The sequence below is a fragment of the Oryza sativa genome, chromosome 7 (assembly GCF_034140825.1).
Source record: "Oryza sativa Japonica Group chromosome 7, ASM3414082v1".
Taxonomy (NCBI): Eukaryota; Viridiplantae; Streptophyta; class Magnoliopsida; order Poales; family Poaceae; genus Oryza; species Oryza sativa.
In genome coordinates, this window is record NC_089041.1 from 12,994,218 (window position 1) to 13,138,396 (window position 144,179).

The following is a 144,179-nucleotide window of genomic DNA, read 5'->3' on the forward strand; positions in this document are numbered from 1 at the left end:
GTCGATTTCTTGCGGGAGGAGTCCGATCTCTTCAATCCAAGGCTATATATAGGACCCCCTAGCCCTCCTCTTTCGTTTGCCCCATCACCCGTCCCCTCCCGTGCCCCGTAGCTCGCCGCCGACGCCGCCTAGCCTCGCCGTCGCCGCCGGCGATCTCCAGCCGCGCCGCCTCCGCCGTCGCCGTCGGTCGTCGCCACCGTCGTGGGCTTCACCACGCCGTAGGGAAGCACGGCCACCCTCTCCTTTCCGCCGCCGGCCGCCGTAGCCCGCTACCACCGCGCAAGCCGAGCCGCCGCCGCCATCCCCTCGTCACCGGCCGTCGTCGTTCGTCGGTAGACGTGTTGGTGAGCACCGTTGCGTTCATCTCGTCGTCCTCCACGTGTTCTTGTCCTCCTAATCCGCAGCCGGCCGCTCTATCTCCGGCGAGGTCGCCATCGTGGTTCGGCCGCCATTGATGAAGTCATCATGTCATCATCGGTTTTTTTCTTTTTCCCGTTTTTCTAATAGATTAAATCTTCGGAAAATCATAACTAAATAACCGTCGATCCGTTTTAGGTGGTTCAAGTTGCTAAATTTTTCTAAAACCGAGATCTACATGTTAAAAATATCCACATGTACTGTTTATGCTTGTTTTTATACTGTTTTGTTGATTTTTGTTTAATTGCTTTAGTTTCCGACGTTCCGGAGGAGAGTGTTTCCGTTGAGGAAGGTTCCGAAGCGTTTGCGGAAGCCCAAGGCAAGTCACACAGATCCCAAACAACCATTTGAGCATGTTGAACCCACTTAAAGCTATTATTTTATTTCAACTATGCATTGTTTTTGAATGTCATCGGGTGGTGAACCTTTTCCAATTAATTAATGGCCGAAGATGATCTTATTTTCCTATGGGTTATAATTTGATTAGCATGAACCTTATATGTTGGATTGGTTCAGCTAAATGCTATATGTAAGTTTGCTTAGCCATGCTTAGAAACATTAGCTAACTAAAGGGATTAATTATAAACTATGTTATATTATTATTAATTATGGTTACATTAAATGGTAGCTCACGATGGTTAATCGTGTGATGTTAATTAATTGATAATTAAAACCTGGTTAAGGTGGGTTGTGAGCATATGGTTTTGATGGTTGTGCTCATGACAATTAAGGACCGGTTCGCGAGCTACTTTTGTGAAACATTTATCGTGCCAACCACAAGCCAGCGTGGGCAACAGCTTTATCTTTTGTATAGCATGATTCATTATAGTGCGCCAGACTGTGAAGCGGCGAGAAGTCCGTGGGGGTCGCTGGGGAGTCCATTGCCTCTGGTTTTGAGGGGGAGATTATGATCCAGGAACGGTGCACTGCGGTGAGTTGTGTTGTGCAAGGGGTATTGTCACAGTTCCTTTCCGAGGTATCGTGGTGGTACTAAGGCGCATGGTAACATGTTGTGGGATTGTGTCTTGTGGGTACAGTGGTACACCTCTGATCAGAGTTTAATCTATTCGAATAGCCGTACCCGCGGTTATGGGTGAGTTGAGCAATGTTTTTCGTGATTAGTCTCACACTACTCATCAATGTTAATAATGTGATAATTAATTTGACTCCTGGTTTGGAATGGATAATTCCTAGTTTGGAGGTTTAATTTGTTCAACTGGGGTTGGTTGTTCAAATGTGGTTGGGCCTATGCAACATGGGTGTGTTGTATGGTGTTTATTTAATATTGATTAATTATACAACTGTTTTACTATTCTCTTAAATATTTGTTAAATGCTGTTATGCAAATGAGCTATATTATGCCATCCTTTGTTATCTTGTGCACTTGCATATTTGCTGTGTGGCTTGTTGAGTATGTTATGCTCATTCTTGCAATATTCAATCATCAGAAGAGGAGTATTTCAGCGAAGGTGATGATCTGAAGGATTGAGCTTGTTCTGGTTAAGATGCCTGTGGAGTGGAGTCGCCATAGCTGTTCCGTAGTTTGTTATAGTTTTATTTTTCCGCTGCGTAGAATGTTATTCTTTGAGAGGAACTATCCACCTCTGTAATAATTTATTATTTGTGAATATTAAATAGTTATTTATTTGTACTCTATTATCAATTTGTTATTGTGTGCCTCGGTTGATTCCTGGACGAGGGTTTAACACACATGTAAGCGTTTGGAATTTTGGATAGAAATTCCGGGCGTGACAACACTGTGGGCATACCGGACAGCATACAAGACACCCATTGGAATGTCGCCATATCAGGTAGTCTATGGGAAGTCATGTTGACTACCTGTAGAACTCGAGCACAGAGCATATTGGGCCATCAGGAACTGGAACATGGACTTTGAGGGAGCAGGAGAATGGAGAAAAATGCAAATTGCTGAACTTGAAGAATGGAGAGAGAAGGCTTACCACAACGTAAGGATATACAAAGAAAGGATGAAGCGCTGGCATGACAAAAGGATAAAGATCAAGAAATTCAAGTCAAGAGACAAAGTACTAATGTTCAACTCCAGGGTTAAGCTTTTTGGCCACTGAAAACTGCGCAGTAAATGGGAAGGACCGTTCGACGTCATCGACACCTCTTCGCACGGGGCAATCACACTCCGCGATGACTCAGGTTTTGAATAACTGTGGGGGAGATATCCCAGCTTCTGACGTGCATATACTCTGAAAATTGTTGAATCTCTGAACACCTAGAAGGAACTGAACTCAGCAGAAAATTGCAGAGGGATTAGGCACCAGAGTGGTTCGGCCGAACCAGTGTTGGCCCTAATTGCCCACAATTTTTACAGGTAAGTAGGTAAGCACGTCTATTATCTGTATATCTCTACCATGGTATAGTACTAGAGGTGAAAATTTAGGAAACACTTGGTTCAAGCATAAGTGAAAGATAAAATTTCCAACTAATGAAATTCTTCATATGATTGATCTTGTATAATCATTATTCTCAGCCGAACTTGTGCTTGTGAACAACCATCCATGTGTAGGGAACCTTATGCATCTAGGTAATTGCTTCATGTGAGATGATTTATGATGAAAGGAATTTTTGCAACTCTTGTTATGACTATTGGGAATTTGTTTTCAAAATAAAATTTGTTTTAAAAGCTCATTCCTCCAATTGACTTCATTTTATACCTACTAAGGCCATATGCAAGTATATCAATGATCAACCTTATTACGCATATTACTGCTTGACATTATATTGAGCTTTGTCAAATTTGTGTGACTCGTGTTAGATATCTTTCATACTCTCATGATCAAGGGGTCAATTTCACTTTCATTTCCACATACATGATAAAAAGCTAAGCTTCTACACTGGAAGTTGGCTTCTCACGAAAAATTCCATTCGAATAAACTCCTACATTAGACTATGCTTTCTTGTCCTAGAAAAGTTTTTGGTAAAAAGAAAATGAGAAAAGCAGGGAAAGGCATGGCTATGAAATAAAAAGAGAAGGAGGAAAAAAAGAGAACAAAACTTGCTCTCGAAACATTGAGCATGATGAGAAGAAAATATAGCCATGCCCCTTCCATAATCATGCCAAAAGAAGGAGAAAGTGTAGGAAAAAGGGAGAATCATTTCTTTATGCCACCATTTCACAAAATATTTTACTTTTCCATTTCTCACCACACATAAAGACCCCTGATCTAGGAGTATGACTGATGATCTTATTAAGTCCGTAATTTTGGCTTTGCAATATATATTTGATGCAGGTATGTCACAATTTGTCCCACCGAGCTCCACGTATCAGCCTTAGAATAGAGGTATATTCTGGCACTCTTTGCCCTGGTAAGGATCAAAAAAGAAAATCCTTGAGAGATAAGAGAGAAAGTCAATATAAGGAAAAGAGCTGGTTTGCGAAAATTCATAAAAATCCCATGAGTCTGACAGAGAAGCAAGAAGGACTGGAATCAGGATCATTCCATCTATCAATTACTCAAGATGGTAAGATAGCCACTGATAAAGTTCACAAGTATAGGTATGGTTATGAATGGTGTATATGCATGATCCAGAGTTGTCGGTAATCTTCTCCAATTTCTTTTATTCTGTTTATTACTCTGAATTCAATATAATATTCTTCCTGAGTAATTTAGATTTATCTTGTGAGAATTATCTCTTGGTTAGTTCCTAAACAACATACGGGATTATTGTTTACTGTAACCAACTAAAATATAGTGATTGCTTTGGTGAGTTTTTTTTTTTGCGGGGAACGGGAGATATATTACTCGGCAACAGCCTCCTTACGAGCCACGTGAGAAATAAAGTTACAAGAGTTATCTGGCCTGAACTTAGTTAAGCTATTACTACGGCCCAAATTGGCCAACAAGTGGCTCAGATGATTTTGATTTCTATGAATCTTGCACAGCTTTACCTCCCTGCTTCCCATCAAGAGGTCACGAACCTCCCTGACTAAGAACACCATGTCTGAACGCACCATTGAATCGGACTGAACAAGTTGCTTCGCCATCAGACTGTCTGTCTCTACGACAATCGGAAGAAGAGTCCATTGTAGCGCCAAGGAAAGCCCATCTCTGCAAGAGAGGAGTTCAGCTTCCAGCGCACTGCCGTAGCGATCCACAAATCCAGACGCTGCAAAAATTACTTCTCCTTCCGCGTTCCGCAGTACTGCACCGATTCCTCCTTGCCCGTCGCTAGCTTGGAAGGACCCATCCACATTCAACTTCATCCAGATGCCTGTGGTATCTGCCATTTTGGGCTCTCGTCACACTGTATCTGAACTGACACACTGGGCTTCGACGCGCGAGCATCCACCACATGTTTGCCCTTAACAAGGTTGGCTCTTGATGTTGCTTGATTTCTGCCAAAGAGTGGATATAGCTTTCAATGAATCTTTTTGATGCTGCAATCCCCGGAACAGGCTTGCCATGGGTAACCTCATTCCGCGCGTGCCAGATACGCCACAGTGTCATCAGAGTAACAGCCCTCTCAGACTCTGCAATCCTTCCTAGGTGATCAAGAATCCCTGGTGTACTCCCCGCGGCAATGCCGGACGGAAGCACCCTACGCAGATCAACCCCCATCGCTTCCCAAAACAGACAAGCGTGTGGGCATCGGTAGAGTGCATGGCCAGTGTCTTCAGTTTCAACACCGCATATGCTGCACACGTTCGACACCTCCAGCTTCCTTTTCTTCTTGTTCTCCAGCGTCGGAAGGCAGTTAGTGACTGCACGCCACACAAAGATTTTAACTTTTTGTGGAACATTGCACTTCCAAACCATATTCCATGCCTTACTTAGGTTGCTGTCTGACGAGCTTGACCCCTCCTCAGCACGCGCCAGTGATACTGCCAAACTATATGCACTTCTTACTGATTTCTTTTATTCTTTTTATTACTCTGATTTCAATAGAATTATCTTCCTGAGTAATTTAGATTTATCTTGTAAGAATTATCTCTTGGTTAGTTCCTAAATAGCATATGGGATTATTGTTCACTATAATCAACTAAAATATAGCGATTGTTTTGGTGAGTTATAAACACTAAAGTATATATTAATTGCTTAGACGTGGTGTTTTGGTAGTTGTTATCCAGTAATTGCTGCGTATCCCACAGTACGTTTGAGGTAGGTATAGAGGTGGTGACAGCCCTCGAGATCACTTAAGTCCTCCCTGTCCGGGTACGTAGTAGAGCGACATCTGAGAACAGCGGGTTGCCAGTGCCTGAAGTATTGCATTAGGATTAAAGTTAAGCTTTCCCTAGACACTGTTTCTCACTACTAAATCCTCTGTATCCTTGCCTATCATCTGCTTGGTGTCCTAGGATGAACCGGAGGAAGATCTGACCACACACGTTCCCTTGGATTCGATATCCTTGGAATACTCCGTAGGGGAAGTGCTACATCGGTATATCCGTGCGCTTGTGGATTCTATCTGTGATCGTAAGAAATACCAACACCAGTGAAGATCGGTTTTCGCTGGCAGTCCTAAGCCCCCCACCCTTCCTGATGTTGTTGCTGGCGGTTTCGCGTATGGCCGCCAGCGAAAAGTTGTGTGACGCCATGAAAAATTATTTTTCTAGTAGTGATTGCATATATCAGTCATGCAGGGAAAGTTTAATTATGTCCCAAAATGTCCAAAACCCAGAATGAAATATATATTGATTAGTGAACGTATTCCGTATGTAGCAAATAAAACTAAGTTTTTTTGGATTTGATAACAATATTGAGCCTTCAGATGCCAGTCTCCAGTACGTTATACCAAACTGTGTGCACCTGGTGTAGTATTTAGTTTTTTAAAATAATGTTGAACGAAGTTTGCCAACATGTTTTATTAAGTCTATCATTTTGCAGCAATAATTACATTTTACCAAATAGAACTATTAATTTTTCACTCTATTTTTATCAAATGTGATAACATACGATTGCCAAATTTTTTTCCGAACATTTATATAACAGAACCAACATATAATCTATACTTCTTGAAAAAAAAAGTTATTGTTGGTGGCAGTGAATCTGCCATCCCATCTACTACCATTGTAAATTTTACAAGTTAATGCCTGAACTTCTTAATAACAAAAAGAATCAAATCTTAACTAATGAAAGGTAAAACTTAAAATGAAACGAGGATAAATGAAGATAAATGAAATATTAGCCGTTGGATTTACTACAAAACAAAAGAGGATAAATGAAGCTTGACCGTTGGATTAGATGGATGGTGAAAATAATAATTTAAGAGGTTTCTGAAGATGAAACTACTAGAAGGAAAGAAAGAAAGGAATGGGAAAAGCTAAAGAATAAACATATGAAGGTATAATGCTATACATATAATTTACGATTTGCATCTATTGTAAAAACTATTTTACTAATAAACCCTCATCATAACAAAAGAATCATGGGTCAAGAATCAAGATTGAGCTATTTCAAGTATATACAAAATGTATGTTCATTTGATTAATTTTTTTCTAACAATTAATTTTAATATATTTGAGAAAAAAAATACAATAAGTACATGCACAATTATGGTCGCCCAAATATAAGTTTAATGATTTTCACACGAATTTAAATGAAATCAAACCCATTCCTTAAAAACCTACAAAATATTTGTGCATAGACTAAAAAAGCACGTGCCAAAAAAAGTAAGAGGGTCCTGCAATCACGAAGACCTACAAGACTATAATAAAATTTGTAACAAATATTAAGCTATTTAGTGTATTATCATAATATTAGTCAATCTAACCTATGTTTTTTGTATGAGCAACGAGAAACTCATACAAAAGATTACCAGTGGTTTTTTTGTAATTTTAATATGTTTTTTTTTGTAATTTACCACTCCCACATACCACATAATAGAAGACCTAGAGTCGCGTGAATGTGCGATATCATAGGCTAGTCTAAATGGATTGCCATATAAAAAATCAGAGGAAGTCTCTATAGCAAAAAGATGGGTAACACATTAATACATTTTTTTTTTCTTTTAGCTAGTTACCATTATAGCATAGGCAAGCAGTGAATTAGTTCTCCCAAAAGGCAAGGAAAAGTGATCAAAGTTTTTTTTTGAGGGAAAAAGTGAACAAAGTTATGCAGAATCTGCTAGCTTGCACATAATGCTTCAAAAGTCTGTAAGGATATGATGTATATATAATACCGTGTTGTAGATATGTACTCTTGTAGCACACCATGCATGTCCATATGTATGAATTTCTCGAGCCAATTCCCCGCTAGATTTTCCTTTTGTTCATTCAGTTCATCTTCTTGTACACACTAGCTAGTATTCCGTTTAACAACAAGCTGAAAGTGTTTAATGGTAGCTTAACGTATTTTTGAGTTACTCTCTTTTACCTTAATTACTCGAGGGAGCATAGAAAGTTGTTAAGTACAGTGAATTTCGAGAGTAAAATCACGGTCATACTAGTACATATAAATGTTGATAGTACTAATTTGGGCACATGCCATACAAAGTTTAATAATATTATTATGTGTACCCATGGGGCAAGATGCATGCATCAAGCTAGCTAGCTTTTGGGAAGTAGGTCCTTGTGTCCGATAAAGACATAAAGTTCAGTCCCCGCCCAAAGTACACACCTTGAAAATACTTCAGCATGTTGTGCGTATAATATGGTGGTGACCACCAAATTGTTGCTTGCTCCAGCATGTGTTGCATTGTCTGCACTTTATTGGCACTCTAGAGAGAGCCAGACAGCAAGTAGTAGGATGCAATAACACACATGCATGTGTTCAAGTAGTACTTGCAGTTGCATACTTGCATGTGTTCAAGTAGTACTTCCAGTTGCAGTTGCATACTTGCATGCAGCTTTTTGCAGTTTGCACGTTCCATTGCAACTGCATGCGCGCGAAATGTAATTCGCAAGAGGTGCCTTGCAAATTGCCAACCTTTTGGATGATCAGTCAGCAGGGTCACTACCACCATTGATCTCCGACAGCCAGAGAAGCTCCTCCAGGTACTCGGCGCCGAGGTCCTCAAGCTCCACGACGAACCGCTTCTGCTCGTCCGTCGTCGCAGTAGTCAATTCCGTGCTCTTGCTGATCCTCCGCGTCTGCGGCGTGGCATTCGCCGTCGCGGCGGTGGCGGCGGCGGCGGCGAGTAGTTCAGCTTTCTTGCGCCGCTTTCGCTTCGAGTGCCGCCGCTTCAGCGCCAGCACGGGGGAGCCCCCGGCCGCGCCGAGGGAGAGCGCGTGGAGCGACTCGCGGACGCGCTCCACGGGGAAGTTGAGCGCCGCGGCGGCGCCACGCGCCGAGAGCGCGGCCTGGTCGTAGGCCATCGCGGCGGCCTCGGCGCTGTCGAACGTGCCGATCCACACCCGCGCGCCGTTCCGCGTCGAGTCCCGGATCTCCGCCGCGAACCTGCCCCACGGCCGCCTCCGCACCCCGATGAACGCCGCCGCCGCCTCCGTCTGTCCCCGACCTTGACGATGATCACCGCCCGCGCTCCTCCTCCTCCCCGCCACGGAGGATGGCGCAGGTGTCTCGTCGGGCCAGCCCGTGTCGAACCGAAGCATCTCCGAGGAGGAAGACGACGAAGACGAGGAGGAGGAGGAGGAGGACGCGGCGGCGTCTGCCGTGTAGCCGATGTACATGCCGGCGTGGCTGAAATGCTCTGCCATTGATTTGCGCGCTTGGATTGGATAGAGAGATCGATGGTGGCGTGGATTGACTTTTAGCTGCTGATTGGTTCCAGGAAGGCAGCGAATCGGGTAGCGAGGTTTATATAGAGCTCGCTAAGAGCATGTACAATAGCATGCTATAAGCCAGCTGTAAACATATTTTAAGAAGATAAATAAAGAGAGAGATGGGCAGCGGGCTACAGATTTGTAACCAGCTGTAGCACGGACTCCAAGATGCAGTGTGTGTATGACAGATGGGACCAAGTATTAATAGTGTAGTATGTAATTATTATATGAATGAGCTATTAGATTGGCTATAAATAAATTGGAGTCCGTAGTTGGCTATACTATTAAACTTACTCTAAGTGCAGTTGGAGGGATTAATATAGTGTTCATAGGGCATTAGGGCGGCAGGGTTGTGGGGCCCATAAATGGGCTGTCGCTTTTAACGGGAAAGGCGTCTGGTCGTGTAGGGCACATCTGGCATGTGGCTGACATAGGGCGGCTGGATAGGACAAAAGTATATGACGTAAGCGATCCCACTGTGTGATAGTGGTATGTGGAGTACTGGAGTGTGCTGTTGCCTTGTTCGTACGTGAAGAAGCTTTTGCTTACTAGGAACAGTGTTCCCCAATTTAGATCGAGATATTTCTGAAAAAGTAAAATGTATAGGTGCTCTCTTGTAGCTCCTAGTACATTTTTATTCTTAAACATTGATAATAATGATTGGAATTTAATCATGTTAAGGCTGGTTTCCATTGGGGTTGGGAGCCCTTCTCAAGTACGTAAAATGGAGAGGTAGATTAGTGCATGCTTGATTAAGTATTAGCTAAACAAACTTAAAAAATTAATTAATATGATTTTCAAGTAACTTTCCTATAGAACTTTTTTTTTTTGCAAAAACACACCGGTTAGTAGTTTCACGAAAAGTATCAGTGGAAAACGAAGGATTAGAAATTGGATTTTAGGCTAGCAGTGGATGCGATATGCCTTGCATCCCCACCTCTTCCTTCCCTATGTTAACCTCTTCCTTCCCTATGTTGTGCGGGAATGGCTAGCCTAGATTTCTTACAATTTAATCTTTTCTAAAACTTATTTTATAAACAAAACTCTCAAGAAAACTTATGATATTAATAAATCTTTTTTTGGTGCAAATGACGCTGACGCCGTGGCCATTCCCCTGCCACCATGGAATCCCGGTCGACGGGGCACCCGGGGGATGACGCCAATGACATTGGCACCTTGGGTCAACCCATAATGCTAGCATCATTTGTGCCATCCACTGAGAAGGACTAAGCCGCGCGGGATCTCCCCCCTCCCCCAACCTCATTTCCCCCCTGCCTGAGTGAAGAACAGGGAGGGTTCCTCCCTTCCCTCTCTCTCCTTCCTCACCTCTTCTTCTTAAATGTGATCGATTTGGAGATGTTTTTTATGGGATTTGTTGGCGGAAATCGAAGAGCGCGGTATACTCACATTCTCCTTGGTCCATCCAAGAACATCTTTCACTTGCAACCTTAGTTCATCTATAGTGGGATGGGTGGGAATAAAAATGTCCTTCAACATCATATCCTCGAACTCAATATGTGCACCAATATAACGTTTAATTAACCAACCTACAACGTAGTAAAGACGAGCAAGTCTATCCATCTACACCGAAAACGTATTATTATAATCTTTTGAAAATAGTCTATCATTCTTCCTAAATGTCGTACAAACCCAAAAGTTTCTTTATCAATGCATAAATTAAGATTGACCACAACATAAGCCTAAAAAATGTTATCAACTACTAGCCTACAACAAATATTTAATTGACATGGAAAAAATACCCTAAAAATATAAATCGTGTCCTAACCATACATTAGTCTATCATATATACAATGAACACATACAAAAATCAAATGCATGGCTCACATCTATCATATCGATCCGTACCCAACAATAAACCTAACACATATGCTCTCAATTTAACTAGCGAGTAGAGTTGCGCGTTCGCGCGACCCAAGCCTCCTGTCTATTAGATTTGGTAGGAAGTGTTGTTACATTTTTTTATCTCTAATAAACAATATTGTTGTGATAATAAATAGTTAACATGTCTAACGTGTAAAAATTATTGTAAATATAATATTGGAAGGTTCTAAATTATGTATATTATTAGCATGTATTATATTTTAAATATTTGCCCAAATATTTTTTCATTTAAAAAATTATTCAGACAGATATTTAAAATATAATAACTGCTAATAAACTTGTGGAGAACCCTGTTGTTTTGTATTATAAACTTTAGTTTAAGTCATTCTATTGAAAGGAAGCATTGCACGTGACAACACAAGCGAAAAGAGGCGGCACCACTATCTGTTGGCATGCAATGGCAACTCCTCAACCCTTTTATCTTGTTCATTCATGTTTTATTTCTCCATGTACACCAACGCTTCTTCCATCCCAACTCAACACGTTCCACCATCTCCTCTCTAACCTGATATTTTTTGGATGTAGCTGTATTTATGGCACCATATTTTACACCAAAATTAGTCATAATTGTTTTTACAGTATGTAAATTACATACACCCACATTGTAATTGCACCGTAAATTTTAAAACTCAAATTGTAATTACATTGTAAAATTTAATATTTACATTGTATACTTTTCTAATACACAATGTATAAGAGAATTAGAATTAAAAGTAATTTATTATCTACTTGGAAAATGAGACTGGAGAGATAAAAGCATAGTTACATATGGGAGAAAGCAATCATATGGAGAAAAAGTGACTGAAATTAAATAAAAAATGCGGTGCCATATTTTTTTGCAAACCCATATTTTTTTTCTAATTTTGTATTTTTTTAATGATATTTTTGTTTTTGCCAAAGTTATCTATGATTGTGTTTTTACTCCCACATGTATTCCCTAGATCCTTCTAATGGAAGCCTCCTCACTGTTCTCCTTCTCTCCATATTTTTAGCCCTTCTTTCCAAATCCAATGGCTCATATTTTAAAGCGTACGTGGCTCAATCAGGAAATGAATAAACTTTCGTCATTCAATATGATGATGCCTAAATTCATTTTTCCATATACTCCATACACATAGTCACTAAACAATTCCAGTGGCAAGTATACATTTGAAAAAAAAAATCGAAGAGTGTCACAACCTGAAGTTTCCCCCCTTTTCTTGCTTTAAAAATTGGATAAATAAATTGCCCGAAGAAATTATCTTAATTAACCTAGAGCTAAATCCCTAGTTAATAAATGCAATTAATAATCGGAAATAGCGTGGTGGAATTTTTCTTGAGTTCCCCATGCTCCAATGCATTAATAAGATTTTTAGTGGAATTTTCAGAGCCTTGGAAATAATTTTAACCAATTAAAAATCACCAAAGTGCAATTTTAAATCCCAGGAAAAATCCTTTCTTCTTTTTCTTTTTCTTTTCCTTCTTTTTTCTCTTTTGGGCCGTCGGCCCACTCCCTCCCGCGCTCGGCCTCCTTCCTTTGGGCCGGCCCGTTCCCCTTTCCCCTCTCTTCGGGACGCTGACAGGTGGGGCCCACCTGTCAGGTCGTCCCCTTCCTCCAGCCGCCAGCCCCACGACGGCAACCGCCGCCGAAACCGTCCGCGCCGCCGCCTTCTCCGCTCCACGCCGCGCCCCCACTCCGCGTCCCCACGTCGCCGCCCTCCCCGCCATTCCCGCCCGCACGCGCGCCCGCAAATGGGCGGGATTCAATTTGAATCCCCCCACTCTCTCTCTCTCCCTCCCACGTCGCCGGCCAAATCGGGGGGTTTCCCGACCATGTCCGCCCCTCTCGAGCCCCTATAAAGCTTCCCCGCATCTCCCTCTCCCTTTTCCCCTTTTCGTCGCGCTCTCCCGTGCCTCCTACCGGTCGCGCGCCGCTCGCTACTAGCTCCGCCGCTTGCCGCCACCTCCGGTCGCGCGCCGCAGCCGCTAGAGCCGCCGCCGCGCCAAGCCGCCGCCGCCATTAGCATTGCCGCCGCGTGAGCCACCTTGGCCGCCGCTCGGTTTCCGCTAAACCCCACCGGAGCCCGGTTCTCCTCGCACACCGGTGCCGCCGCCGCCCGTCCGCCCCTCCTCGTCGCCAGGTCGTCGCCGCCACCTTCATCCTCCGCTCCGGCCGCCATACTCGCCGGTGAGGATCCCCCCCTCCTCCCTCTTCCCCTCTCTCTCGTTTGCGCCGCCTCTCTCCACGCGCTGGCCGTCGCTTTCGGTCGACGCCGCCGTCCTGTACCCCGTCCGCCGTCGCTTCCCGCGCCGCCGATTGCCCTCGCCGGCGACCGTGCGCGTCGCCGCCGGTTGCCATGGCCGGCCGGCCGGTTTTGAAGCTGAGCCGAGCCGTGCCTAGCCGCCGCCGTGCCGTCCGATCGGCCTCCCGGCCGATCCGGACCGTCGGTCCCGTGGACCGGCGGTGGACCACCCGTGTGGTCCCGGTCCACGGTAGACCGGCCACCTTGAGCCACTGCCCGTGGGGCCCACATGCCGGCGCCCCCTTCCTCACCCCTTTGAGCCGCTGACCCGTGGGCCCCGCCTGTCGGCGCCGCCCCCCCCTTGGATGACGTCAGCCCTGGGTATTATTGCGCAATAATTAATTAAGTACTTTTTCTTTATTAGTAAAAACACAGTTTATCTTCTAAAATTCATAAGTAATTCATCCAAGCTCCGTTTAAGTCCATTCAAGTCTCAGTAAATCAAGAAAAATGCAAAGAATCCATTAAAAATGGTTTTGTTTCCTGTTTCAGTAGTCTTATAGCATGTTTTGCTTGTGTGCTTTGTTTGTCGCGTAGGTTTCGGCCGTTTCGTCGATCCGCAGTTTCTTGAAGACATTGCTGAGGTCTCATCAGTTCGAGAGCAAGGCAAGTCATGCAATACGTTTGATCATATTTTACCCAATTTACCAATATCCCGCATTTCTATTAAATGTTGCATTCTTTTACAATGTAATGTGGGATGGGTCCTATTCCTTAGCCACATATTGGTTACCTTATGCCATTGATAACTTGGGTATCAAAATGACTAGATGTTGGCTTAGGAAATGCTTAGCCATGCTTAGTTCAACTAGGACACAAATGGGGATCACATTATTACATAGACTCTGACTATTGGCATAGCTTTAGATTGGTGCCACCGCAAGGGTGTCAGTTAATTAAAATATTCTGAATGGCGGGCTGTGAGTGCATGGTTTTGCTGGTCGCACCCATGGCAGTTAAGGACCGGTTCACGGGAAACCCTGGGAGACTTACCGTGCTTACTACAAACGGGAGTGGGTAACTGCTTGATCTGAAGTATAGCTCGACCCTTTCCTAGGCACCGGTGGCGAGGGTGGGCGTGATGGAGTTGGGTCGGCCGAGGTGTTCGGTTGTCCAGCTGCCGGATTCACCGCGGCGCAAGAGGGGACCGCCCACTGCCTTTTGAGGGGTGGGGGTGAAACCTTAGCGTGGTGTGGATGGTTAGGGGAGGGTTATGTGGAGGGTCTTGTCACGATTTCCCCCTTTGCAGTATCATGGTGATACTTCGGGGCATGGCGACATGTGTGGAATCGTGTCTTGTGGGTACAGTTGTACACCTCTGGCCAGAGTAAAACTATTCGAATAGTCGTGCCCGCGGTTATGGGCGATCAACCAGATTCACCGTGATTAGTCTCACCCCTAGTTTAACTTAATGAACTTGTGTAGTTCAGGTGGTTGGTTGGGCCTGTTGCAACGTGGTGTAGTGTTGGACAGTGATTGGTTAATATTGATTAATTACTACAGCTGTTTTACTGCTTTCAACTACTGCTTTGAAATACCTGCTTTATGCAAAAGAACCCCTAGCTTCCTTTGGTTATATCCTGCATCATACCTCCTCTTCCGGTATGACTTGCTGAGTACAGTGGGTAGTACTCAGTCTTGCTCTCTTTTCCCCCACACCAGAGTTGAAGTTCTTCTCAGTTGGAGCCGTCTCAGAGAGGTTGGTTTCGTCGCTGCCGTCAAGGTTTGCCTGTGGAGTGGAGTCGCCCGCTGCTGAAGTCAAGCTTCCCGGTTTAGCTCGCTTTTATCTTTCCCGCTGCATTTGTAATCTTTTATATTTTTGTAAGACGTGGGTCTGTATGTCAACAATTGTCGTTTGTGTACCCTGGCTGGTCCTGGACAGGGATTTAATGCACATTCAGCTTAGAAATTCTGGTTCGAGAATTTCTGGGTGTGACAAAGAGCCTACCAGCACATTGCTCACAAGTAACAATACAAGCCTCAAATCTCACATTGCAAGGCATAAAATAACAAATTTGAGCAAAAAGTGATTCCTAGGGCTATCTTCCAAACTCCAATTTCAACCGATTAAAATGGAAAAAAATAAGGGGAATTTAGGAGTATACCTTGCTCTTCAATTTCCGCAAGAAATACCGCGGAAAACAACACTAAATCGACCGGATTTGAGGAAGAGAGGTGACAGGGAGAGAGAGGGGAGCAAAACGAAGCCGTCTTCAGTTATGTATGGTGTGCACAATGCGTAAGATTGTGTATGTCTTATCCTTGAGCCTATGTAGATTAGCGTGAATGCACGCCTCGTGCCATCAACAGCATCAAGAAGCACCGCATTACCCAGAGGGGATACCTGCTTTATCTAGATGTGACCGAGTTCAAGGAGGATTCGACATGGCAGTTTATCTATTAATTAGAAAGAGTTTGTTAGTTTCCTTTTAACTCTAGGAAAGTGTGTTTAGTATCCAATAAGGACTTCATGTTTTTCTTTTATATTTAGGGAAGTTTCTTTCTTGTCCAATAAGAACTAGTATCTATCCATGGGTATAAATATGTACAATCGGGGTCATTGTAAACTATCTCCACGATTAATACAAATTCGGCGCATCGCCACCCTTTTTTACCTTTCTATTTTTTTCGACAAGTTTATGCTAAGACTTGTCATGGTTGTTTACATCGGCGGGGATAGTGCTTTGACACTCTAATCTTGTCAATGTAAGCACTTACCTATTATATATCTTAATTAATCTAGTTTGGTAGTTCAATTTACTTGTATCGGCTGATATTCGTTTTAGGGTTTATGCCGGTATCGACTAAATTGCTTTACCAGATTATATTAGCTAAGGTATCTACCATCCTGAAAATCAGTCAAGGGCTTGATTGTCTAGATATTATGTTTCTTTTCATACTTAGTGTTGTATCAGTTAAGTTTGATCTACTAAGTCGTGTTTAGAACCATAATCTCTAGCCTGCTTTTTGATTGCCAATAACGGTTTCATCGGAGTTTCAGCCGATGAGGTATCTAGACGTTGCATCGGCTTATAAGGATTATATACAAGATAGATTCAGTCGATTGCGACAAAGATTTCATTGTTTATCTAATTGTTTGGATTTCATGACATCGGTCCTCCAGCCGATGTATGCTTTAACCTTCGGATCATTGCTTATTCTATCATATTATTATTAGCCGATTGGTTTCTACTAGATTATATTGCTATTTATCATCATCACCTGATTGTCTTTATATTATTATATATATTGGACATATAGCTGATAGCTCAAAATCCTATCGATATTGGCTGGCATCGGCATCGGCATTGGCTGAACTACTCCATTGGCTTGTCAATCGATCGGCTCTTTGATCTGTTATCTATATATCTTGTTAGTTGCAGGATCAAACTGACTGGCACGTCCACATCTCAACAACCTTTGGACCTGCACTGGAGCTAAGGAGATCTCTCACTCTCTCAGGACGTTGCTGTTGTCGACTTAGTTCGCGCCAACACAGATATGGTATTATCGGCCAAGCGTAGATTTTTCATCAACAGTGTATAAATGAACTTTTCTCTTTATCTTTGTAAAATGATGAACTCTTTTCAGCAAATGAATTAATCAAGAACACACTAAAAGTATCCAATATTCAGTCTATGATCATGTGCAGGTTGCAGCGTTTTTGAGAGAACTTTTAACAGAACATATTCTGAAATCAAGAACAATTAACATTAAGTTCGGAAATAAACAATAGAAACGGACATTTAGTCTAAGATGATGAAAAACAAAAGTGAGAATAATGAATTTTAAACCTATCTCCAACTTATTTTCAGACTTGGTGGTGGACCAATATCCCTATGGTTTGGGGGATAATGAGCCCTGATTTCCACCTTCCCGGGCCAAACCGAATGCGATTTTTGTCAGCACAAGGATTTTTTCCCCACGTGGTGGGCTTCCCCGAAGGGGCAGGGCAAAAGGCCGGTATCCCGCCCGGCCTTTTGCCCTCTATCCGATCGAACGAGGCCTAATCAATTGGTAGAGAGATGGTTGAGGGAGGCTAATTAATTGGTGGAGGTGCTACACTAGCTAGTTTTCACTAGAAAGAGAGGAGGCAGTGGCTAGAGGATGAAGATGGCCTGATGAGTAGGTCTACCGGTGATCAAAGAGGATGCCGACAGAAAACTCTATTGATTCAAATTCTAGAAAATTTTAGTGTCACACATCTTAGCTTTCACAAATAGCAATATTATTATTTTATCAGACCGGTAATTTTTTAATGGTATGAATTCAATTAGCTCTCTTTAAAAATGTTTAAAAATAGAAAATTGTAATATCAATGCCTGTAGTAATGCTCGACCAGGAGTAATCCATTGTCGATCTTCTTAAATTAAACGCTCTACGCAGGTAGTCATTGCTTGATGTGATGGTCACTATTAATTATTTTGGAATGACCCTGCAAGACTTATTCAGCAGGTTGTTACCAGAAAATTTTAATTAATTTTGTTTCCTTGAACTATTAGCGCAATATGCAACCAAGTCGTCTAAGAAGATGCTGATGCACTTAACAATTGAGAATTGTACTGATTAAGTACATAATTGATAATTATATATATGCAATATAATATGCTTACGTGTAGTAATGCATCAACTTGTTCGCCGAGCAATCATAAGGACAACAAACCACACAAAATTCGATAATTAGTTAAATGTCACAGAAAAAAAAAAACAAAATCTACGTACATGAAGGTGGTGTTTGAATCTTCTGAAGATGAAGATGAAGATAAAGATTAAGTGTTTCACGAAAAAAGAGGTGGTAATAACGTGTGATTAATTGAGTTTTAATTATTACAAACTTGAAAAATGGATTAATATGATATTTTAGAGCAACTTTCATATAGAAAGTTTTCACACGAAACGCACCGTTTAGCAATTTAAAAAGCGTGCCATAAGTATCCAAAATTTCATCCTTGTTGGAGAAACGAACGCAGCTTTCGGTGCGTTAACGAAATCTAGTGATATAGGAGTATTCCAATCAAGCCATATACAATTCACAACCTGCATGCACCCCCAATATAGAAATAGTTGTCGTGCTTATTGGACAGGATTAATGAAATGCTCGAAAAATTCCACAAAGAAAGATATAAGTTAAACGTACGTAGACAAAAGGATCTTGCCGAAAAGAAGGTTCCGCGATGCAGAGAGAACAGTCGATGTGGACAGCAGGAGCCGCCTCCCGACTTTTCTCCGTGGCAGTTGACACGCCCTGGCAATAATCAATATTTTAGACGCATGGTCTCAAACAAATGCTTCACTAGCCAAAACTGACCTGGATCAATATTATCTCGGAGATTTTGAGGGTTTTTCTTTAAAGTCATGTACGTGATATATAGGGTAGGCTGCGCCTTACTAGTTACTACTGGTCATGTTCAAGTCAAAACATGACTGGATTAAAAAAAGTTCAGTGAATGAGAACGACGTCGCAATCACCGGTACCATTTCTCGGTGGACAAGGCCGTGTCGCAACAAAAGAATGCAAGATTTGTGATGCTACATGTTTAACCGGTCATGGACTTTTGGACTTCTTTTTGGCTCATTATATATCCATAAGATTTGGTTTATAATGAGTCGACTTTTGGACTCATTATAATGACTTCTTTTTGGCTCATTAACCGGTCATGTCTAAGATTTGTGATGCCACATTTTTAACCGGTCATATAATGGTCGACGCTTGCAGTTTTAGGTGTGGTTAGGGGTAGATATGTATTGAGTCGACTCAGCTAGATAAAACTCCACTCGTTAGACTTTTTTTTTTGTTAGAATTAATAGATGGGCTAAGGCCCATTCGAAGATTAATTCTTTGGAAAATCATAAAAACCCACCTTATGGGATGACATGCATATGAAGTTTAGTACCACCTTGCTTATTCTAGGAGAGGGGGACCTCCTTAAAAGGGAGGATGCCCTCCTAGCCATTTAAAGCATGTGTGGTGGAGAGAAGAGGGGAAACACACACGCGCTCGCTCGCCTGGCCAGGCACAGGGTCGAATGGTCCGCAAAATTGGCTCCTCACCTTTGCGCAGGCGGCGCGCGTGCAGACGTCGAATGGTCCGCAAAATTAAAATTGGCTCCTCACCCTTGCGCAGATGTAGCCTCCTTTTGCAGTTTTGTTTTGCTGCGGGATTGGATTCGGATTTGTTTTATTTTGGAAACATTTCGAAAAATCTGGTGCGTGAAAACGGCATGGAGTCCGGATAGGTTACGCGCGACTTATCTGGTTCGGTTTACGCGGGCGCCCTGATCAGACGATCTATCTCTATATAAACCGAGCCGCCGCCTTCATGCAATACACGCGAAATCAATTTAGGGTTTGCCTCCTACTCTGTACTGCGCCGTCGCTCGTAGACTACTCCATCCCGCTCGTCGGCGTGCACCGGCGATCGGGAGATCAGGTCTCCGGAACCTCTGCCTTCGACGTCCTGCACCGGGAGAAGGCGGCAATAAGATTTTTGGGAAGCGCTTCGCGCGACTGCTCCCTGTTTGTCTACGACGGCTCGCCTTCCTCTCCGCTCGCGTGCTTCGCGACTTTGTCGACGCTCGCAACCGCGAGTAGTTCCTGCCGAGCAACCGGTCTTTCCGCCACCTCGGTACGTGTTCGACATGTTGCGCATATTTGATCTGTTCATGTTTTACTGCTTAGTTTATATGTGTAGATCTAATGATGCGTTCAATCTAGTTTACATATGCAATGTCATGATTTATTTATGGAATAAATTAAATTATTATGTGCTTATAATTTCAACATGAACATGATTGCAAATACACTTAACTGCGTCGGCACCAATCATCGCTGCAAGAGCAGATCAAGATGGGGAAGTGCAGAGGACGCGGAGTTTTCTGAAAGTATATAGCTCCATACCTACCTACAACCTATATTTTGCTATCATAAAATTGAATGCAAACCATTTTAATCCAGCCATTTATGTAATACATTTTAGAAGAAATATAACATGTCATATTCCATATTTCTGATCCCACAATTATCTCAAATGTAAATGATATTGAAGTACCTATGTGTACGATGTTTCTCATCCAAATTTCCAATTAAACAAATAAACTCAGCAAAATATTGAAGTATAACAACATGAATTTCCAGCAATCCAAAATAAAACGTGCGCTGGCAGCGAACAGCGAACAGAAAACGGCAAAAAGAGAAACAGAGCGTGCGCCCCAGAAAAAAAAACGTTTTTTTCGGTTTTTTTTCCCTTCCACGCGATGGAAAAGATCTACGTTTCATTTTTATAGTTTTTTCTGTTAGGATGTTTGTTCGGATTGGATTATAATTTTTTTGGAAAAGGTTTCAGTGATGATCAGTATTTTTTTATTTGTAGTAAAATTTATACACTAAACTTTCAAATTATAGATATAATTCTATGTAAATTTACATATATAAAGTTTCTCTCTATATAGAAAGTTTCCTAGTAAATTGTTCCTTTAAAAAAATCCATCAGCATTTTATTATTTCTAGTAAAATTTACGCACTTAACTTTCTAACTACAGATGCATTTTCTACATGAAGTTTACATATACAAAGTTTATATATATATAATTTACATATATAAATTCTCTATATAAAAAGTTGAAAGTTTCCACAAGAACTGTGTTCAAAATGCTATAAAAAACTATAACGAAAAAAACGAAATATGAAAAAACGGAAGTGAAAAAAAAAACAGAAAGAATACTTGCAACGGATTACGAAACAATCACGTAAAAGAAGGAAAAGGAAAATTGAAAACGGAAGAAAATAGCGTGACCCGATTTGATTTCCCTCTTCTAAACTGATTCGCGTGATCCACTGATGGCGAACATTCGCCTACAACCCTGTTCGAACACAACCTTGCTTTCATGCTGCAGCCTAGCTACTACAAAATAATAATTTAGATCTCAACAAAGGGGCCAAAATTTGCACATCCATACTCTTTCTATGTACTGTCATTAGGATCAATTAGTAGCGGTAAGACTGTAATGACCTGAAAGTTCAGACTGGCCGTGTATGTACACCAACATCAAAAATTACATCATTTAATAAATAATGGAGATGAGCATATTAAGTTTTTTCCCCTGAAGTGGAGCTGAAGAATTAATGAGATGTGGTTGAGAAGGATTATTCCGTCATTGATAGCAATGGACCCAACCTATTGTGCAACAAATGGTGGCATGAGCAATAAGTTTCATAAGTAACAACTGAAAAAGGTACCACAAAGAAAGTTATTTAATAAAATGAATGCATTTTTACATAAGTAAGACAATGTGGCATTCGAGAGGACAATTTCAGATTCACCAACCATCTGCACCCGAAACCAACAAACCTGGCCATGTTCGGTGTACTGGCTCATCCATGATATCATCAAGCAGAAGAAAGAAAGCTTGAAGGTACCCAGACTTTCTCTGTACATCAAGAAGCTCATTGCTGAAAAAAAAAGAGAGAAGAAATCGATGAAGAAGTCAGATCCTCCTATAGTAGCCAAACTGCAAACAAATATGAATGGAAAAAGAACACAGTGAGTAAGGTAGGAGAACATCTATTTTTTGAAGTAAAGACATGAGTGATGTGAATTATACTGAGAAGAAGTTGATTACAGAAACAATTGGAGGATATTACATAGAACAGAAAGCAAACTGAATTTTCATGTCAAGAAAAACTCCTACCAGCTTGTCGAAACAAGATTTTGGTAATACTAAAAGGGGGTGGCTATCAAGCTGGAAAAGTGGATGGGTTTGGAGACAAGGAATTTTATACAGGTTCAGGCCTTCTTAATCAAGAAGTAATACCCTACTCCTGTTCGGGATGATTCCGCCGAGTGTATTATTGATCATATGATCTGAGAAAAAATCGTGTCCTGAGAAGGACCCGGACCACTCCTTATATAGAGGAAGGGGTCCGTATTACAAAATACAGTCCATATCCCTAACGGAATATGATATTACAGATAAAATACAATCGTAACCGACTAAGACCCCGGGTACTTCCTTGACATACAAGTTAAGAAACTAACCCGAGTTCCCATAAAGATATTCTATCTATATTCGGTACCCTGTATCCAACCTAACTATAACTGCCATGTAGATATGGGGTATCCATAATCTCCACACAGCTTAACTCCGCCACTTTTCTGTCATCTGAGCAAACGCCCTAGAAGATCCTTCTATTCCGCTGAAGCTAGATATTCCACCAGGTTGTGATCTCTTTCTCTCTTTCTTTCAATCTTTGGCCTGATGATACGAGCGAAAGCAAAGAAATCAGTCAGACAGATATTATACTCGAATTGCATAGGGGACAAAACCAAACTTCTGTTGGAATTAATAGATGGGCCTTAGCTGATTCGAAGATTAATTCTTTGGAAAATCAAAAAAGCCCACCTCATAAGATGGCATACATGGGGAGTTTAATACCACCTTACTTATTCTAGGAGAGGGGGACCTCCGTAAAAGGGAGGATGCCCTCCTAGCCACTTGAAGCATGTGTGGTGGAGAGAAGAGGGGGAACGCACGCACGCGCTCGCCTAGCCTGGCAGGGCAGGCGGCGCGCCGCAAAATTGGCTCATCACCCTTGCGCAGATGCAGCCTCCTTTTGCAATTTTGTTTTGCTGCAGGAAATTCGGATTTGTTTTGTTTTGGAAACATTCCGAAAAATCCGGTGCGTGAAAACAGCGTGGAGTCCGGATAAGTTACGCGTGACTTATCCATTCAGTTACGCGGAGTGGAGATCGTGCGGGCGCTCTGATCAAGCGACCTATCTCTATATAAGCCGAGCCGCCGTCTTCACGCAACACACGCGAAATCAATCTAGGGTTTGCCTCCTACTCTGTGCTGCGCCGTCGCTCGTAGACTACTCCATCCCATTCGCCGGCGTGCACAGGCGATCGGGAGAGCAGGTCTCTAGAACCTCTGCCTTCGACTTCCTGCACCGGGAGAAGGCAGCAATAAGGTTTTTGGGAAGCGCTTCGCGCGACTGCTCCCTGTTCATCCGCGACGGCTCGCCTTCCTCTCCGCTCGCATGCTGCTGTTAACAACCAAATTTGGTAATATCGGCATCGGGAAAGAAGATTAGATCGAAGCAAAGTTAGAGGCGGAGATCGAGTTCGAAAACAGAGCAGGAATCGGCTAGAGTCCAAATCGGCTGCGATAAGATCGGCTGAGTCTGAGTCGGAATAGGTAAGCCGATGTAGCCGATCTCAACAATACAACTTGATGTATGGTGTCAGGTTGGATTGAGGTGCTTCAAGGTGATTGCCGCACATGGATAGAATCCTAAGGAGGCAATTGTATCTATTAATTAGGATGTTTTATGTAATTTCCTTAGAGATACGTTTGGGAAAAAGTCTGTCGCAAAAACTTATGGTATCTTAGAGTTTGTTAGAGATAGCAGTTGTGTCCGTTATGGACATATCTTGTAATTCTCGGGTATAAATAGACCCGAGCCCTATGTAATTTTTAACACACACGTCCAATATAATTTCGGCGCATCGCCACTCTTTTTCCTTTAGTTTTGTTTCGACAAGTTCTTGCTTTCGGGTTGAGCCGCATTGGTTTCGATCTTCAACAAGAGGTAAAACTTGTTATGACGACTTGTGTTCTCGGGATTAGGGCTTCCATCTTTATGACACTCTGATCTCGTTTATGTAATTCATTGAGTTATCTTATATCTTACATAATCCCTGGCAATATCGTTATCTAATCTACAATCGACTAACATCTGTCGGTAGAGGGCAGCCGATTAGGTTAGATATCGATGTTGATTTAGATTATATAAGATATCTACAACTCTATGAAACTTCCAGCGGCTTGATTGTCTAGATATTGTTCTTCTTTTCATACTTAATGCTGCATCAGTTGAGTTTGATCTATTAAGTTGTACTTAGAATATCAATCTCTAGCCTGTTTTCTGGTTGCCGATTAGGGTAGCATCGGAGTTTCAGCCGATCTTATTTGACTTAACTACATTTGCTTTATATGCTTCATTGACTTGTTAAATCTGCCCTTTTACGTCAAAATATTGTTGTATTTAAGTATATTAGACCTTTGTTTGATATATTATACTTGTTTTAATATCATGATATAGAGTAGTATCGGAGTATTAGCCGATACATGTTAGATCTATCTGATCGGCTATGCTATAAACATATATAGTCCTGTTATTAATATATATTTTGATCTAAGTGATTTATATTGTCTCGGCACAGCGACCGATCTATCCCAATCACTTGATTTAAGTATATATCGATGTAAGAATTATATATTGGAGATATCTACAGCCGATCGAATAGATTTAGTTTTTTTATTGTTTATTTACAACTGCCGATCGATTCACACATGACATCTGCTCAAAGATAAATGATACGTCATCGGCACCTAGCCGATCGGCTATCATTTATAGATTTAACCGCGGTTTCTTTGCTTCTATTTCTTGTTGATTACAGGATCAAATCAACTAGCATGCTAGCATACCCGAAGGCGAGCTTTGGACCTGCACTGGAGTTAAGCAGATCTCCCAGGCCTCGTGTTTTCTGTCAACAGCTGCGCGCCTTCGTCGACGCCCGCAACCGCGAGTAGTTCCTGCCGAGCAACCGGTCTTTCCACAATCTCGGTACGTGTTCAATATGTTGCGCATATTTGATCTGTTCATGTTATACTGTGTAGTTTACATATATAGATCTAATGATGCGTTCATGCTAGTTTACATCTGCAATGTCATGATTTGTTTATGGAATAAATTAAATCATTATGTGCTTATAATTTCAACAATCCAAAAACCTTATTATAGGCCCTGTGGTTTTACTATGGCTGGTTTTGCCGATGCACTGAGGCCAGATAAATTCACCGGTGTGCACTTTAAGAGATGGCAGATCAGGGTCACTCTATGGCTGACAGCTATGAAATGCTTCTGGGTGAGTACTGGCAAACCTGTGGGAGTTCTTACTGCTGACCAGGAGAAAGAATTCGATGAGGCCACTACTCTCTTTGTGGGATGCATTCTTAGCGTTCTTGGCGATCGTCTGGTCAAGGTGTATATGCATATGACCGACGCTAAGGAGTTGTGGGATGCACTGAATACTAAATTCGGTGCTACTAATGCTAGCAATGATCTGTACATCATGGAGCAGTTTCATGACTACAGGATAGCTGACAATCGTTCTGTAGTTGAGCAGGCTCATGAGATACAAACCATGGCTAAGGAACTCGAACTCCTTAAGTGTGTCTTACCCAACAAATTTGTGGCCGGCTGCATTATTCCGAAACTACCTCCATCTTGGAGAGGTTTCGGTACTGCACTCAAACACAAGAGACAGGAATACTCCGTTGAGGGGTTGATAGCTCTCTTGATGTAGAGGAAAAAGCTCAGGAAAAGGACGCCGCGTCTAAGGGCGATGGTGGGCAGTCCAGTGCCAATGTTGTGCTCAAGGCCTAGAACAAGAGCAAGGGGAAATACAAAGCTCCACAGACCACCAACTTCAAGAAACAGAAGAATAACAACAACCATCTTAACCTGGATGAGAGGACTTGCTTTGTGTGTGGCTTGACTGGTCATCTGGCCAAGAAGTGTCCACAACGCAAGGGGATGAAGGCACCTACCTGCAGGGCAGACTTTCAAGTCTGAAAATGTGACTATTGGCAACACTGGAGATGGAAGCGGGTATGCTAATTTACCTACTATTTTTTCAGTTAATCAGTCTACTAACTAGTGGGTTGATACTAGAGCCAATGTACATGTTTGTGCTGACATCTCATTGTTTTCTTCTTATCAGGTCGCACGGGGTTCCACCATCCTAATGGGGAATGGGGTTTCACCGTTCATGGTGTTGGCACGGTAGATCTGAAGTTTACTTCGGGAAAGATCGTGCAGCATGTCCCTACTATCAATAGGAATCTTGTTAGTGGCTCCCGTCTGACTAGGGACGGATTTAAGTTGGTTTTTGAGTCTAATAAAGTAGTCGTGTCTAAACATGAATATTTTATTGGTAAAGGTTATGAGTGCGGAGGCCTATTCCGCTTTTCCCTTTCTGATTTCTGCAATAAGTCTGTGAACCATATTTGTGGCAGTGTGGATGATGAGGCTAATGTTTGGCACTCACGTTTATGTCATATTAATTTTGGCTTGATGTCTCGGCTATCCAGCATGTGTTTAATTCCTAAGTTTTCCATTGTCAAAGGTTCTAAGTGCCATAGTTGTGTGCAATCGAAGCAACCTCGCAAGCCTCACAAGACTGCCGAGGAGAGAAACTTGGTACCTCTAGAACCCCTACATTCAGATCTTTGTGAAATGAATGGGGTGTTGACGAAGGGTGAAAAGCAATATTTCATGACGTTGATTGATGATGCTACTAGATTTTGCTATGTGTACTTAGGTAAAAAGATAAAAAGACTTAGGTCTGATCGTGTTGGAGAGTTTTTCTCAAACGAGTTTGACTTATTCTGTAAGGAACATGGTATCATACATGAGAGGATGCCTCCCTATTCTCCCAAGTCTAATGGGATTGCTGAAAGGATGAACCGCACACTGACTGACTTAGTGAATGCCATGTTGGACACCGCAGGGCTACCTAAGGCATGGTGGGGGAGGCATTGTTTACCTCGAATCATGCGTTAAACAGAGTTCCTAACAGAAATAAGGACAAAACACCATACGAGATATGGATTGGGAAAAAACCATGACTTTCTTACTTGCGCACATGGGAGTGCTTGGCGAAAGTCAATGTACCAATAACGAAGAAGCGCAAACTTGGACCTAAGACTGTGGCATGTGTCTTTCTGGGATATGCTCATCATAGCATTGCTCATAGATTTTCTATAGTTAAATCTGAGGTACCTGACATGCATGTTGGTACAATTATGGAGTCTCATGATGCTACCTTCTTTGAGAGCTGTTTCCCAATAAAGGATACACATAGTAGTTTTAGCCAACCCTCTGAAATAATTCCCAGTTTAATCACACCGCCAGAACAAAACTGAACATACACATGAACATGTCACTGAGGAGGATGACAGTGAAGCTCCTCGAAGGAGTAAGAGACAAAGGACGGCTAAGTCTTTTGGTGATGATTTCACTGTGTACCTCGTGGATGACACTCCTAAGTCAATTTCGGAAGCATATGCATCTCCTGATGCAAACTACTGGAAGGAGGTTGTCCGTGGTGAAATGGATTCCATTATCGCTAATGGGACTTAGGAGGTGACAGAGCGACCCTATGGGTGTAAACCTGTGGGGTGCAAGTGGGTGTTCAAGAAGAAGCTTAGGCCTGACGGTACTATTGAAAAGTACAAGGCTAGGCTTGTTGCTAAGGGCTACACTCAGAAAGAAGGCAAAGATTTCTTTGACACTTACTCACATGTTGCTAGATTGACCACAATTCGTGTGCTACTTTCCCTAGCAGCCTCACATGGTCTTCTCGTTCATCAAATGGACGTTAAGACAACTTTTCTTAATGGAGAGCTGGATGAGGAGATCTATATGGATCAACCTGATGGGTTTGTAGTTGAAGGTCAAGAAGGCAAAGTGTAAAAATTGTTGAAGTCTTTGTATGGTCTAAAACAAGCTCCTAAGCAATGGCATGAGAAATTTGACAAAACATTGACATCTGCAGGCTTTACAGTCAATGAGGCAGATAAATGTGTGTACTATCGCCATGGTGGGGGTGAGGGAGTTATTCTGTGATTGTATGTTAACGACATAATGATATTTGGGACAAACCTTGAGGTGAGAAATGAGGTTAAATCATTCTTGTCTCAAAATTTTGATATGAAGGATTTGGGAGTAGCTGATGTTATCTTAAACATTAATCTGATTAGAGGTGAGAATGGGATTACACTCTTGCAGTCCCATTATGTGGAGAAGATTTTGAATCGCTTTGGCTACATTGATAGTAAGCCTTCTCCAACACCTTATGATCCTAGCTTGTTGCTTCGCAAGAACAAAAGAATTGTTAGGAATCAACTGGAATACTCCGAAATCATTGGCTCGCTGATGTACCTGGCTAGTGCAACTAGGCCTGATATCTCCTTTGCTGTGAGCAAGTTGAGCCGGTTTACCTCTAATCCGGGAGATGATCACTGGCGTGCGCTTGAGCGAGTAATGCGCTATCTGAAAGGTACTATGGAATTGGGGCTTCACTATACTGGGTATCCTGCGGTACTGGAGGGTTATAGTGATTTTAACTGGATCTCTGATATGGATGAGATCAAAGCCACTAGTGGATATGTTTTCGCACTGGGTGGTGGTGCTGTTTCGTGGAGGTCTTGCAAACAGACCATTTTGACAAGGTCAACCATGGAAGCAGAACTGACGGCACTTGATACTGCTACTGTTGAGGCAGAATGGCTGCATGATCTATTAATGGATCTGCCTATTGTTGAAAAACCGGTGCCGGCTATCCTTATGAACTGTGACAATCAAACGGTAATTGTCAAAGTGAATAGTTCTAAGGATAATATGAAATCGTCTAGACATGTGAAAAGACGATTGAAGTCTATTAGGAAATTGAGAAACTTCGAAGTTATAACGTTGGATTACATCCAAACAGCTAGAAACCTGGCAGATCCCTTCACGAAGAGACTATCACGAAATGTGATAGATAATGCATCGAAGGAGATGGGTTTGAGACCCATGTGAGTTATACTATGGTGGTAACCTAGTCTATGTGATCGGAGATCCCGTGAATTAGAACCTGGGAAGAACAAACCATTAGTAAACTAGAGGAGAGTACCAATCTATACCATCTCCAAGTGAAGATACATGTACTCTCATGAGCTGCAAGGCAGGTTGGCTATGCCTTAATAAGTTCTGTTGGCTTTAATTAGCGAAGATGCTGTCCTGCAGAGCATTCTTGAAAGAACTCACCTTTGTAAGCTTGACTGTTGGTCGCAGTCTATGGAGATTTTGGGTGAATCTTGTAGGAAGCTTACTAAAGACCTAGGAGTATGACTTATACGCTCCACCCGAGGGGTAGTCTACAGACGGTCTAGTATCAGATAAGACTCTAAGTGAAACTTGCTTGCACAAGACTTGCAATTCAAGGCGTAGTCCATTGTTCAAGTTGTGAGTAAGTGTAGCTTGGAGTTCTAGATGGATGTTCAACCTTAATCGGTCTCCATGTTCAACCTTGCGTCCAGAGAAGGTTGCTGATTTCGGAAGACAACATTGTATGCCGGTTGTTCTAAAGAGACCAGAAGAAAAGGAGGTAGAAAATTGCATGGTGCTTTGAGGGGAGTCGTGGGTGAGGCTGCAGCATGGAAATATTTTGAACATTGGATAGACCCAGATCAATTCCAACCCTTTCCAAGAAGCTCCTAGCGAACGAACATGTTACACTACCACAGAAAACCTCATTGGTGCCGTTTGGAAAACCCCCTAGGTCCCTGGAAGGCGGCATTGATGTAGAGGGGAAATAGGTGCCTGTTTAGAACTGACACCTTTGAGGTTTCACAAATAAAAAAAAAGTCAGCTCGAGCAGCTCCCCTTCACCCCTCCATCCCGACCAATCCAAGAACACATGAAGAATATTCAAGATCACCAGAACCCAAGAACACAAGGAACACAAAAACACTAAGAATGGCCAGCCGACGTCGGGGAGGGCGCCGCCCGCTGTTGCCGCCTCCCTTCCTGCAGCCGCCCACCACTGCCGCCACCCTTCCTGCCGTTGCCATCACCTCCCCTCCCACCGGATTTGGTGGAGGGGTGGGCGCCGCCTGCCGCTGTCGCCACCGCCTACTGCCACCGCACGTCGCCGCCGCCGCTTCCCTCCCACCTGTTGATGAGAAACACGGTGGACTAGGAGATTTGCTTCACTCTAGTGAAGGTCCTAGGCTTGCCTCGAGTGTCAAGAGCGTGCCAGCTAGTTTGATCTTGCAACCAGCAAGAAAGACAACAATCGTAATTAGATGAACGATAGTCAATCGGGTGACAGAGCCGATGACGTATCGTCAGGACCCGTCACATGTAATAAAATCATTTTCTATATGCCTTAGAACACAATTTTCTTTTTTCAATTTTATCAAAATTATCCAACTGAATGTTGTGGTTTGTCAGATGCAAATTATATTACTAGTGACAATTTTCTGAATTACCTGAACTTTGCATATTAACATAGTATACTGATTGTCCCCCCATGCTTAATCACAGTAAAACAAAACCAACTCTATGATACTACCTTTGGTTTTTAATATATGATGCCGTTGACTTTTCGACAAAAGTTTGACTATTTATCTTATTCAAATTTTAGTGCAAATACCACCTCATGGGATGGGATGAATGGGGAGTTTAGTACCACCTTACTTATTCTAGGAGATGGGGACCTCCTTAAAAGGGAGGATGCCCTCCTAGCCACTTGAAGCATGTGTGATGGAGAGAAGAGGGGGAACACGCGCGCGCTCGCTCGCCTCGCCTCGTAGGGCAGGGCAGGGCAGGTGCGCGTGCACGACGTACGCGTCGAATGGTTCGGTTACGTGGAGTGGAGATCGTGCGGGCGCGCTGATCAAGCGACTATTGACGGTCCTTAAATCATAATATCTGACAGTGTTGGTGAAATATGTGTATGCAGGTAATTTGAGGAGAAAACACATCCGTCATGCGACAAAATGCACCTCCACGCATTCAGGACACGTTTACATGGATTGGAGGCCCCATAACTCAAGTAAACACCTCCAAATGGTCCCATCTACCATGCCAATGGGCTGAGGGCCTCAAAATTAGTGTCCACGACGAAAAACGGGCTGAATGGAGTCCTCCCGGGTTCGGCCGAACCATTTCAGAGGTCGTTGATCCCGAGATTCGACGTAGATGGCCCTGATTACATCCTGATGGTGGTTGCGGGGTAGTTGGGTCATTTCCCATAGCAACAACCATCATTTGGAGCCTATATAAGGAGGAGTTCACTCTAATTTCCAACACACAACTTTGAGCTGAATTACAAGAGGCTCTATTGTATCTTTTGTACATTAGAATAAGGTTGACAGTGAGGGAAAGCTCTGGAGGAGTGCCCGGAAGTTTGGTGCTCATCCAACTTCTACCTCGACGAGTGTAGCTTCCTAGGAGGAATTCGGGAGAAGTACCGGAGCTGTCGGTACACCCTGCTCTGGGTTCGGAGAACTTCTTCTATAAAGTAAGCATTCGTGTTCCTTTGTTTTGTTATTTAATTACTTTTTGTCTAAGTAAGATAGATTTCCATCTTTGCGGGTTCATTGTTTAGTTGTCGTACTAAGTGCCCTAGTACTGGGACTCCGGGTAGAAAAGGAAGTTCCTACGCAAGTATTAGAGTAGTAATTAATAACTTAGACGTGGTGTCTAGGTTAGAGATTACCTTTGTTTGTTGTGTATCCCATAGATTTGTCATAGGTAGACGACAGGTGGTGACAGCCCTGAATCCTGTCCTAGCAATCCTCCACATTCGGATACATCATAGAGCTATAGCCGGAACCACGCTTGCAGATTAGCAGGGGTCGGTGCCCGAAGCAACAGATAGGAATTTACCTTTAACTTAGCTTAGATAATTAAAATGCATAGAAAGTCCTCTCTAACCTGCCTAGCCTACTTATAGTTGTTTTCCTTGGATCGTCTTAGCCTTAGATAGATTACACACGTTCCCTGAGTTCAATATCCTTTTAGGGTCACCCGAAGGTGACTGTGCTACAGTGGTATTCCGTGCGCTTGCGGATTTATCTGTGGTCGTAAGAAATACCAACAAGCATTTCTGGCGCCGTTGCCGGGGAACGGTTGCTAATTTATCTGAGTCTAGGTCATCCTCGTATCTTTATTTTTATTTCTTCTTCTTTTATTCCTTTCTTTGATGGAGCAACCCACAATTCAAAATCTCTCTGCTCCTCGGGCTGATCTATGTGAGCCATCGTGTTATTCAAAACTAATCCTTTCGGATGGCTAAAAAATCGGTCCTGGCTTTATAGCCATGATTCGAGAGCAAACCTTCTCTGGTGGTATTAGTGAAAACCCATACCTCCATCTTCGGGACTTTGAGCTAGTGTGTTCATGCCTATCCATCGTAGGCATGACACATGAAACTCTAAAGTGGAAGTTGTTTCCTTTTTCTCTTAGAGATGAAGCGAAGCAATGGTACACTATGTCTGTCAAGAAATTCCACGGTGAATGGGAGGAGCTTAAGAGCAATTTCTACCTTACTTTCTTTCCATTAACCCATGTAATCAATCTTCGATTAGACATTCTTTCTTTCCGACAGAACGAGAAGGAATCTCTCGGTGTAGCTTGGGCCAGGTTCTCACAGTTAACTTAGTCTGGTCTAGACTTGTCTTTACCCGACCATGTGTTGTTACAACATTTTCGGTATGGATTAGACAAGGGGTCTGCCGCAAATCTCGATATTTCTGCCGGAGGATCATTCGCACACAAGACAACTGCCGAAGGAAGAGAACTCTTAGATTTGATCTTAGAGAATGATTATCCCGGATGTCGAGATTATCCATGAGGAACCTTTGCATGTGGAGTCGAAACCCGACTCAACTGTCGAATCCTCATTCCAGTCGTTGGAGCCGGAGGAAGAAGAAATTCATCCTCCGGAAATTCCATTCCAATTCAGGGATGATCTTTATGAAGATTATGAGAACACCTTGAATTATTCCAGCAAAATCAAGGCTCATCCCAAGCATGAGCCATTCGAGGAGGTGATGTTTGTATCTTCGTTCATTTCTTCTGAACCTATTGACCATCTTCATGAAACTGAACGACCCTCATCACCCTCGATCAAGTCTAAGCCTTGTCCCTCTGGCCCTCATAACGTTGTTCTTGTTTATCATCATGAAACAACCCGATTCTTGCATGATGTATCTCTTGAGAAGGAAAGCCTTCAGGCCACAGACAAGCTTGAGACATCGACTCTGGAGGACGAGAGAAAACATTCCACATTTGAGCATGAATGTTTTTCTTTCAAAATCCCCCAGGATTCATGCTCACATAAGGAATCCCCAGAGTCCTGTTCGATTAGTACCACTTCCCTGTGCGAGGACCACAACCACCTTCCGATTCTCATTTCTAACTTGTTTAGAAGGATGGTTGTAGATGCTTATATTTATCATAAATACTGCAAATCTCGTACTTGTTTGTGGCACTAATCTTGCAGAGCGATGTCCTCAAGGTCGAGCTTGTGACCATAAACAAAGCACTGCCAGGAGATACCCCGGATTATCATGGTAAGTTTTCTTTCCAACAAAAGCAAGAACCAGTTTTTAGGATAGTATGCACCTTTGGGTATTTGTGGTCGCTAACCATTTCAGGTTGAGATCAAGAACGCTGGTCACGCAATGCCTAAGAACACGGTAGCTACATCAACTGTACACTTTGGTGATCCTTGGTATTGGAACACACTCTATAAGAGCATCCGACATCACACACTTGGTTTTTAATGTCTTGCGACACAAAAGTCCAAGTGTGGGGGGAAGGTCGATGAGTTTTTCATGACGAGTTCCATCAACCAAGGCCATCTTGGTTTGAAGTTGGTGTTAGTCCTAGCTTGCTAAAAAAAGAAAAAAAAAGAAGATAAAAAAGAGGAGAAAAGAGAGACAGAAGAAAAAAAAAAGGAGAAGAAGAAAAGAGCAAGAGAGCTTACGAGCTACATTTGAATCAAAGACCGCATTATGTGCGTGTCTTTGAAATATGGCTATACACCTCGCTAGTAGCAATCATGCTGCCTGGATACACCTAGTCCCTCTCTCGAGCTCATGTGCTGCCTTGGCTTAGCCTTTATCCACTCCTAGCTGTGCACAACTTCTCGCTCCCGCAGCACCTACGCGCATATAAGCAAGAGGAGTTTCCCTCTTCTTTTCTAGGCATTTGCTACTCCGCTCCAGTTAGCACTTGCACATTTGCCCAAAAACAGATGTATCCTACGTCTCTATAGTATTGTGCCATCGGATCACGCCTTCAAGGCACATGGTTCTTGCACCCAAGGTGTGTGCATGACCAAACTTCTTGCCTGAGTTGGCATGGTCAAAGCGCCTTCCTCTGATACAATATGCATGGAGATGGAGGAGAAATCAACAATCATATGTGACCACGCCACTGCCCTAGAGATTTCAAAATATACATCATGCTGACGGTAAGTACACTCAGGTATGCGAAAGATAAAAAAAGGTTCACCATTCCTTTTACTCATACTTATCTCATTTGAATGAGACTTAATCCTACATGGTTATGGTTCTTGTGTCTATTTGCATATGCTCTGTTTTGGGTGTTCGCACAAGACATCTATAGGCTTTTTAAATTAAGCATGGTGCTTAGGTTAAAATAGTCCGCTTTAATCAAATTAGACATGGAGTTTAGTTTGACTAATGAATTTCAGAGTTAATATGTTAACAGACATTGGATATATATCTTCTGTGGACTAACCCCTGCAGGAAAATTTTCCAATTGACGGGTGAGTCCTTAAGTTCAATTCACAATGGAGGTAGGTCAGTGCCGGGAACAAATCAATTGCTAACATGCAAAGGAGACACATATCACCTATCAAGGTACACGGTGAGTATATTACTAATTGCTCCTTTAGCATGTTCATGCAAATTTACCTCAACCCTGTATGAGTTGTGCTTAAACGAAAACTTGGTGAATAATAAAAAATTGAAAATAAAAATGTTTTTAGAATAAAAGGACTGTCTCTCGAAAAATAAAATAAAATGTTGGCAAACTTGTGGGGATCCACGCTTCTTATGTTTTAAATCCAATTCCTTTTTAGCGTGGATGTAAACAATTAATCTTGAGGCTACGATAAAATCTTTCAAATATTTATAGTCCCTCGGGTATTTGTTGTCCACTAACCTTTTGCAGGGAATAAAATGACAATCAAGGAGCAGTGTACAAAAAAACGTAAAACACTTATACTACGCTCCTTGGTCCATGGGAAAGAGATGCACAAGGAACCAAGCAGAACAAATGCAACACTTGTTGCATTCTTGGATTCGGTTCAAATCTTGGTAAGACCTATCTGGTAAGAATCTCGTACACCATGTGCATCCTCATCTCGTGCCTCCATCCTGCCAGGATACCCACCATATCCATTGTTGCCATAAAATAAAAAGAAAAAAAGATAGAATAAAAATAAATAAAGTTGGCTTCTTGGTCTTCCAACCAAGTGAGACCTTTTTGCTTCACTTGTGTCTTTGTTTTTCTTTTTGTGTCCAATAAAGAGTCCCAGGTATAAAAACAAGTGTGGGGGTGATCTTGCACACCAACGCCGTAACCAAAGCAAGATCACCCCAGAAAGTGATGAGCCATGATAAACCACACAAGGGGAATTGATGCAGTCAGACCCAATGAGGGGTCCATCGAACCTCCTGTTCGGCTGAACCACCTCTGCCATGAATCGTCCTCTGTTTTATACAGAGCGCTGGTTTGCACAATTTTTTTCCTTTGGACATCCATTCTATCTTGAGTTTAATTTGATTATCAATTCGAAAATATCAAATATAATTAAAATTCAAGCCAGGGATGGTACAATTAGAGTTTATGGTCTCCCTGAAAATAACATGCATGCCTATTATTCTTTGCTCATTACTTGTTGCTTGTGGTGACATATCCAAAAGGGACCCCATGCTATCTAGGTAATTGATGAATGAGATATAGTCTGATGATAGAAATCCTACAAATCCTACTCTTCATGTTGCACACTTGGGAATTTTATAAAAAGAAAAAAATATAACGATGCTAAACTCCTCATTAATATTTTTATTCCCACTAGAGCCATAGGTTGATCATTCATGATTAGCTTGCTACATACGGTGCTTATCATTATATTGAGCGTTGTCAAGTTTTGTGACCCTAGTGAAATGATTTTTATACTTTCATGGTCAAGATCACATACACTCCACATACACCCACCAATGCTTGACTTCTACACTGGAAGTTAGCATTCATCATTTGTCATTCATTGTAACGTCCCGCCTTCCCCCAGGCCAGGCCAAGCGAACATAATACCGGCGACTCCTGGAGTTGATTCCATCGCACTCGTCGATAGGAAACTCGACGCACCCCTACCTGGCGCGCCAACTGTCGAAACATAAATTCGGCAATAATAAAACGGGGTAGCGCATGAGACTTAAAAGTGGATGGATGCGGAGACAAAGGATTCCAGGCCAGGCCCGCTTACATCTGATAGCTTTCATAAGTCATAGACTGCCCTCACAGACCAACACATGTCTTTTCTGCACACTTTGTCCTCACTCGTGTGCATCCGGGAAGAATTTCCCGGTCGGTCACCCATCCCAAATTGCTTCAGGCCAAGCACGCTTAACCCTGGAGTTCTTTGGAGATTGGCTTCCGGAAAAGAAGTTGCAACTTGTTGATATGAGTATTCTATTAATCCTATTAAGCCCTAGGCCGGGATGTACCCCCTTAAGAGAGATCGAATGTTACACCCTCACCCCCTTAAGAGAGATCGACGCCCCCGTCGATCAACCCTAGGCCAGGAACGTCCTCTCTTGGCCACGTCCATGTGTCCAGTGCCAGCGCATGTGCCATGCTGTGTAACCACTCCCGATCTACACCAGCCATGCGCACCATGCCTGCGCAACTGCGACACACGCGCCCGTGAAACCGCGAGAGTCGGCTCTGATACCACATTGTAACGTCCCGCCTTCCCCCAGGCCGGTCCCGCTTACATCTGATAGCTTTCATAGGTCATAGACTGCCCTCACAGACCAACACATGTCTTTTCTGCACACTTTGTCCTCACTCGTGTGCATCCGGGAAGAATTTCCCGGTCGGTCACCCATCCCAAATTGCTCCAGGCCAAGCACGCTTAACCCTGGAGTTCTTTGGAGATTGGCTTCCGGAAAAGAAGTTGCAACTTGTTGATATGAGAATTCTGTTAATCCTATTAAGCCCTAGGCCGGGATGTACCCCCTTAAGAGAGATCGAACGGGTTTAAAAATCATTAATAATGCATTTTCTAGAAATTAAATAAAAGTTAAATCAATTTAATCAAGTGAAATAATGGGAGAATTAAAATTTTCCCTTAAAAATCATTGGCCGGGAATATTTTGTAATATTCTTTGTGCCCTAATATACTCTCCGAAAATTTCCCGTGAATTTTCGGAGCTCAATAAATAATTTTAATAATACAAAGTTCATTAAACCAATTAAATAAAAAAAAGAAAACGAATTAAAGTCCTCCTTCTTTGCTTTGGGCCACTTCCGGCCCAAGTTCCCTTCCCCCCCAGGCCGGCCTTCCCTCCCTCGGCCCGCTCGGCTCTCTCTCTCGAAGTCTACTTGGCCTCCCCCAACCGTCTCCTCCTCTCTTCTTCCCCCCGAGCCGCCGACAGGTGGGTCCCACCTGTCAGGGCCATCCCTAACCTCCGGCTCCCTCAGCCGAAACCGCCGCCACGGCCTCCCCACGTCGCCGCCGATTCCGCCTCCTCCTCCACCCGCGCGCTCGCCCCGACCGCGGGACCGCGTCGCCCCACCTCCTCCACTCTCCTCCCCCACTTTCCCCCTCCAAAACCGGCGCCGAACCACCCCACTTCGCCCACGTCGCCGGAGCCCATTCCGAAGACCGTTGCCGGTCGATTCCGCCCTCCGCGGCCATGATCCCACCGCCCCGAGCCAATAAAAACGATCCCCGTGGTCTCCTCTCCCATTTCCCCAACTTTCCCGAGCTCCCGGCGCCCTCGCCCGCTCTCCCCTCGCCAAGCCGAGCAGCCGCCGCTCGCCGGAGTTCACCGGCCGCTTTTTCCCGCCGCCCCAGCCACCACCGCGCCGCGCCGTGTGTCCCGTCGGCTTCGCCTCGCCGTGCCGCGCCCCGGCCTCCACTCCTTTTCCCCCAAACCACCACCGAAATACCACCCCACCGTGAAAACCGAGCCGCCGCTCTTCCCTCCGTCTCCAGCCGCTCCCCGCCGGCGATACCGACCTCGCCCGGTCGTGCGGCTGCCTCCCACAGCGCCGCCGCTCCGTGCCGCATCCCGGCCACCGGCCCACTCCTCAAATCCACCCCCGAAGCACCATTCCCGCCGCAAACCCGAGCTACCGCCATTTCTACCACCTCTAGCCACCGATTGCCGTCGACGGGGACCATCCCGTGCCGCGCCGCTCAGTCATCTAGCTTTTGGGGTGGAGCAGCACCTCGGCCGCCACTTCCTCGGCTCTAAAACCCATCGGAACGCCATCTGCCCCGCGCGAGGTGAGCTCCATCGCCGTGCTTCTCGCCTCCGGCTGCCCTTCCTCGTGGTCCCCGGCCACCCCGCGCTCGCCTAACCCATCCATCACCTTCCTCAGGTCACGGCGCCCCTTGGCGTCGCCGGAGCGCCGCCACCCCCTCTCCGCCTGAGCTCCGCCGGCCGCTTTCCGTCGTCGTTTTGCCGTCGGGCGCTCGGTGAGCATCTCCCCTTCAACCCCTCACCTTCCTCCGCTGCCTCCCGGCTGTGCCGCCGCGCCGGTGGTCGCCGTCGGTGACCATCGGGCCGCACGCCACCGCTCCCCGGCTGGCCGGTGGGCCGGTTCCCGCTCGCCCGTGACCGCCCGATTCACCCCGGGTGGATTTGGGCCGTCCACGTGACCCTCCCCGTGCCGCCCGGCGTTGCTGCCCCTGTGGCGCCACGTCGGCGCCACCTCGTCCTCCCCGTCCGCCGTGGCCACCACGTGGCTACCACGTGGTGCGCCCACGGGCAGCGCGCGCGTGGACTGAGTCCACCGTGCGCCGACCTCCTTTGAGCCACCGACAGGTGGGGCCCGCTCGTCGGCGCCACCTATTCCCCTCGGTGACGTCATAAACCATTAATAATTGCGCAATAAATCATTAATGATTATAGAAATTCATTTAATGGCTCAAAACCTTCTAAAATTCATATCTAATTCATTCGAACTCCGAATTGAGCCGTTCAACTTGCAAAATTCATCTAAATTTGAGCTCTACATGTTTGTTTAGTTTTTATGTACTGTTTCCTTGGTTTTTATTAGAGTTTTTCCTCGTTTTGCGTGCCAGCGTGTAGTTTCCGTCGTTTCGGAAGTCCGCGGTCGCGAGGAAAAGAGTTCGGAAGATCAAAGTGAAGAAGCAAGGCAAGTCGCACATTCCCCCTTGAGCATGTTGATCCTAATTTATAAATGTTTTACCGTTTGCAAATAAATATGCATGTTTTGCTAATTACATGGGATCAGGGTTTACCTATCTGCTCGCTTGTGCCATGTTTACTTGATATCTGTCCTTTGTCAACCTTGGGTGATAAATCGACTAGCTTGTGTTACTTATGTGACCTAGCTAGAACTTTATGCTTAGCCATGCTTAATTACCACTAGCTCAGTCGATGGGATAATTGCAGTATTAGACATTCTAGTATCTTGTTGAGCCGCGTGCTCGAGACATCTGGCCATGTTTTATGGTCGTAATTATCCAACTAAAATGCGACTGAATGGTGGGCTGTGGGTGCATGGTTTTGTGAGTCGCACCCATGGCAATTAAGGACCGGTTCACGGGAAACCCTGGAAGACTTACAGCACTTGCCACAAGCGGGAGTGGGTAACTGCTTGATCTGAAGTATAGCTCGACCCTTTCCTAGGCACCGGTGGCGAGGGTGGGCGTGATGGAGTTGGGTCGGCCGGGGTGTCCGGTTGTCCAGCTGCCGGATTCACCGCGGCGCAAGAGGGGACCGCCCACTGCCTTTTGAGGGGTGGGGGTGAAACCTTAGCGTGGTGTGGATGGTTAGGGGAGGGTTATGCGAAGGGTCTCGTCACAATCACTCGACATGGTGACGTGTGCATCATGGGCACATGATGACGCGGTGACATGTCGGTGGGTTGTGTCTTGTGGGTACAGTTGTGCACCTCTGGCCAGAGTAAAACTATTCGAATAGCCGTTCCCGCGGTTATGGGCGATCGACCAGATTCACCGTGATTAGTCTCACACCTAATAAATCGACCCAATGCACTGTAGTCCAGGTGGGTTGGTTGGGCCTGTTCAACGTGGTGTAGCGTTGATCAGTGGAGATTTAATGTTACTTTAATTACTCAACAGTTTTACTGTTTGCTAAATAAAATGTTTTACAACCGCCTTTATGCAAATAGCCACAAACCCCTCCTTGTATCCCCTTGCACGTCCGCATCGTTGATGTGGCTTGCTGAGTACGGTGGTTGTACTCAGTCTTGCTATTATTCCCCCTTTTCAGAAGTGTAGTGCTTCTGAGCTGAAGACGAAGTTAGAAGACCAAGGCTCAGACCCCAGTTGAGTTTTGCCTGTGGAGTGGAGCTGAAGCCCCGCTAGGATCGCCTTTTTCCGCTGCTGCTGCTTTTGTTTCGGTGTGAGGACTAAGTGCCTCTTCTGTAAGTATTTTACGTTTTATTTACGTTTGGAACTGTTTATTACTTGTCGTTTTGTGTACCCTGGCTGGTCCTGGACAGGGATTTAATACACAAAATAGTCTGGAAATTTGGGCTAAATTTCTGGGCATGACATTCATTTTGTCCATCTTCCACAAAAATAAATACTCCATGTCATTTATGCCTGTTCCTCCAAAGTTCTTTAAAAAAACAGAGAGAGAAGCATGGCTATAAAAAAGAAAGAAAAAAAGTGCTCATACAAGTACGGAGCATGATGATGAGAAAAAAAAGAGGAAAATAAAAAAAATAGATAGCCATGCACTCTCCCAAATTTCAAAAGAGAATAAATGGAGGAGGTATACAAAAGGAGTTACTTTTATTTTCCGTTTTCCACCCACAAATTCACCATACACATACACATGCACATTCTTGACCAGAAAATATGTCTTGTATTTCCGTGGATCTATTATTTGACTTTGCGATATATGTGATGCAAGTAATGCTCTACTCTTTTCCATACCCTGAGCTCCACATAAGCCTTACTAGATGGTAGGAAAAGAAAAGGCACAATCATATGCCTTTGTGAGGAATCATACACCTTGAGTGATCGAGAGAATCAATGGTGGAGTAAAGAAAAGTTATAATTTTATGTTACATGAAAAACCCCAAGTTGTTCTTCATGAAAAGTTAGGGTGACTTAAGTCAAGATTGTTCCATTTCTCAATTGCTCAGGATTGCATGGTAAACACTACAAATATCCACAAGTACAGGTATGGCTTTGAATAATTTGTTTGCATGATTATTAGTAAGGAAGTCATAACTCTATTGTAGAGTCTATAGCCTTCACTCGGGACGAGCAAAGGTTAAGTGTGGGGGTGTTGTTGACGGTCCTTAAATCATAATATCTGACCGTCAATACTTGCATATAATGAAATAAAACATGGTATCCAACTTAGTGGTAGGTATTATTACTAATCATTTCCACCAGTGTTGGTGAAATATGTGTATGCACGTAATTTGAGGAGAAAACACATCCGTCATGCGACAAAATGCACCTCCGTGCATTCAGGACATGTTTACACGGATTGGAGGCCCCATAAGTCAAGTAAACACCTCGAAATGGGCCCATCTACTATGCCAATGGGCTGAGGGCCTCAAAATTAGTGTCCACGACAAAAAAGGGCCAAACGGAGTCCTCCCGGGATCGGCCGAACCATTTCTGAGGCCGTTGATCCCGAGATTCGACGTGGACGGCCCTGATTACTTCCTGATGGCGGTTGCGGGGTAGTTGGGTCATTTCCCATAGCAGCAACCGTCATTTGGAGCCTATATAAGGAGTAGTTCACTCTCATTTCCAACACACAACTTTGAGCTGAATTACAAGAGGCTCTATTGTATCTTTTGTACATTAGAATAAGGAAGAGAGTGAGGGAAGCTCTGGAGGAGTGTCTAGAAGTTTGGCGCTCATCCGACTTCTACCTCGATGAGTGTAGCTTCCTAAGAGGAATTCGGGTGGAGTACCTGGTTTCTTGGCCAACGGTGGCGATGGTCGGTCGCCTTGTCTTCTTTGTTGGTTTCTTGCCGAACAGAGGCGTCGGTCGCCTCGTCGTCTTCCTCAGGTTTCTTGGCTAATGGCTGCGAGGGAGATCGTTGTTTGCTCTTGTCAATGGTTGGATGCAGGCGGGCAGGGAGGAGATCGTGGAGGCGGCGGTGGGGCAGGTGAAGCCGTGAAGATGCTGGAGGACATGGTGGCCGTGCTGGAGGCGTAGTGGCGTACCTGGAGGTGCAGCCATGCAGGTTGGTGGCACCGCCGCCGCGGCCGCTGAGGTGTCCATGTCGTACCGGGAGACGAGGAGAGAGGAGGAAAAGAGGAGGGGTGAGAATGACATGCAGTACCCATGTGGGTCCCACCATCTTTAGTTTCTTTTAACTAACACATGGACTCCTAGTTTTTATTATTTTTCCGGATCGAATTGACACGTAAGCGCCACGTCAGATGAAGACTGAGTCAAATTAGCCACGTAGATGCCACGTCAACCAAAACCGCTATTAAAACCATCGAGGGACCTCGTTTGCCCGGTTTTCGTAGGTTGGGGGATGGGTAGTACCCAGTTTTGCTGTTCAGGGACTAAATAGAGAGACATAAAGTGAACTTATTCCATCTAGTGCCAGCCGCCGACTAAATACAGGCCCAACAACACCCATCTACTGACCTAAGGACTACAGACGGCCGACGCGGCGATGCCACCTGCAGCATAGCATTGCAGCGCCGCGCCGCGCCGCACCGCCGACGGTGGCTCGGCCTTGAGGCCCCTGCGTCCGGGACACCCGGCGAGCGTACTCCTGCGGTCTGCGTCTCTTCCCTGCCTCGGGCCTCCGCTTCCACCTGGCGGATCGTACTCGCATCGCATCCACGGCGCCGTCGGCGGCAAGCAGGTGAAGGTGACTCGGCTGGCTCGGCCTAGCGTTCTCTGACCTCGTCATCGACGAGCGCGGCCCTTGTTCACGGCGCCAACTGCCCAGCCCTCTCCACGGCGTCCGGTAAGCATTCCGAGATGAATCCCCTTGTCAATAGGAAAAATCCGGTGCCCATTTTCGTTTGACTTGAAACTGATGTCACTGTCTCAATTTTAGACCTTGAAATTTCAAATCTGGAGAAGAATAAAATGTAGACAGTAGATTTGAAGTCTTTCTGGGAATGATAAGGGATGTCACCGAAGGTAGCTTCCACCTTAAAAAAAAAAGAAGGAAAAACACCCAATCGAGAGTAAAACTCTAATTTTCTTCAATCTTTTTTTGCAATTCAATGAAACTACTTGAGATAGTATATCAGGATGAAATAATTGTACCTTATTTTCGGTACTATTTGTACTTTAAATCTTGTTACTGTCAATTTTTGCTTTTCATACGAAATTTATTTATTTTTAACTCTCCATATCTGGCTGCAAAATCCTGCGTTTTGCATATTCATGTTCACATGCTCATGATTATTTAAATACTCAGATACACTTTGATTGAAACAATATGCCATTAGTTAGCACACTAGCACGAGATGTCAATCAGTCTCACAAGTTTTCACCATGTAAACATTAGCTGTACTGGTAAATTTCTGAATTGTGACAATAGTATGCATGGCATCTATAAAGACTATGATTAGGCACTCTGAATCTTGATATGGAGCTAGGAAGACAACATATCTCCAGAGGAGTTGCATGAGTATAAAGACCTTGTTTCACGAACGGCATCTGTTGTTGTGTTCTTGTGTACCAGGTACCAAGATGAAGGTCAAGATTCTTCAGTGGCATGGGGTGGCTTCTTGGACATGGAACGCCCAGGATGAAACATGCGGCATATGCAGGATGGCATTTGACGGCTGCTGCCCTGATTGTAAGTTCCCTGGCGACGATTGTCCGCTCATCTGGGGTTCCTGCAACCACGCCTTCCATCTTCACTGCATACTCAAGTGGGTCAATTCTCAGACATCTACGCCACTTTGCCCAATGTGCCGTAGGGAGTGGCAATTCAAGGGCTAATGGCGTCTGAAATTATATCACCACCAGCTGGTTTCCATGTCTCCCCTTGTAGAGAACTAGATCTCAAAACTTTTCAAGATCTTGGTAGTTGTCTTCAAGTACTCTGTAATATTTCTCTATTACCATAAAATCGGAGTTGTCCTCCTTTCATACCCTCCTACCACTGTGTGCAACGTGTTCGTGGCTGAACGTAACCACCGAATCCGATGCTTTATCCTCAATCACTCTCCTAGCCTATTTTCTCTACTATCTTAAAAGCATCCTACCACCACGCTCCTCCTACCTGCATGCAGCGCTTCCGTAGCCATGTAACCATCGAATCCAATACTTTATCCTCAATCACTCCTAACATGTTTCTTATTATTGACCCGTTATTATTGAATCTAATATTTTATCCTCAATCACACTCCTAGCCTATTTCTTATTATATTGGTATGACCTGTTACAACGTATTGGTGTGTTACTAGTTCTATAGCAAATCATGGTTTCAAACTCTTAAGTGAAAATTGTAAACCATAGGCCCACAGCCTTTAATTTGTGTTGTTTCTATTGAATTGATATATTTGAAAGGGCTTAACAGCGTGAGTTTATCACAAATTTTGCTCTCGTGGTTTAATTACCTTCAGAATGACTATTGACGTAATCGTGCAAAACCTATCAGGTTGTACTATATATTCCCTCCATTTCATATTATAAGTCGTTTAATTTTTTTCTTAGTTAAAATTCTTTAGGTATGATCAAATTTATAGAAAAAATTAGCAACAGCTATAACACCAGATTAGTTTCATTAAATTTTATAGAATATATTTTGATACTACCTCAGTCCTAGAATATACTTGTCGCTTTGAGTTTTTTTTAACTTTTGATCTTTCTTCTTATTTAAAAAATTATGAAATTATTATTTATTTTGTTTGTGATTTGATTTATTATCAAAAGTACTTTAAGTATGACTTCTCCATTTTTATATTTGTATTAATTTTTCAAATAAGACGAACGGTTAAATGTTACGTGAAAAAAGTCAAAGCGACTGCTAATATAGGACAGAGGTAGTAATATGTTTGTTTTGTATTGAAACTTATAGATGTTGAACTTTGTTTGTGGAGTGATATATTTCATATTAATCTATCTTTTCAATTTTTTTTAATTTTTTTAAACTATTTAGATAACATTGCACGCAACGAGAGGATATCTTTTATAGGGAAGAAAACACTTTCGCCTTTTATTAGTCTGGACAGCGAAAATGTTTCTTGCATTGCGCTGAGGCCCGATACATCGTGATCAATCAGAGTCCGATCCCTGTCTCCCTCCCTCCTCAGTCGCGCGCGCGCGCGCGCGCCTGCAGATTTCTGGCCAGGATCCCCTCGAACGTGATCCCCGGCCCGAACGCCAGTATGAGCCCCCACTCGCAATCCTCCTCTTCCGCCGCCTCCTCCCTCCTCTGCCGGGTCTCCTCCACCATGTTCTCCAGCACGTACACGATGGTGTTGCTGCTCGCGTTCCCGAAGTCCCGGAGCGCGCTCCGGCTGGCGCGGAGCTTCCCGCCGTCCAGCCCCAGCCTGCCCTCCATCTTGGTCAGGATCGCCGGCCCGCCGGGGTGCACCGCCCAGAACATGTCGCCGTAGGTGAGCTTGTCCGCCGCCTGAGGGTGCTCCTGCATCAGCTTCTGGCAGAAGGCCTCCACGTTGGCCTCGATGATGTGGGGGAGTTCGCGGCCGAGCTGGAACTTGATGCCCTCCTCCGTCAGCCGCCCGTCGATGGTCTTGTCGGTGTCGGGGAGGAACCGCTGCAGCGCCGAGTGGAGCTCGAACAGCGGGCGCTCCACCGGTGTCGGGTCGGCGCCGACCACGGCCGCGCCGGCGCCGTCGCCGAAGAGGGCGACGCCGACGAGGTCGTAGGGGCGGTCGGGGCTGGGCGGGCGGAACCCGACGATGGTGGTCTCGGAGGTGGCGAGGAGGACGCGCGCACCCGGGCAGCTCTCGGCGAGGCCCTTGGCGACGCGGAGGCCCGCGACGCCGCCCGAGCAGCCGGTGAACGCCAGCATGACGCGGCGGACGTCCGGGCTGAGGCCCAGCGCGCGCGCCAGGTGGAGGTCTCCGCCGGGGAACCGCGCCTCGCTGGAGGAGACGTAGACAAGGTGGGTGATCTCCGAGAGCGCGCCGCCCCAGGAGCGGACGCAGGCGAGCGACGCCTCCGTCGCCATCTGCGTCACCGCCTTGTTGGAGATGTCCAGCCGCTGCTTCATCGTCGGCTGGCCCTCCTGCGCCAGCTCCGGGTAGCTCTTGAGGATCTCCTCCGACATCACCACGTACCTCGTCTTCACCGTCGTCGTCTTGCCTTTCGTCAGCAACGACATGCAAATTAATTGCAAATACGCATGCAGGTGAGCTCACACGCAAGTTCGATAATAGTGGAGTATATATATTTGTAACTGCAAATGATCAGATTTGGATCAGGTACGGTACAGAGTCTGGTGAGCTTCTCCTTGAGCTCCGGGTCGTCGCAGTTGGTGTTCCTCATGAAGCCGTCGACGACGTAGTCCTGCATGACCAGCTGCTGCGGGAAGGCGTGGCCGAGGGCGAGGATCGTGGCCTTGCCCGGGTTGGGGGCCATGGACGACGCCTGCTTGCTCGCAATACCGCCGGCATTGGTGCTCACCATCGTTGTTTGTGAGGAAGATTGATTTGTTTGCAAAGGAAAACACAATTAATGCAGTGGTAGTAACAGGACCAGGAGGTTTTGAGGCTATATAAATACACTGTTTCATAGCTTTCTCTCTCCTTTACGATGACTGAATTAGCTGGTGCAGTTGAGAGGCAACGAATGCATGGAAAGAATGGTTGGTGGAGAGCAGGTAAATTGTATTTTTTTATAATAAGGGTGTGTTTAGTTCTTTGGGTGTAAAGTTTTTGAAATATACGGACACACATTTGAAATATTAAACGTAGACTAATAACAAAACAAATTATAGATTCTGCCTGTAAACTGCAAGACGAATTTATTAAGCCTAATTAATCCACCATTAGCAAATGTTTATTGTAGCATCACATTGTCAAATCATGGCGTAATTAGGCTCAAAAGATTTGTCTCGCAGTTTATATGCAAACTGTGTAATTGTTTTTTTTTCCCACATTTAATGCCCCGTGTATGTGTCAAACATTTGATGTGATGTTTTTGGCTAAAATTTTTTGAGATCTAAACAAGCCCTAAAAGAAATTGAAGTAAATATCATACTACTGTAATTATTTTGTCAAAGTTATCGCTTTGCTATAATTTAAATTAGGTGCTTCAGTAACTTCACCCGTTTCACATTGTAACACGTTTTGGTTTTTGTAGTAAGTTAAACTTCTTCAAATAGAAAAGAACACTACACTGGCCAAGGTCACCTGTGACGGGCCCAAACCCTCACCTCTGATGGCTTTGGGCTTGGTCAGAGATCAGTGGCCACTGGTGAGTCCAGTCACCTTTGACGGGTGGCCGGCCGTCACAGGTGACACCCACCTCTGATGGGCAAGTTACTAGAAGGCCGTCAGAGGTGTTGGTCTCCGCTAGCCTAGGGCGAGTTAGGACCCGTCACAGGTGACTCATCACTGACGGCCCTTTAAATAAAGGCCGTCAGAGGTTGTGGTCTCCGTAGTTAGAAGCTGTCACAGGTGATCTACCTGTGACGGCCCCAAAAGTAAAGGCCCGTCACAGGTAGGTCACCTCTGACGGGCCTTACTTGCTAGTCCGTCACAGGTTAGGTTACCTTTGACGGATTTTTGTTCCGACCCGTCACTCATGAGTTAATTCCAGAAAAAAAATAAATGCTAAATATTGGCTAGCCTCAGGATTTGCTAGCCATGCCCTCTGAAACACAGATACATCATAGATATATTCTAGTCACAGATCCATCACAGATACATCACCCCCCCCCCCAATATAATATCACAGATCCATCTCAAACATTACAGATCCCCAAGAACACATATATGCAGTTCAAATGCCACAATTTTGCACAGCAAATTCACACCCCTTGAAAGCCACAATTTCGGTCGTTGCTCATAGAACCGCATATATACTTACCAGATGGATTAAAGCCATAATGTCATCGACCTCCACAACCTGTCAAGAAGGAAAAAAAAGGAGAAAATAGATGAATAGTACAACATAAATCGTAGTTGATCAAATGTGATGACAATTTAGTAAACTACCATAAATATTGCACATATGAAAGTAAATTACATTGCACTCCATAAAAACATAATTTTTTACATCGCAAGAAATTATAAAAACATCTTTTTTACATCACAATAAATTATCTAGCCAAGTTCATGAGTCTATTTGACATGAAAACGTCCTTTCTTTTTCATTATTTCTGCAAGAATGAAGGCGCACACTTCGCCTCTGATAGCGGGGGGGTTGATGGGTGAGATCTTGAAGCCAGCTCTACCTTTCTGTTTAATAAATAAGAGGTTAATTAGCACGTTTTGAATAGCAATGTAGGTATTGAAATTAGCTTTTTCGCCATTAGCAACAACCTCAGGGTCGAAATCTTTCACCTCTCTTAGAAGTGTTGACATGTTGTGGCACACGTGGAAACCACATTGGTCTCCGATCTGTTGTGCGCATGCAAACTTGGTGTCATGATAAAGTTCGTCCTTGCCATCCTTGTGCCTACCACCCTTTTCCACATATGGGCCCCAAGCCATATTTAAGGCCTTGGTGATTTCACTGAAATCATAATCTTTGGATTTATTGGAGTTAAGGTAGGTAACCCTACTCCACTTAGGTACGATGACTAGGAGAATCCAATGTCGCCTGCGCAGTGGTTATGTAACGTTAGTACTAAGAACCTTAACTTCAAAAATAGTATACACGAAGGGTATTGGCCTCTTACTCTTGGTTGTGTGCGCACATGATGTACTCCTTGTCTTGATGGGCCCATAAACACCGGTTGACATAGTCAACCACCTCAGTGAAGCTCTGTTGTAAATTAACCTCGTTCACCATGGATGGATCAAGGAACCCAACCTGATTACCAAGACGACGACTCTCGATCCAACACAACCTTAAAACATTTACGTATTAGAACTAATTTAATTAGGAGATATAGTCCAATCATATCACAAGTATAGAAGGTATGCACTTACAAGGTGTAGCATTTTAGAAGACCAGTGTCCAACTTCCGGATCCTGAAAAGGTCAAAGAGGTCATAAAAGCCTATAGTTATATAGGCAGGCGATGATAGGAACGGCTGGTGGTCGTGATGTCCAACTATGGATGACTCCCTCATTTTCCGCTTGGCATTGCTTAGCTCCATGTATTGCTTATGTAGCTCTCGGCAAGCAATACCCATCACGGCTAACACATTGTCCTCCACCAATGGCATGCCTAGCTCAAATTGGGCTGGCGCCCTCACGACCTTCCCCGCTTTGCTCATCGGCATCGACGTCGCAGCCTTGCCCCTTTTTGGCTCCGGCGCCAACTCCCCGACCTTCCCCTTGCCGCGTTCACGCTTCTTGCCTTTGACAAGTGGTGGGGAGCTATCGGCCTTTCTTGTGGTCTTTATTGGAGCCAAGCTTTGAGCTATATCTGCCAAGTCCATATCAGCAACACCAGGAGAATGAGGTACTGACAATGCCGGTCCACGGGGAGCCTCAATTGATAGCTTAGACTTGGGAGGTGTAAGCTCCGTCGGTCGACTTGGACGAGGAGTCATCTTCACAACTATGTCTTCTTTGGGCCATTGTATGAACGTCTTGCGCGCATCGCCCAAAGTCATGATTTCATCATTGGGGGGCACGGGCAGCGGATAGCCTGACCAGGTGTCCTTTACTGTATCGATGGACACCTTAGCATACCCAGCTAGCAGGTCTGCGCCGTGGACCTTGTCTGTAACCGAGGGCTTGAAAGCCATGCCCTCAGCGACTTCAGGAGCGAAAGTTGGGTGGACTCTCGCTAGTAGGACACACTGTGCTGCGCCCTGCATAAGGTGAAAGTTTGAATTTAATATTGAAACGTGTAAAGGTTTTTTATTAGATATGGATCGGATAACAACAATTACCTCAATGTGGTCCACTGTAGCTAGTGGTGCGATCGGGAGACCAGGGGCCGGCACCTCTGTGGATGCACAACTACTGCTATGCTGTGACGGACTCGCGTCGTGTTGTGCACGAGGAGTTGGATGCACAGCAGGTGTTGTGACTCGGGGTATATTCATGTCGGCGAGGACCTTATTAACCCTTTCTTCCACCCTTGCATTCATGCTAGCTTCTAGTTCTTGAATGACCTCAACCTTAAGTTCGGCCTTCAAACGAGTGTTCCTCTCTTCCTTGGAGACTTTCCGTTTCCTATATTGGGAGCTGTACTGAGGGAGTCCATGCTTCCAGGGCACATCGCTATCAATTCCCCGAGTTCGGCCAGGATGTTCTTTGGTTCCGAGCGCCTTTGTGAGGATGTCATCTTCGCGCCTCTTCGGCGCGGACTCAACCTCGCTTTGTGAAGCTTGTTCAGCAACCAAGCCCAACTAGAAAAGAAAATAGTCGTTTATATGAACTTGTACTTTATACGAACAGAAATTAGTTAGGTTAAGTAGTGAACTCACCAGTTTCTGATAGACGACGGCATCACTTTTGTTCTCAAATGTGACAGAGCCGTCCAGGTTGACCTTACCCCTTGCCCACGCCCAGTTGCGAGCTTTTTGTTCAGGGATGTATGAAAACGGGGCAGGGACATTCGCTGCTGCAGCGGTTGCATCTTCATGGGCCCATATTGCCTCCTTGCCGATGTACCCTGCGGTGCCCAGCCGATGCGGGTGCTCATTCCGCTGTTGCAGTAGGCGATGTGCCTCGCTTGATTCCCTAAACTCTTGGGTGTTCTTGAGAGAGCAGAATTCCTCCCACACCGCTTCGATTATTTGAGGGTATTCATTGAACGGCGTATGATTGCCGGGCGGGTTGACAAACTCGGTGAAGAGCTTAGACTTCCAATTCTTCCAAGCTTTGCCCATCTTTTGGAATGCCTTCCGCTTGAGCCTATCCTTTGCTTCAGCCGGAAATGTGAACCATTTCTCCATTGCCGTCCAAGCTCGCTCTTTCTCGGCTTCTGTGACCTTCCCGATATCTTTATGGAGGATCCCGAAGTTCTCACGTGCCGCTAGCCCGCAGCAGCTAGACCATCTTCCAATGACAGTCCTGGGCGCCGTGGGCCTACCACTAGCGTCAACCTCTCTTATAACTTGCACTGTGGTCGGCCATATATTTTGTGACCGGGGATTTCTACTAGACCTACTTGCACTTGTCCCGCCCGACATCGACGTATGTTGTTCCCGCGGCAATTCTGCAGCACAAACAGAAGGCAATATTTGCTAAGGGGTGCTAGCTAAAATTTATGTGGTCATGTGGTGAAAATTTATCCTATAAATTACCATGAATTTTGGGTTGTTCGACCGCCGTTGTCGAAGGATGACCTTCGGCAACTGTCTCCGTGGCTGGGTTTGCTTCTCCCTGGATCCTCGCAGGTGTTGGGGAGGGCGGGTTTGCGCCGAGCGTTGCCATGGTCTAATTTTCGTGAAAAAGCTTATAAATTTCCTACCATTATACTAAATAGCATTAGATCCAATGTAATACGGGGTATACTATGAAAGATATGGCCTCAGTTTTGCTCAGAAATATGCATCAATTACAATCATTTGCATGAAGGGATAAAAAGAGGAAATCATAACATCAAAAGAGCAAGTGCAGAAAATCTGTTCTTATGCATAAGAACAAGTGTAGAGGTATATAACCACTGAATCAATCATGCAAATTTAAAAAACACCAGCAGCAAGGGTACAGATAGAATGTTATTGACATAAAACAGCAGCAGGAGGAGTATATATGCCACAGGGGTAGCAACAGCAGGGGGAAATTCACATAAACAGCAGGGTGAACAAGTAGCCACAGTAAGACTAATAGCAGGGCAAAGATAGTCCACAGGGGTAGCAACAACAGGGGCAAATTAGCTAAAACAACATGTCTAGATAGTCTCCTCTTATCAATCCAGAAGAAAAGAGCAAGTGTAGAAAATCTGTTCTTATGCATAAAAAAAGAACAAGTGTAGATACTCTGTTCTTATCCAGAAAGAACAAGTTTAGAGGTATATAACCATGCAAATTTAAAAAACAGCCCACAATAAGGGTACAGATAAACTGTTCTTATTGAGCAATTCATCACTTATTGAGCCACAGCAGGGGCAAAAAGAAGAATAGATAAAAAAATGAACAAGTGTAGATAATCTATTCTTATTGAGCAATTCCTCACTGGCCATTTAACAAGGAACACATTGGGCAGCAGAAGCAGGGGCAAAGATAATCCACAGGGGCAGCAACAATATAAAACAGAATGCATGGTGTATTAACAAGTAGCCCACAATAACAGCAGTAGCAGGGGTGTAGATAAAAAAGGAGACAGTACTACTAACTTAATGTAAACAGCAATTCATCCATTCAATTCAAGCAAGTGTAGATAATAAAATGTCACACCCTAAAAATCCTAAATATATAAATTGTTGTCTAATTGGAATTATTAGAATTTTTTTTAAAAGTCTAGAAGAGAAGATCTAATTTTAATTAATAAATTCCAATATAAAATGGGGCCAGATAAAATTTCATTAAATACTTTGCTTAATTCTATAATTCCTAGATTTTTCTGGGATTTATTTGAGCTAAGGAAGTATTTTTAATAAATGGAATTGCATTTCATGAATAATTTAATGGAAAAAGGTTTTTAAAAGTCTCTTTTGGCTTTAGGCCGAAAGTCGGCCCAAAACCTTCTCTCTCTCTCCCCGGCCCAAGTCGGCCCAGTCCGCAGCCGCAGCCGCCCGCGCGAGCGCTCGCTGTCGCTGACAGGTGGGTCCCACCTGTCGGACTCGTCGTCTTCCTCCGGCCACCGCCGCCCGAACCCTAGCCGAGCCGCGCCGTCGTCTCCTTCCAAATTCGGCCGCGCCTTTCCTTCTCCGGTGAAATCAATTGAGGGGAAATGTTTCCCGAGATCTCCTCTACCTTTTCCCTTTTGGAATCATCCTCTAAATCGCTTTGGAAATCCGTGGATTCGAGTTCGATTCGGATCGGTCTCTTTCCTCCGAGCCTTAACTTTCCTTCGCCATCGCCGGTCGCCGTGGGCCTTCGCCGCAGCCTTCCAACCCCTTTAAAAGGATCCCCAAGCCCGCCGCTGCCCGTCGCCACCCTCGCCTTCGTCTCTCGTCGCCGGTAGAGTCTTAGCCTCGTGAGACCTCGTGCCGCCGTCGACGCCGCCGCTCCAGCCGTGCGCCGCCGTCGCTCCAGTCGTCGCCGTCGCTCGGGGAGACCGCCGTCGTGGTCGCCGTCGCGTCGCCGTCCTCGTCCGCCCCTTCGCCATCGCTGAAGACCGCCGGAGCATCGCCGTCGTCGTCAAGCCGAAGGACTCCGCCGCCTTTTCCTCGACGCCGCCGCCGTCCGTTCATCTTCCGCCGCTGTTTTGGTCATCGGTGAGTTCGCCGCGTCGCTCTCTACGTGCTGGTGCCCTCCGTTCGCGTCCTCGCGCCGTTGTTCGCCGGCGAGCTTGCGCGCCCGAGCCGCCGCCGGAGGTGACGTCACCGCTGACGTCATCGTGGCCGTCTGCCGTGGCCCGGTCATGGACCGTTCGATCTCGGCCGTCCGTTTTGGATAGGATCGATCTCGGTCGTTCGTTTCCGTGAGCCGCCGCCGTGCACCCGGTCCACCGCAAACCCTAGCCGCTGACGCAATAATTCTCTTTTCCTTTTCAAAAATAATTCATTATTGCGTCATAATTCAATTAAAATCCATATAAGTGTTTTAATCCGATTTAATCTTTAAAAATTCATAACTAATTCATCTTAGCTCGGATTTAGTTGGTTCAAGTCTCTAAATTTTTCTAAAATTGAGATCTACATGTTAAAAATATCCACATGTACTGTTCATGCTTGTTTATGTGCTGTTTGGTGATTTTGCTCCTTTCTGTTTAGATTCCGACGTTTCCGGAGAGTCCGTTTTCGCAGGGGAAGATTTTGAAGAGTTCCAAGGCCAGCAAGGCAAGTCACATAGATCCCAAACAACCCTTTGAGCATGTTGATCCCGTTTAAAGCTACTGTTTCTATTCAACTATTGCATTTATTTTCGAATGTTATTGGGTGGAATTAACCTATTGTTTGTTATAGGCCTTTTTGTTCTTGATTACTTTATTCCTTGATACCTTGGGTTATTACAACTTGACTAGTTGGGCTATATATATATTGGTTCAGCTAGATATTAGATATGATTGCTTAGCCAAGCTTAGAAACATTAGCACACTTTTGGGTTAACTTATGATTCACTATTATTTAATGATGGCTTAATGATAGTTCACGATGGTCAATCGTGATTGGTTAATTAATTACTTGCCAACTAAAACTTGATAATGGTGGGTTGTGAGCACATGGTTTTGAGAGTTGTGCTCATGACAATTAAGGACCGGTTCACGAGTTTCGGTTGTGAAACATTAACCGTGCCAACCACAAGCCAGCGTGGGCAACGGCTTTACCTTTTTTATAGCATGGTTCATTGCGGAGCACCAGACTGAGAAGTGGCGGAGATAAGCCCACGGGGGTCGCTGGGGAGTCCATGCCTTGTTTATAAGGGGGTGATTATGATCCAGGAAAGGTGCCCTGTGGTGGATTGTGTTGTGCGAGGGGTATTGTCACAGCTCCTTTCCGAGGTACCGTGGCGGTATTGAGGCACATGGTGACATGTTGTGGGGCTGTGTCTTGTGGGTACAGTGGTACACCTCTGGCCAGAGTAAAACTATTCGAATAGCCGTGCCCGCGGTTATGGGCGGGTCTAACAATGTCTTTCGTGATTAGTCTCACACCTCTCATCATAATAAAAGATGCTATAACTGGTAATAATTTGTTTAGCTCCTGGTTTGTAATGGTATATTCCTGGTTTGGAGATAGATCTGTACAGCCGGGTATGGTTGTTCAGAATGTTTGGGCCTACACAACAGGGTATGTTGTATAGCGTTGGATTAATATTGTTTAATTATTACTTAACTGTTTTATTAAATTCTGAAATGTTTATTAAATGCTGTTTATGCAAATGAAACCCTACTATGCCATCCTTTGTTATCCTGTGCACTTGCATATTTGCTGCGTGACTTGCTGAGTATGTCATATACTCACCTTGCAATCATTCATCAGAGGAAGAGTTCTACAGTGAAGTTGATGGTGGGGAGGATTAGGTGTAGCCCTGGTCAAGCTGCCTGTGGAGTGGAGCCGTCTGCGCCGTTTATCTTTTTTTTCCGCTGCTTAGATCTTTATTGATTGAGAGGAACTGTCTACCTCTGTAATGACATTTTATTCGCTTATTAATTATAGTAATAATTGTACTCTATTATCAATTTGTTATTGTGTGCCTCGGCTGATTCCTGGACGAGGGTTCACACACATGTAAGCGTTTGGAATTTTGGATAGAAATTCCGGGCGTGACATAAAACAGCCCACAATCATTTATGTGGCAGCAGCAACATGGGTATATATATCATGTATATAAACAACAATTCATGCAATTGACCTATTCATAGACAAAAAGGGTATATAAATCAACAAGTTTAGATAATCTGCAAACTAGCTACAATTCATGTATATAAACAATAATTCATGCAATTGACCTATTCATAGACAATTCAGCAGAACCATTGTGATGGTTTGATAACCTCGGAACTACATTAGCCCTAACTAGCTAGCTAGACAAACTATTTCTAGCTAGCTACCCTAACTAGCTAGCTAGACAAACTACAAAATGCATTTTGTATATGAGGGTATTCATCTACAAAATGCATTCAACAAAAGGGTATATAAATCAACAAGTTTAGATAATATGCAAAGTTCCTTAATCATCAAAGAATGACAGAAAACAAAATGCATGGAGAATTTTGGTGTCTAGGTCGGTTCCGTCCATGGACTACACTGGCCTAACCACCAAAATTCCCCATGCATTTTATATTCTGTGATGGTTTGATAACCTCGGAACTACATTAAACTAGCTAAGATTCATGCTAAGATCCTCTATTGATGCTAAGATTCACTGCACCAAAATCATGTATATAAAATCTAGCCCCTACATTCATCCAAAACATCCACAGACAACAAATCACATTTAATTCATCTATACAGCAGCACCAACAATCGAAACAACAAATAACATTTCATTCATCTAAACAATGCAATTCATCCATCGAAAAAAGAAGGAATGGGGGAGGGTGGCGGCGTACTTGGAGAAGCGGCGTACTTGGAGACGGCGGCTCAGGCCGTAGTTGTCCAAGGCGGCGGCGGAGAGGCAGCGGCGAAGAGGTCGAGGCAGTCGGTGGTGGTCGGGGATCCCAGCGTCGTGGATCCCGGCGTCGGGGAGGTCGGGGTCGGGGAGGTCGGGGAAGTGAGGAGGCAGAGAGGACGACCGGCGGCGAGGGCGACGGTGGAGAGGGCGGAGATGGTCGAGAGAGTGAGTGAGGAGGCGGCGGTGGAGAGGGAGGCGGCGAGGGCGGCGGAGAGGGCGGAGATGGCGGCAGAGAGGGCGGCGGAGATGGTGGAGCAGAGGGTGGCGGAGAGGTTGAGGCGGCGAGGAGGACGGTGGAGAGGAGGGCGGCGGATCTGGATCGAGAGAGTGAGGAGAGGCGGCGGTCGAGTGAGTGAGTGAGAGTGTGGGTGCCGGATCTGGATCGATCTAGAAGATGTCCAACCCTAGGTCAACCCTAGTCAAACTCACCTGTGACGGGCGCCAACTATGGGGCCGTCACATGTGGCCTCACCTATGACGGGCGCCAACCGTGGAGCCATCACAGGTGAGGCCACTTGTGACGGGCCCAACACTCTGGGTCGTCACAGGTGAGGTTGCCTACAGCAATTTTATTTTATTTTATTTCACTTAGTTCTTTTATTTTCCTTAACATATTTCCACATACACTATATATTTTTGTTATACTTAATTATTTTATTTCACTAACAGTAGTAATTGCACTTCATTATTATACTAATTTTATTATTTTATTTCCAATGGTTATACTTGCTTAATTATTTTATTTCACTTCTAGTGGGTGCTTCACTTAATTATTTTATTTGACTATTTCATAAGCAATATACTATTGATCATTGCGAACATATTAGAGTCATACAGATAACAGACATGTACACATAAACTACGTACATAAATTACAAAAATAATCCTTCCTCATGGTCGACACGTGCATATTGAACTTCATTTCTTCTTCCTCCTCTTCTAGACGTATTTCTTGATCTATGCCGTGGACGTGCTGGTTGTAATCATCCTCGTCTGCAATATTTTCCAATCCAACAATTCTCCTTTTCCCTTCACGAACAACCTGTAGTTCCTTGTTACACGGGTCAACTATGTAGAACACTTGAACAACTTGTTTGGCAAGAACAAACGGTTCATCCTTGTACGCGTTGTTAGCCAAGTTGACAGTGGTGAAACCTTCATTGTCAACTTTTACATTGCGAAGATCGACCCATCGACAACGAAACAACGGGACTTTGAACTTCAAGTAATCTAGCTCCAATATTTGCTCAACTCTACCGTAGTATTGATCACGACCACCGTCACTAGCAGCCTCGATGCGTAACCCACTATTCTGCACTGTGCATTTGCTATCTTGCTTTACCGTGTGAAAGGTGTATCCATTTATGTCATATCCTTGCCAGGTGGTGGCACTCCATTCAGGACCCTGTGACAACCACTGAAGTGTTTCACTAGACAAGTTCTGCAACCTGGCAATTCGGTTCTTCAGCCACTCGTTGAAAGAAGACATGTGCTTATTCCTGACCCAACTCTCTGATCGGCATGGGTTCTCTTGTCGGATAACTGCAAGGTGTTCGTCAACGTACGGCACCACCTCAGTCATATGCTATAGTACCGTGAAATGAGCTTTATCGTACACCTTCCGATCCAACCTAATAGTCTTTCTTCCAACAGTACCAACACCATCAAGCCTCCCTTCGTGATGAGATTGTGGTAATCCAATTGAAGATGTTTCTGACATGTAGTCCACACAAAAATCGATGACCTCTTCGGTGGTGTAACTCTCGATGATACTCCCCTCGGGGTGTGAACGGTTCCGTACATAACACTTAAGGATCCCCAGGTACCTTTCGCAAGGATACATCTGTGTCATGAATGCTGGACCAGTGCACTTTGTTTGCCTCACAAGGTGCACTGGAAGATGTTCCATTATGTCAAAGAAAGTTGGAGGAAAGTACATCTCAAGATGACATAGGGTTCTCACAAGTTCTGCCTGTAGTTGATCTAGTCCCTCGGGATCAATGATCTTCTGGCCGATTGCATGGAAGAAGGAACACAACCGCTGGATCGTGTGTCACACCTTAGGAGGCAAAATATTCCTTATTGCAACGGGCAACAGCTGTGTGATAAGAACGTGGCAATCATGCGACTTCATTCCTACCAACTTAAGATCTTGCAGTGAAACGAGCCTACTGATTCTTGATGAGTAACCAGATGGAACCTTTATACCACCCAAACATGTTAGCAAATCAATCTTCTCTTCTTTCGAGAGAGTGTAGCAGGCTGGAGGAAGGTAAACCCTGCCGGATTCTGTGGTTATGGGATGTAGCTCCGAGCGAACACCCATATCTTCTAGATCTCGTCGGGCGTTGAGACCATCCTTTGTAGTACCTGGGTTAAGCAGTAATCCCATTAAAACTCTCGCATATATTCTTCTCGACATGCATCAAATCTATGCAGTGGCGAACTTCAAGATCCTTCCAGTATGGTAGTCTCCAAAATATTGACTTCTTTTTCCACATGCTCCTCTCTTTTGTCTTTTGTTTTTCCACATGCTCCTCTGTTTTTTCCTTCGATGTGCTCTTCTCTTTTCGCTTTCCAACTTTCCTCTTTTTTCCAAACTCGTTGGTTATTCCCATCACTAAGTTGTGCACCTCTGTCCCTGTTAGCTCTGCCGGCGGTCCGGCTATATCTCTGTGTCCATTGAAATTCTTTCTCATATTCCTATACGGGTGATACCTTGGGAGAAATCTCCTGTGACCCATGTAGACCGTCTTGTGTGAATGCTTCAACCATTTGCTTCTTGTTTCCTCCATACACTCCGAACACGCCCATTTCCCTTTCACAGTTTGGCCAGAAAGGTTGCCAAGGGCCGGATAATCGTTGATGGTACAAAACAACATCGCATGGAGGTTGAAATACTCTTGTGCATATGCGTCCCATGTTCGTGTGCCCTCATTCCATAACCTTTCGAAGTCATCGATTATCGGTTCAAGGAACACATCGATATCGTTGCCAGGTTGTCTCGGTCCTTGAATGAGCATGGCAAGCATAATATACTTTCTTTTGAAACACAACCAGGGAGGAAGGTTATAGTTAACAAGCAGAACTGGCCATGTACTGTGACGACTGCTCAAATCACCAAAAGGATTAATGCCGTCCATACACATTGCGAAACGCATGTTTCTTGGGTCATTTGAGAATTCCTGGTAAATCCTATCGATTGTCCTCCACTGTACTGAATCTGCTGGGTGCCTCAGCATACTATCGACTTTCCGTTCTTCGGCATGCCAGCGCATAAGCTTAGCTTGTTCCTTATTCGCAAACATTCTCTTCATGCGCTCCGCAATTGGGAGATACCACACCACCTTTGCTGGGCCTCCCCTCTTTAACTTACTTCCTTCACCTTCACTCTTTACTCGTTTGTATCTTGATGCCCCACAGATAGGGCAGACATCCAAGTCAGCGTATTCCTTGTAATACAAAATGCAGTCGTTTGGACATGCATGAATTCTTTTGACCTCCAGGCCCAACGGACATAATACTTGCTTCGCTTCATATGTTGTCTGCGGTAAATTGTTCCCCTCTGGCAACAGATCCTTTAACAGCTCAAGAAGTTCTGTAAAACTCTTGTCCGACCAGCCATTACTAGCCTTAAGCTTCATGAGTTCCAACACGCATAACAACTTGCTGTGCTTCGACTTGCATCCATCATACAACGGCATCTGACAATCTTCCACCAACTTACTAAACTTCTCAAAATCTCTGTCGTTGTCCTCTGCGTCTTCAATGTCATGCAACATTATAGATAGACATTGAGTGTCCAAATCTATGGTCTCTCCACCTAAAGGAGAAGGTACGAACATGCCTTCTCGAGCTGCGGCGGTGTTCTCTACATCCTGATCCAACACTTCTTCAGCTGCGACATCAGGCACCTCTTGCTCTCCATGCTTGGTCCAGCAGGTATATTTCTTCATGAATCTATTCATTATCAAATGAGCATGCACTTCATCCTTGTCTTCGATCATCTGTTCATTCTTACAGTCCATACATGGGCACAACATGTGCATGCTCATCCTACTTTTTCTGTCATTATCCGCAAATGTGACAAATTCAGTGACCCCCTCTCTATACTCGGTAGACGAACGATGCGTATAGTACATCCATCTACGATCCATCTGAAATCAACAACATACGAAGAAAAATATATGATGATCGATATATTGAGAATGAATGGAGAATAATGTGTTTTTTACCTTGAATTTTAGCAAAAAATCGCCCCCCTTGCCCTCCCAACCGATTTCTGAACAATAAAATGGTCGGGATGGAAAGCAGTTGGTGGTTTGGGGGGTATTTATAGACCCAACACACCTCAAACGGGTTAGATAAAAAAAGCCCGTCAAAGGTATTAGTCATACCTTTGGTCATACCTCGTAGTTTATATGCAAACTGTGTAATTGGTTTTTTTTCCCACATTTAATGCCCCGTGTATGTGTCAAACATTTAATGTGATGTTTTTGGCTAAAATTTTTTGAGATCTAAACAAGCCCTAAAGGAAATTGAAGTAAATTTCATAATACTGTAATTATTTTGTCAAAGTTATCGCTTTGCTATAATTTAAATTAGGTGCTTCAGTAACTTCACCCGTTTCACATTGTAACACGTTTTGGTTTTTCTAGTAAGTTAAACTTCTTCAAATAGAAAAGAAAAATATAGCAACATTCACAACAGTAGATTAGTTTCAATTAACCAATAAACTTCCTCTGTTTGGAAATTTTTGTTTGGAACTCACTGCTATTAAAAATGAAGATTAACGGAATAAATTCCTTTTTTTTTTGGAAATTTTTGTTTGGACACCGATGTTGGAAATAAACTCATTAGAGAAATGGATGTCATGTGTTCATAAGTGTAATTACTAGGTTCAACAAAGGAATAAAACTTCCTTAAATTATGTTTGGAAATATTTTTCTTGAATTCTCCGTGACTTAAAATACTTTTAAGAATCTCTTCAAATTTTTGGAGGTAAAAAATCTATATCTATACTAATATAAAAGGCACCAATTTCATCTTCAATCCTATAATCCTTGCTCCGTGTGGAACCCACCCCTCACTCTACACCCGAAAAACGCGCACAAAAAGGAAAACAAAAACGAAAAACCATCCGCTCCCGCATCTTTGCGTCGTTGCTAACCTCCGCCCAGCACCGCACGCCTGCGCCGCCGATTCCCTCTGCCCGCACTTCCACCCAACCCACCTGAAGCTTTATCTATACTAATATAAAAAGCACCATTTTCATCTTCAATCCTGTAATCCCTCACTCTACACCCGAAAAACGTGCACAAAAAGGAAGAAAACAAGAAACATCTGCTCCCGCACCTTTGCGTCGTCGCTAACCTCCGCCCGGTCCTGCACGCCTGTGCCGCCGATTCCCTCCGCCCGCACTTCCACCCAACCCACCTTAAGCTTTAGGAATATGTGGGGAACAACCTAGAGGAGGCCCAGATGATCAGGGAAATGTTTGGTTCAGTCAGTGTGTGAAAGAAAGTGCCTGCCAGGTTGTTTTAATTCACAGCCGAGCAACTTGTACCGCAATTTCTGAGCATAAAGTCAGAGAACTACTAGTGTAGTAGTAGAAAACTCTGTGAAATAGTAGTACCAAATTGCAATGGCACAATGCAAAAGCAAACATAAGAAAGAAATTACGGACGGTAAGCAGACGGATATTGAACTATATGCCTAACCGTAAGCAGAAGCAGGAATCTGACAAACTCAGTAACTTGAAGCAAAACATCAGTCGAAAGAAAGAAAAAAGCTAGCACAATTGAGAGGCAACCGTAACTACTGCAAACAGTATATACTACTATAATAGTACTACTACTCTACTAATGTTCTGGCGTGAGACGTCAACATGACTCCTCTTTGGTTCTGGTTGGCCGGTTGGCCCCTCTCGCCCACACCTCTTTGGTTCTGTCTCGCCCTTCCCTCGGGCAGGGAGGAAGATCCTCTGACGTAGATGATTATGCGTCAGAAGGACTTTGGACACAGGATTACCGTCCCTTCCTCATCGGACGACAGCGATAGTTACAACCTAGTTTGGCTCCTAGCCTGCTTGGTTTGGCCTAGTTGGAGGTCGAGCTACCGGAGGGAAAAAAAGAGGCATCACTGAGAGAACAAAGTTGATGCTCATTGGCCGGCCACCGGCCGCTCATTGCCGCTCCTCGCCTCTCCCGACGAGGACGCAGGTGGAGTAGGTGCCCAAGAAAGTCCCCTCTGCCGCCGCCCTCTTCCCCATCCCTCGCCCCGACGTCCTCAATAATCCCCCATGGTAGCTCTCCTGCTGCCGGCCGCCGGCATGGAGGTTGAGGTATGTGCATTTACGACATACGTTTCGATAGTGCCTGATTTGAGGCCATCGCCTCGGTCGCATTTGTGCGTCAACCATGGTTCAATTTCATGCTCCAAGACCCAGAAGATTCACATCTCCGTTGAAGCATCGACGGGGGCTCCAAGACCGATGGAAGGTAAGCGGTGGCATCTCCATTGAACACTGGGAGTATTTGCGAAGATCATATTTGCTCTCATGGCATCCTTCTCGCGGCGCGCCGTTGGCTTGAGCCACGATACGCGCAATGTTCTGGTTGTTCGGGTTGACGGTCCTGCCAACATGTACGCACATCGCTGGTCCATCGGTGGTGGTGGCGGCATGAGCACATGGGGAGGCAAGGAGCGTCTACTTCGCTGTGCCATGGCCGACGAGCAGGTACTTCACTCTCCCACTTTTCTGCTTGATCTCCCACTGAGCCAAATGCTAGAGCTTGCTCCTGGGCCGAGTGACAGAGAACAAAGGCTGGAACTGCTGCTGTCATCGGATGACGAAGGGGGCGGTGATCCTGCGTGCAACGTCCCTCTGACGTAGAATTATTTAGGGTTAATTGGATCCATGCCATTGTAAATTTACTCATTTTAAAAAAATACCATTACTATTCGTCAAATCTGTTAGATGCCACTCTACTTTTCTAAAATTAGAACCATACCACTCCAACATTATTTTTGTCAACCCTTCCATCAACGAGAAATTGGATATTGTGCCACTTCCAAAAGAGGGTTTCTCTGTAATGCCATTCCGCCGATTGGATTCGTTAAAATGCCACCTCTAAGCGATGCCAAGCATTTGTTTTGCCATATTCGCCATTTCGCTCCATTTTCATCAATTTTTGTACCCGGGCTGACCAAAATACCCCTTTGGGCTCCTTCTTCTAGCTCAACCCTTCTCTCTCCTTGGCCACTTGTTGAGCTGAGGAAGCGGCCATGAGAGGCGGATGCGACAGCGGAGCTCGATCCGGCGTCGGTGGTGCCGGCCACGGCCTCCGTCTCCGGGCTCTCGAAGAGGCGGCAAAGGCGGGCGAGAGGCAGCGGAGGTCGAAGCACCACCGGATGTGGCAGCAGCGGTGGCGGCGCTGGAGCTAGACCCCCATGGCCAACCGACGGACACCATAGTTGGGGGTGGGTGGTGTGGGGCCGGGGCTGAGGCGGGCACAGCGGCTGCGAGGCAACATTGCCGCCCTCGGCTGCAGCTGTGGAGGGGGAGGTGGTAACCCCACCGAGGCTGGAGCTCGCCGCGACGACGATAGGACGCGCTGCCTCCCCTTTCCTCAGCTCGATGAGTGGCCAAAAAGAGAAGAGCTGAGCTAGAAGAAGGGATATTTTAGTCAGCCCGGGTGCAAAAATTGGTGAAAATAGAGTGAAATGGCGAATATGGTAAAACAAATGTATAGCATCGTTTGGGATAACATTTTAACCAATCCAATTAGTGTAATGGTATTATATCGAAACCCTCTCTTGGGAGAGGCAGAATGTCCAATTTCTCTCCGTCATCACCCCTTCTTCCTTCTTCTGAGTCGTCCTCGTCCACCCCCCCCCTCTCTCTCTCTCCAGTCTCCTGTTAATCTTCTCCATCTTCTCCTCGTCGGCAAAATGAGCCTGCATTCTTGCTTTTTAGCAAGTGAGGGATGGAGTTGTTGTTGCTCTTGCAGTTGAGGAACCAGTTGCAGTGCGGGATGGAGACGTGGCCACCGGCAGCTGCGGCAACGCCAGCGAGCGTGTCCGCGGCGGAGCGAGCGGCTGGGTGGATCTGTGGACGAAAAATGAGAGGGAGAGGGAGGAGGCCGCCGGAGATTTTGATTTCTCTGCTGTTTTTTCCGGCTGATTGATTCTTTGCTTCTCGGATCTGGTTTCTGCAAATGCTTCTCCAAATTGATGCGCCTTTTGCGTCCTGTCACTTAATGGTTCTGTGGTATTTTGTTATTTTTGTCTTCACCGATTAATGCATGAGTGGCCATTGCTCGTGCATGCCATTGTCGGTAGTCATCCTAGCCTCAAATATCGATTGGTATCCCTCCCTTCTCTTCCCATGTTAGAGCAGATTAACATATGACGAGAAGTCAAGAATCAATGCCATGTATCTGCAGCATGCCTGATCCAAATCAGGAGTGTGATAGCATGATAGCTCTGTCCTTCTAGTCGGTCGGGAGGCCGAGGCCAGGCGTAAGTGGCATGAGGGAGCAGAAGGAGAAGGAAAGGCTAGCTGCGGAGGCGGCCATGAGGCCATCGCGATGAGAAGTACATGAGAGTAGGACAGAGAGAGAGATGATGGAGTGAAGGAAGAAGGGGGTGTTGACGGAAAGGTTGACAGAAACTGTGACGGAGTGGCACGGTTTCAATTTTTAAAAGGGTAGAGTGGCATTTAGCCAATTTGATGAATATTAAATGTTATTTTTTAAAATAAATAGGTAAATTTGTGATGTTATGGTATGGATCCAATTAACCCAATTATTTACGTTAGAGGATCTTCTTCTGGCTCGAAGTCTGGATCCGCTTCTGAAGCCGATCGAATTTAGATCCGGCAAGGAGGGGAGGCCCCAGCCTGATCCTTTTTATTTACATATATAGATTGATTCAGACGGCGGACGCCCCCATCGACCATCTTCTCCTCGCCGCAGGTACCTCCCCCTCTTTTCTTCCCCAATCATTCATTCATTAGCTATGATAGTTAGTTTGGTATGCTCGATTGGGTTTCAAGTCGGCGACCTAGTTCAATCTGCCAAAAACTTTTAATTATTACTATCAATTTTTTTCATCTTCCAACTCGTACCTGCTTCTGCACAACCAGATTTTTGTGCCTCCTCCCCTTCCTGTGTATGATTCCACATTACCAACCTCTGGGTCAATACTAGGTTGGTGCCGGGTGGGGGTGTGGGAGTGCGCAGGGCCGCGCGCGGTGGTCTTCCAAACTATCCCCTCCCTCCTATTCTCCTCATTATGGAATATATACAGTATTATGATACTATGATGACTGACAAGAAACAAGAGGTTGAGGAAAATGGTTTTATATATGGGTTAATTTGATCTATGCCATTGTAAATGTGGCTATTCAAAAAAAAATACCATTACAATTCGTCTATTCGTAACTGTGCCACTCCAATTTTACAAAATTAGAATCATGTCACTGCCGTCACCTTTTCCATCCATCCTCTTCCTTTCCGTCTTCTTCCTTCCATCCATCCTCTTCCTCTCCGGCGAAAGCACCGCCTCCCGGAGACAAGTTCGCGCCGCCGCAACTGAAGCTACCGCGCCGTCTCCTCCCTCCTCGCGTCAGCACCAACGCCCCGCGCAAGCTGGCGGCGCCGCCGCCGTCCCCTCTCTCCGACTTGCCGCCCCATCCTTCCTCTGAGCGCTAGAGCCGGCGCCGCCGCCCCATCCCCCAGCGCCACGGCTCCTTCCGCACGCCGGGTCGGCACCGCCGCCTGGCTCCCTCGGCGCCCTTGCTCCTTCCACGCGCCGTCCCCTCCCTCCTTGCGTCGGCACCGACGCCGCCCCCTCCCTTCGCGCTTCGGCGTTGTCACTGCCATCCTCTCCCTCCGCACGTCGGATAGCGCTGTCGCCGCCTCCCTCCCTCTGCTCGCCTGCACCGCCACCCCCTCCTTCCTCTGAGTGCCGAAGTCGGCGCCGCCGCCCCCATCCCTCCGTGACGCCGCGAAGAAGATGGAGACGGAAAGGAAGAGGATGGATGGAAAAGGTGACGGCAGTGGCATAGTTCTAATTTCGTAAAATTGGAGTGGCACGATTACGAATAGACGAATTGTAATATCATTTTTCTGAATAGCCACATTTGCAATGGCATTGATCAAATTAACCCTTTATATATTCTTCTTGTTTGGGCACAAGACAATAGCTTTTCACTTACAATCAAATCCAATCTTCTACTAGTAGTTGGGATCAGTCTAGCTAGAAAACTATTATATCCCTTTTCTATTCATTTTCCTCTGATTATAATGAAATACTTCTTTTTTACTCTCTCTCTCTCTCTCTCTCTCATTTTGTATTCTGGTTTGGTTACAATCAACAAACATACAAGTGTTTTTTCGCACATTTCATCTTGTTTGATACCCGTGTGTTGCTCTAGTGCACCGTTGCAATGATTTTAATACCTCTTCAACTGTGTCTTTACATAAGAACTACACTGAAAACGTTGCTCAACCATTTGCTTCCTGCTTGTAGGCTTCACAGGTACTACCATTTCAGCCAGAAGAGCACACATGGATGGGATCTGTCTAGTAAACAAAAAAAGGAGACTGATGCTCAGGCCATGTGTTGGTGAAGTAGATCACAGCAGCAAGCGGGTAAGATCGCAATGTGTTAAGTTTGAGTCTCTCCCAGAGGTATGTAAAATTTTAGAATGAACTGTTCTCTACTGAATGTGCCAAGGGACTGGATGCTGATGCTTTTGTTCAAACTCACTACCAGGACATAGTGTCAAGGATAATATCACAACTAACATTGAAGGAAGCTGTTGTAATGAGCTCGACATCGACCAAGTTGAGAAGAGCTTGGATTTACCATCCTAATCTTTACTTTGACACTTCAATAGTGTTTGCCAGTTCTGATCGCCATAAGCGAGTGCCGAGCACTGAGACGTTTATTGACAGAGTCAATTTTATCTTGAGGACGCACAGTGGTTTAGGAGTGAACAAACTTGCTGTTATGTTTGAGTTGAGGAAGGAGCATGCACATGACATTGATGGATATCAAAGAGGAGTTGCAGTTTGGAGAGCTGCAGGTGTTTTTCAGTTTTGTGAGGAGTAGCCCTAGCAATCCCGGCCTTTTCTTTTTTTTTTTTACTTCCCCCTCCGTTTCCTGCTCTCTGGGGGTGTTAGTCCCTGGCTCGACAGTTTAATGTCGTGTAAAATCTGAAACTCTCCCCCTTTCAATCTTAATAAAATTTGGTCGGCCCCTTCGCCAACCCGGCAAAAAAGACATTGATGGATGGGTTTCCTTTGCTGTTACATCCAAGGCAAGGGTTGTCACCCTCAACTTTTCTCCATATCATGGATCGCATGATCGCAGTTACAACTTCCCATGTCATCTTTTCAACGGCAAAAGTGGATCCCACCTTCAAGTTCTTCAACTTGATACCGTTACTTTGGGTCCAAGTCCTCCTGGCTTTTGTGGCTTTGCTAACCTTACGGTGCTTACTTTGGAGAATGTGCTTGTATTGGGCAATTTGCAGTTATTACTGAAATGCTCTGCCCTTGAATGGTTGACTATCCGAATGTGCTCCCAGTTACATAATTTGTATGCTCCTGAACCATTGCCGCGGTTGGCATTTTTGTGTGTACAAGATTGTGCAATTGACAAGATTGATGTCCATGCCCCTAATCTCACCACATTTAAGTATAGAGGTCGTTTTAAAGTTGTTATAGCCCTTCGGGAATGCTTGAAGCTTAAGACTGCAAGCATTGCGTCCCCCATTGAGGACAACCTTTACTATATTTTCACTGAGCTTCCAAATGGGTTACCTCATGTTGAGAGACTACATGTGAACGTTTTTGTGAAGACTCAGGTTTGTTAATCCCAATGCATGCCCTTAAAATCTTCAATCGAGTGTATCTTCTATTTTTGTTTCAGAATTTTGTTTTCTAACTTTCCTTGTCGTCTTTCAGATACCTGGATTTACTCAGGCCCCTCACAAATTTATCAATTTAAGGCATCTGACCATGAGGATAACCTATGAAATTGCTAAACGCTTTGGTAGAAATGCAGTTCTGCAACTAGCATATTTTTTGGAAGCTGCTCCGTTTTTGGTAGACCTTCATTTGGATGTGAGTTGTTATGCCATCTGCACTTTCATCCTGTTTGTAGTTATAAATACTACGTAATCTCTTTTTTTTTTGCCCTTTACTCCTGTCTAATGTTTCCAGACTTGCTTTATATTGTCTGCTTACTTTTAAGTATTGCCTTGAGTCAAAATTTTGAAACGGGGGACAGTCCAGCCTGTTATATTAAATGATCACTTAAATCTGGCCATGAGTGGGATGCAGCCACATAGTTCTAGCTATTCTGCAACTATTGGCAAAATACTATCTTGGTTTCTCCATTGAAGGTTTTTGTAACATATTGACTTGGTCAAGAACAGTCCATAGTTTTACCTAGCTTGTTGAGTATCTTGATTGTGAAAAGACTTGGGAGCAATCTTGCTATGTAACCTACAAAGGTGGATTGAGAAAGCGATTTTATTACTTATGATGACTGAAAGCAGCACTTGCTTTAGCTTATGGGGCTATTGCATATATTTTCCTGATTAAGATTTTGTGCGCATAGGTTGTCATGCTATTGATTTGTCCGTAATGACAGAAGGTGACAAACAATTTTGTGTGCAGATGCTATGTATAGATTTTTGTGAGTCCCGTCTTGCAAGAGACGTGATTATGAATCGCCCTCACTAGAGTCTCAAGAGAGCTTGCATAACCGGATTCAATGGCAATGGAGGACAAGTTGCACTAGTAAAATTTATCCTCAGGAATGCAGTAAAATTGGAGGAAATGGTTATAGATCCAAAAGGTAGAATAACAAACCAAATGATGGGAGAGCACAAAGGCCGTAGAATGATTAAGGAAAAACTTGTTCCAAAAGACAAGAATGGTCTACTTGTAATTCTATAACTTCTCAAGTTATGTATTCTGTTTTTCTCAATGAATTTAAGTTATGTCTGGGCAGTGATCGACTTACATGCCCTTTAACCTTTTTCTTTTCTGAAACAACGATAATAAATATTTTATGCGATGGATCATTTGCTAAGTTAGAGTACTACTAGTAGAGTAGTGCAAATGTACTAGTATTGTGATTGTGTTTTTCTTTTTTGCAATACTGAAGGGAAGGGTCATCTTGGTCTGAAATGAATTTGCATTTCGCAAGCTCCTCCAAGACGAGAAAGGCAAAAATGAAGGAAGGCAGCAGTTGCAAGCACATCTGTTGGTGTTGGATGCTGCTAACCTGTTACTCTCTTCGTTTCATATTATAATTCGTTTTTCTCTTCGTTTCATATTATAATTCGTTTTGGCTTTCTTATCAGTCAATATATTTGACTAATTTTATAGAAAAATATAATAACAATTTCAACACAAAATAAACATATTATCAAAATATATTAAATGCTAGTCTAACAAAACTAATTTGGTGTTGTAAATGTTGCTGAATTTTTCTATAAACTTGGGTCAAACCTAAAGTTTGATTAAGAAAAAATCAAATCAATTTATAATATGAAACAGCGGGAGTAATTTGGAAGTTTGTTATATGCATTTAGCACTAATTGTGGACAGTTAATTTTTCTATGTATGGCTGGAACATTGTGCAGCTCCAAACCTGTGTTTCCATGGAACAAAATAGTCTGGATGCCATCAATGTGTGCGCGTGTGTTTTATAGTCAGAACAACCTAATATGCTAACCATTCTGGTTTCTGACTGGCTATATTGAGAACCTTGGTCACCATACATGTAAGCCACTCCAGTAGTAAGTGCTAGTGTGATGCCAAATTATTGAGGAGTAAATTACACTAGCGGTCCTTAAACTTGTAACAAAAGTTTCACTTAGATCCACGAACTTGCAAAACACATATTGAGATCCTTAAACTTAGTTTAATGTATCATCTCGGTCCAAAGCCTGATTTGACCGTGGTCTTGCCTATGTGTTATGCCACGTGGACGATTCATCGGCAGCAGGCTCATTGGTGGTAAGTTCATCGGCAATTGGTTCATCAGCAGGGTCATTAGTTCGATCATCAAGAGGAGAAAGAGCTTTGGTAGGAGAAGCTTAAGGACTCAGGCTCGGCATTTTACTATGTTTATCGGCTATTATAGAGGCTGCTTTGGGCTGAAATAATAAGTTCGTTAAGAAGAGGAGGAAAATTGAAGAATTTAAAGATATAAGTAAAATACCTTGACTTTGCGACTTGCGAGCTACAAGCCGATATCGAAGACCTGCATCAGCTGACGGAGTTGGAACTGTAAGTACTGCATCGGCTGCTTTCTTTGTCTGATGTCTCATTATCGGCTCTTGTTTTGTGCTTCTTTGGAGTCAGGATCTTTGTTTTGCTATGTTTTCTTCGTGGTTTGTTTTGGCTTGGGGGCAGCTGGTGCAATTTCTACCACAGTCTGGTCTTGGAGCAGGGATTCAGCCGATGGAGCATTTTGGCCGATAATTGATGGGGCTAGAGTTAATTCATTTTCCACAAGAGTTGTAGCATCGGCATATGCAATGGACTGACCACTTTTGCTTATGTTTGATGGAGGCTGACCATCATCCTGAAGGGCGAAAACAAGTTAAGATTATATAGCCAATCATCAAAATTGGCAATTGAATGGAAGAAAAAGAATATGAGTTTTAAGTTTACCTGGACTGATGGAGGGATTGATGAAAAATGGTTGATCCTAGGGGTGGACCTTCAAGATTTAAGATCTTGTCTATAAGTTGTGCTGATGATACTATACCCCTGATTTGGATCTTTCTAGAGAAATAGAGGTCTAGAGGAAGTTGCCCCAATCCAAATTGACTTGCTACTAACATTGGGTGATAGAACTCATATGAGTTCTGAGTAAATCGGCATTGTGATACACCAGTGGGAAGGATGAAGGGTGAGATGGCAGATATGAAATTCTTTTTATGCTCTAGGTAGAACTCATTGTTCAAGTCATCTATCCTCAGATCTTCTGGCCATTCAAAATCTTCATAAGCGTACGATATTGTTGTGTCACTTGGGAAGCCATCATAAAAATGCTTAAACCAAAGATCAAATGATTCAGCTGATATGTTGGAGCCAGCAAAGCTATAAGCAGCTTCGCCATAAGACATGCAAGGTCTGTCATCTTCATTTTCTTTGATAGAAGGAAATTTGAGGTCTTGAAAAGATTGATGGTTGATAGAATTGATGATATAAAGATTCAGCCATAGTTGGATAAACCACCAAGGACCTCCATGTTTTACTGAAGAACCCATCAGCAATCGAGCTGATGCTTGACTCAAAGTGTGATAAACCGCCCCAAGAAGGAATTTGCCTAGAGGGATTGGTTTTTATTCATGAATAGCATGAGCTAGATGCATAAAGTTGGTTGTTGGACCACAGGTTGTGCCACAAAAGATGCATCTTTCCAGCAAGAGGTTGAGGAAGGCAATATGTTCTTCATCTGTCACTAGCCCAGTACTCATACAATGGCTTACATATCCTGACCAGCCACCACCAGCCCTGGTCTTGATTATGTGTTCACTTTTTGTCTTCAAGCTGATGGGGTTGGCCGATGAGGTGATATCCAAGCTTGTGAGCATCTTGATGTCCAAAAGGGTTGGTGTCATCAACCCATGTCCAAAGATGAAGGCATTAATGGTGTTAAACCAGAAACATGTTGCGGCCGATAACATAGATTTGTTCTTTGGCATATCGGCTAAAGACAGTTGAAGGCACTGTTCTATTTTTGTCTTCCTCCATGACGATTGCTTGGTAGTCAATACCCTTTTAAACTAATCTTTCCACTCATGAAGTTTTGGGGGCCAAGATCTGAAGACATTTGGCCAATGACTGAGTTCTGGTTTGATTCTCTAAAAGGGATCCTATTCGTCTCAGCATTAATGAACATCGTGGGATCCGGATCGCTCATGGGGCCAAGAAAATGTTGGGTGTTAGCATGAAGGACGAGAATCAAGACTTGGCCTTTAAGGTGTTGAAAAAGTCAGAAAAAAAGCGGGAAACCTTAAGAACTGGGAAAGGGTTTTTACAAGGGAAAATTGATGGTAAAAACAGACTTACTTCGTGAACATTGGAAGTGGTTGGCATCGCTCTGGGTACACCGCAAATCTAAGCAGAACCGGTTGAGAACAAGGGGAGATCGCCATCGGAAGATTGAATCACCGGAGAGATCACCAGAGACGAAGGGGTTTTTATAGCAAGGGGATTTGTGAAGGGCTTGGCTGGAAAAAGAGGATTTTGGAAGCAGTGAGCCTTTGCTTAAAAGCTTAACAGTCAAAGCAGAAACCCTAAATTTTCACAAGATTGCCGAGAGCAAATTCTGCTGCATTATATAATACAGCGGAATTAGGGGGGCATGTGTTAACAGCAGAATTTTGCATCAGATTCGGAGAAGGAAGAAGAAGATAGAAGCGGGTTTGGTGTGAAATCAAGTTTAATTTGGAGTCGGACTACGTATCGGCTGGACATCGTATCGGCTGGAAATAAGATATGAGTTGATGAAGCCGATGGCTGATCCAGCCCATATGGTATGATTTGGGCTCGACATGGGTCTAGATTGAGATAACAGTCATTGACAATTAGAGATAGAGCTAAAATAAGGCAATTGTATCTATTAATTAGGTTAGTTATGTCGGTTTGTTAGAGATTTTGGTAAGAGAACGTGGTATATGGTTTTGTTTGTATTTTATATTTAGAAAGGTTTAAGTCGTGTCCATAATGGACCAAGTTTGTACTCGGGGTATAAATATGAACCCCTTAGCATTGTAATAGGGGAGACAAATACAACTTCGGCGCATCGCCACCCTTTTCATTTTTACTTTTCGACGAGTTCGCTTTGCAAGAGGTAACACGTATCGGTGGCTTGTGCTATCAGGGCTATTATGTCGCTTTAGATGTTTTAGTCCTTTTATCATTGTCATTTGCTATCATATGTCTTAGCTAATCTACTCTTAGTGTCGATTTCAAAAATCAGCAATAAAATTTATAGGGTGCGCTAGATGCAAGAAAGAAATGGTGACCTAGCGATTTATACTGGTTCAGGCGCTCAGGATGAGGTAATACCCTAGTCCAGTTGTTTGGTGGATTCTCTCTGTATTGGGTGTTGAGTGAAGAGAGTGTCCCACCTCCAAAGGGTGCTGCCGATCCCCTTTATATAGCAGCAGGGTGATCGGCGGCAAGGTAGATGTGGTATCCCTCACAATCTGGGTACCTGCCATCCATCAAAATATGGCGGGATAGGTTTCCATTCTCCTATTCCCCATCATTTATAGTAACAGATTACATGGGCCTAGGCCCGTATCTCGCAAAAGATCTAGCCTCCGAGTACCGTTGTGGGCTACCCCGGTACGATAACTCCCACACTTAGTATCTAGATTTACCTTTATCAGCTGGTTCTCGCTTTAGGGTTCTTGCCGGTATCGGCTAAATCTTCCTACTAGATTAGACTAGTTAAGGCATCTACCATCCTGAAAAGTGGTTCTTTACTTGATTGTTTAGACTCTAGGTTTCTTTATCTACTTTGTGGTGCATCATCCCTAGTCTTTTATTGAACCCTAAAAACTAACATGGAAACAATTATAATGAAAGATAGTATCGGAATTTCAGCCGATCTTACCTAATATACATATTTCTTTACTAAGTTTTATTTATATTTGCCACTTATATAGACAGATCACTCCATATAGCTATATCAAGCTAAATCGGTATCGGCTAGGTTATCTAAACTACTAACCGATCATAGTTTGATATATTTATATAGATTGATTTGCCTATATAAGTCCGTACTAGGGCATTAGGTGGTACATTATCCTATTATGCTCTAAATATTGTTCCATCGGCTATTTTCATAATATTGTCTTAAGCTTCTTTATCGAACTTGATAGGCAGTATTATAGCCGATGAGGCATGTTTAGGATCTATTATCCACTAATCTATCCAGTCCATAGCCGATCTTGTCTAACTACATCGGCTGAGACCACCAACGATACGCTATCGGCCAATCGGCTATCGGTTGACTAACTTTGCTTTTGTCTTTCTTACTGATTGCAGGATCAAATCAGCTAGCACGCCCTTGATACACTCGAGACTAGTCTTGGACCTGCACTGGAGTTAAGCAGATCTCCCAGGTTCCCGTGTTTTTACATCAACAGGTTGTAAGAAATATCAACAGTTGGACCCAGCTTAAGGGTTAATCAGTTGTCGAATTTACTGCCATGCACGGGGGCCTGCCCACCCTTGTTTAAGGTGAAGGTGAATCCTCAGCGTGGTGCGCTTAGTTATGGGGAGTTATGACAAGGATCCTATCACAGTTTCTTTATGGTATGTCGTGATGGCATGTCGGCGCACAGAAACATGTCATGGGGTTGTGTCTTGTGGGTATAGTTGTACACCTCTAGTGATGGTAAAACCATTTGAATAGTCGTGCCTACGGTTATGGGTGATCAACTAGCTTCACCGTGATTAGTCTCATCATTAATAATTTAACTTAATGGAACTGGTGTAGTTTAGGTGTGGGCCTATCGCAACGTGGTTTAGCATTGGACAATGATGATTAATATTGCTTAATTTACTACAATAGTTTTTACCGCTTTCAACTGCTTTATGCAAAAGAACTCCTAGCCTCCTTCGAAATCCTTACATCATACATCCTCTTGGTATGACTTGTTGAGTACAATTAATGGGTAGTACTCAGTCTTGCTCTATCTTCCCCACCTCAGAGCTGGACTACTGCTCGGAGGAGTAAGTTTCGTCGCTACCATCTGTGGAGTGGAGTTGTTGCGCTACTAGCATCAGTTGTCCCAAGTTTAGCTAGTTTTTACCTTTCTGCTGCATTTGTAAGACTTTTTATTGTGTTCTATAAGACGCAGATCTATATATCAACTTTGTCGTTTGTGTACCCTGGTCGGTCCTGGACAGGGTTTTAATGCATATTCTGCTTGAAATTTTGGTTCATGAATTTCTGGGCATGACACGGTGGGAGTTGGCTCTTGATGCTCATCTTGGAGCAGGCGGACAACGCAGGCGCCCCTGCGGGCGTGCCAGCATTAGAGGAGGTGGTAACGGATGGTTGCGAGAAGTCGCAAGTGAGGATAACATTTGGTTAGCGAGCCCTCCCCTTCGCCACCAGCATCAGGCCCTGAATCTTTCCACCAAACCTCGGCCCGCCGACTGTTGTTGTAGTCGTCAAATAGGGAAAAGAGGATAGGGGGGAGGACAGGGGAGAAGGATTACATGTTTCATTGACATGTGGATCTCTCCTGCTGATTCAATGAGTCAACCACGGTCATTTTGTCATATTAGCATAAACCTTTTTCCAAACCACCAAAAGAGTCAATTTATACCGGTTTTCGAAGTTAGGGGAGGTGTTATAGTTGGTTTTGCAGTTGAGGAAATCCGGAGTACCAGCTAAGGGAGGCAAAATAGACTTATTTCGTGCATACTTCAGTTAAATCCACATCATGGCCACAATTAGATACTGGCAGACTTGCGAAAACCCTACTCCATCGGTCTCGGTTTAGATTCCAATTAAATCTGATACTCATATTTTTGAACGGAGGAAGCAATTGATAAAATAAAATTTTTGTGGAGCTGTGCTATACCCTGCGCCTAAATAAAAAAGCGAAAGTGTTCTAATGCGCCAATGTACGCTCGTTCATCCACCGCACAAACTCCACAAATTTGTGAAAGCGATGCTACATTAGTCCTCAGAATGGTGCTAATCGGGTGAAATGAACCCCTAGGCAAGCTCCAATCTCCCGAATCAATTCAATTTCAGAATGTGCAACCCAAAATCATGAATACTTTATTCTTGAACCTCAAAACGCCAATGCATTGCTTCTTTGTTTCAGCTTAACATCACATGACTAGCAGCAACACGGTGGTTTCCTACTGTTTGATTCCCTTTGGATCAGGCCCCTGCTGGTCTTGTTTGATTTGCTGGTCTGGGATTCTAGACCTTGACAAATTTGCAAGAGCACTAAGGCTTCGATGCTTCGATGGCTCTGGTTTCGGTGGGAATGCCCAAACAAAACCTTGGGTTGGGACTCCACCGCCATGTGATTCTAATTGAAATGGTCAGAAAGCAGACTTTTGGGATTCTAATTGGATTGGGCATCAACCGCTCAACTACCTCACACCAGCACTCTACAATCACTCCAAGGGGAAGTACAGATCAGTCCATGATGCACTGCTTGGGGAGCAATGGATTCAGGACATCAGACATGACCTCAGCATGGCACTGCTACATGACTTCCTCATTGTTTTCCGTCTGTTATGGGAAAATGCAACGGTTCTATCAAAGGAAACTGAAGACAATTATTTAGAGATGAACGAGCAGCGGCAAATATTCAGCGAAATCTTCTTATTTGGCGCAATTCAGCGGTAGAATTGAATTGAGGGCTGCCTGCTTGATTTGGAAAACATGGGCGCCATCCAAATGCAAGAACTTCACGTGGTTGCTACTACAAAATAGAATCTGGACAGCCAACTGCCTACAGCTCCAACAATGGCCAAACAATTACTTTTGTCAATTGTGCTACAGAAACTTAGAAACGACACAACATCTTTTCAAGGATTGCAATGTCACATGGGACATTTGGGATAAGGTATCCACAAGGCTGGACTGTGATCACATCTCCATGGAACACAACCCAGATGAAACACTTCTTGACTGGTGGGAGAGAAGAACAGAGCAAAATGACAAGGACAAGACAAAAGGAATGCGCTCCATCCACATGCTTCTCAGTTGGAAAATCTGGTGTGAGAGGAACAGAACAAGGAGCTTGCAATTCCACAGTTGACCAAAATTCTTGATGAAATCAATGTATGGATAGCATGTGGGGCAAAAAAAACCTAGCGAGAATAGCGCCATGAGCAGCCCATAGTCCTTCTCTGCCTGCTCCCTGTACTCTGTTTTCATTTTCCATTCCCTTCTTTTCTCCTGCAGCCTTCCTAATGTTGTTCTCTTCTTCCTGCTGCTTTCTCGGTGCTTTTGTACAGTTTCTCCCCTTCTTAATATAAAACCAGCAAAGCTGGCATAGATTAAAAAAAAACATACTATGTCAAGATATACTATCCTATATTCTATGATGGATCTCATCCCATGCTAAGTTACTTTATTCTGGGACGGTTTATTCTGGGACGGAGGGAGTAGTTCCTTACAAGAAATGCAGTACGAGGACAGCGACTGACAGGGTCCAGAACTTCACAGCCAAATATACTATTACACATGCAGAAGGAGCGAGAGAGAAACAGGCAAATGCATGCCATCTGGCCCATCATCTCTAAGTAACATCTGCGATTATATTACACGTGAAGTAGACGAGAGAAATGGCAGAAGCCTGCAGGGATACAAATAGTGGCTTTGCCGGTGGCGAGCTCAGAAGTCCATGGGATCCTATCAGGCTGCCTGTCACCTAAACAAGCCAGCAAGCTAGGCACCGTCATGGAGAATTTCAGGGAGTGGCCACGTTTTCCTTGGCAAGTGGCGCCAGCTCCTCACCCTCGATGCCTGGCTGGCTCCCCTCAACGCCCAACCCAAGAAGAACCTCCTCCCACTTCTTTGCAGGTCCCTGCATCAATAAGAGAGGCTTTAATTCATCCCTTCAGGTAGCTAGCTTTCCTTTTAGATGATCGGCAGATGAAAGGTGATAGCTGATCAACTTGATCATAGAGATAGATTAAATAGTATATATTACAAATTGAACAAATAACTTAAAATTATATATTATAAATTGAACAAATAACTTAAAATAAGTGATCTAACAAATGTAGTTGAAGAAAATTTTATGAGAAAACGTATTTGTAGAAGCATGACGCAGATAATTCGCAGCAATAATCAGGTAGAATGATTGCGTTCATCTTAAGCCTAAGCGAGATAAAATTTTGCAGCATTTGGTGTACTAGTGTCCAGAAGTGTAAAAACGTATTGTCATTAATATTCTTTTAAAAAAAATTACTCACCTTCCAAGATAGGTCTTGAGCCATGCAGTTCTGAACCATTTCTTGGAATGCCGGTGTGTTGTACTGCTTCAGAGCCCGTTTGACAGTTGAAGCAACCGCTGTGACGTCCACTGGATCAACAGTTTCGCACTACAGGATGACATGACAAGGCTAGCATGACGAACTCTTTCCTGATCTTGAGGGCAATCAAAAAGTGGAAACACACTGCTCCTTACCTCGACATTGAACAAACCCATGTGGAATCCGGTCACGCCCTCCTTAACCGTGTCGACAAGTCCTCCAGTAGATGAGCAGATGGGAACCTGTAGTTTGCAACATTGTGAATTTGATTTTCTTTTTGGTGGTATTACCCACAGTGTAGTTTTACTTTGAACTTTTCACCACATTATGATGAATACAAAAATTCAATTATGTTGTATTGCTGTGATTCATAATAACTTCATAGTTCATACTGCAAGCAAGGATATAAAAATTGACTAGTAATATAGTATCAAGGACTGTCTCATTAACTTCACAATTGTGTAATCAGACCTAAAGTGAGAATACTTACCACTCCATATCTCATCCCTTGCAATTGGATGAGACCACATGGCTCAAACCTACTAGGAACAATTATAAAATCAGCCCCAGCAAACATCATATGCGCTAAAGGAACATTAAATTTTGCTATCCCTCTAGCGTTGTTTGGATATTTAACTTCGAGCAGTATCAGTTCCTCCTCCATTTTCTTCTTCCCTGTACCCTGAAGAGCAAGATTAATTCTTACTTACAATTAGCTCATATTATGTAATATTGAATGACTTTTGTCCAAAATATAACATACAAGAACAATTATCTGGACATTCCCCTCCACGAACTCTGGAATGGCTGCAATTAGTATGTCTGACCCTTTCTGCTCTTCAAGACGACCAACAAAAACTATTAAAGGAATGCTCGAGTCCACAGGCAACCCAACTTCAGCTTGTAGCATTTCCTTATTGAGTGCCCTTGCTTCAGTTACCTGATAAATTACATTTGTAAGTACTGAAATCTCCATATATGCTTAAAATGAGAAATCTCAGTCTTACCGTTGTTGCATCGTATTTCACGCTGATGTACTGATCTGTTGCTGGATTCCATTCATAAACATCCATGCCATTGACAATTCCAGTTTCAAGGGGCTTTGTGCGAAGGATGCCATCCAATTCAACACCTTTATCTGGGCCAGAAGCGAGTTCTTTGACATAATGTGGACTAACCGTCATAACCAGATCACATTCAGTGATCCCTGCCTTCATCCAGTTAATCTTTCTACCTACTACAGGTTTAAAATGCCTGCACACATCATAATACATTCCAATGTTAAAGAAACTAGAAGGACATACTTAATCTTTATAGAAATAATTGAAACTTAGGGCCAATACCCATCAATAAAATCAAATGAAGGCAGGAAACTGTCCGGTAGATTAAGAAGTTCAAAGTCTTCTCTGGCAAATCTACCCTGGTAGGCAATATTGTGAATGCAGAAAGCAACCTAGCAGACCACAATAAACCAATTAAAACATGGTACAGAAAATATTTTTGCCTACATACCACCAATTTGGATCACGTGGAGATTATTAGTCTAAAAGTGCATAAGGTGCAAGAGATAGCGAAATGATGTACCTTAGCATTCACATACATTCCTTTTGCCTGATAGATGCTCTTGAGATAGCATGGCAGGACTCCAGTGTGCCAGTCATTTGCAACGAAGACAACATTTTCACCTGATTAACAAATATGAATGTCAGTCAGATAGAATGAGGGAGAAAGACAATTATCTGTGATAGTTTATACTATACAGAAACCAACCATATGGTCCCGAGAAATATTCAGAATTGTTGAGATTGAGAACCCTTGGAGCCTCCAAAGCAGCCTAAAAGGACAATCAGATTAGAAGAAATTGCACAAAAATAATACAAATTAGAAGAAAAAAAACTAATTCCATGCAATTTCTGACAGTCAATGGTAGATTTGCCCAAACCTACAACTGTGATTAGCTGAGCCCACATGCAAATTAAAAAAAAAAGATAAATAGATAGAAAAAGGGACCACTTTAAAAGCTCGTATCAAATTACTGAAACCTGACGTTTATATGACATTTTTTTTTTGACTGGGGACGTTTATATGACATTATCAGATGGAATTTACAGATTCTGTTCTCTTAGTGTATAAATACATATCTCAACTAATGAATGTCTCTGTATAGAACAAAACAATACAATTTGTAGAACTACTTAGTGTAGCCACTTCATGGCTTTGTACATCAAGGCTGAGGCTGTTGCGACACATCTATGCATTTACTTACGAGGCATAAAAGGCAGAACCGCAACTGGTTGTCCCGGTAGTCATCTCCAGTGGTAGGACCGTATAATTTTGGTCCAGTCTTGCCCCATACCTGAAAGTTTTATGATTCAAAGGGTGTACTGAGATACCAAAACTTTTAGAACTTTGCATCACTCAATTAGAACGCAGGTAATTAATGGTTTATCAGACCTTCTCAAGAAACATAGGATGATCAACAAAAACACGGTCAACTCCCCTTTTATAGCAGTGGAAGAAGCGCACTGTTTCTGTCCTGTCACCAATATTGACCTACAGAAGTAAAAAGGAAAAATTAGCATCTACAACATCAGAAAACTGGTATAAGTTAAATCCAGCTAAATACGTACAGCATGGTTAAAAACTTTACCTCGACAAGGACATTTGTATCCCATGCATCTTTGTATTGATCATAACGAGGAACTATTGTCATGACACGATGTCCCATTGCCTATGATAAAATGAGTTTCTTCACACAAGATGAACTGTACATAAAGGGCAAGTGCAATGCAATGTAGGAAAAAACATATGAATGATAAATCCTGCATTAAATATTAGCATGATGTACAAAACTTGTATCTTGTTAACTCAACTTCAACCAGTTATCTCAATGAAACCTAGTTGCATAAGAATGTGCAATCGAACAGGAGCATAAATTGTTTGCAGAATCAGATCAAACCCCTGTGTTTGTGAATATATTTTTTTGCTAGAAACACTGAGGTTTGATCTGACTGTTGGATTTAACAATACGTGACAAAGAATATTTACAGCAAGAGCAGGGGGCAGTCCCCCTAGAACATCACCGAGGCCTCCAGTTTTGCACCATGGGTGACATTCAGTTGCAATAAAAATTATTGTCATTCCAGCAGAGCATACTATAGGCATGTGAGACCTCCTAGGCTTAGTGCAAATTCCAGTGCTTGTTGCTATTCTTTTGGCCATATGTTTGTTAATCCGCACAGAAAGGGTATCCCTCTTTAGGAACCTAACTCCATAGTTGTACGATTGTTGGAATTGCATATGAGGTGATTGCTTTAAAGCGCCAACACCATTTGTTTGGTAAGAGCAGTAGGTAGGTGTTGAACCCATTGTTCTAGCCATTCAGTGACACCTACAAAAATGCCAAATGGTGGTTAGAAGTTCTGCTCTAGAAATAATTCTCGTTTGGAAAAACTTAATAATGTAATGATCTAATCCACAGTGTGCTCATCTAATCCAAGATGTGCTGAATGAAAGGCAACATTATTATACTACCAAAACTTTGAAAATTTAGGACAAAACAAAAATGGTTCCTAGATATTTACTATACTACCAAAATGTTGCACATTGCTATGGAATTAAAAAATCGAATCAGCACATTGCAAAGAGGAAATATATTTTATTTTTAGAGCTTACAAATGGTTTCTAGATATTTACTATACTACCAAAATGTTGCACATTGTTATGGAATTAAAAAATCGAATCAGCACATTGCAAAGCGGAAATATATTTTGATTTTTGGAGCTTACTTTTAGAATTAATTGGAGGTTCACTCCCGTAAAAAAGGATCTAGTTATTATTGGTGTGCAAGGATGAACATGATTGAGAGCTCCAAGGTCTAACCGTGAGTCCGTGACTTCTACTGTTGTACCAGAAAGTGGATAGATGGTGATCCCACATGGTCACATATCAGAATTTTGGGAGTTGGTGATGGCAAATTCATCACTCATCCTATGCGATGGACTTTTACCAACTTTATGAGGGTTTACATCAGAACTTTGACTCCATTAGAGGCAGATACTATTGGGCAGGGAATAAGCAAGGAAGGAAATACCACATGGTTAAGTGGTCTGACCTTGCTTTTCCTAAAGAGTTTGGGGGTCTGGGCCTTACTGAGACTAGGACTTTGAATGCTGCTCTACTAGCCAAATGGATTTTTAAGATTGAATCCTCTGATGAGAGTTTATGTGTGGAATTACTGAGGAGAAAATACTTGATCTTTGGTGGTGTCTTTCAGTGCTCCTCAAAGAGAGTTTCTCAATTTTGGTCAGGAATTCTCAATACAAGAAAGTGGTTTAACTTGGGCTCAGAATGGCAGGTGGGGAATGGCACTCACATCTTCTTTTGGCTGGATATTTGGCAGGGCGACTGCCCTCTGAAGATCATTTTTACTGAGCTATTTATGATCTGCAATCAACAAGAGATTTTGATTGCAGACCTGAAACACTTGGATCTATGGGTCCCATAGAATTGGAACAATGGCGTCAAATTAAGCTGATCATTGAGAACCTGGTCTTGTCCTCTTCCCCTGATACCTTGAGATGGTGTCTAAATTCTAATAAGAAGTATACCACAAAATCCTTGTACAGAGCTATTTTGTTCAGAGGTGCTTTAGATGAGAGATTACAGTTTGTCTGGCGTTGTCCTTGCCCTATGAAGTTGAAACATTTCATTTGGCTAGCCCTGAGAGACAAAATCCAATCTTGTGAGCAATTGAAACTTAAAGGGTCGGTTGGGTCTGAAAATTGCCTGCTCTGTGGCAACAAGGAAACGACTGACCATATCATTTTTGACTGCCCTATGGCCACTTTCGTTTGGTGCATCTGTAGAGGGACGCACTGGGTTGGGATGCTTGTCCTGGAGGTTTTGATGACTTTTTTAGGTTTGTTGGCCAGGTTTCAAAAGTGAGGCTCAGAGTTATGACGGCTCTACTCGCCTCCATTTGCTGGGTTCTTTGGAACACTAGGAATAATATGATTTTCAGGTCAAAGATTGTTTACTCACCTCTGCATCTCTCCTTTCAAATTGTTTCTTATCTTATGCAGTGGAAGGCTTTAGGACGCGCTGATGAGCTAGCAAGTCTGGAGGTGCTGATAGAAAAGCTAAGAATGGTGAACACAAGATTTGGGAATAGAAGAACTGGAATTGGCTGATGTCTCCGTTTTGTGGCTGCTTCTGTTTCTCGTTAGTGTCTGTTTATATACTAAACCTGAAGCTGTCAAGTTGAGTTCTGCTTTAGTAGTCCAGTCAGTCCTTCCTTTACTTTTGTTGAGGCAAAGTCCTCTCTGTGCTGCAAACGCTTATCTGGGATCTCCCAGACCCCCCCCCCCCCCCCGGGCTTTTAATAGAAGCCAGGCCTTTGGCCTTTCTCTAAAAATATAAAAAAAAAATCATCACTCACTACCACCACTACTCCATTTTAAAGGAGTATAGATTTTTTTTTAAGGTTCTAATTTCTTATACCGAGGATGATGACTGGTGTGCAATCAATTTTGGTGCAAAATGAGCAGGGGTGGAAGCCAATTATTCACTTGTCAGAACTCACAACTCGGTCACTTAGTAGCAGCCCACTTTCAACGTCAGTCTCAAGGTTTTGTGGACCTCCTAATAAGGCCCTGTTTAGAATGCAAGAATTTTCCCCGTGATTTATACGAAGTCGTTCAGTTCACATGGAACTGATTAAAAAAAACCAGATTCTAAAAGGGCCTAATACCTTCTTCTTCTATTTCTAGTAATGTCTCCCAAAAACTAACATAAAATTATCGGCAACCGGTCATAGCAAAGTGCTCATAATTTTGAAGTTAATAAATGTACCCAATGAACAGAAAGACATCCTTAGTCCTTCCATTAGAAAAATAAAAATATAAGTTGGGACATGCAAGTGAAAACTATCCATTTACAAGAGTGATAACAAGCAACATACAGTACTAGTACTACATAAGTAAAGTACTGGTGGAGAATGCAACGAGGATATGGGGAACTTCACTTCCTACGTTGTAAGGCCAGTTACAAGAAAACAAAGGGTGAAGTAGCAGATCCTATTAACAATATATATAGCATGGAAAGAAGTAACAAAATTCCACTTAACAGAACATACTCTGAGAGTGCAAATCTGCAAGAAAACATTAAATTCTTGAATCGTTAAACTCCTTCCCCTACTAATCCCCTTTTTTTCACCGAACAAACCCCACATTTCCGTCCCCCCCCCATCACATTGAAAATCTTGTACAAGATCGGACTGGGTGCAGCCGCGCAGGGTACATCTCATTCTGAAGCAAAGGGAAAAGATGAAGAAAACGGCAGTCGCCTTACCTTGTACTAGGTAGGCGGCGGCGGCGGTATATGCGAAAGCCGAACGAGTTCTGCGGCAAGCTACCCACCCGCTGCGGAAGTGGAGGACGGCGAGTCGCGCAGCAGCAATGCTGGAGTAGAAATAGGCGGCGAAGAATAGAGAGGCGCACACCACGGGGGAGAGAGAGAGGAGGAGGAGATCAAAGAGCAGGGAAAAAATCGGGCGCCCGACAGGTGGCGCGCAGGTAGTGGCCGGCTCACAGGCGCCACAGCCCACATGATGGCTGCCTGCCACGGCCACGGCTCACTGCGCCCGCCGCGAGGCGAAGGACGGCGAATATGCCGAGGCGGGATCGCGGGGGAGGGAGGGGTCTCCCGTCCCGACGGCCGACGGGTGGGGCGAGGCGGCACCAGGGCCGTCGGTTGATGGCCCTTATGGGCCCCGCGGCAAAAGTGCGGGGTACTCATGGCTCGCGTCGTGGATCGGAGGGAGCAGCGTGAGCCGTCCGTTCATCGCTCCGCCCGTTAGCGGGCTGGAAGCGACTGATGGGTGCAGCACGTTTTGGAGCGACGTGAGGAAACGACGCCGGACTTGTGTTGTGCTGGGGCCCAAGGTGGGGACGTCTCTCTCGTATACGAGATTTTCTCTACTTCTTGTCCTTGACGCCCCTCGTATCGCAATAAGTGCAGACTATAATGAACCAACACCGGATATCCTAACTCTTTTATTTTAAGGCCTCTGATTTAGTTTAAATTTTTTTTCCAAAAACATCACATCAAATATTTAGACATCTAAATAGTGCACTACATATAGACGAAAAAACAAATTATACAGTTCGCACGAAAATCGCGAGACGAATTTTTGAGCCTAATTAGTCTATGATTAGTCATAAGTGCTACAGTAACCCATATGTGCTAATGATCGATTAATTAGGCGAAATAAATTTGTCTCGCTGTTTCCAGGTGAGCTATGAAATTAGTTTTTTCATTCGTGTTTGAAAACCCCTTTCAACATCCGATTAAACGTTCGATGTGACACCCAAGGCCTAACTTCCTTGACAGTTTTAGAGAGCGATTTCACTAACGTGAAACCTACGTAATAGTGGTGATTTCACGTAGTGCTTATGTGGCATTAAATTTATATATATATATATATATATATATATATATATATATATATATATATATATATATATATATATATATATATATATATATATATATATATATATATATTTATATTTATATTTATATTTATATATGACTCATTTATCATTAAAAAAAATTGTGAGGTCCACTGACATATCGGCATCATTTCTCCTTTCCCTTCTTTCTCCTCCCTCACTCCTGTTTCTCTTTCTCTTTCACTTTCACTTTCAGTCTCTCTCTCCTTCGTCGGTTTGCAGGGGCCGGGAGCTGGACCAATGGCAGCGGAGCCCGAGGGAGTGGTCGGTGGCGGGCTGGAGCGGTGACAGTAGGCGAAAGAGCGGCGATGGAGCAGACGGTGGCCACCATCGTCATCAGCGCCATGACGCATGCTGCAGAGCCGTGGACCGGATCTCTACCGCACCATCACCGTCTCTACCGCCGAAATCATGCTCCGCGACCGCACCTCGTCGCCGCACCACTTGGAGAAGGAAGGAGAGGGAGAGATAAGGGGTCACCGCCACCGCCTTTCTAGTGCCCACCCCCCACCACCACCTGTGCCAGTAAACCGTTGTAGCTGAGATGTGCGCGTCGTTCTTCACCAACCCGCATGTTCCTGAAGCCCAAAGTAGTTCGACGGATGGGGTGGCCTCCCTTTCGTCTTCAACAAGGTTTGCGTCGGCGACTACGGCGCCGCCCACCCCAGCCGAGGCCTTCATCGACATCTTCGCGAGCGAGTGGTGCCGCATGGTGCCATGGTGGAGACGACTGCCGCCGTGGATTTCATCGCTGCAACCTGAGACCACCGCCCAGCCGCCGCACGTGGTCGAATCGGCCTCCGTGTATGCACAACGCAGCAGCAGCAGCAGCTACTCGAGAAAGAAATAGAAGAGGGGAAGAAGAGATGGAGAAGTGGGCTGACAAATAGGCTTCACCTTTTTTTATTTTTACCTTTATTACTTACATGTGGGAGCCACTTCTATTTTTAGTTCCTTCAATGTCTGGGCTGCCACGTCAGCACACTTGTACCAAGTCGACCTGCCACGTCAGCAAAAAAACCGCTTCCCAAACCACTAAAGAAGTCAATTTGTACCGGTTTTTAAAGTTAGGGGAGGTGTTATACCCAGTTTTATGTTTGAGGGATGTAATTCGACCAGAGAGAAGACAAGAGAGGTAAAATAGACTTATTCCTATATACCAGGGACACATGGCTGACGGCCCAAACCATCAGACTCAACCATGGCCCGGCCCAACCAGCCGACAACCACTAGACTTACACGGTACCACCAGGAGTCCAGGAGGGCAGCAGTGTGACGTCGCCGGCCCATTCTCTCCGGGAAAAAGAGGACGAAAAAACCCTAACCAGCCGCCGATTCTAGCGATGGCGTCGCGGGGCGGCGGCGCGCGGCGCACGCGGCCGAACGTGCTGGTGACGGGGACGCCGGGCACGGGGAAGACGACGACGTGCTCACTCCTCGCCGACGCGGTGGACCTCCGCCACATCAACATCGGGGACCTCGTCCGCGAGAAGAGCCTCCATGACGGCTGGGACGAGGAGCTCGAGTGCCACATCATCAACGAGGACCTGGTATTAGCCCGCCCTACCGCGCATCTCTCCCAATCCAATCCAAATCTCTGTTCGATTCTGCATTCCGAACAATCTATATTCATCATTAGCCTTAGATTTTGGATTGTAGTAGATTGAAGTTGTGACGCAGGGTTGGATATGAAGCTGTGAATTTGTTTGCTTTATAATGGCTGAAAATTATAGCGCAAGCAAACTAATTTTATTTGCCAGTGATGAAGGAAAGCATTGGATTACCACAACCAAGTAATCCAGTATGCACAGTTCCTCAGGTACCAAAAAAAGAAAGGGCCTGTGTTTTCTTGTCCTGAAACTATCCTACAAATCAACTGTTCATTACTCGATCAAGAATGCATAAAAGTCGTTCTCATTCTTTCATAAATGTGAATCCAGAGTTGTTCCTCGAGTTTATTTTTGGGTTAAAGAGCCTCAGGAAAATATTCTCAGACACTTAAATATAATTCGAAAACGGGAAGTGCTTGTTTTGTATACATGGTCCCACTCACACTTCTATTAAGTGAGCACTATCTTGTGCTTTTTGAAATAGTGATCATGCCATTCTGGTATTACACTCAAACATAATGAAGGTAATATAGACTGCATTTCTAGTGAAAGGCCTAGTTGTGCAACTTTGATGGAACAGGAGGTCCAAATCCATTAGTTGAGTTGTCTATTCTGTTAATTGATAAAAACTAAGGACTTAGGGATGCCTGCTTTTTTGTCCTATTTTATTTTACTAAAGAAGCATCACTTGCAGTAGTTACTTGAGATGCAGCAGACATACTTGCATGTAAATATGCTGAAGAATCAGCGCATTACAGTATACAGAAGAAAACATGTACATGCAAGAAGAATGAGTATAGGTAGAGCATAAAGAAGTAGCAGCGTGTAATCTGTAAAGCTAGCAATATTACAGGCTGGTATGGTGGTATCTGCCTATCATAATGTTATAAACTGAAGAAGTTGTAGCACTTGGAGCAAAGTTCTCTTGTCTTTCATGATGGTTGTAGACCTAGGATTTCCTTCTATGACTCTACCAATGCTGGTGCTTAGTAGGAAAACACTATAATCTGGGGGAGAACACTTTCCATATAAGTGTCCCCATTCTCCTTTAGCTTGATGTAGTGTCCATGGCTCAAGCCATGGAAAGTTGCTCATTCTCATTGTGTGTGATGTTCCACTGACCTATCCTCCTTGACAGCGGTGTCAGTTTGGACCTGCACCCTGAATTTACAACAACCATAACCTAATAATGGAGTTTATTGTATGATTCCATCTGCTGGCAATTCTAATCGATGGACAGTAATTTTTATTTTGCAATATTGTTTGAACGCTAGCTCTATATGTTAGGGTAGGATTTATGCATCTTGAATTGTAGTGATGTGTATACTCAGTGTTAGCATTCTTGTATTATGTATTACCATGAACTTTTGGTTAGCGACATATTAGATGGCCTGATTATGGGCATTTTTTGCATTTTTATTGGAGTAAACTTTGCAAACTACACATTTGTCCACTGATGTTAAACGCGACAGAATCTAGACTGTGGGGCCTACTTATAAGTGGCCAAAAATATAGTTATGTGAAATGTGTAGTTTTGTGATAGTTTTCTAATGTATTTGTAGTTTTATGATGCGCATTTGCATTTTAGGTGCTTCCTACTACTGCTCTTCAAACAATGTTTTCTAGGTTGTCAGTCCTGTGTAGAAATTATGATTTATAACATTATAAAAGTGTAATTGTAAACGAAAATTATGTTGGCAGTGATTTACCTTTGTTTTTTTTTCTGAACACATTAGATTTGAAGTTGAATTTCTAGATGGAGGTATGCTAAATAAAGAGCTACTTTTCAGCTTTAAAATTTGTTGCGTTGATTGATGCCCAAAAAGGCTAATAATTATAAATCCACAAAGTTGCTAATTTGGGCTATTTATGTCCCTATGTTTGATCAGGGTGTTCTTTTAATATAAGTGTATGATTTATTGATTTAGTTGTTTATGTAAGTTAATCATACTTTATTAAAACAATAAATAACAAATGTTTTTGCATAACTACTCATGTTTTTCACGGATAGGTGGTCCCTAAGCATCTATGTCCTTTTAGAAAAAGCCAATGGTGGTGATGGCAGTGAATTTGCCACTCCCACCAACCCTGCACCATTTTTTTACTAAGAGTCTTTGAAGTTCTTCAATATTACACATTAGTACTAGCACATATTGTTACTTTTTTCAATTTAGTCTCCAGAATAATACTTAAAATGAAAGGCCTAAGATAGCATATATATGTAGTGTAAAGCTAAGTTTTACAATTAAAATTATGTATGTTAAGTGCTCCATGTAACAAAAATATGGAGGCTGTACAATAAAAGAAATATGCATCATTTGTCTTTAGCAATGCAATATGAACAATTTATTTTAATCTTTAGTGAAGCCAGTACAAAATGTTGGACTAGGGAATCAAATCAGTCTGGTGGCTGGTTTGCTAGTTCATGGATTGACCATCAGTTTTTCTTTATCAATAAAATGATTTTCCCTTCTTATTTATATGAAAGCATGTAGGAATTGATTCAGGCTGCTCAATCTGTCTTATGAATTGATTATGTCTGCACCGGCAGAAAGTTGTTCCGAACAAAAACTAGTATGAAGATATCAATATTTTGGATGTTCTGCATCATGCAATTTTGTTTTTTTTTGTTTTGATACTCATTTATATATTAAATATTAATTTTTGGCCGTACAATATGCTGCATACCCCCCAAAAAATAATTCAGCGCTGAACCTCATGTCCTGATTTTCTGGACTAATTACACCTAGTTGTACATATGGATGCTTGTAAATGTCCTGAGAGAGTTTTATTATTGCTTTTTTCTGAGATGTATACAATTAAAATGCCATTGCATTCTCACAATGAACATACGAAAAAAAATCATTAGCATAATGAATTACATGCCCACTGATGTTAACTGAGAAAATCTGACGTCCAGGGTAGTTTTTGGTGATTGGTTATCATCCTATCTGGACCAGTTTGGTCTGCTCCCTTCTGCACTTTTGCTATCCTCACAGATGTGAACTGTGAAGTAAAGGAAGTACATGATTGGTTGTTCCAACTTTGCAAATTGCTTAAGTTGGCTGTATATCATTTCTTTTGTTGGTTAGAATTGCACTGAATGGTTCCTTTTTTGACAGGTTTGCGATGAGCTTGAGGACGTGATGGAAGAAGGTGGTATACTAGTAGATTACCATGGATGTGATTTCTTTCCAGAACGTTGGTTTGACCTTGTAGTTGTGCTCCAAACAGATAACTCAATTCTGCATGATCGCTTGACTAGCAGGTAATTCATGCAGAACTGCACAATCACCCACCTGTTGGAATAGCCATTATGAAATGCTTATTTCTGACTAAGAGTTCTATTCACAGAGGTTATATGGGTGCCAAGCTCACAAACAACATAGAATGTGAAATTTTCCAGATGCTCCTGGAGGAGGCAAGGGAGAGCTACAAAGAGGAGATAGTGATGCCCTTGCGAAGTGACAATGTGGAGGATATCAGTAGGAATGTGGGCACACTGACAGAATGGATAAACAACTGGAGACCATCCCGGAGCTGAGCTGTTTCCTCTCTTCCTCTCTGGTAATGCTTATGCCTGGTGAAAAAATGTTTTTTTTTCTATGGTGAATTTTGAATATTGAGTTAGATCGTGCAGACATTGTAAGCCTTTTTACGTATGCATGCCCAACCTTGGATCTCAGCACGCAATACCTTGTGCTAAACGGGTTATGTGATGGGGGCATGCTGAATGTAAATTAGTAGTTTCATAGGGAATGTCTGGCTCCAGTTTGTTTCTCTATTTCAAACTGAAATGTTATGTGACATCATTACATGTTTGAACCTGCTAATGGGATGTACTTAAAGTGATTGGCAAAAGTGCTGATTTATTTTGCTGCTTGTAGGGGTATACAAGTCATCCGCATTCAGAAAAAAAACGTGTAACAGTCAAATAGTTTACATTTTATATTTTTGTTGCTTATAATAGGCGAAAGGTTAAAATGAGTATGATTGTATTCAGGGCTTTCTCTTCCGCTTCACAATACAAATACGGTCGGAAATTATCAGTGGCTAGTTCCGCCGTGTAAATGATAACTCTTGAATTCAGGGAATCAATGGTTACTCGGTTACCCCCTCAATTTCCCTCTTAGGGAAAAGTCCATTTTACACCCTCGAACTCTTATGTTTGTCTAAAATACACCCCCAAACTATAAAACCAGGTATAATACATCCTCCAATTGTTAATACCAGACATTTTACCCCTAGAGCGGTTTTAGACTAGTTTCGGGCGCCATGTCAGCATGGGTCCCACCGGTCAGACCATCTCCATCCACCTTTTTTCCCCTTTAGATAAGATTAAGCAAAAGAAACTGGCGAGCTCCCTCCCTCTGTCAGCTCCATCCTTAGCATCATCCCTCCACCCTCGGCGAGCCCCCCTCCCCGGGTGGTCCATCGACATCGATGACGAGGTGGGGGAGATTATGCGGTGAACGGTGGCACGGGATCTGATGGGGGTGGCGCCTGGAGCAGCGAGAGGCCGAGGAGGTCGCCGCCGCCTCCCACAGGAATCACGAGCTTGTTGCCCCGCGCGAAAGAGGCGGACCTCGCCGGAGCTACACGCGCGGGGAGGAGTCATCCCTATGGAGCACCGTCACCGGTTGGTCGAGGACGAGGTCGAGCTGAAGCTCCGCATCCGCCGCCGCCTCGTCGAGCTTGAGTTCCTTATCCCCAAGCCCCGTCACCTCCGCCGAACTCTGCATCCCCAAGCAGCGCAAGCTCCACCGGCGAGCTCAATTCCATGGAGAAGATGGAGCTCCTGGAGGCGGGAGCTGGGGAGCTCGAGCCCATGAGATCTGCGCCAGTGAGCTCAAACTCCATCTCCCAACCGCCTCCCCAAGTGCCTCCTCATCCATGCGCCGGTGAGCTCCTCTTCCCCTCCATGCGCTGGCGAGCTCGAGCTTCAGCTCCCCCACCTTCCCGAGTGCCTCCTCCTTCGTGTGCCAACAAGACCGAGCTCCGGCTCCCCGTTGTCTCCCCGAGCGTCATCGCCTCTGACAGAGCTCGTCGTAGCCGCTCCGAGCCGCTTCTTTCTAGGTCGCCGCCTCCGCCGGAGTACGCCGCCTCCACCTGCACACGCCGAGCACCATCGCCTCCCTGCACCGAGAGAGAGGGGAGAGTAGAGATCGAGAGAGGAACATCACCTTCTCCATGCGCCGAGATTGGACATATCGAGAAAGGAAGAAAGAAAAAAAGGAGGAAGGTTGACTGACAGATGGTACCACATTTTTTATATATACTTTTTTGCTGATTGGACTGCCATCTCAGTTACACGTGGGCCAAAACCGTCTAAAATATAAAAAAGATATAAATTGAACAGTTTTAATAGTTAGGGGGTGTTGGATACCCGGTTTTAGAGTTTGGGGGCGAATTTTACACAATGACAAGAGTTGAGGGGTGTAAAATGGACTTATCCCTTCTTCTTACTTACCATTCAAGACATGGTGCATGATCTGCAATAGATATTAGGGCATGTTCAAAGGTAGAGCTCAGTGTGGGCTCTCTCTGTACTCCACATCAGCAAAAAAAACTCCTACCTACAAAGTACTGTCTCTTTAACCAACTCTGTATTAATACAAGGTAATAAATAGCTAATAAATTCATTGCATGTAATCAAATGTAAATTTCAGCCATACATATATTTGTATTTCTTCCCTATAGAACTAACGCTACATTGTGTTAACATAACCATATAAAAGAAGATGATGTGCATCCTACCAGCACACACATCCGAAATTATTATTTAAGCAAATGATAAGCTAAATTACATTATTTCGTTACATAAAGTAGTTCTACTTTTTCCCAAAACGCTGCCATATATGTGCAACTAAATCTTTCTTGAGTTGCATATGTTTTGCACGATCACGAATAGATGAATTTCTTCGTAATACCGCAGCAAAGAAAGGGTTGGGGTCAGAGGAGTTCCTCACTTCAGGTGGCAGAACGAACGATGCTCCTGGGTTCTCATTTAAATCCAAAGGAATTTCAGCCATTTCCTGTTCATCTTCAACTATCATATTGTGAAGAATAACACAAGCTTCCATTATGTTGATAACGTCGCCCTGCCTCCACATCCGAGCTGGAGCGAGACTGCAACACACCGAAGGCTCGCTCAACATCCTTCCTTGTTCCTTCTTGCCGACCTGCATATAATTTATGTTCGTCTGTCTGAGGAAGCTGTATTGTCTTTACGAATGTCGCCCACTCTGGATAAATTCCATCGGCAGGATAGTACCCTGTGTTATATTGGTTCCCATTTACACTAAACTGTACACGAGGAGCTTCCCCTCTCAATGCTTCAATGAATAAGGGTGACTTGTTTAACACATTGATGTCATTATTGGATCCTGCAGTACCAAAAAAAGCATGCCATATGTGAAGGTCTTTCGATGCTACCGCTTCGAGAATCATGGTAGGAACTCCCTTGTCACCACGAGTAAATTGGCCGCGCCATGAGACCGGGCAATTTTTCCATGCCCAATGCATACAGTCTATGCTTCCTTACATGCCAGGAAAACCACATGACTCAGCAACCTGTAGCAATCTTTCAACCTCATCACTCCTAGGAGCTCGCAAGTACTCTTTGCGAAATATTTCAATGACTCCTTCAGTGAATTTTCCCAAACACTCCAAAGCTGTACTAGGACCAATCTTTAATTCCTCATCAAGTTGATCCGCAGGAGTTCCATATGCTAGCATATAAATAGCAGCCGTACACTTTTGAAGTGGTGAATGTCCTGCTCTACCAGTGGCATTCAATCTATTAGTAAAATAAGGAGACCATTCACTCAGGGCACTCACAATTCGTAGGAAGAGAGGCTTCCTCATCCGAAACCTCCTACGGAACATCTCATCTGTGTAGATTGGAGACTTGGAGAAGTAGTTGGCCACAAGATCCGCATTGCCAGCTTCACGGTTTCTTGGTACGTACCGTCTTGTACCACTTTGACATAGACGACGAGGTGGCTCAGATGTTATGTTCTCCTTCAGCCTGAGAATAATCTGTTCACTATATTCATCCAAAAAGGTTGCTTCGGCTATAAAGTCATCCATGCTGTATATATTCATAGGATGAAAGTTGTCAAGGTCCATGGCAGCATCATCGTCAAGGTCAAGGTCGACGGCGGCATCATCATCGAGGTTGAGGTCGATGTCGGCGTCGACGGCGGCATCATCGTCGAGGTCGACATCGACGGCAGCATCATCCTCGAGGTCGAGGTCGGCGTCATCGGCGGCATCATCGTTGAGGTCGAGGTCGACAACAGCATCATCCTCAAGGGCGAGGTCGGTGTCGACGGCGGCATCATCATCAAGGTTGACGTCAGAGCCAAGGTTGGAGTCGCCAATGTCGACATCAACATTGTCTTCGACGTCATCTGCTAGGTGGTTTATTGGGAGACATCGTATGGTCTGACAATGTAGAAGATTGGACTTGTTTGTTGGACTCAACACTGGTTCTATCGTTCTAATTTTAAACCACATGTATACAGATGTGCAGATAGCATGTTCACACAACAAAGGAAACAAAATCATCATTTATATTAAAATAGGAACATGTATCATTATTCGAGGCAAGGTAAAAGATATCAAAATCACATGGCAATGAATATCATGGTCCCAGGTGACATGTTCAGGTAGCAACAAAGTGAATTATTACATGTTCAGACAACTAGGAAGTAAATTATCCTTGCTTGGCAATGAGATCGACCGGTTACATGTGCAGCAGCAGAAGATCACATTGCATTCTTCCAATCGCACAGATGTGACCCACATTGAACAGATCTTCTAGATATTATTACCTGACATACTAAAAAAATAGATTCAGATACATAATTATAAATTTTCAGATTCAGCTTCAGTGAGATCATATATCAATATATACTATTCAAATTCAAAAGATAAACATGCCCAACAATCACAAATTTCAGATTGAATCACTGCTCATAAATTTCGGATTCTGATTTTAAAGTCAGAATTGGAGCTTTTTTTGTTGTCTGCCAAAGTGTCCACTTAGGCAATAATTTTGAAGACATGGACTCAATATTACTTCTACATAATAGGGAATAGAATAACAGTCCTATAGCAAGCTTAAAGAAACACTGCTCCATACAGCAAGCTATTGACATTATAGCCTATATTATCATTTCAGCAACTTGAAGAGATATCATCTTGAGCATGCCCACATTTCAGGTTCCATCAAATCATATATAATCAAATCACATTTCAGGTTACATCATATGTAGATTAATATGTAAACTAGGTCATAATCAATTAAATCATTTCCAGTAAATTATTAACTAACCTCAAGATAAGTCCAGAAACAAGATCTTCCTCAAACACCTTATGGCAGTGACATGCTCGGCTCTAATGTCATCAGCCATCCCTGTTGTGTCCTGTGCGAGTAGACGACTATAGGTCTCGAACATCTTGGCATCCTTATTGTTGGCAACGGTTTACGGCGCAAACCGACAAAGATGGACTAGAACTAGGGTAAAATAGAAAACATAGTAAAAGAACGATTCAAGTAAATTGTATTAGGGGGTTTTACAATGAACCGGCCTTGTCTCTTAATTAGGGGTTGGTCTTGCCCTCTACAGGCCCTTCTCCACGTCCAACTCGGGATAAAAACCAAAGGAAACACGAAACATGCCTTCCTGAGCAAGGAAACCCGAGACCCTACGAAAACAGACTCGGACTCGGGCCCTGCCGGTCTGACCGCCCACATACCTGCGGTCAGACCGGCCCTACTAGCCGGTCAGACCGCCCACACACCTATGGTCTGACCGGCCCTGTGAAGGAAACCCGTCACTTTCCAAACTTTGGCAATTTTCCCCTATTTCGTCCATAGGTGCCAAATTTGGGTGTAAACACATGCCCCCCTGCCTTTTTGGTGAACATACATGAACCTAAAAGCATAAAACATGTTATCTCAGGGCGATAATCCAATTACCGGCCATAGGACTTCCCTAGCGGAGTCGCCAAAAATCGTGTTGGTAACTTTTTGTGACAAGTCGACAAGCACGATCGCAACACCTAAACGCCTTGCGGTGATATGGAGTCGCCAACCAACTCGATCTAGCCAAAGGGCCAAATTAAGATGGGTTTTGATAACTAAACCAGCTAGCGGAGCCGATTTCTAGATTACTACCCGTCTCGTGGGCAAAACGGAAGGTTTTCAGGACAAACCTACAAAGAGGTGTCGCACTCTCGCAGTGGCGGCGGACGGTTTACGGTGCAAACCGACAAAGATGGACAAACTAAGAGAAAACTAAAAAGTAATATGAAAAAACGATTCGATTGATTGATAGTAGATTAGATTTTTTTACAATGAACCGGCCATGTCCCTTATATAGGGGTTGGTCTTGCCCTCTACAGGCCCTCCTCCATGTCCAACTCGGGGTAGAAACCAAAGGAAACCCGAAACATGCCTTCCCGAGCAAGGAAACCTCGAGACTCGACGAAACACAATCGGACTCGGCCCTGCCGGTCAGACCGGCCACACACCGCCGGTCTGACCGGCCCTCAACCGGTGGTCTGACCGCCCAATACACGGCGGTCAGACCGGCCCACTCGAAGGAAACTGGTAGACTTCTAAATTTTGACAATCCTTCCTATCTTAATCCTAGGTGCCAAATTTGGGTGTAAACACATGCCCCCCCTGCCTTTTTGATGAACAACGTGAATCTAAAAGCATAGAACATGTTTTTGGTCTTAGGACGATAATCCAATTACCGGCCATAGTACCTCCTAAGCGTCTTGCCAAACGCTCGGGAAGTATTTCTTCAAGTATTTCCCGTTGATTGCTCGCTGAAAATGCTCCCCTTGAAGTGTCTCCAAAAAATACGCGTTCCCTCGAACAATGCCGCATACTCGATAAGGACCCTCCCAACTAGGAGACCACTTACCGAACTCCTTGGATCGAGTACCCAAAGGCAAAATTGTCTTCCAAACCAAGTCTCCAACTTGAAACAACTTCGCTTTCACCCTTTTGTTGTACGCCTTGGCCACCCTCTTCTTCTCTTTTTCTATCTCTTCCAATGCCTTCAAGCGCTTATCGATGACTTCATCAAGATTATCTCCCATCAACGTCTTGTAATCTTCACTTGACAAATCATCTTGCTTGATATAACGAAGAGAACCAAGATTTACCTCTACCGGTAAAACGGCTTCTTGACCATAAACCAACTCAAAAGGAGTGACTTTAGTGGCACCAAGTTTAGATATCCTATGCGCCCGCAATGCTTCGGAAAGCACCTCATGCCACCTCTTTGGGTGTTCCTCAATTTTTTTTGTACTAGCTTCAACAATGTCTTATTACTCGACTCAACTTGTCCATTAGCTTGAGCGTAGTAAGGAGAAGAACTCAACAATTTAATACCATAAGATTCGGTAAAACTCTTCACTTCCTTAGACATAAAAGAAGCACCTTGGTCCGTAGTTAATGTTTGTGGAATACCGAATCTATGGATAATATGCTTCAAAATAAAATCAATTACCTCCGTATGAGTCATATTCTTCAAAAGCACGGCTTCGGCCCACTTGGTGAAGTAATCCGTAGTAACTAGCACGAACCTATGCCCCTTTGATGACAAAGGATAAATTTGACCAATGAAATCCAAAGCCCATCCTCGGAATGGCCATGGTTTGATTATGGGGTTCAACACGGCGGCGGGCGCCAATTGAACATTGCCGAACCGTTGACAAGCCTCGCATCCTCTATAATATTTGAAGCAATCATCAATCATCTTCGGCCAATAGAACCCCGCTCTCCTAAGCAACCAATTTATCTTGTGGGCCGATTGATGAGTTCCACAAATTCCTTCATGTACCTCTCCCATAGCCACTTTAGATTGATCTTCATCTAAGCACCATCTATATTTCGGCGGTATAAATCTCCATCAAGCAATGTGTATTTGAACGCTTGCCGCCGAATTTTCCGATCAACCTTAAGTGTGGGATCCTTCAAATATTGAATCAAAGGAATTCTCCAATCCTCTTTTGCATCCTGGGCACAAATGTCCGAATTCACAATTAATTCGGCCTCCAAATTGATTGAAACATGCCCCCCAGCGCTCTGTCCAGAACCGGTCAGACCGGCCACACAGAGCCGGTCAGACCGCTCGGGATCGCCGGTCAGACCGACGGCGTGCGGCCGGTCAGACCGCCCCTGGTCACCGGTCAGACCGCCCCTGGTCACCGATCAGACCGGCCGTGCAATGCCGGTCAGACCACCCCTGGTCTCCAGTTTTGCTAATTTCGCACAAAGATTTAAAATCAAGCACCGGCTCTTCTAATATTAAAAATAATCCCTTCTTCACATTATAGCCAGATGCTTGTTGTGCCAAGTCATTTGCTCTAGAATTATTATGCCTAGCAATATGTCTAATAGCAAAATTATCAAAATTGGCAATAATATCTAAACATGAATCAAGGTACCTATTTAGTGATCCGTCCAAGCATTTGTAGACTCCGGCGACTTGTTGCACCACCAATTCCGAATCACCAAAAGCCTCCACATGTTTAGCTCCAACCATCTCCATAACTTGTAAGCCGAACAATAAAGCATTGTATTCGGCTTGATTATTTGTACAATAATATTCCAAACGAACCGATGCTTCATAACACATGCCATTAGGTGAAAACAAAACTACCCCTATGCCTTGACCTTCTTTGCAAGAAGAACCATCAAAATAAATCTTCCAAGGTATAACTTCAACTAAGCAAACCTCTCCCTCATGAGCAATATCTATATGATGGTCTACTATAAAATCACATACAATTTGGCCTTTCATAGATTTCAATGGTTCATAAGCCAAATCATATTCTATCAAAGCATATGCCCACTTGCCAATTCTCCCACTTAGAATTGACCTTTGCAACATGTGTTTAATAACATCGGCTTGACAAGTAACTATGCATATACTAGATAACAAATAATGCCTCAATTTGGTACAAGCATAGTATAAGCATAGACAAAGTCTCTCTATAAAAACATACCTCGTTTCGGCATCTAAAAGACGGCGGCTCAAATATGTAATAATATATTCCTTGCCATCTTCCTCTTGCGTCAAAACAGCACCAATGACTTTGTCTTCGGAGGCAATATATAACCGAAAAGGCTTTCCGGCTTTAAGCGCTCGCACAACGGGTGGAGTAGACAAATACCTCTTCAACTCTTCAAACGCCTCTTGTTGTTTTTCCCCCCAAGTAAAATCGGCTTCTTTTTTCAAGCGAAGTATAGGAACAAAAGCATCGATTTTACCCGCTAGGTTAGAAATAAATCTTCTCAAATAGTTCACCTTACCTAGCAACTTTTGGACCTCTTTCTTGCATGTCGGCGCTTTGAAATCACGAATCTTTTCTATCTTCTTAGGATCAATCTCAACTCCTCTCTCATGCACCATAAATCCTAAGAACTTCCCCGCCGACACACCAAAAGCACATTTAAGTGGGTTCATCTTCAAACCATACCGGCGCATCCTCTCAAAAGCTAACCTCAAATCGGCTATGTGTCCTTCCATACCATCCGATTTGACAACAATATCATCAATATAGATCTCTAGGATAATACCTAACAAATCATGAAAGATCAAATTCATTGCCCTTTGATATGTTGCACCGGCATTCTTCAACCCAAAAGTCATGAGAACCCACTCAAACAAACCAACAAATCCCGGGCACCTAAAAGCTGTCTTGTACATATCCTCTTCCGCCATAAAGATTTGATTGTAGCCGGCATTACCATCTAAAAAGCTAATCACCTTATGACCCGAGGCATCATTAATCATCATGTCGGCTATAGGCATAGGATATTCATCTTTGGGAGTAGCTTTATTTAAATCTCTAAAATCTATGCAAACTCTAATCTTACCACTCCCCTTCTTCTCCACCGGGACTATGCTAGATACCCACTCCGCATAACGACATGGCCTAATAAACCCCGCCTTCAACAACCGATCAATCTCCTTTTTGACCCGGTCATATAGTAAATGATTAAAACGACGAGGTGGTTGCTTATAAGGCCTAAAACCCGGTTTAATTGGAAGCCGATGCTCAACAAGCTCACGGCTAAGACCCGGCATCTCATGGTACTCCCATGCAAAGCAATCAACATACTCTTTAAGTAGCTCGATTACTTTAACCTTATAATCGGCTCTCATATTTTTGTTTACAAAAGTCGGCCTTGGTTTAGTTCCATCACCTATGTCTACTTCTTCCAAAGGATCGGCCGATGTAAACCCTTTTCCAAGCTTCTCTATTTCCTCAAAATCCTCAACGGTTTCACCAATATCGTTCTTTGTAGACCGATATTCTTGCACCCTCTTTTGTAACCACTCTAAATTAGCCTCTTTACTCATTATACAAATTTATATGGCTTAGCCGTGCTACACTAGCCGGCTTTACAGAGATAGGTACAAATTTGCCATCGGAGATACTAATAAAATCATAGCTAGAAAGATCCCTCCCCGATAGGCATTGGATATTCCCATGACGCCATTCAAAAGTAGCATCGGCCATTGCAACCTCGGCCGATGTATCCACTTGAACAATCTCAACATCATCGCCGTTCCATTGAATTAAACATTGATCCAAGGTAGAAGGCACACAACAATTGGCATGGATCCAACAACGACCCAAAATAACATTGTAGTTACCTTGCACATCGACGATGAAGAAAGCGGTTGGTAGCGTCTTGTTCCCCACGGTAAGCTCCGCCGAAAAGATACCCTTCGCCTCCGTTGGTTCACCGTTGAAGCCATTGAGAATCATGTTGGTCTTCTTCAACTCATCATCCTCACGCTCCAACTTCTTGAATAACGAGTACGGCATCAAGTTCACGGCGGCACCTCCATCCACTAGCATCCTAGAGACCGGCTTCCCATCAACATGGCCTTTGAGATAGAGAGGCTTCATGTGACGGTTTGACTCATCGGGCTTCTCAAAAACCACATCTTTAGGACCTAATGAAAGTTGAGCAACCTCGGCTTTATCCATAGCATAAAACACCATAGACAACATACATACCATGTTGATATCCATGTCTTCTTTTGGAGACGATTCACCCTTGTTAACCGATTGTTCTTCCTTCTCCTCTACATCAATCGGTTTTTCCTTCTCTATGGATTTAGGCCTCCATACCAGTGGTGGTCGCAACTCATTGAACCTTTTATCTCTTTGTTCTTCGGCCTTTTTCTCTCTTAGTTCTTGGGCCCGAAGACGTTGCAACCTTCTCTTTTGCGTAGCCGTCAAATCCTTAGGCATCCACCTAGGATTCGGCTCTGTTCCAGGAGGTAAATAATGCCCTCTATTAATCTTGTTTGAAGACGATGAAGCCCTCACATCGCCTATTGCAGCCCTCTCATCAAACCGGCGCTGGAGCCCGGTCAGACCGGCCGTAGACCACCGGTCAGACCGGCCAGACGCGCCGGTCAGACCGACATGTGGCGCGTGGTCAGACCGGCCTGAGGCGTCGGTCGGACCGTCGTCAGGTCGGCGGTCAGACCGGCCGTATGGCCGCGGTCAGACCAGCCAGAAGGCCTGGTCAGACCGGCCGACTGCGAGGAGCTGGTACCGGCTTCGGATTTCTTGTTCGGGGACACTCCAACTCCATCTCCAGAAGGTATTGGCACATCATGAGACCCCACTTTGATAGTAATCACCTCCGAAGTCCTTTCCTCCATCTTGACGCGCTTTCCTTCCCTCTTTTCTTCATTAGCCCGATTCTTACCATAAAACCGGCTATTGTTTGGTGAAGACAGACGCTCATGGATTGGCCTCCTTGGTCCTCCCCACCCTTGGTTGAATTGCATTGGAGGCATATAATTGTACATTGGCGGCGTTGCCCCCCATGGCATGAAGTAAGGATAAGGATAACCCGGCGGCGGCATTGGATAGGGACCCCATGACATGTCTTGTGGATGATGATATGAAGGTGAATGCGACCGTCTTGGTGAATGACCAAATCGCTCCCTAGGAGGTGATCTTGGTCTTTTCCCTCTGTTGCGAATCTTCTCACCACCTTGCCTCTCATATTTCTCCAAGAGCATATCAAAAGTCACCTTGGTCTTCCTAGGGGCCTTAGAAGTCGAAGCTCCACTCTTATTTTCTTTCCAAACACCCACCTCCGGCTTCTTTGGCACTATCATCTTAGGCCTCGGTTCACCAATGACCACTTCCTTTCCCTTAGTAGATTCGGCTTGCTCCGGCCGAATCAACACCTTCTTATCATTGAAATTAATTGTGTTCACCGGAAAAGGATCATCATCAAGCTTCATCTTGGAACCATTGGTGAACTTCAATCGTCCTTCATCTATGGCCGATTGAACCTGTCGTCGAAACACATTGCAATCATTAGTAGAGTGAGAATGAGAATCATGCCATTTACAATATGCTCGACGTTTCAACTCTTCTTGAGATGGTATGACATGGCCTTTAGGTAATCTAATTTGTTTTTCTTGCAAAAGATAATCAAAGATCTTATCACACTTGGCCACATCAAAACTATATTTAACCTCACTTTGCCGATCTTTCGTGGAGTCGGCATTAAGTTAGAACAAACAAAAGGCTTATTTTTATTAGTCCATGACCATTCGGCAACATAAATATCATGATCACCCTCTTCCTCACTATCACTAGCCTCAGGGTAATCAACTACATTAACATTAGGCTTTTTGTCAAATGGTCTAGCAAATTTTTTATTATCCTTAACCCGACTTTCTTGAGCCAGAGCCCTTTGCATGAGTTGACTAACATCAAGAAATTCTTGGCCATCTAGTCTTTCTCTAAGAGGAGCAATTAAACCATTAAAAGCAAGACCAGCCAAATCTCTATCAGTTATATTCAAAGTATAACATCGGTTTCTAACATCCCTAAATCTCTTAATATAATCAATGACAGATTCATTGTATTTTTGCTTAACCGATGTCAAATCACATAACCTAAGCTCAGTTTCTCCAGTATAGAAATAATCATGAAATTTTTCTTCTAATTGAGCCCAAGTATGAATAGATTTTGCCGGTAAAGAAGTAAACCATGTAAAAGCATTACCGGACAAAGATAAAGAAAACAAGCGCAATTTAAAAGTATCACTATTAGCCTCACCACATTGCGCCAAAAATTGACCTACATGCTCCCATGTGGTCTTACCATCCTCACCATTAAACTTGGCAAATTCGGGAACTCTATAATTACGAGGAAACGGCACATTATCATAATAATCAGGATACGGCTTTTTGTAAGTTCTAGCACGATTCCTAGTTTTGATCCCGAATCTATTCCTCATAATATCACTAATTATATCCTCCATATTATTAGGCCCTTGTTGATTTGGCGGTGGATTTGGTGGCCTAATAGGTTGTGTTTGTGGCGCAATATTATTATATTGGCCTTGTCTAGTATCGGGAGGATATCCCCTAGCAACATCGTTATAAGCATTGGGAACATGTGGGGGAACTTGGGGACTACTCGTAGCAGTAGATACAGGGGAATCAAATGTTCTAAGATGATACAAATAACTAGCATTAGTCATAGGATCTATCCCCTGTATAGGAATAATTGCGCTGGTCTGACCGGCCCAATGCCCGATCTGACCGGCGTCAAGAGGCGCGGTCGGACCGGCCTGAGTCCCGGTCTGACTGCCGGGGTAATACCCGGTCTGACCGGCCGTCTGGCCGGTCGGACCGGCCGTATACACCGTTCCTTCGGTTTGACCTATAGGAGGTTGGTTAGCAGTGGAAGAGGCTTTATTTTTCACCATGTGATCGGCCAAAAGAGGGCCGAATTTAACCCTTAAAAACTCATCAAATTTACCCTCAAAAGTTGCATCTAACTGATCTTTAAAAATAATCATAGATGAATCTATTGTAGATTCAATTTGTTGTTGGATAGATTGTGATACCTCATCATTGCTTACCGAGCCGGGAGCGAGCTTAGGACGTGGTCCGGGCTTGATGATTACGCCTTGACGGGTCCTAGTGCTTGCCCTCATCAACGCCTCCCGTGTGAGCTCGTTGATGTACTCCTACATAGCTTTACGATCTTCTCCTTCGAAGTCATCCAATGTGACCGGGATCATATTGGATGGCTCCACCTCTGTCTTGGATGGCGGCTTCGTCATGGCGAAGTCGAAGTTCAGTTGACGATGAACGGATCCCGTCCCCAGTGGAGTCGCCAAAAATCATGTTGGCAACTTTTTGTGACAAGTTGACAAGCACGATCGCAGCACCTAAAGCCTTGCGGTGATCCTAGAGTCGCCAACCACCTCGATCTAGCAAAGAGCTAAACCTAGATGGGTTTTGATAACTAAACCGGCTAGCGGAGCCGATTTCTAGATAACTACCCGTCTCGTGGGCAAAACGGAAGGTTTTCAGGACAAACCTACAAAGAGGTGTCGCACTCTCGCAACGTCGGCGGACGGTTTACGGCGCAAACCGACAAAGATGGACAAACTAAGAGAAAACTAAAAGCAATATGAAAAAACGATTCGATTGATTGATAGTAGATTAGATTTTTTACAATGAACCGGCCATGTCCCTTATATAGGGGTTGGTCTTGCCCTCTACAGGCCCTCCTCCACGTCCAACTCGGGATAGAAACCAAAGGAAACCCGAAACATGCCTTCCCGAGCAAGGAAACCTCGAGACCCGATGAAACACAATCGGACTCGGCCCTGCCGGTCAGACCGGCCACACACCGCCGGTCTGACCGGCCCTCAACCGGCGGTCTGACCGCCCAACACACGGCGGTCAGACCGGCCCACTCGGAGGAAACCGGTAGACTTCCAAATTTTGGCAATCCTTCCTATTTTAATCCTAGGTGCCAAATTTGGGTGTAAACACTTAGTTTCCTTTGTTGCTAATCTATTTTCTCGTGCAGCAAGTTGAGAAAGCTTTGATGATTGAACCTGACGACTAGATAACTTCTCTTGCATTTCCATCATCTTCATGCGTCTTGTGTGAATATCAGATTGGACTTGGTCTAACTTGTATATCTCTTCAGCATCAGAAATATCGTTGGACTTTCCCTTGCTTTCACGTGCAGCTCTTTTAGCAGCCTTTTGTCCGATTGGCCGTGGGGTTTCTTCAACATCTGTTATTAGACGACTTCCTTTTAGATCTCTCTTGAGTGCATCATTATATGCATTCCACTTAGGCTGATCACGGCATGCGTACCATACATCTATTAGAACGAACCATCCTAATTTTTTGTTATCGGCCTCATTGAACTTATGGGCCATGTCAATCCACATTTGGTCAGAGTAACCACTAGTATATGTGCGCTTAGCCTTCAACCAACAGCCTTGGAACAGATCCGTCCGTGTGTTGAGTTTGTGCCAACGCTCCTTGGCTTGCTTTGGGCTTCTCCATCTATTCTGTGGTGTGGTTTTATTGTATTCTGTAGCAACATCTCCCCAATATTTTTCAGCCTTCTTATCATTCCCATTAATTGGGTCCATTGAATTGTTCAACCAAGATCATCTACAAAGATAACAAAAGAAAGTGTAATTATGCACACATATTCACAATGCAAATCAAGTAAAATCTGCATCATTCTCACCAGTCTAACATCCTCCTCTTGGGTCCAATTTAGCTTCAATTTGGTCCGAGCGACACTAGTGTCATCATCACTATCAACATTGACATGGTCCTGATTCCCAGTAAATGGGGGTGGAGTGGGTGTTGCAAGCGGCATAGAAGAACCACCATTAGCAAGTGGTGGTGAAGAACCATTAGCATGTAATGGTGTGTAGTGTGAAGGCGTGCCGGCAAAATTGTAATGTTGAGATATATTTGGCTGATTGTGAAAAAAACTCATGAATCCTCCAGGTCGGTGTGTACCATTTCCCCTGCAAGAAGCTCACAATTTCAGTGCCTTAATGTTAACAGTGAAATTTGGTAAGCCCGGAGTAGTCATCGGCTTAGAGTCAGCATCGGCTTCGAAGTCCTGAGATTAGCCAATGAGAGTTTTCAAGTCGTCAGTTGTCGGATTCTTGCTATATTCGGTTAAGGAAATTGATCTACTAAAGGAAGCTTATCCAGAAGAGACCGAGTTCAAAGAGAATGCGGCATGGTAAGTTATCTATTAATTAGGAATAGTTTGTTAGTTTCCTTTTATCTTTAGGAAAGTGTGTTTAGTGTCCTATAAGGACTTTATCTTTTCCTTTTATCTTTAGGAAAGTTTCTTTCTTGTCCGACAAGGACTTGTATCAACCAATGGGTATAAATATGTACACCCGGGGTATATGTAATCTATCTCCACAGATCAATACAATTCGGCGCATCGCCACCTTTTACCTTTTCTACTTTATTTTATCATCCGGCGGGACTTGGCACCTGACGCGGGGCTGCATCGGTGTTCGATCTCCGGCGAAGGGGTAAGTCCAATGTTCCGTCGGCCTAGGCAATTGTATCGTCTACGTCGGCGTCGTTCAAGGCTGCATCAGTACATTCGACCTCTTGGATTGCTCTGGTTTGGATGATATATTCGCCTACCTATTTATCATATGTCTTTGTTAATCTAGTCTTAGCATATCAATTTAGCTCTATCGGCTGCTTCTCGTTTTAGGGTTTCTGCCGGTATCGGCTAAATCGCGTTGCTAGATTAGATTAGCTTAGACATCTACCACCATGAAAACTCAGTCAACGGCTTGATTGTCTAGATATTATGTTTCTTTTCATACTTAGTGCTGCATCAGTTAAGTTTGATCTACTAAGTCGTGCTTAGAACAAATTGATAATAGAGTACAATTATTACTCTAATTAATAAGCGAATAAAATGTCATTACAGAGGTAGATAGTTCCTCTCAATCAATAAAGATCTAAGCAGCGGAAAAAATAAGATAAACAGCGAGACGACTCCACTCCACAGGCAGCTTGACCAGGGCTACACCTAATCCTCCACACCATCAGCACCACTGTAGAACTCTTCCTCTGATGAATGATTGCAAGGTGAGTATATGACATACTCAGCAAGCCACGCAGCAAATATGAAAGTGCACAGGATAACAAAGGATGGCATAGTAGGGTTTCATTTGCATAAACAGCATTTAATAAACATTTCAGAATTTAATAAAATAGTTAAGTAATAATTAAACAATATTAATCCAACGCTATACAACATACCCTGTTGCATAGGCCCAACCATTCTGAACAACCATCCCGGCTGCACAGTTCTATCTCCAAACCAGGAATATACCATTTCAAACCAGGAGCTAAACAAATTATTACCAGTTATAGCATCTTTTATTATGGTGAGAAGTGTGAAACTAATCACGAAAGACATTGTTAGACCTGCCCATAACCGCGAGCACGACTATTCGAATAGTTTTACTCTGGCCAGAGATGTACCACTGTACCCACAAGACACAGCCCCACAACATGTCACCATGTGCCTCAATACCACCACGGTACCTCGGAAAGGAGCTGTGACAGTACCCCCGCACAACACAATCCACCACAGCGCACCTTTCCTGGATCATAATCACCCCCTTATAAACAAGGCATGGACTCCCCAGCGACCCCCGTGGGCTTATCTCCGCCACTTCTCAGACTGGTGCTCCGCAATGAACCATGCTATACAAAAGGTAAAGCCGTTGCCCACGCTAGCTTGTGGTTGGCACGGTTAATGTTTCACAACCGAAACTCGTGAACCGGTCCTTAATTGTCATGAGCACGACTCTCAAAACCATGTGCTCACAACCCACCATTATCAAGTTTTAGTTGGCAAGTAATTAATTAACCAATCACGATTGACCATCGTGAACTATCATTAAGCCATCATTAAATAATAGTGAGTCATAAGTTATCCCAATAGTGTGCTAATGTTTCTAAGCATTGCTAAGCAATCGTATCTAATATCTAGTTGAACCAATATATAAAGCCCAACTAGTCAAGTTATAATAACCCAAGGTATCAAGGAATAAAGTAATCAAGAACAAAAGGGCTATAACAAACAATAGGTTAATTCCACCCAATGACATTCGAAAATAAATGCAATAGTTGAATAGAAACAATAGCTTTAAACGGGATCAACATGCTCAAAAGGTTGTTTGGGATCTGTGTGACTTGTCTTGCTGGCCTTGGAACTCTTCAAATTCTTCTCCTGCGAAAACGAACTCTCCGGAAACGTTGGAATCTAAACAGAAAAGAGCAAAAACACCAAAACAGCACATAAACAAGCATGAACAGTGCATGTGGATATTTTTAACATGTAGATCTCTATTTTAGAAAAATTTAGAGACTTGAACCAACTAAATCCGAGCTAAGATGAATTAGTTATGAATTTTTAAAGGTTAAATCGGATTAAAACACTTATATGGATTTTAATTGAATTATGACGCAATAATGAATTATTTTTGAAAAGGAAAAGGGAATTATTGCGTCAGCGGCTAGGGTTCGCGGTGGACCGGGTGCACGGCGGCGGCTCACGGAAACAAACGGCCGAGATCGATCCTATCCAAAACGGATGGCCAAGATCCAACGGTCTATGACCGGTCTACGACGGACGGCAACGATGACGTCGGCGATGACGTCATCACCGGCGGCGGCTCGGGCGCGCAAGCTCGTCGGCGAACGACGGCGCGACGACGCGAACGGAAGACACCAACACGTAGAGGGCGACGCGGCGAACTCACCGGTGACCAAAACAACGGCGGAAGATCAACGAACGGCGACGGCGTTGAGGAAGAAGCGGCGGCGACCTTCGGCTTCACAACGGCGACGGTGTTCCGGCGGCCTACGGCGACGACGGAGGGGCGGACGAGGTCGGCGATGGCTTGGCGATCACGACGGCGGCCTTCCCGAGTGACGACGACGACCGGAGCGGCGGCGGCGCACGGCTGGACGAACGGCGGCGACGGCAGCGCACGGCTGCACGGTGCTAGGGCGCTACCGACGGCGGCGGGCAAAGGCAAGGGTGGCGGCAGGTAGCGGCGGGCTTGGGGGTCCTTTTAAAGGGGCAAGGAGGCGGCGGCGAAGGCCCACGGCGACCGGCGACGCGATGGAAAGTCTAGGGTTCGGAGGAGAGAGATCGATCCGAATCAAACTCGAATCCACGGATTTCCAAAGCGATTTAGACGATGTTTCCAAAAGGGAAAAGGTAGAGTGGATTCCGAAGATCATTTCCCCTCTACTAATTTCATCGGAAACGGAAAGGGGTGGCCGGATTTGGAAGGAGACGGCGGCGGCGCGACGCTAGGGTTCGGGCGGCGGGCGGCCGGAGGAAGACGACAGCCCTGACAGGTGGGCCCCACCTATCAGCGGGCGGACACGAGCGCGAGCGGGCGGCTCGGCTGCGGGCCGGATTGGGCCAGGAGAGAGAGAGAGAAGGTTTTGGGCCGACTTTCGGCCCAAAGCCAAAAGAGGATTTTAAAAAAACCTTTTTCAATTTAAATTATTCATGAAATGCAATTCCATTTATTAAAAATACTTCCTTAGCTCAAATAAATCCCAGAAAAATCTAGGAATTATAGAATTAAGCAAAGTATTTAATGAAATTTTATCTGGCCCCATTTTATATTGGAATTTATTAATTAAAATTAGATCTTCTCTTCTAGGCTTTTAAAATAAATTCTAATAATTCCAATTAAACAACAATTTATATATTTAGGATTTTTAGGGTGTGACATACTCCCAAAAAATATAGAAACCTTAGTTTGTACAGAGAAATAACATAACATGGCAACTATAGGTCTCTTCAGTTTCAGCATGGCCAAAGATGTACAATAACTTAATCTGTACAGACCTATATGAACAAACAGTAACCTTATGGATTATATACCAATATTTATCTGTCAATTTATATGGACTGCTTTGAACGATGTATTTCAGAAAATCTTGGACTGATTTACTCATTGTATTTTCAGAAAATATATCAAGTTTAGAACATGGCAACCGTTTAATAATTTCATTCAGAGAACAAAAAACTTGCAGAACTGAATCTTCGTAAGATAGTAGAGATTATTGCTGGGATTTGTGGTTACCAGCTCTGCATATTTGCATGTGGCGAGGACAAATCCGGCGTAGCAGCTTTATCTGAGCTTTTGTCTGTCTGTATCCATGAAGGAGATGGGGAAATATGGCCACCCGTCGCAGCCGCGCTTATCCTAGATGCAGAGAAGGGAGGTATTCCAAGATAGGGAGGAAAGGTACCAAAGGCGGCGGGGGCATCAGTTGAGGTGAAGCAGAAGCCGGAGGTGTTGGTACCGACGGAGGATGTCTCAGGCACCGATGCCACCTTTGTCCGTCTCCCAGCCATACAGCCAACGCCGATGGAGTGAGTGATTGAGGAGCAACGTCGGCGGCGAGGTGGAGGGGAAAGGTTGGTGGCGAGGTGGAGGATCCAAGGCAGCAGCGAGGTGGAGGAGCGTAGCGGCGACGTATTGGACTGGAACCCGATCTGCCGATTTCAGCGCCATATTTGGGGTCGAAGAAATTGGATGGCGCGCATCTCTGGTCCGATTCCCGCCCTCCCGTATCCCGATCCCTCACCCGCGCCAAATTTCTTCCGCGCGCAATTTTTACGTTGGATCTGGAGGCACGGCTCTGCTGGAAACCGATTCTACAACGGAGGGCTCTCCTCAAGTCTGCTCGTTTTTTGCGCGAGAGGAGCCGATGCTTCAACGATGTCACAGATAGCATCGTTGTTTCTCTCTCATCGATCATCTCTCTTCCACGTCATCTGATTTGCCTATGTGGCACTGGAGAGAGCCGGCTAATTAATGCCGTTGTACGTGCCCTTACTCTATTTTTCTTTCGCATTTACATGATATAAATGCTAAGTTAAATCAATTAACTGCAAGAGTATATGATAACGGTCGAAATGCATGACAAGAGACTGCGGACGTACGTATTATCACCTGAAAACTAGAGGCGTTTATGCAAAAATTGATGACATGGCAAGCTGATCTTCAGCTGTTCCCTATGGTGTTTGGGGAAATTAATATTAGTGTAACCCGTTGTGTGTATTATACAACCCATCTGTTATATGCGTAGTCTTGCTACATGCATAGTTCAGAGGTGCTGAGACACAAGATATATGGAGGGGCAGCTTTTCATTCATTCTTTCATCCTTTTAAGTGTACAATCTATCATCTCTTCCCCACTATTTATAGGTATAGCCTCATCCACCTTTCATATTTAGTGATCCGCTCTTCATGGGCCGCTGGTTCCCTAACACTCCCTCCGTGCTCTCATTGTGTGATGCTTGTGCATCAAAACTCTACAAAAAATTCATGCGGTGTCACACGAATTGTCTCATTAAAAACCTTGATAAGAAACTCCAGTAATAACTTATCAAGGGAAAAAGAGTACAATTCATCCAATTCTTCGTTCAATCTTTCTAAATTGATTTGTTGGGTATTTGAATTTTCTATATTAAGATTCTGAATGAATCAGTGAAATTCTCCCCTTAAATTTTACATTCTTACAAGTCTCATTGTTCTGGTTCCTTGGACACATCTATTCGAGAAGATGTCAACAATGACCAGTGATAAAATCAGCAAGATTTTCACATAACTTAGCATGCAATATTTCGTTGTTTATATGCAATTCATGTGCATAGAAGAACTTGGGAGGTTCATATGCTTTGAGTGAGTTTGTTCATGTGAACTCATTTGCATTGTGTGTCATACGCTACATTATTTTCAAATAAAATAATGGGGTTGAGATAATTTTCGAACCACGATTGCTGGAGCGATGTAACCATCTCTCAAAGCCATGCCAAGGCTATGTATAGTTCAATGATACTTAATTCGGTTTAGTCCCGATTAGCCAAGTATTCGAGTGCTGCTATCACACACTCGTGTTTGGAATTTCGTCCCAATTTTAGCTATAATTGACTACTCCAAAGCCATGCACCTTGATCACTTTCTAAGTGTGGTTGGACTGATGTACTAAGCTTCCATCTATCATATTTTTTAGCTGCAAGTCTAAGCGTGATTTAGATTCAGCCAAACATTTCAATTTCAAATCAAATTCAAATTCAAAATGAACGAGTTCGCTTCTTCAATTCTTTATAGATTATTATATACATTACATATTGGTTTAGGACTAAGTACTTTTTTATGTACTGTTATGCAAGTGTCCAATCCAAGCTCCTGAAAAGCATCCAGATTTTATCTTCAGTGTTGTCTATATTCAGGTTGTTTTTTTTTTGAACTTCTAGTTGATTAATTCCATTCAACTCCTGGTTGATTGCCAATAAGTTTTACTGTCTAAAGGAAACATTGCCCATAATAGGTCTCATTGTTAACTTCTATTGGTTGTATGAGACTCTATGCGAGTATCCATAGATATACGAGGATATGCATTTTTCATATGTTTCTTCTTCTTGCTTAATGCTTTTTGATGTGGGCATGATCCTCTTAGTGTACCAGCGTTGTGTGTACTCTAACTGCTGATTTTCTTCCTTGATGGGAAGTGTTTATTATGAGGCTCCATACCACTTGCCAGATCTCAACTGCCTCCCTTTTTATTCAGTTGGGTACTTTTAGTGACTTTGAGTATGATAGTACCTCTTCCTCTGTTTTCACCAGACGTATCTATTGATATTACCAAAATAGAGGAGAACTAGTGATGCTTGCAATGAATAAATATGTTAGAATAATAATATTCCACTAGTAGTAGGTTTACTAACCTTTTGCAGAGAATGACAATAAAGTGGAGGAGAATCGACATCAACACAAACGATAAATCAATCGGACGATGTCGAGAACCAGACTTATGTATGAATGGGCCGAGAACTCAAAAATGACACGACACACTGGGCCAAAATTCACAAGTCTACGAAGAGGAACACCAGAGGAGGCCACCAGCCAACTTGTGGGCTGGTTGGGACAGCCCAGGGTTCGGCCGAACCTATGCCAGCGCCGATGGATGCAGGGTTTTGAGGGAACGGTGGAGATTCACTCCCTATGGCTGTTGGAGGGTATTACCGACCTTTCCAACCACCATAACCGTCATTACCTGCCTATTTAAGGAGTTCACTCTCTTCACTTCAACACACACCTCAAGAAATAGCTCTCTCATTTCTCTCAAGTTTAGTTTAGTAGTATCTAGCTGGTGGAATAGGAATAGAGTAGAAATCAGGAGTTCGGAAGTCTTCGGAAGAGTTCGGGTATGGCTCTAGTAGCTTTTCTCTTCTCTTTTGTAAGCTTTGTACTTTTATTAGAATACTCTTCTAAATACATTTATGGTATTGAAATACTTTCCGAGTATATGAGTACCTACTTTACATTATGTTCATGTTATACTGAATATACGGCTAGCTTATCTAGAAGATGCTTTGGTGCGGGTATAATGTTTGCTTATGCAATTCCTCTATGTCATGACGATGATATTAGAGAAGTATCTGATAGTTTAGGCGTGGTGTCTAGATTACGGGATATCATTATTTGGGGTTATATATTGCGGATGAGAGGTGGGCCGCTGATGGTGATAGCTCAGTACGGGTATTCCTCCGCGCCGGTATATAATCCTAAGTTAATTTCCTAGGGAGGGTATTCCTCCGTATTTAGCCCTGGTTGTATGGTCATGATGGGCTGTCGTAAGGAACTCGGCAGTCAGGGGTGGCTTCTCGAAGTACCAGGAGGGCATCGGATAGAGGGTATTAGCTAGTATACCAGTTAACTAGAATGTATGTATACTATGTGTATTAGAAGTATAGGAATAGATTTTCTTTCTCTTTTCTTTCCACTAAGATAAGATAATATATTATGAGAATGAGTAATAATGCTTGTGTGTCATTCTACCCTTGGATTATCTTAACCCCTGCTTAGAATATGATTATCATAAGTAACATATAAATTATTAGTCAAGCTCTCTCTACATGATCTTCCCACGGGATAAAATAAATACGATACCCTTGGAATACTCTCGGGTGAAATGCTACAATGGTATATCTGTGCGCTTGCGGATGAATTCTGTAACCATAATATACCAGGAGTATTTCTGCGCCATTGCTGGGAATTATATTTCTAGTAATGTCGTTAAGAAATACCAACAAGCATTTCTGGCGCCGTTGCCCGAGAAGATTCATAATAGAGATTACTTGAACTAATACTTTATATTTACCTCTGTATAATCATTTTCCTTTGCAGGCTAACCTTGGTTGTTTTCACTGTTTGTTGTGAAAACAGGGTAGTGCATGACTGGTTTCAACCTGCCGGAAAACTTCAAAGAAAATGCAGAAGCTTTCATCCGGAGCGTCAGGCCGCGAGTTGTTGCTCCGCAGAAAACTCTACCGACAGAGAAACCAGCCGTACCAGCGCCACCGACCTTCAAGACTATGGCCAACAAGACTCTTCGCGAGTTCGCTGCTCTCTCTGCTGACTATGTGGCCATTGGGCCACAGGTCAACATAGGGGACGTGGATTTCGACTTGAAGTCCAGCCTTATCATGATGGCGTAGGCTAGCCCGTTCTGTGGCAAGCCTAATGAGGATGCCAATGCTCATCTGCAACAGTTCCTAGAGATTTGTAGCACGTACACCATCAAGGGCATCAGTCCCGACGCCGTCAGGCTGCGACTGTTTCCGTTCTCCCTTCTCGGGAGAGCGAAGCAGTGGTTTTATGCCAACCGTGCTGCTGTCAACACCTGGAACAAATGCTCTACATCATTCCTCTTGAAATTCTTCCCGATGGACAAAACCAATGCCCTTCGTGGAAGGATTTCCAGTTTCTAGCAGACAAGGGACGAGTCTATTCTAGAAACATGGGAACGACTGCAGGAGTACGTGGCCGCCTGTCCTCATCATGGGATGGACGACTGGCTGATCCTGCAGAATTTTTACAATGGACTCACCCCAATGTCCCGCGATCACCTGGACGCGGCAGCTGGAGGGGCCTTCTTCTCTAAAACAGTTCAAGGAGCCTTTGAACTAATAGAGAAGATGGTCTCCAATATGGGTTGGAGCGAGGAACGACTCCAGACCCGTCAGTGAGGCATGCACACCGTCAAGGAGATGGAATTACTTGCTGCCAAGCTGGACCTCCTCATGAAACGCTTGGACGACCATGAGAAATGGCCACAAGGCACCGTCAAGGCCTTGGACTCTCACGTCACGTGTGAGGTCTGTGGCAACATAGGTCATTCTGGGAATGACAGCCCGGAAACCCGTGAGGAGGCGATGTACATGGGCAACAACAACGGGTACCGTCCACATGGAGGTTAGGGGTGGAACCAACCACGCCCATATTATCAAGGAGGTAACAATAACGGTAACTTTTCTAACCAGCCCTCCTTGACCAACCACGCCCATATTATCATGTTGTTTGTTTTGTTGCTTGACCTTCCATATTCGAATTATTTCTTTTCAATTACACGCACCCAACACATTGATTTTTTATTGAGTGGATTTAATTCATTTACTTTGAATGTTTGAGTTTCTTAGAAAATTCAGGATCTATTGATGTTCAGGGCAGTTTTTGAGGATAATGCTTTCGTTCTAGTTACTCAGAAAGTTTATTATAAGTGGAACAAGTGTGGCCTATGGTCCATGAGATTGACTTCGTAGATATTGTTTATTACCTCTAAATAATTGGCAATCAAAGATAGACTTTTAGTTGTTGAAGGGGAGGCTCTGCCGAAATTTCTAATAATTTTGGAAGTTAGTGGTTTGAGTGATTTATGGTGTGGCACTCTAGGTACGTGGTTACTTGGGGTGTTACAATCTCGTTTTCGTGCAAGCTAGAACTACTGATGCATTAAGCAAAAGGCTTGCTGCCAATGACAAGGACGTAGAAAACATCAATGTCAAACTAGAGGGCTTTGCTTCTGCTTTTCAAAATCAGCTGAGCTTTAATAAAATGATAGAAATCCAGTTAGCTCAGCTGGCATCCTTAGTCCCTGCAACTGAAACTGGGAGGATTCCGGGGCAACCCGACTCCTACATTGAAAATGTCAAGGCGATCACGACGAGGGGAGGTAAGTCCACTCGTGATCCGTCGTATCCTAACCCTGCAGGAACTAATGGATTATCAAACGAAGCACCATCTAATGACACGGCTGACAAGGAGGTTCAGCCAGAAAAGACCGTGCCGCAAGAGTACTGCGACACATAGTTGCTGCCATTTCCTTAACGGATTAGGAAACCGTATGTAGACGAACAGTTCGCTCGTTTTGTTGAAGTAATCCAGAAGATCCACATCAACGTGCCATTGTTGGACGCAATGCAAGTACTGACATACGCCTGTTATCTCAAAGATATACTCAACAACAAGAGACCGCTCCCAACAACGGAGGTGGTCAAGCTGACGGAACAATGCAGCAACCTGATACTCCACAACCTCCTGGAGAAGATGAAAGACCCGGGGTGTCCTACGATCACCTGCTCGATCGTGGCACAACAATTCGACCAGGCCTTGTGTGACCTTGGAGCCAGTGTCAGCGTCATGCCAAAAGACGTCTTCGACAAACTCAACTTCACGGTGTTGGCACCAACACCGATGCGCCTCCAACTGGCTGATTCATTAGTCCGTTACCCGGCAGGGGTAGCGGAGATTGTGCCAGTCAAGATACGGGATTTCTTCATCCCGGTTGATTTTGTGGTGCTGGACATGGACACGGGGAAGGAGACACCACTCATCCTGGGGCGTCCGTTCCTTAGCACCGCAGGAGCCAACATTGACGTGGGAACGGAGAACAGCCTGGTGAAATTCATGTAGAATTTCCTGGAAAAGGAAACAACGATGCCCAGGAACCGTTATTGGAAGACGCCGGTAAAATCACCTATACTGGCCAAGAAGTTAGAGCAGCTGGCTCAAAAGAAGCCGTCTTCCGCACCAAAACCAAAGAAGGTGTGGAAGGAAAAGCCAAAGATGTCCGCTCCATCACCTCCGGAGACGGGTGGAAAATCCGGGCACTGAACCGAAAGGAGGTACAGTCTTGCACGTTGGACTTTAAACGACGCAACCTTCACCAACAAGTAAATTGGTATGTATCCGCATATTTACTTTCAACAATTTGAATTTTTGCATCATCACATATTTGAATTTCAAAATTGCATTTAGGATTTTTGAATTTTGAGGAAATTCTTCAAATGAATTTTTCAGAGCAAACCAAAATAATATTTCCAACGAAAATTCGCTATGCCATGACTACACTGACCGTTGGAATCCAACGGCTAAAAGTGGGGCCGGTTGGGCCCACCAGGGGTTCGGCCGAACACCCTGGTTCAGTCGAACCAGCCAGGCAACGGCTACCTGCCGCTTTTGGCAGGGTAACGGCTAGTGGGTCCCACATGTCATTTCTGACTGTTGTGGGTACCCTATAAAAGCCAGCCGGCTGAGAGAGGGAATTCCACCCCATTTCAACACATTTTCATTCCCTCTCCAAAGTTTGCTCTCAAGTTCATTCAAGCTTTGATAGTTTCCCTCAAATTCAAATATTTAGTTGCATACATACAAGTTGCTTTGGTGAATCTAACCGGCGGGTGAAACTCTTGTCATTCCTAACCCCCGCCGAGTTAGTCCATTCTTGCCCCATTGTGCAGTATGAGGAGGCGATTGTCTCGTCTGTTCAAAGGGTCCGGCTCTTCATCAAGTCATCATGACGAGTCTAGTACTCGTTCATCAGCCGATGTCTCGATGGAAGACGCCGAAGCTCCGTGACGACTCCGGAACGACACCGACCTCGATCTTGTCAGTGATCGGGAGAGACAAGCCTACTACATGCTGAGCGACCGGGAGTATGCTCACACGCGAGAATACTCACCGGAGTTGCTGAAAATGATAGGTATGGATGTTGAATTTTGTTCTATTTGGAAAGCTTTTGGTTGGCAGAGATTTGCTATGGTAGATGAGCTTGGTTCTTGTTTGCTTACTTTGCAATTTCTGTGCACTTTGAAAGAAATAGTAGATGGTATTTCTTTTCACTTTTTCCGTAATGAGTTCACACTCACATGGAAAGGCTTAAGTACACTTCTTGGTTTTCACGATTCCTGTAAAATCGATCACCAGAAAGGAATTTCTGGGTTCGAGAAAAATAGGTTTTGGAAAGATATTTCTGGTGCTCCAATTTGCAAGAAACCTAGAACGAATGATATCCATAATCCTACACTGTCGTGAACTAACCATTCCCCTGCAGACCATAGAAGAATCTCGTGCAGGTGGAACATACAGGGAGACGCGCAGCATGACAAGGAACGAACGAGAGAGTTCATCATCCTCAACACCCGTGCAGATGTATGAGGCAGGTTGGGCACCAACTGGGGATGCACCCGGATGGACCCAAGCTCCACGCCATAGCATCGGAGTCTCAACCTGGGCAACTGCCAGTGAGGACCTGTGGCATGCGCCTCATGATATCCAATGGGGGGACAATCAACCTCCCAGGTCAAGTGGTGCGCCTCCATCTCCAAGTGAATGTCGCTCGAGTTCCTCTCGTTGGGACTTGGGTGAAATAACTAGGAGAATGGACACCCTTGATATGCAGACGGGGGAGATTCAGTACAACCTCACGGAACACATAGCTCAAACACAAGAATGGCAACAATCTGCTGATGCTCAGTTTGCCAACATCAACAACATGATGCAGCAACAGCACGATGACCTTCAGGCGTACTTTCGTTTTCAGGGATTCAATCCTTATCAAGTACCCTGAGCGAAAGCCAAGCTTAGGGGGGAGACATCGCTCCCCCTACTAAGGTAACTTGTATCACATTGCATATTTCCCTTTCCAATTGCATCTTATAAAAATAAAAACAATATAAAAATTTGCAAAATAGAATATACCAAAAAGATAGGATAGGTTTGAGTCATGCTAGGTAAGACAAGCTAGTTCTCTTTGTTGAGATGATGAATAGTTGCTCTATTTTATATCTCTTATATATGGTTTCTTGGTAAATGCTCTCTCAAAGGTTAAATATAAGTAGCCAACAATTATCCGGGAACCTGAGGTAAATGGGCTGCACTTGCTGATCTAAGTCTAGGTTGTTGCGAGATATGAGATAGTAAATATGAGTTGCTATGACCCTGATACTAGTTTGACTTGAATTCCAGATGTTTTGTTTTTCAAAATGATAAATTGAGAATTCCTCATTTGATATAAATTCCTACTAAAGCCAAAAATGTGCTATCATGATTAAACCATATACATTTTGGTTACTTGTCATTCCATTGAACTTTGTCAAACTCTTGTGACTCGTGTAGGTACTTCTCATGCTCTATGATCAAGATCATACACCCACACATATGCACATGCTAAACTCCTACACAAGGAGCTAAGCAATATTCCATTTCCATTTTACCACCAAAATAAACTCTCCACGCTTTCATGTGCTTTCTTCTCCTAAAAAAAATGGAGGGAAAGGCATGGTTATGAGAAATAAAGTTATGCTCCATCAAGCATGAGCATGATGTTGAAATAAAAAAAATGTAGCCATGCCCTCTCCTAAGCAATAAAAGAAGGATTTTTGGGAGAAGAAAGTAAGCACAAAGGAGAAGCATTTTCTTTATTTTTCTTCATGTACCATTTCCACCATATACCACACACACATTTTGCACGATCTTGATCTTGAGTATGTTTAGTTATCTGCTTTAGTCTAAGTTTTTGACTTAGTAATAAATGTGAATGCAAGTATGCCATGTTTGATCCCTACCGAGCTCCACATATAAAACCTTAGAGTAGGAATAAAAAAGGCAACAATTTGGTGAGGAATTCAAATTGATACACTTGGAGAGACTGAGTGAATCATTTGAGGAACTTGGCTTTCTTTTGCAAAATCATTTGAAAACTTCCGGAATAAGAGTTGAATAAAGATTGGGTGATTGGTACTCTAACTTGCTATTCTATCTTTCAACTTCTCAAGGCAAGGAGAAGCAGCGTCTCGTGGGAATCAGGGGTAAGGGTAAGCCACCGTGCCAAAGATTATTTAATCTGAGAGAGAGTATATATACCTTGCACCTGTGTCTTTGAGATATGCAGCATAGTTGCAACTCCTGATCAACAAGCAAGTCCTTGTTTCCTTTCGTCCTTCACTCGGGACGAGCAAAGGTTTAAGCTTGGGGGGTTTTGTTGACGGTCGTTATCAATCAATTTCGACCGTCAATATTACCAAAATAGAGGAGAACTAGTGATGCTTGCAATGCATAAATATGTTAGAACAATAATATTCCACTAGTATTAGGTTTAATAACCTTTTGTAGAGAATGACAATAAAGTGGAGGAGAATCGACATCAACACAAACGATAAATCAATCGGACGATGTCGAGAACCAGACTTATGTATGAATGGGCCAAGAACTCAAAAATGACACGACACACTGGGCCAAGTCTATGAAGAGGAACACCTAAGGAGGCCACCAGCCAACTTGTGGGCTGGTTGGGCCAGCCTAGGGTTCGGCCGAACCTATGCCAGCGCCGATGGATGTAGGGTTTTGAGGGAACGGTGGAGATTCACTCCCTATGGCCATTGGAGGGTATTACCGACCTTTCCAACCGCCATAACCATCATTACCTGCCTATTTAAGGAGTTCACTCTCTTCACTTCAACACACACCTCAAGCAATAGCTCTCTCATTTCTCTCAAGTTTAGTTTAGTAGTATCTAGCTGGTGGAATAGGAATAGAGTAGAAATCAGGAGTTCGGAAGTCTTCGGAAGAGTTCGGGTATGGCTCTAGTAGCTTTTTTCTTCTCTTTTGTAAGCTTTGTACTTTTATTAGAATACTCTTCTAAATACATTTATGGTATTGAAATACTTTCCGAGTATATGAGTACCTACTTTACATTATGTTCATGTTATACTGAATATACGGCTAGCTTATCTGGAAGATGCTTTGGTGCGGGTATAATGTTTGCTTATGCAATTCCTCTATGTCATGACGATGATATTAGAGAAGTATCTGGTAGTTTAGGCGTGGTGTCTAGATTACGGGATATCATTATTTGGGGTTATATATTGCGGATGAGAGGTGGGCCGCTGATGGTGACAACTCAGTACGGGTATTCCTCCGCGCCGGTATATAATCCTAAGTTAATTTCTTGGGGAGGGTATTCCTCCGTATTTAGCCCCGGTTGTATGGTCATGATGGGCTTTCGTAAGGAACTCGGCAGTCAGGGGTGGCTTCTTGAAGTACCAGGAGGGCATCAGATAGAGGGTATTAGCTAGTATACCAGTTAACTAGAATGTATATATGCTATGTGTATTAGACGTATAGGAATAGATTTTCTTTCTCTTTTCTTTCCACTAAGCTAAGATAATATATTATGAGAATGAGTAATAATTCTTGTGTGTCATTCTACCATTGGATTATCTTAACCCCTGCTTAGAATATGATTATCACAAGTAACATATAAATTATTAGTCAAGCTCTCTCTACATGATCTTCCCACGGGATAAAATAAATACGATACCCTTGGAATACTCTCGGGGTGAAATGCTACAATGGTATATCCGTGCGCTTGCGGATGAATTCTGTAACCATAATATACCAGGAGTATTTCTGCACCATTGCTGGGAATTATATTTCTAGTAATGTCGTTAAGAAATACCAACAGTCTCAAGTTACTTAGGTGGTGTGAAGAGTCGGAGTTTCTTGTCCTATTATTTTTACCTGGGGCCTCTAGACAAGATGAGGGATAGCTTTACTTTCTTCGGTATTTCACCCTCCTTCGGTGCATTTCAATTATGCAACTAGTCAAACTCTTCACAATCACAAAAGTAATCATAAAGTGATTTAGTAGTTTCAATTCTTTTCGTACACTTCTGGTGTAATTGAAAGGACCTTGATGTCGCCTAGAGAGGGGTGAATAGGCGTTCCTAAAAATTATCACAACTTAATAGCATATTGGAATGATGAGAACTTTCGATTCAAATCGGAACTTCCGGTATGGGATTCGAAGTTCCGGTCTCAACCGAAAAGTTAGGCGGACAACGGAATAAAACACTAGCTATGAACTTGTACCTCAAACAAACAAAATGTATATGAATCAAAAGGTGACAAATAAGATATCTAAGCAAGATATAAGTTCACCAACTAAATCAATTAAGTATGCAAGTAGATCGGGTAAAAGCAAGCTCAAGCACAATATAAGAGAATGCAAGAATGGGCAAACCAAGAGAGGAGACGCATGATTTGCTTCCCAAAGTTCAGATCCACGAATCCTACGTCTCCGTTGAGGAGCCACAAGGGCCGGGCCTATTTCAACCCTTTCCTCATGAGGTTGCACAAATGCACTCCTCGGTTTCACTCTTGATTTCTTCCCTTGCGGAGGCGAAATCGAAGCCTTCACAAACTTTCCGTGGCACACCACAACCTTGGGTGCTCACCGGCGATGCCTAGCCGTCTAGGAGACCTTACCAAGAGTAACAAATACAATCGAAGATTTGCTTGCTATGAACTTGAGTGCTCAAAGTATGGAGTGAAGCTCACTAGCTCTCAACTTCTCAATCTCTCAATCCAACTCTCTCCCCTTCTCAAATCCCTCTCACAAAGAGACACCACAAAGGTAGGGAAATGGGGATGGCTATTTGGCTTTGGATGTGTCTAATACTGTACAAGAACAGCAGCCACTCAAAGGAGGGATGGAGGAGTTTATATACCCGAGCCCCTAAAAAACTAGCTGTTGGAGGCAAAGACTGGAATTTTCGGAACTTCCAATAATTTTTCGGAACTTCCGGAAAGCACAGAGTAAAATGACCATAACTTTTTGCTCGGGAGTCCGTTTTTGATGATCTTAGACTCTATGCAAAGCTCACTTAGAGGACTACGCAACTCAACCAAGAACAAGGTCTAAAACCACTCAAAAGGATAGGTTAAAGCTTGGGTTTCTCTCAAGGTAGCACTATGATAGGTCACTTTGAGTACCGAGACATACACAAACACCTCGACGTTGCATCCCTTTTAATAGTACAGCATTCCTAAACTCAAATGTAAATATGAAAAAAATTATACCAATAGAAATGCCTTCTTTCCATCTTTCTTTCATTGTCTTAAGGGACGCAATGCCGAAACCGTTTCACCATATAGTCTTCAAATGATTGATGCGGTTACTTGTAGCTTCAAATGGCCTCGCACGATCCATCATGACAAAGCCGTCACTCGCCCTTCACCACCGGATTTGGTTCTTCGGCGCCAAGCCCCTTGCTTGCCCTTCACCGCCGCATGGTCCATCGTGACCGAGCATCGCTTGCCCTTCACCGTCTTGCCATAGTAGCCATTTCGTATCCCACATCTTCAATATCTCCACTTTGTCATTCTTGTTAATTTTAGGTGTAATGATATCACATGAGCATCAACACCTTTGTAATCCTTGGGACCTATTTCTCTTATTCAACTCAATAAAATTATTAGTCCCAATGATCTGGTTGTCAACCTTCACATGTTGACCAACCAATCACGTATATAAAAGAATATGGATAAGTGATGAGTATTAATCAACACCACAAGTGTCATATACTCAAATATAAAGATCCCAATTAAATTAAAGTGAATAACTTAGATCAAATACATGCATAACTAAGGTATAGGATTTGCTCCCCCTAAATGTATGCATACGGAATATTTGTGTGAAGCAAGAGTATGCATAAATAGAGATGAAACATTGGGAGCTTTTCCTATACAAAAATAGAAGGCATTTATCAAATATAGATATTAAAATAAATGCATACCTTCATCATCTCCACGTCCTCAACGTAAATAGACTAAACAAGCGATAAGACTCAAACAAAACATTAGTCTCACATGCATATGTCAATCACATGAAAATATTATATATGAATATATCAATATGTGCATGGAGAGAACAAGTGATACATATAGCTCGATCTCCATGCATTTCATCCGTGTGATTTGGGTCCACCATCAATGATACATATAGTTAAGGAATTTAGGCTTCATAACTATTTTCATTCAAAGTTTTTGACTTTCGGAGAGAGTCTTTTGCAATGCACTATGATAGTGGAATATGCACACAAATAAAGTAAATGCAATAGTACTAGTTGCAGAGCAGATGTTCATGCTAATGGTCTGAATTTTCTTTCAGAATCCGCTGATTTCAAGACTACATGTCCATTCATACTGCAGGTATTATAACAATGACATAGAAAGTATTACAATTCATAGTTTATATTTAGTCCGTTCATGCAGATATTTGGTACTTCATGCTGCTAGTTCACTAATCATCAAATGCTATTCTAGCATTGTCCTTGTGTACTTCTAAAGATGATTAGTGAAATTTGTTCAAATTTATATGCTCTTGATGGATCAATCTTGGCAAATATATGGTGTCGAATAGGCATTGGATGTTCACTACTTGAGAAGCGTCTCTATCCATATAGTACCAAAAATAGGATGGTAAGTATTCCATGCAATCCAATTCGATGTTATAATTATACATTCATGGTATGTGGTCTATGCATTAATCTCCTGTTGGGGCATACTGGCACATAAATATTCATGATTTAGGAAATTATGCATATATGTGCTATAACTATACGAGTTGTAATGTCTATTCTTATAATTCTAAGACCAATATGACCAAAAATCTATTGCTAAAAGATAGTGTAGCCCAAATCGTCACACTTTTAGAGAGTTCAAGAGGGTTAATTGTACAATCAATTCTTCTACAAAGTGCATAATTGCTCCATAGGTAATATGACTGTGATGCTTTCTAGGCCAACAAATTTAGTTGTTGCTTCTAGCAATAGTCATTATATTTCCAGTTTTATGCTTCTGGAAATACCTTTTTATCTTAAAGTGCTATTTGTGGTTATGCGTTCCACAATTCATTCCTTTTTTTTATGTTTGAGTGCTACACAAAATTCAAAGCATTATAACCATGTGCTAGAAAATAGCAACAAAATAGTAAATACCTTAAATATGCTAATTTATACTAGAAATAACCGTTCGTTGTAGGGAAAAGTGTATGCTCTACTTGGATAAAACCATTTATTCAATTCAATATTCTACTAAAAAATTACAACAAATGATGACAAAGTAGATTGATTCAACAAAGTATTCCGATACGTCGCATTTAATTAACTTCATAGCGAGCTTCTTGCTTGGCAACTATGGCAAAGATTTTCTATTCTGATATAAATTTTTAGGACGTATGCGGTCTAGTATGAGAGATTCTACATCCTTAGCCATGCAAATAGGGTAGGAGTTATCCCCCTCAATTCATGATGGGTATGCTATTAGGATCATCATTTTCTTTTTGTATTCATGAGTACATGGTTGTGGATTGTTCACCTTGAACTATGTAATACTCCCACTTTTCCTTTTCTTTCGTTGAGGTAAATACACTAGGTGGTTTGGGAAGACAATACTCTTCTAGTAAACACTATCCTATATGTTACACAATTTTATTATCAACTAGCTAGGCATACTTCTTGCATGCGTACTAATGATACTTGCGTGCGACTTTCGTCATGTTTAGATAGAACATCAAGAGTTTCCACAATATTCGGTGCAAATTTGGTGCACCGTATTACTGTACTCTCTAGGTCATTTTTATAAGTGAATCATAGTTGAAAATACCCATTCTTGCTCTATGAGAGGTATGGTGTGCACCATAATCTTTCGTGTAGTAAAAAGAGTGTCAATGTGCTCATTCGTTTAGAGTACTCATTTCTGAGAGTAACATAGAGATACCAAAGAGAGATTGAAATGCTAGATATTATATTATATTTAACCCCTGCTTGGGCTCTGACAATTATAAGTAACTAGATAATACCCTGCGCGTTGCTGCGGGATTATCTAGGTAGAAATGGAGAGCTACACATGAAGGCGTTAGAGATAAATGTAATAGTAGCCATTGGAAACGGTAATTTTTTTCTGCAAACAACTATTTCTATAGGATGAAATCTATGAACTGAAATAGCAACATTCGCAAAGGTTGAGATACACATTCTCATATGGTAATAGCAACGAAAGAGATACTAATTTTGATTATTGTCACTGACCTCTTCAGTTAGAATGACCAACATTTGAGAATTATAAAACAGTAAATTAATTAATCATCAATATTAATCAACACTGAACAGCACACCCATGCTGCACAGGCCCAACCATCCTGAACAACCATACCCGGCTGTACAGATCTATCTCCAAACTAGGAATGTACCATTCCAAACCAGGAGCTAATCAAATTATTACCAGTTATAGCATCATTTATTATGGTGAGAAGTGTGAGACTAATCACGAAAGACATTGTTAGACCCGCCCATAACCGCGGGCACGGCTATTCGAATAGTTTTACTCTGGCCAGAGGTGTACCACTGTACCCACAAGATACAGCCCCACGACATGCCACCATGCGCCTCAATACCACCACGGTACCTCGGAAAGGAACTGTGACAGTACCCCTCGCATAACACAATCCACCACAGCGCACTGTTCCTGGATCATAATCACCCCCTTATAAACAAGGCATGGACTCCCCAGCGACCCCCGTGGGCTTATCTCCGCCACTTCTCAGTCTGGTGCCCCGCAATGAACCATGCTATACAAAAGGTAAAGCCGTTGCCCACGCTGGCTTGTGGTTGGCACGGTTAATGTTTCACAACCGAAACTCGTGAACCGGTCCTTAATTATCATGAGCACGACCATCAAAACCATGTGCTCACAACCCACTTTTATCAAGTTTTAGTTGGCAAGTTAATTAATTAATTAACCAATCACGATTAACCATCGTGAGCTATCATTAAATATCCATCATTAAGTAATAGTGAAATATTAGTTATCCCAATCGTGTGCTAATGTTTCTAAGCATGGCTAAGCAATTACATCTAATATATCTAGTTGAACCAATATATAAATCCAACTAGTCAACTTATAACCCGAGGTAATCAAGAAATAGGGTAATCAATGCAAATTGGCCATAACAAAGAAACAGGTTCACACCACCCGGTGACATTCGAAAATAAATGCACAGTTGAAATAAATAGAGAATTTAAATATAGGATCAACATGCTCAAAGGAATTGTGTTTGGAATCTGTGTGACTTGCCTTGCAATAAAGGGTCTTCAGTTAATCTTCTTGAATACTTCTGACGCACTCGTGAACTTTCGAAACGACGGAAACGACAAGCTAACACGCAAAACGAGAAAAAAGACTAATAAAAACCAAATAAACAGTACACATAAAGTAAACAAACATGTAGATCATGATTTTAGATGAATTTAGAGACTTGAACGGCCTCATTCCGATTTCATATAAATTAATTACAAATTTTACAAGATTTAACCTAATTAAAGCTTATTTAAAAAGGATTAAATAAATTTAACACAATTTATGGATAACTTTAATATGTAGATCTTTATTTTATACAACTTTTGCAACTTGAACCACATTAAACCGAGTTACAATGAATTAGTTATGAATTTCTAAAGATTAAACCGCATTAAAGCATTTATATGGGTTTTAATTGAATTATGACGCAATAAAGAATTATTTTGAAAAGAAAAAGGATTTATTGCATCATCAAAGACCGTCCACGGTAAACCAGGTTCACAGAAGCGGTCCACGAAACCAACGGCCAAGATCTAATTGACCTAAACTTGACCGAATCGAACGGCCGAGATCGATCCGGTCTACCACGGTCTACGGCTGACAAAGCGCTGACATCAGAGATGATGTCATCGCCGGCGGCGGCTCGGCACACTATGCTCGTCGGCAAACGATGGCGCGGCGGTGCAAACGGAGGGCATCTACGCGTAAAGCTCGGCTCGGCGAACTCACCAGCGGTTTGGATGACGACGGACGGCGACGATTGATGACGGCGGCGAGGTCGAGGCGGCGGCGGTCTTCGGGTCGTCGATGGTGGCAGCGCTCCGGTAGTCTTCGGCGGAAACGGAGGACGGGACAAGGACGACGGAGACCTTGCGAACCTGGCGACGGCCTTCCTGAGCGACGGCGACGACTGGAGCAGCGGCGGCGCTTGGCTGGACTCGCGGCGGCAATGGCGGCGCAAGGGTTGACGCGGAGGCAGCGCTACAAGCGACGGCGGGCTAGGGCGAAGGTGGCGGCGAAAAGAGGAGGTCCCGGGGGTCCTTTTATAGGGGCTAAGAGGCGGCGATGGAGGCCCATGGCCGGCGGCAAGTAGATGGAAGGTCTAGGGTTAGGGGGAGAGAGATGATCCGAATCGAGCTCGAATCCAATGATTTCCAAACAAAATTAGCCGAAGATTCCTAAAGAGAAAGGAAAGAGGAGATCCCGTGGATAATTTCCCCTCTATCAATTCGGCCGGAGAAGGAAGGAAGCGGCCGAATTTGGAAGGAGGCGGCGGCTTGCGGCGCGGCTAGGAGCGGCCGGAGGTTGAAGACGACTGACAGGTGGGCCCCACCTGTCAGTGAAAGGGAGAGAGGAGGGAGGGGCGCGGCGGTATGGGCCGGCTTGGGCCGAGCACGAGCAGGCCAAGGGGAAGGGAGAGAGAGACTTAGGCTGACTTTCGGCCCAAAGCCAAAAGAGAGATTTAAAACCTTTTTCTATTTAAATTATTCATGAAATGATATTCCGTTTATTAAAAATACTTCCTTTGGTCAAATAAATCCTAGAAACATATAGGAACTATAGAAACAAGAGAAGTACTTAACAAAATTTTATTTAGCTCACTTTTATATTGAGATTTAGCAAATTAAAATTAGATCTTCTCTTTTAGGCTTTTAAGATTATTTCTAATAATTCCTTTTAAACAACAATTTATAATTTAAGGATTTTTAAACAAGAAAAGCATTTAACATAATTATAACTAGATCATTAATGATTAATTTATCGATTAACTAATTACTGAACTGTTCTTTGTATTATTAAAATTAGGAATTGAGCTCTGAAAAATTCGAGAAAATTTCAGAGAGTATAATTAATCATGGAGAATTTAATAAAAATTAAATCCAGCCATGCTTTATGTTTAGTGTTGGAGGCATGCCATGAAGCCCTTCAACCGGACCTGCCGAAACCATAGTACCAGCAAGGATTCAAGCCAAAGCCGTCAAGACCATTTAGGCGAAGCCTTATGGCGAAAGCCATAAGCGAAGATGGCGAAGGCTGGAAAGCCGCGTCGGTACTCCGAAAGTAAAGGCATCTCGGGCGAAGGCATCTCGGGCGAACTACAAAGACTTCGCCATGACAAGTTCGGCATCAAGGAGGCCCAATAGGCCGCCCCTTTTAGGCCCGTTTGCTATAGACCAGGCCCAGCCTATCAGCCCATTAAAGGCCCATATGTGCAAATGACACTGCATACCCATGTAAATGTCCCTTTCATAAGGGCAACCATGTAAAATCCTTTGTAACCCTAAACCCTAGAAGGTCCAAGCTTATGCTAAGGCTATAAATAGACCTCTAGGGCCATGTAATGGGGGGATCCCCAAAAAATTTTACGAATCAATACAATTGCTTTTACATTCCAACTACTGTTGAGAGAACCACGCCTTTCGACGTGGCATTGTTGTCCATTCGACAACAGCTGGCGCCGTCCGTGGGGAATCCAGGCCGAAACGGCGAAATGGGACACCTTTCGCCACACCCACACCCTTTCGTCACAGTACCCGCGAGGTACGGCGACAAGGGCTAGAGGCGAAAGTGAGTTAAGTCCAAGCTGGGGGGCTTCGAAGCCGCTCAAGGCTCTGGACACCTTTCGCCACACGCCACGCCCTTCGCCATAGTGCCAATAAGGCACGGCGTCAAGGGCTGTGGGCGAAGAGGTTTCGCCACACCCACGCCCTTCGCCATAGTGCCAATAAGGCACGGCGTCAAGGGCTGCGGGCGAAGAGGTTTCGCCCACCCACGCCCTTCGCCATAGTGCCAATAAGGCACGACGTCAAGGGCTGCGGGCGAAGAGGTTTCGCCACACCCACGCCCTTCGCCACAGTACCCGCGAGGTACGGCGACAAGGGCTGGGGGCGAAAGTGAGTTAAGTCCAAGCTGGGGGGGCTATGAGGCCGCCCAAGCCTCTGGACACCTTTCGCCACACTCACACCCTTCGCCACAGTACCCGCGAGGTACGGCGACAAGGGCTGGGGGCGAAAGTATGTTAAGTCCAAGCTGGGGGGCTACGAAGCCGCCCAAGCCTCTGGACACCTTTCGCTACACGCCACGCCCTTCGCCAGAGTACCAATAAGGTACGACGTCAAGGGCTGCGGGCGAACAGGTTTCGCCCACCCACGCCTTTCGCCATAGTGCCAATAAGGTACGGCGTCAGGGGCTGCGGGCAAAGAGGTTTCGCCCACCCACGCCCTTTGCCATGGTACCAATAAGGTACGGTGCCAAGGGCTGCGGGCGAAGAGGTTTCGCCACACCCACGCCCTTCGCCATAGTACCAATAAGGTACGGCGTCAAGGGCTGTGGGCGAAGAGGTTTCGCCACACCCACGCCCTTCGCCATAGTGCCCATAAGGCACGGCGTCAAGGGTTACGGGCGAAGAGGTTTCGCCACATGCCAAGCCCTTCGCCATAGTACCAATAAGGTACGGCATCAAGGGCTGCGGGCGAACAGGTTTCGCCCACCCACGTCTTTCGCCATAGTGCCAATAAGGTACGGCGTCAGGGGCAGCGGGCGAAGAGGTTTCGCCCACCCACGCCCTTCGCCATAGTGCTAATGAGGCACGGCGTAAAGGGCTGCGGGCGAAGTGGTTTCGCCACACCCACGCCCTTCGCCATAATGCCAATAAGGTATGGCATCAAGGGCTGTAGGCGAACAGGTTTCGCCACACCCACGCCCTTCGCCACAGTACCAGCGAGTTACGGCGACAAGGGCTGGGGGCGAAAATGAGATAAGGAGTTGCTCCCAAGAGTAGCCGAAAGAGATTTATCATTTTTCAAGATGGTCCAAGGGGCCGGCAAACTCAATTGGACACCTGAGTGTCAAGCCGCCTTCGATGGGCTAAGGCAGTACCTTCGGCACTAGTGTAAAAATCTGTTCGGAAAAACATTTTCTGCCGATTCAGTGTTCCGAAAGAGTTCATTACCGGCAATAACAAGCGGTTTGACTCCGAGAAGTCCAATGAAATGTGCGAGGGGCTAAAACTTGAAATCGAGTTCGCATCGGTTGCACACCCGTAGACAAACGGGGCAGCCGAAAGGGATGAAAGGCAAAACCCTAGCAGCACTAAAGAAAAGACCGAAAGCCGGTAACAGTTAAAAAGGTCAAAGTACTAAAAAGACCGAAAGGCGGCAACGGTCAAAACGATTAAAGTACCTAAAAATACCTTTGCCAAAGGCAAAAAGGGGAAAGTACGAGCCGAACAGCCGCAACACGCACCACACCCCATTTATTTGCCAAAAAGCACAAGTTACAGATAAATTCCATTGCCCGCCAAAATGGATTCGGACTTTACATCCGATTCATCAGCAAAAGCAGTCCTCAATGGCAAAGGACTACCCCCTTGAGCATCTTCTTCATCGCTAGTTGTTAGATCAACACAAAAAAAATTTAAAGCGGTGAAGAAGGAAAAACGAGGATTATGCTGCGTCGAGGCTGGGCAATTGCAAACTGACGCTCAGTCATATAAAATTCATGGGTGTCTTCGCCTTTTTTGTGTATGATATTTTTGGAAAAACCCCAAGGTAAACGTTTGATCGACAAAAACGCCACGGGGGCGATACGAATCGGCCGAAGCACAACTCGCCGAACGTTGAAACCGCGACAGCTCGTTTTTGGAAAACATACCGATCATCGCTACACTTGACTTATGCAAATACTTAAGCGTTTCTGGACGCATATGCCAAAAGTCGAGAGTGAATGATGAGGGCTGAAAAGTCAATGTGAATTCCTTTCGCTAATACGCAAGGGGGCCGACATGCTTCGCCCTTCCGAACATACAAGTTACCAAATGCGATGATAGCGAAAAGAAACATAAAAACACGCACAAGCTCCATCAGGCAAAAGCACATACGTGTTACACAAAGGAGCAAAAAATTACATCATCCGTTTCAGAACATTTTCGCCTCGCCCCTACTAAGTCCGGCGAACACGGTTCGTCATCTATACTATACACGACTTTAAGGGGGGAAGGAGGCGAAATACACACCGACGTCAAGCGAAAGCAGCTTGACGATTAGTCATTTCGAAGTCTAACCAAAGTGTGGCAATGTCATCGCGGCGCTGGATGTGGCACCGGTCGTAATCCTCTAAGGTTCGACCAGGATGTCTTCACCTCCAATTCGCCATTTTGACAACCACATAGCTACATAAAAGGCGAACGCTTGATCGATGAAAACACCAGGGGGGGCGAAACGAATCGGCAGAAGCATCGCTCGCCGAACTTTGAAACCGCGACAGCTTGTTTCGGAATAAAGATACCAAACACCGTTACATTCAACTTACGCAAAACATAAGCGTTTTTCCCAGCGCAAAATGCTACGAGTCGAAAATGGAAGTCGAAAGCTGAAAAGTCAACAAATCTTTTCGCCAATCCCCGAAAGGGGGCCGAACACATGACTTTCGGCGAAATCCCCGCTAAAACAATAGGGAAAAAAGGGAAAGAAAAAAAATACAAGTTAAGAATCACGCAAAGCAGACAAACTTGGCAAAATATAATCACCCAGTGTCATAATACAGCTTCACCATTCTCGAAAGGCGAACACCAGTGTTCATATTTTTTCTGCAGGAGTCTAAAAAGAGGTTTCGACAGGAACATCGGCCGAAAGGGGGAGCCTCAAGCCATACCGTATAGTTTGCACGGTCTCGGCCGAAGCTCCTTACTCACCCTTGCCCGTGAGGGGCTTGTTGGAGGCATGCCATGAAGCCCTTCGGCCGGACCTGCCGAAACCATAGTACCAGCAAGGATTCAAGCCAAAGCCGTCAAGACCATTCAGGCAAGCCTTATGGTGAAAGCAATAAGCGAAGATGGCGAAGGCTGGAAAGCCGCATCGGTACTCCGAAAGTAAAGGCATCTCGGGCGAAGGCATCTCGGGCGAACTACAAAGACTTTGCCATGACAAGTTCGGCATCAAGGAGGCCCAACAGGCCGCCCCCGGCCTTTTAGGCCTGTTTGCTATAGACCAGCAGCCTATCAGCCCATTAAAGGCCCATATGTGCAAATGACACTGCATACCCATGTAAATGTCCGTTTCATAAGGGCAACCATGTTAAATCCTCTGTAACCCTAAACCCTAGAAGGTCCAGGCTTGTGCTAAGGCTATAAATAGACCTCTAGGGCCATGTAATGGGGGGATCCCCAAAAAAATTTACGAATCAATACAATTGCTTTTACATTCCAACTACTGTTGAGAGAATCACGCCTTTCGATGTGGCATTGTTGTCCATTCGACAACATTTAGGAAATTTTATTTCCCACATTTAACTTCACTTGTAAATTAATGAACATTTAATATAAATTCTATTAATAATTTATTAAATAATTTATAAATCCTGATACGGAAAATCAGGCTGTGACAACTTAGTGTGAAACAACAGTCATCATGCTTATGCAAGGATTATACAATACTTAATGTAAAAGCCTCGTTGTGACCTGTAAACCCACTCAATATGTAAAGTGTGGTGGTACCGATGGCTACCAGACAAACTAGAGCGATTCACCTCATGTGGATAAAGCTATACAAACTCTGCAGAGTCTAAAAACTAATCAATTAGCCATGCTCACGGTCATGAGTGCTTGGTAAAGTGTCATGAGTATAGACTTATGTTTTAAAATGTGTTATGAAACTTGGATTTGGAATGGGTGAAATGTATTGAGTTGTGTGAGTGTGATGATGATTATATGACTTGTTGTCAAGGAAGACAACAAGAGTATGCTTATGATGATATAATGATATTTATTATGAACTTACAAAAATGTTTTGATTAATTGAATCATCAACTCCTTTACAAAAGTATTGTGAAACAAAACTTGATTTATGCTAAAATTGAACTGCATATTGCGCTCCTTTGAATAGAAATAATGTACTGACTCCTGCTATGTTGAAATATCTATTTGTGCAGGTTGTATGTTTAGATTAAGTTGAGTAATGCGGGTTTTTCGACTGCTTCTTCTAGGACTTGAACTTATTGGGGGTAAACCCCTAGTCGGTGTGCTTGTGTTTGGGTAGTCAAGCTTCCGCTGTTCTCTGATATATCTATATTTGGTCGGTCGGCCCATGTATCTATTAAGTAGTTGTAATTTGTGATCACTTTCGTCTTAAATGTATCTTGCTATGTATTTCCATGCTTAAGATGAAAGTGTGAATCTAGTGCACATCCTGGGAACTAGATTCACATGAGTATGAGTTAAGAATATTTGACATGTTGTAGATCTTTAGCCATTTTGTCAAGTCTACTGAATGTGTAACACATCTGGTCGCCGCCTTCGAGTGGTTTGACGAGCACATCTCAGGCTGAAGTTGACTGGTAGGCTAAAGGCCCAGCAATGTCTCTAATATTCTTCTCTTGAGGCATCAAATACTTTATTATGCTTGTTTGATGAATTGATTTATTCACTTCATCTCTGAAATATAATGGAAGATCTGGAGAGCCTACGACATCAATTCCCGCAAATAATTCCAATATATTCTATGCAAATCTATACATTTTACCTTAAAAATATTAATTAAAGGTAATAAAAGCATTACAAATAATCAATAATCATAAATACAATAAATAAATTTCTTAATCATAAACATCAACAATAAAAGTGCCTCAACTTGCAAGGTCGGGATCAAATTCAAAATCACGTGGCTCTATTATGCGATAATATGCTTTTTCATTGATTTTGCAAATTTCTAGGGTGTATATACATTTTCATAAAGCTCTTGGGTTTTAATCGCAAAATTTCCACTGCTGAAAAATATGCGCTTAATTTCCCAAAACTGCCACGACCTTTTTGCAAAACCAGAAGATTCTTTCATTTTTTCCCCTTTCTTTCCTTTCTTTTCCGGTTCTCTTTCCTTTTCTTCTTCTTCCTGTTGACTCGACACATGGCCGGGGAGGCGCAGCGGCTAGAGTGGTGCAGAGCCGGTAGCGTGGCCAAATAATGGCGGCGCAGCCATGCGGCGGGGTGGACGGACGGTGGATGGACAGGATGTCACGACAGGGCTGTGCGGTGCGGCCATGTGGTAACGGTGAGCACGTGGCCGTGCAGCGGCGAAGCGCGAGCATCGGTGCCGTGTGGCGACGACGCGTCGGGTGGCTCGGTCGTGTGCCTGCCGAGGGCTTAATGCGGCACGGCTGGCATCACCATTGGTGCTGTCTCCTTATTGGTACTTGATACAGTCACATATAAATCCGCAAGCGCACGTATATCACTGTAGCACTTCACCTCAGAGTATTCTAAGGGTATTGAATTGCAAGGAACATGCGTGTATATATAAGAATGGGATTCAACCAAGGACAACAACTAATGATAGGATAGGCTAGAGAGGATTCCTATGGATTCAACTAGCTAACTTAAGTTAAAGCTAAAACTCTACCAAATGCTTCAGGCACTGTTGATGCCAAAAACACGAAGGCCTGGGAAATCTGTTTAGCTTCAGTGCAGGTCCTAAATTTTTGATGAGATGCGAGCGTGTCAGTTAGATAAATAAATTGATGATCATAGAGCCGATCGGCCAATAAGCCGATGTAGCGATAATAGCCAATGTCGACACTAGTCGATGTAGATTCTGACACTTAGATAAATACAATGGAAGAACTTGAACAAACAATCCAATCGGCCGATGATAATATGATGAAGTAGATGTCTAATGAACCAATCGGCCGATATTGATACAAAATATTAAATGTAAGCTCCATGGTTAAAGCATACATTGGCTGGAAAATCCGTTGTAAAGATAACTTATCGACTAGCACACCGATAAAACAGTATACATGAGTTACCTGGCTAGATCAGACTAAACCGATACAGCATTAAGTTTATAGCAACGAGTAAACCCAATAATGTCGATAAATCATGTATAAAGTGATGGATATAACAAATGTATCTAAACAACATTGTGATTGTATAGGTATATTGACTAAGATAGATGATCGGACCTAACCGAGTGTTGGTATTTCTTATGACTATAGATAAATCCGAAAGCGCATGGAATACCGCTATAGCACTTCACCTTCGGATGACCCCAAAAGGATATTGAACTCAGGGAACATGTGTAATCTACCTAAGGCTAAGACTATCCAAGGACAATAACTATAGGTTGCTAGCTAGGCTAGAGAAGACTTTCTATGTGTTTTAATTATCTACGCTAAGTTAAAGGTAATTTCCTATCTGCTACTTTGCTAGCTAGGCTAGAGAAGACTTTCTATGTGTTTTAATTATCTACGCTAAGTTAAAGGTAATTTCCTATCTGCTGCTTCGGGCACCGACCCCTGCTAGTCTGCCAGTGTGGTTTCAGCTATAGCTTTATGATGTATCCGAACATGGAGGATTACTGGGATGAGATTCAGGGCTGTCACCACCTGCCGCCTACCTCTAACAAATCCGTGGGTTACACAACAAACAAAGGTAATCTCTAACCTAGACACCACATCTAAGTTATTAATTACTACTATAGTACTTGTACAGGAACTTCCTTCTTTATTTAGAGTCCTAGTACTAGAGCACTTAGTACGAATACTAAACAATGAACCCGCAAAGGGGAAATATATCTTATTTAGACTAAGTAATTAAATAACATAAGAAAGGAACACGAATGCTTACTTAATAGAAGTTTCTCCGAACCCGGAGCAGAGTGTACCGACAGCTCCGGTACTCCTCCAGAATTCCTCCTAGAAAGCTACACTCGTCGAGAAAGAAGTTGGAGGGAGCGCCAAACTTCCGGGCACCCCTCCAGAGCTTATTTAGTACATAAACTTGTAAAATGCTCGTTTCGGCACACGAACTTGTCTAGTTTGTGCGAATGAGACTAAAATAGCTTGGCAATGTTAATTTTATGAAGCAGATGTTGATTAGGATGTGACATACAGACGTGTAGTGAGTATGCATAAGACATGCAATATTTATAAATTTGATCTCTACTTTATCCTTCACCATGGAAACGATGAATTTCATATATTTCTAACCCTTATATCATTGCTCGGTTTCTTTAATCTTTTTCTACGATCAGTATATCCATTCTATTTTTACTAAAGAGGTGTATGTCTAATAGAAACCTTCTCAGATATATGTTTACATAGTATCCTAATCGGCCCCTAAATCAATAAGATTAGCCATATAGTATTCTTTTCGCCTTTCTCCACACACACCAGACAAGTTCATGCACCAAAACGAGCATTTAACAAGTTCGTGCACTAGATTGCACCCACCTAATAAGTTCGTGTACCAGTGATGCAATTTACTCTTATTCTAATGCACAAAAGATACAATAGAGCCTCTTGTAATTCAGCTCAAAGTTGTGTGTTGGAAATGAGAGTGAGCTCCTCCTTTTATAGGCTCCAAATGAAGGTTACATTGATGGGAATTGTCGGAAATGCCCCACAACAGCCATTGGGAAGTGATCAGGAGCGTACACGTGGAAGATGGCGATCAACGGCCATAAAATGGGTTCAGCCGAACTGGTGGTTCGGCCGAACCGGAAAACCCTCCTCCCGGCCGCCTCTTCGGCTGGGAGGTAGCTTAATGGGCCCCCAACATCATATACTATGTTTTGGCCCAATTCTAAGCAGTTTTCATTGACATATGGGCCCTCCAATCAGTGTAAACACGTCCGGAATGTGCAAAGGTTCATTTTGTCGCATGACGAGTCTGTTTTCTCCTTAAAATACCTGCATACACATATTTCACCAACACTAGTGGAAATGATTAGTAATAATCCCTACCACTAAGTTGGATACCATATTTTAGTTCATTATATGAAGGTATTGACAGTCAGATATTATGATTTAAGGACCGTCAAAACACCCACACACTTAACCTTTGCTCGTCCGGAGTGAAGGCTATGGACTCTACAATAGAGTTATGACTTCCTTACTAATAATCATGCAAACAAATTATTCAAAGCCATACATGTACTTGTGGGTCTTTCTAGTGTCTACCATGCGATACTGGGCAATTGAGAAATGAAAAAATCTTGACTCAAGTCACCTTAACTTTTCATGAAGAACGAATTGGGGTTTTTCAAGTAACACAAAATTATAACTTTGCCGTGCTCCTCCATTGATTCTCTCGATCGCTCTAAGTGTATGATTCCTCACAAAGGCATATGATTGTGCCTTTTCTTTTCCTACTATCTAATAATGTTTATGTGGAGCTCAGGGTGTGGAAAAGAGTAGAGCATTACTTGTATCACATATATTGCAAAAGTCAAATAATGGATCCACGGAAATACAAGACATACTTTCTGGCCGTCAAGAATGTGCATGTGTATGTGTATGGTAAATTTGTGGGTGGAAAAGGGGAAATACTAATAACAATAACTCCTTTTGTATATCTCCTCCATTTATTTTCTCTTTTGAAATTTGGGAGAGTGCATGGCTATCTCTTTTTTTTTCTTTTTCTCTTTTTTTCATCATCATGCTCCATACTTGTATGAGCATTTTTTTATTCATAGCCATGCCCCTCTCTCTCTCTCTCTTGTTTTTTTTAAAAGAACTTTGGAGGAAGAGGCATAAATGACATGAAGTATTTATTTTGTGGATGATGGATGAAATGAATGACAAATGAAGAATACTAACTTCCAGTGTAGAAGTCAAGCATAGGTACATGTATGTGGAGTGTATGCGATCTTGACCATGAAAGTATGAAAAGCATTTCGCACGAGTCACAAAACTTGACAATGCTCAATGTAATGACAAGCAGCGTATATAGCAAGCTAATCATGAATGATCAACCTATGGCTCTAATGGGAATAAAAATATCAATGAGGAGTTTAGCATCGTTATATATTTTTTTCCTTTTCATAAAATTCCCAAGTGTGCAATATAAAGAGTAGGATTTCTATCATCAGACTATATCTCATTCATCAATTACCTAGATAACATGGGGTCCCTATTGGATATGTCACCACAAGCAACAAGTAACGAGCTAAGAATAATAGGCATGCATGTTATTTTCAGGGAGACCATAAACTCTAATTGTACTGTCCCTAGCTTGAGTTCAATTATCTTCAATATTTTAGAATTGATAATCAAATTGAACTCAGGATAGAATGGATGTCCAAAGGAAAAATTGTGCAAACCTGCGCTCTGTATGAAACAGAAGACGATTCATGGTAGAGGTGGTTCAGCCGAACTGGAGGTTTGGTTGACCCCTCATTGGATCTGACTACATCAATTCCCCTTGTGTGGTTTGTCATGGCTCATCACTTTTGGGGTGATCTTGCTTTGGTTACGGCATTGATGTGCAAGATCACCCCCACACTTGTTTTTGTACTTGGGACTCTTTATTGGACACAAAAAGAAAAACAAAGACACGAGTAAAGCAAAAATGACTCACTTGGTTGGAAGACCAAGGAACCACATTTATTTTGTTTTATTTTGTCTCTTTTTTTATGGGAACGATGGATATGGTGGGTATCATGGCAGAATGAAAACATTGGATGAGGATGCACAAGGTGTTGAAGATTCTTACCAGATAGATATTTACCAAGCTTAAACCTCAACTGAATGTAAAATGTTTTGCATTTGTTCTGTTTGGTTCCCTGTGCATCTCTTTCCCATGGACCAAGGAGCGTGATATAAGTGTTTGAAGTTATTGTACACTGCTCCTTGATTGTCATTTTATTATCTGCAAAAGGTTAGTGAACAAGAAATACCCGAGGGACTATAAGAATTGCAAAGATTTTATCGTAGCCTCGAGTTTAGTTGTTCACATCCACGCTAAAAGGAAATTGGATTCAAAACTTAAGAAGCGTGGATCCCATAAGTTTGTCAACTTTTTATTTTATTTTTCAAGAGACACTCTCTTTTTTATTCTAAAAACACATTTTTTTTCAAAATTTTTATTATTCACCAAATTTTCGTTTAAGCAAAACTCATACAAGGCTTAAGATAAAATTGCACGAACATGACAAAGGAACATTTGACAATATACTTATCGTGCACTGTGTTCATCCTTTACATGTAGCAATTTACTGATTTGTTTCCCGAGCCTGACTTTCCTCCAGTGTGAATTGAACTTGACGAATTACCAATGAATTTGAAAACTTTCCTAAAGGGGTTAGTCTATGGAAGATATATATCTAATGTCCATGAACATATTAACTCTAAGAGTTCATTAATCAAACTCGACTCCATGTCTAATTCGATTAAAGCAGACTAGTTTAACCTAAGCACCATGCTTAATTTAAAAAGCCTATCGATGTCTCACGAAAACACCCAAACCTGAGTATATGAAAATAGACAAAGGAAACATAATCATGTATGATCAAGCCATATTCACATGGTGGTACTATTGAGTAAAGGTTTGGTGAACCTTGTTTTATCTTTCGCATACCTGAGTGTACTTACCGCCAGCATGATGGATATTTTGAAATCTCTGGGGCAGTGGCATGGTCACATATGATTGTCGATTTCTCCTCCATCTCAATGCGGATTGTAGTGGAGGAAGGCACTTTGATCACTCCAACTCCAGCGAGCGGTCTAGTTATGCACACAGCTCGTGTGCAAGAACCTTGTTTCTTGAAGGCATGATCCGTTGGCACAATGCGTAGGATGCATCTCTTTTCGAGCAAATGTGCAAGTGTCAACTAGAGTGGGGCAGCAAACGCAAACGCCTAGAAATGAAGAAGAATCTCCTCCTGCTTGTATGCCCGTATGTGCTGCGGGAGCGAGAAATTGCGCATGGCTAGGAGTGGATAAAGGCTTAGCCAAGGCGGCACATGAGCTCAAGAGAGGGACTGGGTGTAGATAGATATAGCTCATCAGCTCTCTTCCTCTTCTCCCATCTTTTTTTTTCTCCTTCCGTCTCTCATTTCTCCTCTTTTTTTTTCTTTTTTTTCTTTTTTTTATCAAGCTAGGACTAACCCCAACTTCAAACCAAGGTGGCCTTGGTTGATGGAACTCGTTATGACAAGCTCATCGACATTCACCCCCACACTTGGACTTGTGTGTCACAAGACATCAAAAACCAAGTGTGTAATGTTGGAGTCTCCTATAGAGTTTGTTCCAATACCAAGGATCACCAAAGTGTGTAATTGATGTAGCTACCGTGTTCTTAGGCATCTGATGACTCTCGTTCTTAATCTCAACTTGCAATGTTTAGCGACCAAGAATACCCGAAGGTGCATATTATCCTAAAAATTGGTTCTTGCTTTTATTAGAAGGGAAACTTACCATAGCAATCCGGGTTACCTCCCCACAGTGCTTTGTTTATGGTCACAAGCTTGACCATGGGGACATTATGCTGCAAGATTAGTGCCACAAATACGATATTTGTAGTATTTATGATAAATATAAGCATCCACAACCATCCTTCTAAACACGTTAGAAATGAGGACCGAAAGGTGGAGTGGTCCTCGCACAGGGAAGTGGTACTAACCAAACAGGACTCTGGGGATTCTTTATGTGAGCATGAATCCTGGGGGATTTTGAAAGAGAAACTCTCATGCTCATATGTGGAATGTTTTCTCTCGTCCTCCAGAGTCGATGTCTCAAGCTTATCCGCGGCCTGAAGGTTTTCCTTCTCAAGAGATGCATCGTGCAAGAACTGGGTTATGTCTTGATGATAAACAAGAACAACGTTCTGAGGGCCAGAGGGACAAGGTTAGGCTTGATCGAAGGTGATAAGGGTCGTTCAGTTTCATGAAGACGGACAATAGGTTCAGAAGAAACAAACGAAGATACAAACATCACCCCCTCGAACGGCTCATGCTTGGGATGAGCCTTTGTATTGCTGGAATAATTCAGGGTGTTTCCATGATCTTCATAAAGATTATCCCTGAATTAGAATGGAATTTTCGGAGGATGAATTTCTTCTTCTTCCGGCTCCAGCAACTGGAATGAGGATTCGACAGTTGAGTCGGGTTCCGACTCCACGTGCAGACGTTCCTCATGGGTAATCTCGACCTCCAGGACGACTTCGCTGCGGCAGAAAGAATCGCTCTCTAAGATGAGATCTAGGAGTTCTCTTCCTTCGGCGGTTCTCTTGTGTGCGAACGATCCTGCGGCGGAAATACAGAGATTTGCGGCAGACTCCTTGTCTAACCCGTACCGAAAATGTTATAACAACACATGGTCTGGTAAAGACAAGTCTGGGCCAGATTGAGTTAACAATGAGAATCTGGCCCAGGCTAAACCGAGAGATTCCTTCTCATTCTGTCGGAAAGAGAGGATGTCTAATCGAAGATTAATTACACGGGTTAATGGAAAGAAAGCAAGGCAGAATTTGCACTTTAGCTCCTCCCATTCACCGTGGAATTTAATGTACCATTCACATTATTGACAGAAATAATGTACCATTGCTTCGCTTTATCTCTATGAGAAAAAGGAAACAACTTCCACTTGAGAGTTCCATGTGTCATGCCTATGATGGATAGACATGAACACACTAGCTCAAAGTCCCGAAGATGGAAGTACGGGTTTTCACCAATACTACCAGAGAAGGTTTGCTCTCAAATCATGGCTATAAAGCCAGGACCGATTTCGTAGCCATCCGAAAGGATTGGTTTTGAAGAACAGGACGGCTCACAAAGATCAGCCCAAGGAGCAGAAAGGGTTTGAATTGTGGGTTGCTCCATCAAGGAAAGAAATAAGAGAAGAAGAAATAAAAATAAAGATACGAGGATGACCTAGACTCGAACAAATTAGCAACCGTTCCCCGGCAACGGCGCCAGAAATGCTTGTTGGTATTTCTTATGACCACAGATAAATCCGCAAGCGCACGGAATACCGCTATAGCAGTTCACCTTCGGATGACTCCAAAAGGATATCAAACTCAAAGAATGTGTGTAATCTACCTAAGACTAAGACTATCTAAGGACAACAACTATAGGTAGGCTAGCTAGGCTAGAGATGACTTTCTATGTATTTTAATTATCTACGCTAAGTTAAAGGTAATTTCCTATCTGTTGCTTCGGGCACCGACCCCTACTGGTCTGCCAGCGTAGTTCCGGCTATAGCTCTATGATGTATCCAAACGTGGAGGATTACTGGGACGGGATTCAGGGCTGTCGCCACCTGCCGCCTACCTCTGACAAATCCATGGGATACACAATAAAAAAAGCTAATCTCTAAGCTAGACATCACGTCTAAGTTATTAATTACTACTCTAGTACTTGTACATGAACTTCCTTCTTTATCCGGAGTCCTGGTACTAGAGAACTTAGTAAGAATACTAAACAATGAACCCGCAAAGAGTGAAATATATTTTACTTAGACTAAGTAATTAAATAACATAAAAATGAACACAAATGCTTACTTAACAGAAGAAGTTTCTCCGAACCCAGAGCAGAGTGTATCGACAGCTCCGGTACTCCTCCAGAATTACTCCTAGAAGGAAAACTTCTTCCGGGCACCCCTCCAGAGCTTCCCCTCACTCTCTACCTTATTCTAATGAACAAAAGATACAATAGAGCATCTTGTAGTTCAGCTCAAAGTTGTGTGTTGGAAATGAGAGTGAGCTCCTCCTTTTATAGGCTCCAAATGATGGTTACATTGATGGGAATTGTCGGAAATGCCCCGCAACCGCCAGTGG

The 144,179-nt window shown here is 43.6% G+C and overlaps 5 protein-coding genes, 2 long non-coding RNA genes, 2 other non-coding genes and 1 pseudogene across 9 annotated transcripts in view; 5 read left to right on the top strand and 5 right to left on the bottom strand.

Annotated features, from left to right (window-relative positions):
* LOC136357200 (uncharacterized) overlaps window positions 1-2,073 on the top strand; it is a 2,407-nt gene extending 334 nt beyond the window's left edge. Inside the window, exons 1-3 of the long non-coding RNA XR_010742384.1 lie at window positions 1-344; window positions 671-736; window positions 1,866-2,073. The exon at window positions 1-344 is cut by the window's left edge and continues 334 nt beyond it. This is a non-coding gene — a long non-coding RNA (uncharacterized lncRNA). The remainder of the gene's footprint in view (window positions 345-670; window positions 737-1,865) is intronic.
* Window positions 2,074-7,871: 5,798 nt separating this feature from the next.
* On the bottom strand, window positions 7,872-9,233 carry LOC4343006 (ethylene-response factor C3). Its single transcript, XM_015790719.3, has one exon. The coding sequence runs from the start codon at window positions 9,044-9,046 to the stop codon at window positions 8,327-8,329; it is 720 nt and encodes a 239-aa protein (XP_015646205.1). The 5' UTR covers window positions 9,047-9,233; the 3' UTR covers window positions 7,872-8,326.
* Window positions 9,234-21,820: 12,587 nt separating this feature from the next.
* LOC112939795 (small nucleolar RNA J26) lies at window positions 21,821-21,965 on the top strand. The gene has a single exon (XR_003243657.1). It is a non-coding gene; the product is annotated as a small nucleolar RNA J26 (small nucleolar RNA).
* A 20,843-nt stretch (window positions 21,966-42,808) lies between these two features.
* On the top strand, window positions 42,809-44,284 carry LOC9272104 (anaphase-promoting complex subunit 11). Its single transcript, XM_015790244.3, has 2 exons — window positions 42,809-43,134; window positions 43,864-44,284. Exon 2 carries the CDS (start codon window positions 43,872-43,874, stop codon window positions 44,124-44,126), a length of 255 nt encoding a protein of 84 aa, XP_015645730.1. The 5' UTR covers window positions 42,809-43,134; window positions 43,864-43,871; the 3' UTR covers window positions 44,127-44,284.
* Window positions 44,285-45,316: 1,032 nt separating this feature from the next.
* On the bottom strand, window positions 45,317-47,139 carry LOC4343009 (type III polyketide synthase B). The gene is made up of 2 exons (XM_015790815.3): window positions 46,589-47,139; window positions 45,317-46,460 (listed from the first exon to the last, which is right to left on the bottom strand). Exons 1-2 carry the CDS (start codon window positions 46,782-46,784, stop codon window positions 45,439-45,441), a joined length of 1,218 nt encoding a protein of 405 aa, XP_015646301.1. The 5' UTR covers window positions 46,785-47,139; the 3' UTR covers window positions 45,317-45,438.
* Window positions 47,140-62,752: 15,613 nt separating this feature from the next.
* LOC136357410 (F-box/FBD/LRR-repeat protein At1g13570-like) lies at window positions 62,753-69,482 on the top strand (annotated as a pseudogene).
* An 8,123-nt stretch (window positions 69,483-77,605) lies between these two features.
* On the bottom strand, window positions 77,606-84,966 carry LOC4343010 (granule-bound starch synthase 1b, chloroplastic/amyloplastic). The gene is made up of 14 exons (XM_015791724.2): window positions 84,876-84,966; window positions 81,573-81,915; window positions 81,175-81,255; window positions 80,979-81,077; window positions 80,791-80,880; window positions 80,295-80,358; window positions 80,109-80,209; window positions 79,868-79,977; window positions 79,532-79,778; window positions 79,288-79,464; window positions 79,015-79,206; window positions 78,680-78,766; window positions 78,465-78,593; window positions 77,606-78,073 (listed from the first exon to the last, which is right to left on the bottom strand). The coding sequence occupies exons 2-14, from the start codon at window positions 81,903-81,905 to the stop codon at window positions 77,957-77,959; spliced, it is 1,827 nt and encodes a 608-aa protein (XP_015647210.1). The 5' UTR covers window positions 81,906-81,915; window positions 84,876-84,966; the 3' UTR covers window positions 77,606-77,956.
* Window positions 84,967-87,368: 2,402 nt separating this feature from the next.
* Window positions 87,369-91,509, top strand: LOC4343011 (adenylate kinase isoenzyme 6 homolog). Its single transcript, XM_015789300.3, has 3 exons — window positions 87,369-87,588; window positions 90,771-90,916; window positions 91,003-91,509. The coding sequence occupies exons 1-3, from the start codon at window positions 87,382-87,384 to the stop codon at window positions 91,190-91,192; spliced, it is 543 nt and encodes a 180-aa protein (XP_015644786.2). The 5' UTR covers window positions 87,369-87,381; the 3' UTR covers window positions 91,193-91,509.
* A 15,896-nt stretch (window positions 91,510-107,405) lies between these two features.
* Window positions 107,406-111,071, bottom strand: LOC136357166 (uncharacterized). Its single transcript, XR_010742331.1, has 2 exons — window positions 110,666-111,071; window positions 107,406-107,615 (listed from the first exon to the last, which is right to left on the bottom strand). It is a non-coding gene; the product is annotated as an uncharacterized lncRNA (long non-coding RNA).
* A 4,264-nt stretch (window positions 111,072-115,335) lies between these two features.
* Window positions 115,336-115,442, bottom strand: LOC112939760 (small nucleolar RNA R71). Its single transcript, XR_003243630.1, has one exon. It is a non-coding gene; the product is annotated as a small nucleolar RNA R71 (small nucleolar RNA).
* Window positions 115,443-144,179: the final 28,737 nt, after the last annotated feature.

Coding starts and splice junctions, on each gene's coding strand:
- LOC4343006 (XM_015790719.3), bottom strand. CDS start 9,046: ATGGCAGAGCATTTCAGCCACGCCGGCATGTACATCGGCTACACGGCA.
- LOC9272104 (XM_015790244.3), top strand. CDS start 43,872: ATGAAGGTCAAGATTCTTCAGTGGCATGGGGTGGCTTCTTGGACATGG.
- LOC4343009 (XM_015790815.3), bottom strand. CDS start 46,784: ATGGTGAGCACCAATGCCGGCGGTATTGCGAGCAAGCAGGCGTCGTCC. Junction 46,461..46,588: donor GGAGAAGCTCACCAGACTCT/GTACCGTACCTG, acceptor TGCTGACGAAAG/GCAAGACGACGACGGTGAAG.
- LOC4343010 (XM_015791724.2), bottom strand. CDS start 81,905: ATGGCTAGAACAATGGGTTCAACACCTACCTACTGCTCTTACCAAACA. Junction 78,767..79,014: donor AAGGGATGAGATATGGAGTG/GTAAGTATTCTC, acceptor TGCAAACTACAG/GTTCCCATCTGCTCATCTAC. Junction 78,074..78,464: donor CTCAAGACCTATCTTGGAAG/GTGAGTAATTTT, acceptor TTATTGATGCAG/GGACCTGCAAAGAAGTGGGA.
- LOC4343011 (XM_015789300.3), top strand. CDS start 87,382: ATGGCGTCGCGGGGCGGCGGCGCGCGGCGCACGCGGCCGAACGTGCTG. Junction 87,589..90,770: donor ACATCATCAACGAGGACCTG/GTATTAGCCCGC, acceptor CTTTTTTGACAG/GTTTGCGATGAGCTTGAGGA. Junction 90,917..91,002: donor CATGATCGCTTGACTAGCAG/GTAATTCATGCA, acceptor TTCTATTCACAG/AGGTTATATGGGTGCCAAGC.